The 144,179-nt window shown below is 43.4% G+C and overlaps 1 protein-coding gene across 2 annotated transcripts; it reads left to right on the top strand.

The window, feature by feature from the left end:
* The first annotated feature begins 27,401 nt into the window (after positions 1–27,401).
* Positions 27,402–140,175, top strand: LOC148014672 (transcription termination factor MTERF2, chloroplastic-like). 2 transcript variants are annotated; one of them, XM_087667022.1, is made up of 7 exons: positions 27,402–28,162; positions 70,897–71,302; positions 118,639–118,854; positions 118,937–119,044; positions 137,697–137,971; positions 138,097–139,099; positions 139,272–140,175. In XM_087667022.1, the coding sequence occupies exons 1-6, from the start codon at positions 27,522–27,524 to the stop codon at positions 138,326–138,328; spliced, it is 1,878 nt and encodes a 625-aa protein (XP_087523148.1). In that variant the 5' UTR covers positions 27,402–27,521; the 3' UTR covers positions 138,329–139,099; positions 139,272–140,175. The 2 variants fall into 2 exon arrangements, with proteins under 2 accessions (XP_087523148.1, XP_087523149.1); XM_087667023.1 differs by lacking the exons at positions 118,639–118,854; positions 118,937–119,044.
* The last annotated feature ends 4,004 nt before the right edge of the window (positions 140,176–144,179 follow it).

Genomic DNA, 144,179 nt, shown 5'->3' with positions numbered 1-144,179 from the left:
GCATCAAAACCTTACCTAGAGGGGGTTTAAGAGCCAAGAGGCCAAGGGAGAGCTCATTTGCAACCATTGCAGTGAGAAAGAGGGAGCGAGAGAGCCCCCGCAAAGATTCGATTCAATCTCGTCATTGGAGAGCCTACCGCTCACCTCAGGTATACCAATCACTTCCCTTGGTACCTCAGTTAGGATCTAGAAGTTTGTGCTTGGAGTGATTACCTAAATCGCGAGATTTGATCAAAATCGTCGTCGCGCAGCTTTTGTCACGCCACGTTCGGCCCGTCCGAGCGACTGTTTTTGGGCCGAGTCCCAGACTCAGCCCTCTGGACCCTGCCATTCGGTCAGCTCGATCTGAAAACCCTAATCGGCCCTCGGCCCGTCCGAGTAACAGCATTCGACCCCTTTGACCAACTCGACACTCGGTCCGTAGTCTACTCGGCCCCATTTACCAGTTCGGCCCTCAGCCCAAGACCCGCCGACGCGACCCTCGGCCCAAAACCTAACTCGGCCCACAAAAAGTTTTTGTCCACGAAAATTTTTTGTCCTCGGACCAATGTGATTTGGCCCATTCAAGTCACCCACTCGGCCCCTGCAATCCGAACCAGTTGGGCCGAGTGTGTATTTGCCTCAACTTTTCAGAAATTTGACCTGACCTAGCTGGAGTTCAGCAGCGCAAACTGTCGCAAGCCCTCCTGACGCTCAGAACTTGATTCTGGCACGCGGAATAGACAAAATCATAAGGCGCAGCCGCTTAGCAGTTTGAGTGGGCTATCGCGAGACCTAGAAACCTAGAGACCTAGAGACCTAGAGACCTAGAGGAAACCTACTAAGCCATAAAACCCTGATTAGATCCAAAAACGGGCAAGGAAACGTAACCGAAAAGCCCTAAATCCCATCAAGATCGCCAGAGAATTGATCAACAAAGCCTATCAGGCCCAAAACGAATTGAGGGTGTGTAAGACGCTTAGAGGCTATTTGCCACACTCACCTTGAATTTCCGCACTTGAAGTGCACTTAAGAAAAACTGAAAGCCTGATTAAGCACAAGTACACTAGAAAGAACACACGCACTGAGTGGAGATAAATTGAGGACTGTATTTAATAAGTCAAGGAGCTCACTCTGATAAACCACTCAAGAAACCCACAAATAGAAGAGAGCCCACAGACGGAGACAAACCATCAACACATGAAGTAGGACCAAGCAAGCAGTGCAAATGAAGTGGATTTGACAAACCTACTCAACCCGATCGATAGCTTGGTGGAGCACCAGAACTCGACTATGGCAGAAGAAAATTCAGACCGTAGGTCTAACGAGGAACTCGACTTAGGCGTCTTCCCAGAGGCGCTGGTTAGCAGCTATGATGCACATGCCCGGTATGAGCACCACGGCCAGACAACAGATGCTATCATCGCAGACTTAGAAGAAGAGAGAAAGCTAGCCCACAAAGCATTGCAAAGCATGTTCAAATACAATAGAGACCAGTAGGCCAGGAGCCAGAGGCAAAGCATGGAGTTGCGAGAGATACAACGAGTGCTGAACTTAGCCGGTAGAAACCAAACGGATCGCGAGAGAGCCCTTGAAGGAGACTTAATGCTAAGCGAGCTTCTTATGAAGCGATTGCTAGACAGCACTGCAGTAGAGTAAAGTGATGTAGCATTGGCAACCTCACTGCTGGCAGGATTAGGAGCAACCCAAGGCTCTAAGAGCCAGTCTAAAATCCTAATAGTTGCAAAGCAGCTCGACAAGTACCAACCCCACAATGATCCATACAGCTTTCTAGAGTAGTTGGAGCAAGTCTGCTAAGCCAACGGCCTCAACAACCTAACTCAGCACTCTCAAGCATTTGGGCTCTGCTTAGGTGACAAGGGCAAGACTTGGTATACAAGCTTAGTTGCCGCAGAGCGAGCAAATTTCAATAGCCTCAAGAATCTCTTCATCAAGAGATTTGCTGAGCCTAGATACTCCGACAATCTGCTAGTATGGCTGATGAATGTCAAGCAAAAAGAGAAGGACATTCGAGATTATGTAACCCACGTGAGGAGTCTCTTCAAGAGAATCCCTACGGGCAAACAACTGACTGAAAGAGCAGTTTCAACGGTGTTCATCAGCAGAATTCGAAATGAAGAACTATATAAGACTTTGGTAGCCAACTCGAGCTTGCAGCGAGATGCACTAGCTAGGGTTTTTGAGGAAGCCATCAGAGTTGATGATCAGCTGAAAGAGCGGAGCTCCAGGAGCTCCAACTCAGAAGAAACCAACTCACGAAGTTCAGAGAGAGCATCAGCCTCTAGTGAACGACCAGCCCCATTATCCCAAGATAAGGGAAAAGCCACCGAGATGAACCAAGACTTGGCTAATGTCAAGATGGAGATAGCCAAGCTGCAAGACATGTGGAGACAACCAATACACCCACACATCCAATGTGTGTACTATGGCAGAAACCATTTGCCAAGACCCTCGATCGAGACCTTGCACTAACTGCGGCAGGTTCAATCACAACATCGTGCATTGCAGATTGCCTAGAAGACTTCCTTACTCCCAACCATACGGTCAGTCTTACCTAGCGAATAGGCCGCAGCGAGGGAGCTCCATTGGCCCTTCCTGCACCTAACGACATTAAGACAGCTGTCCCTAGGGTGGACATAAACCCTACAGGCATACCTAGATCGCCTGGTCCCTATGTGACCCATCCACCGAGCGATGCTCCAATCCACTACGTGGAAGAGCCAAATGAGGAAGAGACTTACTTATACCCTTATGTCTCTCACGACGACGACGGCAACGTAGTTCTTATGGATTATCGACCAGTACCGATAATGGCATTGGGGAGAGGACGAGGTAGAGGCCTAGGAGGGCAGATACAGGATCCAATCATTTGTTGGACTTGTGGTCACCCAGGTCATGTCTCATCACGTTGCCCCGAGAGGGAGTAGCAGAATAGAGACAAAGCTGACCTAAGGTGTGTTGAGTGTGGAATCACCCATCTCTTCATCGATTGCCCAAAGCAGAAATGTTCTTCAAGTTCGATTAATGTACCATCTATCCCATTGGGGCTGTTTGGTGTCAAGAACCTCGATGGGGAGGCCACACCTATCCCATTGCAAGTCATGACCCGTGCCCAGACGAAGCAAGCTGGTATATCACTACCAGGACCCAATAACCTCGATGCAGCCTCAATAGGGAAGAAGAGTCATAGGCGGAGGAAGAAGCGGTCAGAAGCTAAGATCGCATTGAAAACTGAGAGTGCTACAACTCTACCTGTTGGAAAGAAGGTTACAAACGCAAAGGCAGAAACTGCAGCCACCAAGATGACCGAAAAGGGAAGTGCCAAGAAAGGGGAATACCCGCATCCGAAGCTCCAACTGGACTTGCTAGGAAACTTGCCAAATCTCGAATCATAGGGTAGAACAAGATCACCTTCTTTGAACTCCTTGTGCTTAATGAAACTGTCACGATAGGCTTTGTGTCGCCCTTGAGTGGTTTCCATGCACTGTAGGGCCATCCACCGTATCTCATCCACGCATTCCAAGTGTAGGAGATAGCATCGCAGTGACTCATTATCTCCTAGAATATCATCCCATTCCCCGAATCCTCTATCACTCGAGCATTCTTCATCCAAGGATTGGCAAGCAAGACATCATAACCTACTCTTTTCATGACTATGAAGTTTAGGAAAAATTGAATTTTTGCTATCTTTAAAGCCCAATCCTTCAACACTCCGCCTCAAGCTCAAGTGGGGTACTTCACTCCAAGTAGCTCTCTAAAGTGCACAAACTTATCTTTACCCAAAGACTTGGTCAAGATGTCTGGAACTTGGTCTTTTTTCCTCACATGGACCAAATCAATGTCACCTTCAATCACTTTTTCTCTGATAAAGTGAAAGTGTACCTCAATGTGCTTAGTCCTAGAATGATAGAGGCCATAGAGAAAGTGAAGGACTGTGTGAAAGAGGCCCAAGAGCACTTAAGGGACGCTGAACCCATCCTAGAGGATGAGATTGATGATCTCCCTAGCATAAGCACGCTGATCTCACTCCCTCGACCAAAGTCAGGAGATGCAACCACACCGCAGGCAGCACCGCTTAGGCCAAGCCTTGATGATGCATGCCCACAAATCAGTCACGGCCATTGGGCAGGACAATCCAGTTTAGGAGAGAGACGAGCAACCGGCAGTCTCCTTACCACGCTAGTGACCACCCCTATGACGTTAAGCCTGGGAGACCTGCTTAAGCAGCATCCCACCCTATGGCAAGACCTCAAGCAGTGGGTTGAGGGGTCACGAGAACAAGTTGTTGATCTGCACGATCATGATGTAGAAATACAAATACCGAGTCTAACACTGCACTCTATGCCAAAATCCTTGCACGTTAATGCTTTTTGGCAAGGCACGAGATACATGTAGTGTTACCAGTCCTAGCCTTAGGCGACACAATGAGAAAGGGGATCGTAGACACGGGAGCTGGGGTTAGTGTGCTGAGCCACGTAGTACTATAGACCTGGGGAAACCCACCTGTCAAGACCGCTCAGTTTAATGTCACATTAGCAAACGGCATGAGAGTGAAGCCATTCGGGGTTCTTAATACCTGGCCAGTGAAAATCGCAGGTGTCCAGTTCTCTGTCAACTTTATAGTCATGAAGGGGGTGGACTACGATATCCTGTTAGGCCAACCCTGGATGCGCAATGCCAAAGTTATCAAAGATTGGGGTAACAGCTTGATCTTCCTAGGCAATAGAACGAAAGTTGTGAGGGTAGAAATGGACACTTGGAAGACCTCACCAGTCAACTTGGATGCCATCTCCATGATGCTCAAGGGTAACGCTGAAGTCAAGAGGTCTTATGGGCCCTTGACCAAGTATATCCCATGTCCAGAAGATGAGCGAGATTGGATGCATGTCCTTGCTATAGTCGACCTGCCATTCTCGAATCAACAAGTTTATGAGCAAGCCATCAAGATGATGGACACGTCTGACGGCATGCCCTCCGTACCAATTTGCATGATGGAAGGAACCCCTCTTGGGAGAACTAATCCCGTCACCTTCCAAGTTCCAAGCAACAAAAGAGAACTCCAGGAGGCTCTGGAATACTTAACGGACAAGCTAGCCGACAATTCAGCAGCAAACTTCAAACCACTCCAGGATCTCTTAGGTGAATCCAAGTGGCAATGGACCAGGGTGCATAACTTGAACCTTATGTACAATTGAGCCCTAGTCCCTGACCAACGACAAGAGATATACCAAGCCCTAGGAGACGACGAGCAGTCTGAAGGAGAGGCCTCTGATAACAAGTATGAGGATTGCCAATCCTTTAGTGACGAAACTGAGGGTGAGATAGACACAGTAGAGTACGACACTGAGGAACATGAAATAAAACAAATACGAGCGGACTCCAAGCCACAGAAAAGGAGTGTCTACAGGATAGAGCGAGGGATCATGCGCATGGATTGTGATCGCACTTGGTTAGAACACGTAGGATCCATAGACCTTGAGCAAGCTAGCCTAGCCCAACCAAGAGCGACACGAGTGCTTAGGACAGAATCACCATCTGAACTGCGACCACCAGGGGAGACCCCCTCTTCTAGCAAAGACGGCGAGTTCGACTCTGAGTCAGAGGTAAGCTCGGATAGCAACCTAGAAATACCTAGGCCTCCCAAGACCCAATGCACCAATGAGGACCTACCCATCCACATGAGGCACAAACGATTGAAGCAGGAAAGGGTGAAACAACCTAGGGACACACGAACAGACGAACAACGAAAACCATGGGACCTCCCTAAAAGATTTGCGAAATTCAAGAAAGGAGATAGGGTAGTGATCCTGTTGGGTGCCAAATGGCAAGGGCAAATGAGCGAACCAATCGAGGGACTAGCCAGGGTTAAGGAGGTGAACCTAGCCCAGGAAGGAGAGACACCTCGACCAGCCTTGCCGATGACTTGACTGAGGAAGAAGAAATGAGTCTTGTGGCTCTTTTGCGAGAGAACGTAGACGTATTCACTTGGTCCTTGGAAGAGCTTAAAGGGGTAGATCCGAGTGTAGTGACTCATAATATACCCATGACACCCGATGCAACACAGATGAAGTAGCGACCGTACCCAATGAATCCAAAGCACGCTCATGCTGTCAAGGAAGAGATTGATAAGCTGATGAGAGAGGGATTCATTTACAAAATTGAGCACATGGACTGGGTATCACCCATAGTCATCACGATGAAGAAAAATGAAAAAATTAGAGTGTGCATCAATTATAAGAAGGTGAACGCTGCTACTAAAAGAGACAATGAAATGCCAGTTTTGGGTAAAGCACGGATGCATCCTCGGGCCACGTGGTGTTGAAGAACATCATTGCCACTGACTTCTCGAAGGTCAGGGTTATTGTCGACCTTCCACCCCCAACCAACTACAAGGGAGTCCAACGCTTCTTAGGCCATACGGGATACTATCGGCGGTTTGTGCTGAATTACGCATTGATAGCCAGACCTTTATACAAGCTACTGATTTTCTTTGAATGGACTGAAGCATGCCAATGAGCATATGAAGAGTTGAAGAAGACTCTAACCATAGCACCAATTTTACGAGCCCCAGATTGGACCATTACCTTCTACGTACATATCGATGCTTCTAAATTTGCTGTGGGGGTAGTGTTGTGCCAACTTGGTGAGCACAACCTAGACCATCCAGTGAGCTTTTGGCTGTGGATGGGATTCTCAGAAATCTCGGTCCAAGTCTCGTGAGAAGTCACGCAGCAAATCCCGTGGCAGGAATACAGATGTTACTTGTCACCATTGTGGGAAAAAGGGCCATATTAGGCCACAATGCCATGAACTGCGCAATGAAAGGCGCAAAGATAAGGAGAAAGACAAAGTGCAGGATAAGTCTTCTGATCGCAGCATAGTGCGTGTAGAGTCCAGTGTTAAAATTAAAGAGATCAATGTTATGCAGCCTGAGGATGTTGATGATGATGATTATATCCTTGCAGCTTCTTCTAGTGCTTCGCAGATGACAGAGATACACTCTATGTATGCACAGTGTTGGCTCTTGGACTCAAGTGCGTCCTTTCATGTGACACCTTGCCGAGAGTGGTTTCATTCATACTGTACTGTTTCGGGTTGTGTGCACTTGGGTGATGACAACTCTCTTGATATTGTGAGCATTGGTGATGTTAGGCTGCAGTTTTCTTCTGGTAGCAGTTTTGTTATGCAAGATGTACGTCATGTACCTGCTTTGACACGTAGTCTCATGCCAGCTGGATAGCTTGATGACACAAGATATCATGTATATTTTGGAGACTCTGCATGGAAGATCACTCGTGGTAGACTTGTGATTGCGAGAGGTGCCAAGGCTGGTAGCCTCTATCCCTTGATTGTATCAGCTTCTTCCCTTGATCATGTTTTGTCTGTGGGTTCTATCCCCTATGTATCTCTTTGGCATGCCCGTTTGGGCCATATGTCTTTGAAGGGAATGAAAAAGCTTTCTGGTTTGCAGTACTTACCGCCCCTTGATTATGCATGTTTTGATTCATGTGAGCATTGTCTTTATGGCAGGCAAACTAGGTCTACGCATAAAAAGTCTGATAGGCCATGCATGAGTGAGCCCTTGGCATTGGTACATTCGGATGTCTGTGGGTCCATGCCTTGTTAGTCTATGGGTGGTGCCAAGTATTTTGTTACTTTCATAGATGATTTTTCACAGAAAGTTTGGGCTTATCCCATTAAGTTGAAATCCGATGTCTTGGCTATGTTTCAGAGATGGCTTGCATTGGTTGAGAACCAGTATGGGTATAGGCTAAAATGCATAAGGACAGATAATGGGGGTGAGTATGTCTCACGTGCTTTTGAGCAATCATGTGGTGAGAGGGGTATTAAGTGTTAGTTGACCACCCCCTACACCCCCCTCATAATGGTTTGGTTGAGCAGATGAATAGAACCATCTAGGAGCATGTACGTAGTATGCTTAGCCACGCAGGCCTACCACAGAGCTTTTGGGATGAGGCAGTTAGTACAGTTGTGCATATCATAAACAGATCACCTTCTAGTGGTTTGGATTTCTAGGTTTCCGAGGAGGTATGGACTGGAAAACCTCCCTCTTATGCGCATCTCCGTGTCTTTGGATGTGAGGCATTTTGCCATGTGCCCAGGGACAAGACAAGTAAGCTGGATCCTAAGAGTGTCAAATGCATTTTCCTTGGTTATGGGGATGTAGGCGAGATGGGTTACCGTCTCTGGGATCCGCAAGTGCAGAAAGTCATCCATAGTCATGATGTAGTCTTCCATGAAGACAAGATGCATAGGTAGCCTGAGAGAGTTGTTGAGATCCGCAAGGTCATATTTCAGGAGGAGCCGAGAGCTCCCGCACAACCAGTTGGACAGCCTACAGCTGCAGTAGATGCTCATGGTCAAGGTGTTAGACAGGCAGCTGGGCAGGCAGCAGAGCCTACCGTGAGACGGTCTACTAGAGACAGACGTCCACCCTGATAGATTTCAGCCCTCGATGCATTATGTCTTGGTTATAGATGCACGAGAGCCTTTCACTTATGATGAGGCTATGCGCAGGGGTGACAGTCACTCCTAGGAGAGGGCTATGCAGTCTGAGATAGACTCCTTGCATAAGAATGACACTTGGGATTTGGTTTCCTTGCCCACAAGCAAGAAGGCTTTGCCATGCAAGTGGGTGTACAAGCTGAAAAGTACCCCTAGACACCCCAAGCCAGCATATAATACTAGATTGGTAGCAAAGGGTTTTAAGCAAGAGCATGGTATGGACTTTGATGAGGTCTTTTCTCCTATGGTTAAGATGACCACCCTGCACTTAGTCTTAGCTTTGGTTGCTCAACTTGACTTCGATTTATACCAGATGGATGTCAAGACGGCTTTCTTACATGGGGACTTGCATGATGAGATTTATATGGAGCAGCCTAAGGGCTTTGCAGAACCTAGCAGGGAGCACCTAGTGTGCAAATTGAAGAAAAGTCTTTATGGCTTGAAACAGGCACCTAGGGAGTGGTATCATAAGTTTGATACCTTTATGCAATCACAGGGCTATAGCAAGAGTGCTATGGATCCGTGTCTTTACACGAAGAAAGCCCATGATGGTTCTTTATTGATTTTGGTCCTCTATGTGGATGATATACTGATAGCAGGGAAAGCTCATGATGAGCTAGATGCTCTTAAGGCTCAGTTCAAGAAGAGCTTTGAGATGAAAGAACTGGGACAGGCCGCTCATATACTTGGTATGCGCGTTAGACGCGACAGGCATCAAGGACTCCTCTACTTGTCACAGAGGGAGTACATTCATAAAGTCCGTGAGCGCTTCTGCATACAGGACGTAAAGTCTATTGGCTGTCCATTGCCTTCTTATGTGAAGGTATCATAGGCTGATTGTCCGTAGACAGATGAGCAGAGGGCCAAGATGGCCAAGATTCCCTATGCATTCGCAGTGGACAGTCTTATGTATGCCATGATAGCCACTTGTCCAGAAATTGCCTTTGCAGTTGGTGTTGTGGCACGCTATATGGCTACACCTAGCAAGAAGCATTGGGATGCCGTGAAGGGTATCATGAGGTACCTAAAGGGCACTACAGATATGTGCATATGCTAAGGCAACCAGGATATAGGAGTCGTGGAGTACAGTAACTCTGATTATGCAGGACATGTAGATAGTAGGAAGTCCACTTCCGGCTATGTATTCACATATGTTGGAGGTGATGTTTCTTGGATGTCCAGGGTGCAAAAATGCACGGCCCTTTCTACTACAGAGGCCAAGTATGTTGCAGCCACTGAGGCTTGCAAGGAGGCCATTTGGTTGCTGACCTTAGTATTGATGCTATCCCTACACTGCATTCGGATTCTATGAGTGCTATTCAGTTAGCCAAGAATCCGGTCTTCCTTGCGAAGACGAAACACATTGAGGTGAGGTATCACTTCATACGTGGGGTCGTTGAGAACAAGTCTGTTGATCTTGTCAAGATCTTGACTGACCAAAATCTTGCAGATTTACTCACAAAAAGCCTCTCTACAGAGCGCTTTGCCTTCCTCAGGAGGTTAATGGCCATGGGATGAGATGACGTCTTTCCTCATCCTGTTGTACATGTGTACATGTTGTACTATCTTTTTCTTTTTCTTTTCACTCCTCACTAGGGCAGATTTGCCTTTAAGTGGGAGGTTGTTGGGGGTAAAGGCGCCTCTGCCTAGCCGCCCGTGTATTACTACACTGACAATCACCGCCACTGCACACTGCAGGTGGCGGGCGCCTGTCACCGTCACTTTATTCTTTATTCTTTTAGTGATAGTTTGAATAAAGGAAGGCTCGGTCACACATTGTGACTGTTGGAGTTCCCATTTCTTATCTCTCTCTTTCTTGCTCTTGCTCTCCCGCCATAGCTCTCACATGCAAGCTTCGATCCTTCTCACCTTTCAACCAGAAGCATCAGAAAGTGGAAGCCTTGACCACCCCAATCCACGCAAGAGTGACGCCACCAGCCAATTACCACAAGTACGTCGCTGAGTTGCTCTCCCAATTGGAGAAGGCTAAGGAGGAAAAGAAGATGGCTATGGCTGAGTTGGTGGAGAAAAGGAGTCAGAAGCCACTTTCCAGCTTGAAAAAACCTGCACAATAGCCATGCAGCAACGACGGATCTTTGACCTCAAATAGGAATTAAAGGCCAAGAAGGACATGGAGGAGAGCTACAAGCAGCGGCTTGAGGATGAGAATCAGGAATTGGTGTAGATGTAGAGAGAGTATAAGCTCCTCCTGATGCAACATGGGAAATTGGAGGCAAAAACTGCCAACATCGAGAAAATGATGGAGGAATTGAATGCCAAAGAAGAGGAGAGAAAGAAGGAGAGGGAGCAATAGCAAAAGGAGATCACGAGTCTATGACCGATCACCTACACTTGGGAAGGAAAGAGCAAGAGAACATGAGTAGGGAACTCAAAGCCCAAGAACAGAAGCTCGTAACCCTGGTACAGGAGAGGGAGCAGCAGCAAAAGGAGATCGATTCTATGACTGATCAGCTACACTAGGGAAGGAAAGAGCAAGAGAACATGATCAGCTATACTTGGGAAGGTAAGAGCAAGAGAACATGAGCAGGGAACTCAAAGCCCAAGAGCAGAAGCTCGTAACCCTGGTACATAGAGGAATGGGCAGCGCAAAACGAAAAAAGGGTGAAGACACTGGCACGACACCTCGCTTTGGTGGAGAAAGAAAAAATCCTCGCAGAGAGTAAGGCAGAAGCCGCCCAGACAGCCTTCAGCGACTAGCAAAAGACCTTCATTAATACATTAATGGACATGACCCATCCAAAGGAAAAGAAGTCATTGGAGGTGGTACAGAAAAAACTGAGCATTGCATGACGCAGAGCTTTGCATGCAGGGTTGCAAATGCCACCTCAACCTGCGAAGGTTAGGCTGAGCCTAGAAGAGCAACGAAAATACCTGCTACTAGCCGTCCTAACCCCCCAGGAAATTGACGCAATGGGCTTTGAAGAAGGAGCACAACAAGAAGACCAGCAACTAAGAGCCAAACCGGTCGTGCAGCTATCCGCACCCCTCCCACCGTGCCCCGATGACCTCCCTACTGGATTCCACGCAGAGCTGGTGATTTGGGAGCAGCAGGAAAGGGAAAAAGACCCATTCACCTTCAACTTTCTCATGCCCAACAGCCTACGGAGGGTCCTACCGCTCAACGTGATGGAGGTGATCGGGACTGGCAGTCGACTGGGACAGAAGCAGCTGGAAGAAAGGGAGAGGACCCCCACTCTATGGGGAAAGGAAGAAGCAGAGTTTTGGCAAAACAAGGTGTTTGAAATACCATATACTGTACATGGATACAACTACCAACCCCTATGGAGGAGGCGAGTGTGCGACATCAGCATGCTCGCCTGGATGGCTTTTTGTAACACCGTGTCCTATGAGAGGAACGACCCCATGTTCATGGCATACTCTCATAGGGTAGGTGTGGATTTTGTTGCCACCCTCCATGGGCGTCATGATTTTCCTATCATCTACAACTCCAATGCTGCCTCCTTCGAACATGCCCACCTCTTCGACTTGGGAAGTTTAAATGATTCCATGACGCATTTCCTCGCGGACTTCTCTTCATGCCCTGATCCAGCCTTTGTAACTACATGTAATTATCTTAGGTTACTTAAGTTACTACTCAAGCAGGACCCGACCCCACAAGAACATGGCGTGCCTCCCCTCTTTTTTGACCCTAACGCCATTGACAGCTGTGCCATGGCACATTTAATGATGAGGGCTAGCCTTCTCCCCTCTTTTTGCCTAGCTCTCCTAGAGGATATGAACGATAGCCAGTTCACTAGATGCAACCATCCTTTCCTCTCCACCATATCCCTCCACGTCCGCATGAATCTCAAAGGATACATGCAAAGCCATCAATTTTTGAGCAAATCCACCCGACCCCCTTCTCTGCCTAAATCAAATGAGGAAAATTAGGCATAGGCTATCGTTCTACTAGTGTAATACTTTTTTTTTTTAAGAGAAGAAGAAGAAAATGAAAATGAAAATGAACAAGCATCCAAGGAAGAGCAAGAGGAACATTACGCATGGAATGGACAAAACAACTCACTTACAGAAGCACTTAAGCACAATCCTTGCACCTAGGGGTCCTCATGTTAGGCATGCCCGGTGGCTTCGGTCGACTGGCCCTGCTCCTAACCCCCTCGCCCTTTTTGCTCCCCCACTTCACGCTTAGGGCACATCAAGGACAGGACATACCTAGGGGGTATCACTCACCTATGGTTAGACCTGTCACCCTAAGCTACTTGCACTGCACCTCCCTTGCACGAATGGGGTCCTCAAGTGTGGGAAATCACCCAAGGTAGCCTGTGGTTATACCCAACTCCCCATTCCACCAGCACGAGCACAATACACTATACAATAAGATCGACACCCCCCCTTAGGTAGAGCACCGCAGCTTTTCCTTCCAAGCATCGCAAAGGCGACAAACCACCGATTTCAAAGGCCCCCGTCATCCACTTGCTATCCATTTGGCTTCTCCAACAAACCTTATTACCAAGCTTCCACGAGCACCCGGGTTTACACATGGCTCTACCCTCACACGACTACTTCACCAACGGCCTCTTAAACCCCAACAACAGCCAAGAGTGCCATGGGACTGGCACCTGTCTCGGAGGGGGATAATGTTAACCCCAAGTCAAGAAGGCCGAAGAATGAATGAAAAAGCAGAAAAAGAATGGAAAAAGAGCAAAGGCGTAGAGGTGGCCTCTAAAACTAAACTGAGACAAAAAGAGCAATTTTAAGGAAAGGTGCCTCAAAAACTCTAAAAACTCTTGTAAAAGAGCGCCAAGCTCCCTCCTGTGCCACTTGTAAAAGAATAGACAGGTATAGGCTTAGGGCATGAAGCAAGAAGAGGGAATTAGAAAAAGGGACCTTGCCACAATGACCGGTCATGTAAAAAGGAATGGGCACCTATGGGGGTTTTAGGGTTTGTATATATAAAGTTCAAAAAGTGAATGGAATCTCATTCTTTGGTGTGTGGCTAACAAGAGCTCTTCTCTTCTTCTCTTCTTCTCCTCTCCTTGCTTGTGTGTGCTCTTGAGAGAGGGAGTGTGAGAGTGTGAGAGAGTGAGTGTGTGAGATTGAAGGATCAAGAGGGTGAAGCTCATCTCCTCTTCTCTTCTCTTCTCTTCTCTTCTCTTGCGCACGCGGCTATGGTGGATGGAGCTTAGAGATGGAGGAGACTTGAGGATGCTTGAGCTAGCATCTAGGATCGTGGAGCTACCGGTGTGTGGGAGAGAGAAGGCAACTCATGTCGGCATCAAGGTAAGCTCACTACACATGTAGGATCGACGGCACGTCAACTAGGTGAGAGATAGACGTCCGTGGGTCTTGGTGGTTGAGCGAGAGCTCCCACAAGTGGTCACTCGTAGAATTTTGGTTGAGCGTTGGCTCGATAGGCCATTTGAGCACTCAAGAATTGACCACCCTTCCTTTTGGTTCTTCTCCTCACCTGCTTCGGTTGACAATTCTGAAGCTTGGTTTTTGGGCATGAGATTGAGGATCGTACATAGCACTTGAGAGTTTAGGCAACCACAATAGGGTGTTACTCTCATAGTATCCTTGGGCTCACAATAGCAGGGCTTTTGGAACCCAGCATTGCTCAATCATGTGTGAACTATAGGAGCACCAACTTTGTTATTTAGGCCCAGAATTTGAGGCATGGAAGCTATGCATTCCCAATGATTGATATTTGTGAAACCATGGTCTATGCTTAGGGACCCACTTGAGTGTTTGGACTGTAGTTTTGGGTGTGGTTCCTAAATATGATTGTGAAGGTACTATGGGAGTACATTGGGATATACTACCCCCTCCTTGGGGCTGACACTAGGGTTAACTATCAGTGGTGCTATAGGTTTTGGGAGAATTGTGGTACCCTTGCTGAAAGCCATTACTATTCTAACATGATCGATGACAAGGTGGATGTGTTCTAAGTTGTAGCCAACATTCAATGAGCTTGTTTTTTAGACACGTGCCCCAATGGTGACTCCTTACCAACACTTTGCTTATTAGGTAGCACGTAGAAGATGATGGTTGGCTCTTAGTCTCTATAGAAACCATGAGTTTGCATTTCCCCTGGAATTGCCCCCCAAATGGGCTAAGTTTTGCATTGGTTGGTTGCAAATTAGGGTTGTCCCAATGGCAATCTAGTGTTCATGCATTAAGATATTTGAATTAGCTCCCTCATCAATTAGCGTATCAAGGGTATATGGTTTTTGGGAGGTTATGGTGATTTGTAGGTGGGTTGGTGCTACCACTTCCTCATCCGCCTCCTTGAGTTCTATGATAGTTGCAACCCTCACGTTCAATAGTGTCATGAGATTCTTTGCCCATGGTCTAAACATTAAACTTTTAACCTTTACATATATCACTTAGTCACTTGTAATCTAGACATGCTACATAGGGAATTGACTAGTGCAATTAATCTTAAAATCCTAAGTCCACCAGCATATGGCATGGTGTAATAAAGATGGGGGCTCTCTGCCTTAAAATGCAATAAATTTATCATGGGTCCTTGACAAGATGATTGATTTTAGATACTTACTCTTAACCTTCCTTGCATTACTTACATGAAGTTGCTACAAGTTTTGTAAGTCATACTACATATGACATGGTATATGTGATCATGGACAATCATATGGCTTGGATGAGGCCCTAGCTACATATGTCAGTAATGAAGTTACTCTGGAAACATGACTCACAAGTGCATTAGGAAGAAGAATCACTTAAGTTCATGAAGTTTACTATGTTTGTGAGCATAGGACATTGGGTATGTCTTACACTTTACTTCTGTGACTAATAAAATAGTCAAGAAAGAAGACAAGAGGAGCAGGCCATTTTTTTCGCCACATTTTTTGGGCTGAGCAAGCGCCATGGATGGAGAAGGGGTAGACGTGTCCAAAGCCACCACACGAAGGGGAAGTTCAAGCCATGCATCCACAAGTAACTGCAAATGACTCCACTTGACATGTAAGTGCTACTCTTCTCATGCACTAACGAAAATGGAAAGCCACTCTTGGCTATGTAAAACATAGCAGAACTGTGTATTTAAAGGGCAATAGCCCATACATACAAGAGCTCTATTATGAGTATGAAGGAAGGACTAGGCCTGACTTATGTATGCTGAGTTTGATCTCCCATGTCAAGAGAGACATTAAACTCACTCCCTTGAGTCCTTTAAGAGTTGAATAGGGACTATTATTGGTCTTCCAATTTTGTAGTCTGAAGGGCTGAAGTTCATCTACTTGCTTTATTGATTAATCTTGACACAAAGGACTCATTCTTGCTCTTAGAAGCTTACTGCAACCTACTATTGTGGAAGCTTGAAGAGAGGAGTGTTAAGAAGCCTTCTTGACTTGTTTATGTGAAGAAAGTGGGCTGAATATTTCAACCCAAACAAAGAATTGTGGGCAACACCACTTATTTTCCTCCTCTTGAAGATTCATGATCATTTACTGGACTTACTTGACATTGATATGCTTGATGCAAGTTGACATTGCATAAGCATTGTGGAAGGGGTAGCAAGAGAGCATCTTGATTGCTCTATGTACATACTTGGGCTAATATAGGTAGCCAATAACAGGGTTGCCAGGAGGGCAATAGGAATTCCTTCTTCTCTCCTACTTCTATATGCTTATTTCAAGCTACCTACTGCTTGTTACATGCTCTTGAATATAGGGGCTGTTTTTGTACTTCATCAAAGTGTCTTCTTGGGAGATAGATGCCATGTATGTGGGCTGAAATAGGTAGCCCTCATAGCGATTTGTGGATAGCAGTTCCTTTTACTTCTCTATTGCTTCATATGGTATGATTTATACTTGTATTTGGTTGGTCTATGCACTCTATGTTAGGGAAAGTTTATGCTATTATCAAAGGTGAATTCCTGAAGCTTTATGGGCTGATTTGGAGCTGATATCTTCATCCATATTCAGAGTTTTAGCTACAATTGTGTTCTTTTAATTCATTCCCTGCTCTTCAAAAGACATCTTGTCAAAATATGCAAGTATTAAGTGTCCCTATGGCAGGGCAATGTTTGTAGACTATTCATAGATGGTTTGAGTTGAATTAAGAAGAACTTTATCTCTTTATTTCTTGGCTGTGGTATCTTGTCCTTATCAAGATCTCTGTTTTAGCTCTTTTGAAGCAAGTCTCTTTGCCCTGCAAGCCTCGTAATTGACTCATGAGCTTATGTTCCTAACATTCTACATTGAATGTAATCATGAAAAGTTGATTCATGCTATGGTATCATGTATGCATGATGGGTTACAGAGTTGCTTATGATATGTGACATCATATTGTACTTGACTTCATAATTGCTCTTACAATCAAGAAAACAAGCTTGATTTGAGTTAAAACTTATGAGGTAATACTCATGTGACCCTTGCTAAGAACATGTAGTTGGAAACTCTATTAACATCTTCAAGGACTTGGCTTGAAAACCTTCAACTCTTCTCTTATCTCTACCATCTCCGAAGTTTAAGCTCTCGAACTCCAATACAATTTTATTTCTCAAACCCCTGTGATTGACCGTGAAGAGCCTCTTGAACCTTTAAACATTCACTATAATCTACCTATCTCTTGAAGACATATATCCATTTATCTTGTTTAGTTATCTTGCCAAACCCCTATGGTGACCTTCATCCCTACGCGCTGTGACAACGGTGGTTCTATCATCAAAGGTTCATGAAGTGGATGTGATGGAGGGTAATACTTTTTTATGCGACTTCCATTGAAGAAACCTATACCCTCTCTTTCTAGGGTTTCAAGTTCCACATTCCCCCTTGCTCTACTGATATTGGAAGCCTTGAAAGGTCCCAATCTCCTGAACTTCATTTTTTGCTTGGTCCCTTGATAGAGTATGACAAGACTAGGTCTCCTTGCCAAAGTCTCATTGTTTGATGTATTTCTCAAACCAACTCTTGCAGTGTGCCTTCTTACAGATTAGAGCATGGGTCACAATGAGACAAGTCTCAAATGATAGGCACTCTAACTCTACTAATCGATTTGTCCATGCTTCTTGGCCGTCCCATCTCTCTTGGGGCTGCTATTCTCAAGCTTGGAACAAAAAATTTCATTAGTAAAATAGCTTTGATTCTATAAGTCAATCTAATGGAATCTATCCTATGGTTGGTTTTGTAGGCTCTGTCCTATATGCCCATAAAGCTACCATGAGCTTGTTATCCTAGTCACTGCACGAGACAGCACACCCACCAAGATCTTGTTTGTGGATTCAGCTTGACCATTGGCTTGAGGATAATATAGAGAGGACTTTTTGTGGATTATTAAGAAGGTGGACAACAAGGTAGAAATCACTTCATTGATGAAGTGGGTGCCTTGGTCACTAACCAACTCAAAGGGGAAACCGAACCATGAGATCACTTACTCCCAAAGGAGCTTTGTCGTGGTCCTCTCATCACTCTTGCAAGTTGTTCAAGCTTCCACCCACTTGGTGAGGTAGCATGTGGTGGCAACAATAATATACTTGGATTGGGAGTATTGGGATGCAGGGTTGATTGGACCGATAAAGTCAATTCTCCACTTCTCGAATGGTTAGCCCACGATCACCGAGGTCAACTCCATTTTATCCTTACAAGTAGGGACTTTGGTCCATTGGCACTCATCACAATGCTTCACAAACTTAGCTGCATCACGGAATAGCATTGGTCACCACAATTGGGACTAGAGCACCTTGCGTAGTATAGTGTCTCTAGTGAAGTTTCCTCTAGCTATTCTACCATGTGCTTCCTTGAGCACATCATACATTTCATATTCACAGACACCCTTAAGAGTCCATCCTGTCCTACCCAATACAGTTAACCCACAATCAACTGATAGGCTTGGATCTTCAAGATTAGTCTTTTTAATCTAGCTTTCTCTATGGGTTGTTTTGGTAGTCCATTCTCAAGTATGTGAAGTACATCATCTACCCAATATGGTGTGAGATCTACTCTAAACAATCTCATTGGGCTAGACAATTTAAAAAGATGTGCATTCGATAGGGCATCACTAATTCCTTGTCCAATCTCATAGCTTCTCCTATGGGTATGTGAGATATATGATCTGCCATATAATGATATTTTTCCTTGTGTACAATCATAGAGAAGTCAAATTCCAAAAGCAGAAGTAATCATCAAGTAATGCATGTTGAGATATCGAGCTCCACTCGTGATACGCCAGGGTGACCGTTGTGTATTTATGTCACCGACTTGTCAGTTGCAGACGCGGTTGGTACACCGCCCATGAGTAATAGCTACATGACAGCTATCCTTATCTACTCTAGTTCGTGGCTCAGTTAGTATGCCACCTTAGTTAGTTGAGTTTGGTTTGAGACCCATATATATAGGGTTCTTCTATTTCTTTGTAAGAGAGTTCTTTTTGGCTTACACAACTAAGAAGAGGAAAACTATTTTTCAGCCTCCATCTCTGTGTGTATTCCCCCATTGTGCAAGCAAGAAAGCTTCAAGTGAGACTCCTTCCTTCTCTCCCACAATCTTGACATGGTATCAGAGCCTTGTTCGTGGTAAGGAGCTCAAGAAAGCAAGCCAAGCTCGCGGTGTTCTGGTAAGAGGAGCAGTGTTGCTTTCATTTTCTGTTTTGGGAGTAGATCTCTGCAGGTAGCACAGCCGGAAAATGCAGGAGTGCATTGTCTCAGGTTGAGACACCCTTCGCGGTGAAGCAAGAGGGCAGTATATGCTGCGGGTGAGGGCTTCAGCCCTTGACGACCCTGTTTTTTTGATTTGAGGCCATTTCGGGGCCTGTTTTGGAGACGGAAGTTTTCTGCACGCACTCAGGAAAATGCCCTGTTTTATGCTGTGCGACCACTGTTCTACAGGTCGGTGAACAGTTACCACAGAAATTGCATCGTATGCTTGTGTGCAGAGACATTGGGAGTTACAGAATCATCCTTGGTTCCTGTTTATGCAAAATCGTCACTAGGAAGTGACTGTGTGGTCAAATACCACTTTCGCAAGTTTTGCAGATTTACCCTTGTGAGGATGAAGCTGTGTTTTTTGCTGTGACAAAATTTTTTGCAGTGTTCTATAATGCCGTCTGATTTTCTTTCACAGATTGTCACTGAAAAGCTTGACAAGAACAACTTCCAAGCATGGAAGTTTAGAATGACGAATTTCCTTATGGGAAAAGGATATTGGGAATTTGTTGCAGGAAATGAAGAAGAACCAGTTCTTCCTGATGTTCCCAATCAACAGCAAATGCAGGCATTTAAAGCATGGCATGAGAGAGCCAGGAAAGTTATGTATTGGCTGTCTATCAGCATTTCAGACTCTATGATTGTGCATATTCAGGATGCAAGTACGCCAAAGGAGGCATGGGATACTTTGTCAAAAATGTATAGCACAAATACGCAAGCCAGGAAAATGCAGCTCAAGCAAGAGTTGTATAATGTGCAAAGAGAAAATATGAGCATCAATGACTACCACATGAAGGTGAAGAAGATTGCAGATGCACTTGCTTCCATTGGGTCGCCAGTGGAAGATGATGATTTAGTTTCCTTGACCTTGAATGGTCTAGGAAAGGATTATGCACAGTTCCGAACATCCATTTCCGTCCGTGAAAGATTTCCTGATTTTGAGGAGTTGATTGCTCTTCTAATTTCTGAGGAGCAAAGAAATGGTGGTGCATCCTCTTCAGGAGGAACTTCAAAAGAAGCTGCCTTCTACTTAAATGCTAGAAGAGGTAGAGGCAGAGGTAGAGGAGGCCGATTTGGAGGCCGTGGTAGAAATCAGTATATGCAGCAAACTCAAGAAAACCAGTCCTATGGAGGAGGACGTGGTAACTCTAGAGGTAGGGGGAGCCAAAGAGGTTGTGGTGGATGGCAAAGAGGCCAAAATGCAAACAGTAATGTTGAATGCTACTACTGTGGTAAAATGGGTCATATGGCTAAAGACTACTATAAAAAGCAGAATGACATCATGAATGGAAAACTGCAACAAGGAAATTATGCATCTTCCAGTAGACAGGGTGATGACAGAAATGAGCATTTGTTTATGGTGCAACACATGAACAATTCTGTGACAAGTGCAGAAGAAAGCATTGATGTGTGGTATGTTGACTCACGTGCATCAAACCACATGACAGGTCATGCAGAATGGATGGAGGATGCAAGGAAAATGGAAAAACCAGGATTTGTGGAGACTGGTGATGATACTGCACATCCTATTGTGTAGATTGGAAAAATTACTTTGTCTATGCAAGATGGGAAAAAGAAATACCTGTCCGATGTATTTCATGTCCCGAATATCACCAAGAATCTGGTTTTTCTTGGTCAAATGGTTGAGCAGGGCTTGCAGGTCAAATTTAATCCTCATGGATGCTTTGTTGAGGATATGAAAAATAAAGGTCGCAAATGCCTAAGGTCAAATGGAGGGGGAGAGTACCTCTCAAATGAGTTTGCAAGGTTCCTGCAGGAGCATGGCATAAAGCAGCAATATTCATGCAGTTATACCCCACAACAAAATGGAATTGCAGAAAGGAAAAACAGGCATATTGGAGAGGTATCTCGTGCCATGCTCAATGAAAAAGACTTGCCAGATTTTTATTGGGCTGAAGCAATTGCTACAGCAGTCTACATAATGAACAGGACTCCCACTGCAGCAATACACGGAATGACTCCAGAGGAGAGGTATACTGGTAGGAAACCAGATATTTCTCATTTGAAAATTTTTGGTTGCATTGCCTATGTACATGTGCCAGATGAGTTGAGATCCAAGTTGGATCCAAAAGCTGAGAAGTGCATCTTTATTGGTTACTCTCTGCAAGCAAAAAGGGTATAAATTCTATAACCCTTCTACTCGTAAGTTTACAGTGAGCAGAGATGTTGTTTTTGATGAGATGAGTAGCTGGTATAAACCAGTAAATGTGATTGATGATGTAGATGCACAAAATGGTAATGCTGCACAGAATTCACAGCAGCAGTCACAAAATATTAGTGAACTTGGAGCGTCCTCTAGCAGTGGTTCACATTCTTCGCCATGGACAAGCAGATTGAGATCAGGAGAATCTTCTCAAAGCAATGCAGATAATGGTATGCATGTATCACGAAAAGGAAAAGAGAAGGTTGATCAGCCCATGTTTGATGTGAATGCAGGTCACTCTTATGTGGATGGTGAATCCAGTGGCTCAGAACAAAGCATTGATGATGAGTTGGGTATTCCTTCTATTGTTACACCTGGAGTAAGGAAGACCAGGGATGTTTTGAGAGCACCTGGGAGTGAACCTACTTTGCGCAGGTCTACGAAAGCTAGGTATCCTGTGGATAGGCTGAAATATGATGGATTTACAGGCATTCACTATGCATATATGGTCAAAGTGATACAGGAACCAGAACCCACTTCTTTTGAGCAAGCCATGGGAAAAGAAAAATGGGAGAAAGCCATGGATGAAGAAATGGATGCCTTGGAAGCAAATGCTACATGGGAGTTGGTATCTTTGCCTAAAGGTAAAAATGCAATTGGCTGTAAGTGGGTTTATAAGGTGAAGCACAATGCAGATGGTTCTGTGAACAGATACAAGGCAAGATTAGTAGTCAAGGGGTATGCACAAACATATGGCATTGACTATGAAGAAACATTCAGTCCGGTTGCAAGGATGGCAACCGTAAGAGCAGTCATTGCTATGGCTGCATCAAAGGGATGGTCTTTACATCAGATGGATGTAAAGAATGCCTTCTTGCATGGTGATTTGCAAGAAGAGGTCTATATGGAGCAGCCGCCAGGTTATGTGCATGATGTTCATCCTGAGTTTGTTTGCAGGTTGAAGAAAGCCTTGTATGGCTTGAAGCAAGCACCTAGAGCATGGTCTGATAAGATAGGACAGTATCTTGTCACTATTGGCTTTCAGATTTCCAAGGCAGATTTCTCACTTTATGTGAGAAAAACAGAGAAAGGTATTATGCTGCTTGTCATTTATGTTGATGATTTGATTATGACAGGTGACAGTGATGAAGATATCCTTCATGTGAAAATGCTATTGAAGCAAAAGTTTGAGATGAAGGATTTGGGAGAGCTGCGTTATTTCTTGGGCATTGAGGTGATTAGATCACCAAGTGGGATACAGCTCTTGCAGAGGTAGTATGGATTGGACATGCTGTCCAAATATGGGATGACAGGCTGTAAGCCTATTTCAGTTCCTTTGGAGCAGAATGTGAAGCTGAGTGCAGATGCAGGTGAGCTTCTAGAAGACCCTACTATGTACAGACGCATAGTAGGAAGCTTGATTTATATGACTATTACCAGGCCAGATTTGAGCTATGTTGTTGGATTGGTAAGTCAGTTTATGCAGGCTCCAAGTAAACCGCATTTGGATGCGGCTAGACGCATACTCAGGTATGTGAAGTCCACATTACAGTATGGACTATTTTATGAGACTGGGGTTCAGATACAGTTGCATGGATACACTGATGCTGATTGGGCTGGTAGTATTTCTGATAGACGATCTACCAGTGGATATGTGTTCTCTTTTGGGAGTGCTGCAGTCACTTGGAGCAGCAAGAAACAACCTACAGTTGCCTTGTCGAGCACAGAGGCTGAGTACAGGGATGCAGCAATGGCTGCATGTGAGGTAGCTTGGTTGCATAAGCTACTTTATGATATGCATCAATCTACAGATGGGCCAGTTGTCATTTATTGTGACAACATGAGTAGTATACACTTGGCAAATAACCCAGTCTATCATGCTAGAACAAAGCACATTGAGGTGCATTATCACTATGTGCGAGAGAGGGTTTTACTAGGTCTTATTGATCTAGTTTATGTCAGCACAGAGGATCAGGTAGCTGACATATTCACAAAGGCATTGGGCGCAGAGAAGCTGCGCAAGTTCAGAGACCTGCTTGGTGTGCAGGAATTGGGATTGAGCTCGAGGGGGAGTGTTGAGATATCAAGCTCCACTCGTGATACGCCAGGGTGACCGTTGTGTATTTATGTCACCGACTTGTCAGTTGCAGACGCGGTTGGTACACCGCCCATGAGTAATAGCTACATGACAGCTATCCTTATCTACTCTAGTTCGTGGCTCAGTTAGTATGCCACCTTAGTTAGTTGAGTTTGGTTTGAGACCCATATATATAGGGTTGTTCTATTTCTTTGTAAGAGAGTTCTTTTTGGCTTACACAACTAAGAAGAGGAAAACTATTTTTCAGCCTCCATCTCTGTGTGTATTCCCCCATTGTGCAAGCAAGAAAGCTTCAAGTGAGACTCCTTCCTTCTCTCCCACAATCTTGACAATGCATCCCATTGCACAGGGTTTATTCACAAGATAAAGCAATGCTTGATGATCCACAAAGAAGGTGAAGTATCTAAACTTCTTTATGACAAACACCATGTCTAACCCTTCCCTCTCCATTGTGGAGTAGTTCATTTCTATCTCAATGAGTCATCTACTAGCAAAGCTCACTGGATAGTTGAGATTATACTCACCAGGTTGACACAAAGCAGCTGCCACGATAAACTTTGATGTATCAATGTGCACATGGAATGTTATGTTCCAATCTGGGGCTCGTAGGATTAGTGTAGTTGTAAGAGCATTCTTTAGTTCCTCATAAGCGTGTTTGCATTCCTCCTCGGTCCACTCAAATATGATCAACAATTTGTAAAGTGGTCTAGCAATCAATACATAGCTTAGAACGAATCGCTAATAGTACCCTGCGTGTCCTAAGAAGCACTTAACTCCCTTATAGTTTCAAGGGTGATGGTAATTCGACAATGACTCTGACTTTGGAGAAGTCAATGGCAATGTCAATCTTAGACACCACATGTACTAGGATACATCCGTCTTTTACCCAAAACTAGCACATTAGGGGGTTCAGTGAGAGACCATATTGCCAGCTTAATTCAAAGACTATTTGCAGCTTTTTCCAAGTGCTCTCCCCAAGTGGTGTGAACACATAGGTCATCGATAAATATTTCCAACCATTCCCTAAGCATGTCGTTGAAAATATGGCACATATGAGGCACTAGAAGGTAGTAGGAGCATTAGTCAATCCAAATAGCATGACTATGTAAGCAAACACCCCCCCATTTGGTGGCGAATACCATCTTATGCATGTTATCCAAATGGACTTGCACTTGGTTATAGCTTGAGAAGTCATCTAGAAAGCTATAGGCTTTCTTTTTGCCACTCTCTCTAGCATATGCTTTGTGTATGGTAGTGGGTAATTGTCTCTCTTGGTGGTTGTATTGACCTTCTTATAGTTTACACACACTCGAATCTTCTCATTTTTTTTCATGACTATGACTATGGGTGACACCAGTCCATATGCTCTATCTCATACATGAATCATGTCTTCAATAGCTTATCCATATCCTCCTTTATGGTGTGTCCATGCTTAGGATTCATTGCATATGGTCATTGCTTAATTGGTAATTCTTTGAGGGTCATGGGAATGCTGTGAGTCACAATACTTGGATCTATTCTTTCTTCAACTTGTCTAAAGAACACACAAACACATCAATGAACTCCCTTAGATTTTTATGAGATCATGCTCTTCCTCCTTGATTAGGTCATCTACTATGTCCACGGGTCAAGGCTTGCCTTTCCCTCCCACCAAGTTAACCTCCTTAACCTTGGATGGCCCTTTGATGGGTTCACTTGCTTACCCTTTGCGTTTGGCTCCTACTAACACCACTATTTGATCACCCTTTTTACACTTCATGAAGTGCTTGGGTAGGTCTTGGGGTTTCTTCTACCATTCAACTTTTGAAAACTTTGACTGTTTCGTTTTCTCCTCCCTTAACCTCTTTAAACACAATATTAGTGAGTTTGGAAATCTCCCAATTCCCATTTTTTGAATACTAAAAGGTGGCACCCGGATAACATGCTCATAAGTTTCTCAAAACCATACAATATAACCTATCATTGGAAAGCACTTGAAAAATGGAATCTATAGAGCACTAGATTTGGAGTTATAGCGTTCAAGTTATGAAAAATCCAAAGATTTGACCACGTGTCCCAAACTTATGGGAAATTCCCATATTTCCCAATATGGTGTTTTTGTGCCTTAGGTGGACTGGGAGGTCCCCCTTGGTGCATTGGGTCCTAGGTGGTTGAGGTATCTCAAGGTCACTATCAGAGCTCGTCTCCGACTCGAAATTTTACTTGTTATCCTCACTATTGAAGAGGTTGCCTCCCCTTGGTGCCTGCAACTCCGAAATTGAATCTACTCCAAATAGTGGTGTGGTGCAAGGACAAGCTAGTCCCACTTGCTCAGAATCTACCACCTTGAGCCATTCTAACCAAGCTCAATCACAATCTATCTTGGCAACTCCTTTGCTCACTCAAAACATGTTGACCTCTTGGGGTTTAGCGCCCACTCTAATTTTCTCAATTGACTCTTTCCTCTATATCATATTCTATGGTCTCTACTTGCTCTCTATTCTCCTCTCACTAATGGAATAGCAATCTTCACCCTCATCATCAGAATCCTCATATTGGAACTATATGTTGCTTGCAAGGTTCCTACTTCTGAGCTATGCCACACTTGCCATGAGAGCCCAGTTATATGAGAAATTTAGCTCATGCACTTTAGTCCATTGCCACTCTCTACTTTCCATAAGATCCTTGAGAGGCTTTAAATTGGCAGCTAGATTATCCACAAGTTGACTTGATAGGTACTCGAGGATTTTGTGAAGTTCTAATTTGTTTGATGGGACACGATAGGTGATTAGTGTTGGTTGACCCATGGAAATCTTGACCATCATGCACAAGGGTACTACATGCAAGTTAGAAGTGATTGCAATCTTAGGTTTGCTAGCAAAGTTTGCAGCTTGCTTGGATCCACCCTCATCCTCCGAGAATAGGAGATCAATGGTTGCCAATACGTGCATCTAATCTCGCTCATCCTTAGGGCAAGGAACGTACCTAGTTAGAGGTTTATGATCACTTCTAGGCCTTGAGTCGTCCTTTAACAGGGTGGAGATGGCATCTAAGTCCACTGGTGAGGGTTTCCATGTGTCCATCTCTACTCTGACTGCTTATGATCTATTACCCAAGAATATTGAGCCATTACCCCAGTCCACTATTACTTTGGCATTCCTCATCCAAGGTCTGTCGAGCAGGATATCATAATCCATTCCCTTCATAACTATGAAGTTCACTGAGAATTGAATTCTGGCTATCTTTAGTGGCCATTCCTTTAGGACTCTTAAGGGTCTAACCTTCATCCCATTTACTAGAGTGACATTGAACCTTGTGGTTTCCACCAGTGGGTTTCCCCAAGCTTGCAAGACTGTGTGACTAAGTATATTGACCCTTGCTCTCGTGTCCACTATCCCCTTTCGTGTAGTATCTCCTAAGGCAATGACAAGTAATACTGTGTGCATCTCAGTGCCCTCCCAAAAGGCATTCAGTAGTGGGGACTTAGACATTTGATTCAATGTTAGGCTCGGCATGTGTGTCACGACATCATAGTCTAGAAAGTCTTGCGGTTCATGTTCAGTTATTATTGACTGGCCTGTGGGCCTTGGGGCGATGTTCCAACCAAAAAATAAACATAAGCTGAAAGGTTACATATTTAAAATAGTTGGACGCAAAATGGTTTTGTATAAATTCAATATCGGGGCTTAAATTGATACTTGTAATCAAGGGTCTACTTAGACCCCTTGAGCACCAACTCAATATGTGGTCCCATTACAACCATCCATCTTGATGATCGGCCTAGGGGAGCTATAATCACTTTTTATATTATATAAGGTGAAGGTGCGTTCGTCGCTCACCACTACTTGTGAGAATGGAACACTTAATCTTAGGTTTGGCACACCATCTCACTAACCACTTGAGCTAGTAAGTATTGACTAGGCATTTAAAATCGTTATATTGCCTTGCTATCACTGGATTTAACATTTCCTCCAAAAAGAACACAGAAAAGTGGAAGCCCAGATTTTTTGGATAGACCAATCGTGGGTGTATGTCTTCCTGTTTTCCTGAAGGCATAGATCATGTGAGCTTGAAGACATAGCTTGAAGCCTATAGAACAGGGCAATTCAATGGACTACTTAGACATAATCCCGATGGCGGCCTTGCCGTCTATTGCTTTGCCTTCATCTTCTTCACCCAAATTTGTTGTTCGGCTGAGAAGGCTATGTATTGAAGCTGGATCAGAACATAAGCTTGTGGTGTTTTCCTCTAATTTCAGATCCCCTGTTGGTCGCTCCATCGGCCTTCACAGTCAGAGACAGGCATTATGCCTATCTGCAGTAGCCCATAGCAGTCATGCAACAGAACCAGACATGGATGCTACTAGCCTTTCACAGGACTTGCCCCCTGAGCTTTCCTCCAGTGTGGTATCTTTCTACAGAAACGCACACAAACTTACCTCTGCTCATGAGGTATTGGAGAGTTTTATCTCTGGACAGGCAGCGCAGCGGCCCGATGAAAAAGAGTTGGCATTGCGGAGATCCCTGAGAGAGAGGAGAAAGATTGTGAAAGAGTTGATTATTGAGTTCCTAAGGGCTAACAGAATGGGGCCAACCTACTCCAAGACTCTCACTTCCAACATGGCGGAGTTTGTTGACCATATCATGATTGAAGCAGCTGCCTTGAAGAAGAAACCGCAACATGTGAATGCATCTTTCTCTTTTAGAGCGCGACTTTGCTTGGAAAAGACTGGCATTGCGAAGATTGTCAAGTAAGGAGCATGATACAGATCATCAGTTATTGATATCCTTCTTTCTGTGGAGACCTGTAGTTGTAAAGTTGAAATATTCATGTGTGGTGATTTTTATCATCTGCTTCTTGCCATTTGTGCTATGCTACCACACTCAGTTTCCTTACAACTCATATTGTGGATGCATGACTCTTTATGCTATGTGGCTGGGATGCTTGCTAACACACGCATGACCTGATGCATGTTGGAACCTCTGCAGCCCTATGTGTGCTTGGAATTCAGACCCAGGAATTTCAAACCTGTTCCAATACTAGACTCGATCATGTTGCAATCCTTTACCAGAAAGAGAAGTCAGACGTTAAACTATTCATGTCAAATGCTGCATGCATTGTTTTCCAAGGTTTCTACCAAATTGTTGAATCCCTTGTGAGATGTACAAAAACCATAATGCAATCTTAGCTATAGGAAAGAAACCATTGAATTTTCACTCTCAGGATCATACTACCTGAAAGCATGGATGTGTGGCCAATGGCTGAATAGGAAACATTGGATGACTTGCTAAGAACATGATCACAATGGCTGTTGCAATGTAAGCTGGTCCAAGTGCACTAGCTTTGTTTTCAAATCTTGTAAACAAATGGTAAATGCTACATGCCACATTGTTATGGCCATCTACACGCCCTTTATACTTCCAAGCATGGCTCACTCTAGGACAGCACTTGTATAGTATATGCATAGAAGGATTACTCTCCTTTGTTCTCATTTCTCTTGTTCATGATTTATTTCTTGTTCATTGACTATTTACTGTTCTTGTGATGGTGTTTACACTTTTCTCACTTTCCTTCTCTCCTTTTTTCTCTCAGCCCATTATACTTGTTGCAACAAGTTGGCTTGTTGACTACATTAGCGATCTACTCAAGCCAAAATGGAGAATACTAGCTAAATGTAATAATGATGACAAGGTGACACATGGAAGTGCCAAGGGGTGACTTATATGTGCAATAAGAAGAGAGAGCTCAAGTCAATAGGCTCTAGTGCTTTATCACCTTACAGGTTGCCTACAATTATCTTGGTCGACTAATGTGAGTGTATCCTCTTTCCCTAAGCGCATTTGGAACACTATAGAATGCATTGTCTAGGTCCTCTCTAGCACATTTATTGAGTAACCTACACATCTTCACACCTCCTTTGATGATCAATGAATGAGAGAGTATAGTGATACATGGATATTACCCATGTGCATGAACCATGGATGCTTCTTGTTGTATGGGGTACCAAACCTTGTGTTAGACTCTATGGCTATGAGAGCTGGTATCCATCCCTTTATATTTTTCGACATTTGAGCAGGTTTTCCACTCTTGATTACTCATAGGCACAGGGATCCACGGACATTGTCACAGATGGGAGCTGATTGCTAGTATTATAGCGGAGTACATGTGAGCAACGAGGTGCATTAGATATGCTCAATGCCCCACCCTCATAAGGTGCCACCAATAATCCATGGTGCTTAAAGTTGTAAGGCCCCCATTATGAGGAGAAGCCCTATGTGAGCGTGGATATTGGTTGAGTCCTGACTTGTATATCAGATGAGGTCTATGTGACCGGATGGCAAAAAGGTGACCGTTGTGGGTCTAATCTTTGGGTTAGACGGAGTAGTTAAGCTGGTAGCAACTCGAGGCACATTGCGTGATTTGTAGGGTAAGGGAGTTAAAAGGGGCCCCTATTTTGGAGTTCGGGGGCTACGGAAGCAACCCTTGGCTGCGGCTTGACGGTAAAGGGAATATTCGTTGGCCAACTAGTGGAGGCTCATATGGTAGGTTGGTCAAGCAGGCCAACCTAATTGCCTTTGCGGGCTATAAAAGAAAAAACCCTTCATAGCGTCCATCCATCATCTATCTTTCACCCAGTCAGAGTTGTTCCAGCTAGCCTTAAGCTCTTCATCTATCTTCTTTCTAGATCGCCATCTAAGCTTTACAACGGAAGCGCGCGGGTGGATAGAGCCATCTTTCTATCAATTGTTTAGAGCTAAAGAATTTTTATTATCCTCTTATTTGTTGTGTACTCTCTCTCTCTTTCTCAGATTTTGTTCGCGGTGCCGTGTAATTTTTACAGTGCAGTCATGCTACAGATCTTTAAGATCAATCCATGATAGAGACTCTTTTGAGGATTTGGATAGAGATCATTCACTCTCTCCATTGGAATAAGAGAGGATGCAAGGTGGCTTTGAGATGATGAGGAAGAGAAGAGATGCCCTCGGGTGAACTTGGGACTTGGATGCTTTTTCCATATCGCCCTTCTAGATGGTCTAGCACTATAGCCCACCAGATTGGTTGTTTACATAATCATTGTATTTGTGATGTACTTAAGACACTCTTTACAAAGTTCCTTGTACTTTGTAATTTTACTTTAGGGGGATTTCTCTAAATTTTTCTATTAACTTTCCTCAAGATATCTCCAAAGGTGTGGAAGAAGCTTGGGATTATGTAGGAGGTTCCATTGACCATGTGAGTTGTGACCCTCTATGGCTAGTTGCAGATTATTTAGTTTGAGCTAATATGATTTAACCATTTCTACTTTGGGTGAAAAACGTAGGATCAACTTTGCAACGTGCAGTCTACCCTTCCCAAAGCCCATCTCATGGGATTGTACTCTACAAGCTACCTTCAAAGTTTGATGGTGTTGCCAATGCTTTATGAGCTTAGATATTGACGACATTGATCATATAACCTTGATGTTGCTTGAGCATGAGGTTGCTTTGCATTTATAGGGGAGTTTACCATCTCATTTTCGCAACAAATCTTTGGATGATTTTGACACTTTAGAGAGAGGTGACAAGCAACAAAAGAAGAAAAGTCAGTGTTGCCATTGTTGTAAGAAGGGGCATCTTTGAAAGGATTGCAAGAAACTAGTGGCATTATGGGAAGGAGAAGGAGAAGAAGAAGAAGAAGGCTAAGAAAAGACTTCTCTAACGAGTCGTTGTTCTTAGATTCGGACTTTGACTCTAGCTAAGTAGTGAAAGGGCCGGTATCTGCAACTTGCTAGCCCTAGTGGTATTATCATCCCACAACACTCTAGTGCAAAAGGAGTGTGAGAGGGTGGTGGTGGTGGGGCATTTGAACCTCATCTATATGTAGGTGTTGGTGGAGCCTAGGTGTGGCTTTCCACACGCATTGCCATTGGCTAAGTTTGGCATATTTAAATCTTAGAGCTGGTTTGTCTTTAGGTTCATGATGGGATGTCTGATAGAGAGCGTTCTTTTGCCCCTAGTATATTCTCACATGGGGGAACATTGGTGGTCCATGGGGGAATCCATGGCCATGATAGTGCTTTTCGGGAGATGATTCATGAAGTTTGAACATGTATGGAATTCAGCTATTTCTACTCTTTGTGGTTTGGGATTAGTATGACCAACATCGACATTAGTGTCTTTCCTAGGCACATTGGGGGTGGCTTGATTATCCGTTTCTTAGGTATCTTGTTAGCAAATTACTTAACTCACGAGTGAGTCTATGCATGTGTTACTAGGGTGGGCACACCATTTTTGTAGAAGCTTGATTTATTGGACTTGATTTGGGCCGATTGGGCATTATTGAGCTGGCTGACTTCATTATCTTCTCCATGTATTGCTAGCTGACTTTTTGCTGGATCATGGCCTATTTATTGGTCTAGGATCCTCCTCCAATTATTCATCATTTGTAGGTATTGTTGGAGAGAGAGAGTTAGTGCTCGTTACTACACAGTTGGTGACTCACTACTGTATACAACTATTTGATATCTTGGTATATGGATTCTATTTTTCGAGTACACGTTTGAGTTCTCACTTTGCAGTGTTCTTGTGTTTCTCTCTTTTCTCGCAATCTCTCTCGTATTGTGAAGTCTATTACAACATTCTTCTATGCTTCCATTGTTGCGTCCACTCTTGACATGTTATTAGACCGCTGTGTTAGATCATGGAGTATTGTTTTCTGCTATTTGAAGTCTACCAATTGTGAAGATATGCTAGGGTTTGCACTGAGGAAACACAACTTGTACGACCAAGATTGAAACACAAAGACTCAAACAGAGACAAGCAAAACTCAGATCCTAAACGCAAAATGCAAAAAATCAAAAACTCAAAACTCAAACACAAAGACAAACATAGAGAGTAGAAACTTTGAAGTAAATGAATGCTGTAAATGAATGTAAGAGTGTATAGAATGCATGAGGGCTGAGCAATGTAGTGTCAGAGAGTGACGTCCACTAGAGAGGGATTCCAAGTGTAGTAACCACTAGTTGGAGATGAGAGAGTGCTGAGACAGAGAATTGTCAAGCAACCAACTGGAGAGGTGTTTGTTGATGTAGAGGGCTTGTTGGACAGCAAAAATGCAGATACTACAGTAGTCGCTTGGTGGGAGAGATGGCTGTAGCCTGTTGCTTGGCAATAGATGTGGAAAACATAGGTTGATCAGGTGCTATGATGACGTATTAGATGGAGACCTCCAAATAGTAGGGCGATGGCTGAAAATAGGTTACCTAGGGTTGGATAGTGATGGGTTGTAGTCACTGATGGTTGAACAACATATTGTAGGTGGCCGATTGCTGAAATTTGCATAGTAGAGTGAGAAACTTGCACAAAAGGATGAGGTTGAAAAATTAGGGTTTTGGGAGGCCACTAAAACTCTCTCAAACCACATACCAAATTTGTGTTTTTCATTAATTAAGTGTGTTTTGGGGCTCTTTAAAAATGCTAATTAGTTATAAAGTGTGTTTTAGATCAACACTCCCTTGCAAGTCCAAAACTGAGCCTAAAAGGGAAGGTCGGCAATGTTTACCCTAAGGCGTTCCACCCCAAAGCAGCTAGGGCATCTGACAAAGGGTGTACGTTGACTGTCTAGTGGCCTACCAAGACTACAGAGACGATGGTTATCTTACCAAGGGAGTCCAAGTAGTCACCTAAAAGATGACAAGGCATCGGACAAAGGGTGCTATCGTTAGCTGCCCAGTGGCCTACCAAGCTCTGTAAAGGCGGAAGGAACCACATTGAACTTTTTTTTTTGGTGGAAAGTTAATTTTAGGTGCGGCGGCTGATTGGGTTGTTGAGAAATCACATCATTCTGTACAGTTTTCCTTTTTCATTTCCATTTTAGGTTTCAGTTTTCAGCTTCAAAAAGACTTTCTAGGGTCTTTTGAAAGTGTCAGAGGGCCATATGAGAGACTTCTATGTGTGAGACTAGAGACTGTTTATGCCCATATATACGACATCTTCCATTCATTCTTCACTTGTACTCTTAACACACTCTCTCACTTCTTCCGAGACTTTTCTCTCCTCTCTCCTTCCATCATCTTTTGGTGCTTTGTTACCTTCAGCATCAGAAGCATTCGGAGCCCATTCTATGGGCACTAGCTTCTCCACCTTGGTGACAACTCAACTCTGCCTGGCGTTAGCATCCCTAGCTTGGCAACAACTTCCTTCACCTGTGGACACTTCTTTACTTGGTGTTTGTATCATCATCTTGGCATTAGCTTTTCAGACTCCACACATTTGCATTTTGGTTCCTAGCCACTCTCTAGTCATTAGGCGTCACTCTACCAGCTAGCGCTTCCTGTCAGAAGTGGTGCAACAATGGACACATAAACAACATGCTGAAATAAACTGCTGAAATACAAGACAAGAGAAAGAAAGAATGAATGAACACAAATACAGATGAGAACTCAGATGTATGCTTGGGAAACAGAATCCATATCGAACACGAGAAAGCAGCATACAACAGTGAGTCACTAGTTGTGTGGGCACCTTGGCATCGGCTCCTCTTTCCCTTGAAGAATCCACAAATGATGGCTGAAGTACACCAAAGGAGGAGGAGTCCCAACAATATATAGGCGTAAAATGGGGGGAGCAATAAATGCAGTCGGCCAGCAATTCCCGGCCCTAAAAGGGGCACCAAAAAATGCTAGAAAAATTACTACAAAAAGTCCATAGCCTCTACAGCACAGACTCACATTTGAGCTGACTAATCTGCTAACACCTTCTCTCAGATCAGGGGTGATGTGATACAATACAATAGTACAATGATGGGGAATCATAAACTATGCAACAAAGAACCACTAGAAGAACCATGGATATCCCAGCAATGAGTGGCCTTGGATATTATCTGACGTCGATGCGAATCATAATAACACCACCTGAAAATAGAGAAGAACCATAGCGGCTCTCTGTGTTATGTCACCTATGTTACTCAGAACATACAAGACTAATCTGCCAAACATGTCTCTGAACATGTGACCATGGGATCCCCGCCTTTGGCCAGAATCGTCGAAGTGTCCCCTCATGTGGGCTAGACAAAAGCCTCCCGCTCCTCTCTGTCAAGTAACCACCCCATCATGAACCTGGATGTTAATCCTAGCTCCAGGATTTGTACTTGCCAGACTTCGGTCGATGCGTCAGGGATGTCCCTCTCTAGATCTTGTGCATTTGTATAGACATATAGATGAGGCACGGTTGCTCCATCTCACCACCCTCTCACACTCCATCTCTGGCACTGGAGAGTCGCGAGGGATGACCACATCACCACCACTAGAAAGCAGATAAGGAAGGGGCCACTAAGCCCTTCCCATGATCCAAAGAAGAGAATCCCTTCTGCGCCCTTGGATTTCGCCTTGGCTAGAGGATCGGAATCGGAATCTGAGGCAGAGGAGGACTTGTCGGAGGAGTCTGCATTCCGCTTCATCTTTTGCTTCTTTTTCTTTTTGGAAGCCGCTAACTCTTTGCAGTCCTTTCTTAAATGACCTTTCTTGCCATAGTAGTAACATTGGGCCTTTGACTTCTGCTTCGTCGAACCCCTCTCTGAAGCTGCAAGAGCCTCACTTGAACCTCCATGGAGCGTATCATCAGGGGATGTGTAGGGAGGAGCCATTTGGAGAGGATTGAAAAAAGAAGTAGAGAAAAGAAGGGATTGGGAGAAGGAACACAGCCAAACCACGAGCACAGACTGCAAAAAGCAAGAGTTCACATGTAGTATAACCCAAAAGCTGATCAAAATAAGCCAAAATCTGCTGCACAAAGTCAAAAAATCAGTTCAAATCTGCTAGAAACAGCAAAAACGGCCTGTTCTGCCAGTTGCCCAGTCCAAAAGAGTGCTGTAAACAGCAAAACTCAGGCTGCACACTGCCTAAATAGGTGTAGGGAACTGTCACCAGCAGCCTGATGAGGAAAACACAGGTAGCAGGAGGTGTTGGACAGGCAGACAATGCAGATGCGGATGAAAACGCAGAGTATGGAAGCCAAAATCTGGTCGCAATCAGGTTGACAGCAGTCACCAGGGCAGCAGAGGGGTAAATCAGTCCTGAAAGCAGCAATAAAACACAGCACAAGGTGTGCACAACCTGAAATCTGATACCATGTTAGAAGTGGTGTAGCAATGGAAGCATAAACAACAAGCTGAAATAAACTGCTGAAACACAAGACAAGAGAAAGAATGAATGAATGAACACAAATACATACGAGAACTCAGATGTATGCTCAGGAAACGGAATCCATATCGAACACGAGACAACAACAACATACAACAGTGAGTCATTGGCTGTGTGGGCACCTTGGCACCGGCTCCTTTCTCCCCAAAAGAATCCACAAATGATGGCTGAAGTACACCAGGGGAGGAGGAGCCCCAGCAATATATAGGCATAAAATGGGGGGAGCAATAAATGTAGTTGGCCAGTATTTAATGCTAGTCGGCCAACATTAAATGCTCCCCAGCCCTAAAAAGGGTACCAAAAAATGCTAGAAAAAATACTACAAAAAGTCCAGAGCCTCTGCAGCAGAGATTCATACCTGAGCTGACTAATTTGCTAACACTTCCATCTTTAGAGACTGTCTATATTTGTGTTTTCAGTTTCTGGCTCTTCTATCTTCTCCGGTGTCACTCCTCAGTAGTTTGCGTTAGTCTTCAGACATGTGTTTGCAGACTCAGAGGTTATGTATCCTCGGTTGACAGACTCCTTGCTCTAGGCATCACAGTCATCATCCTTGCATTGTGGATTTAGAGCCTCCTCTTCGACGACAGTCTCCTTGCTCCAAGCGACACCCCATCATCCTTGCATTTGTAGACTCAGAGGCTTCTTTGGTAGTCTCCTTGCTCCAGGGTATCCTTCGTGCTATGGCACCTTTGTATTAGATTCACTTCATTATTTCATTTCATTCGTCTGAGTTTCTTTTCTCTTCTCTTCTCAGTGTTTGCCATACACACTCCGTATTCCTCCTTCAAACCCTACTCCCTCTTTGGTTGCTCAATCATTTCTTGATCTAAGTAACAATGACCCAAACGACGGTAGTAGGGGTGGTACATCCAACACATCACAAAACAGTACAAGCTTACCCAACCACTTAAGGATGTTGATGATGAGGAAAAGGCGGCAAAGTATCGCGTGAAGAAGGATGGTGGTGTAATCCGCCAATGGAAACCGTTTAGGATCCATCTAGTGGTGCTCTGCACAATGGGATGCATAGTATGCTACATGTTGAAGAATGCTCATGTAGTAGGTGCCACTTGGGTAGTCCCTCGTGGGAAAATTGTTCACTTGCCCAAGCGCCCTGGTATAAAGATGATGAAATCATGCAATGCATAGGGGAAGGTACAACAGGGGGGGGAAGGCCGATGTCGAAGACTAGTGCCGAAACTTGTAGAATATCAAGAAGGGTAGGAACCCCCTCTCAACTTGGATATTGATGCCGAAGAGGAAAGAGAAGCTTGAGGATGTCGGTCTTTGTGTGGTGCTGAGAACCATATGAATGAAAATGATGAAGCATCTCTATCTACTGAAAGAGCAAGGATAGAAGTCATTGCCATGATAGCATCAAGAGAGATTCTGCACAATTTGTCGCGGGAATCCTCCATGCTAGTATAAGAGCAAAACTCCAAGTAGATGGAACCATGAAAGGAACGACGCACATCTCCTCTCTTCAGCTTAGGAGGGACTGGTGCAAGCCTACATGTTAGCCGTACACTGAAAGACAAAACCTTGCGAAAGAGAAAATCTCTATAAGCATAGATGTGAGTAGTGAGACAGCGATTCGTCAAGCATTGTGACAAGTGCCAACAGACAAAAGTCCCAATTCGTAAAGATCAAATGGAGTTGACCCCAATTATTGCTCGCCAATCCTTCGAAAAATGGGGGATTGACTTCGTAGGACCCATCAGTCCTGTGGCCCAGTACTCACAAGCCAAGTACATCGTAGTGGCCACGGATTACCTCACGAAATGGGCAGAGGCAAGAGCCACACGAAAAAACGACGCTAGGACGACTGCCAAGTTCTTATGGGAGCAAGTGATCTCGCACTTCGATTGCCCTGTAAAACTGGTTAGCGACCAACTTCAAACAACAAAACTGAAAATAAAAGAAAGTAAAGCTAAGTGCAATGCAATGAGTATGTATGCATGCAACATAAGTCTAAAAAGAGAAAGGCTAAGTATGTGGCTACCATCATGTATGACGAGGCGGGGAAGTGGTCCTAGAAGGTGTATGTCCTAGGAATGGATATGTAAAGTGCAATAGCTGAACCACTAGCAGACTAATCAGACAATCCTTTAGGAGTAGTGAAGGAGATAGATTGCTGAGGTTGTCCACGTTCCACATGTTTAGTAGCCACGAAGGCAAATGGAGCAGATGGTGCGGTAGTAGGTGTAGCACCACTAGACTTGTGAGGTGGAGTGGAGGCAGTTGCAACAGTCTGTTGTGGTTTTCTAGGTAGAAGACCGTGGGCCTTGGTATGAAACTCCTCATCCATATGGCCTGACCTTTGGCAGTGTGTGCAAAACCTGTTTTTCTTAGAAATTTGTTGCCAAAGGGGTCATGTTTCTTTGGTTCCGTCGGAGGAAGTGGTGCCACCCTTGTTTTGGCTTGCCTTCTCATCTTGTGAGTTCTTGCCATTGGTGGTTTTCCTTCCCGAAGAAGAGACAACCAACCCTTGCCCCTCTAAATGGATATGTGTGGAGGACTTCTTGTGGCCTTGATCGTATAGCCTCACGTAACGCAAGTATTGACATTGAAACTCGTAGAAGGTTGGCAATCTATGTAGTGAGGTAGTGTGCTGGATAAAATGCAAGTATTTATTGAACAACTTGTTCAAAAAGAATGTGACTTGTGTTGACTTTGGGGAGCTAGTAGTGGTAAACTTTGCGAGGAACCGCCAATGTTTGGCCAACTTAACATTCAGATTATCCCCTTCCTTAATGGAAAACTCTTGAAGCTCAAAATCAAGATTGATACGTCAAGTGCAATCTTGTGCCGCATAGCGGTCAATGAGAAGACTCCAATGCTTAGATGCGAGGGGAAAATGCTGTTTTTGAGAGTGGAATTTAGGAAGCAACCCTTGCATTAACTCAACATTGGCTATGGCATTGTAGTCTCTCCATTGATGGATGTGATCAGGGTGAGCTAATCGAGAGTCAGCTCGGTACCAATTGTTGGGTATTTGACTCACGCCTTACTTACGCCTACGCTCATATGGGAGTGTTGGTGATCAGTAGGTCACTGGGGCACTTTTTACTCTCGGTAGGAGAGGTTTTTTCCCCCAGACTTATGGTCTTATTGTCGTATGTACTTATGTGCTTATGCTACACACATTTGGGCACTTAGTGTGTGTCGGGTGTGAACACCCCCCTACAACCCTAAGGTTTAAGGGTTGTACTTTGTACTTTCAGATTACACTCATTCAGTCTATTCTTTTGGGTGTCGTGCTTCAACTCTGTCTCTCACTCTCACACTGTCTTCCTGAATCTCTGCTGTACCTTGATCCTCTGTTCTCACATTTGGTATCAGAGCTCAGCTCTGAACTCAGCTTCAGTCTTCAGTCTACAGTCTGCAGCACACGCCAGTTCAGCTCCAGGCCGTCAGCTCCAGCCGCCAGCACAGCTCCACTTGCCTGTCCCAGCACGCCACCAGCAGGAGCCGTCAACGTCAGTCTCGTCAGTCACGTCTGACATCAGTCTCGTCACGTCAGCTGCAGGCGTTGACGTTTGCCAGCGCAGTCCTCGTCAGCCAGGTGTCGCCTAAGTCGACTGTTCGCCCACGCGACTTCAGTCAGACCACCGTTAGACCACGCGCAGCCCGCCTGCCCGCCTGCCGCCGTTTTAAAACGTTACGTCAGCAGCCCTCGTTTGGACCACGTGCAGTCCGCTTGCCCGCATTCCCGCCGTTTTACAACGTCAGCGTCAGCAGCCCGTCGCCTGCCCAGTCCACGTCACTCAACGTAAGCACTGCGACGACTGTCCTGCGCCCGCTAGTCAACGTCCTGCCCACCGTTTTGACCACACGCAGCCTTGCTTGTCTGACGACCACGTCAGGTAAAATTTTCAACAATTTTTTTTAATTTCAGCCCAGAACACAGTTCTGGAAGCGGAGGTTCACACGCGGCAAGCACAGAACAAGTGGGGGGATAAATTTCATGCAAATTTCTGGACTGGATCGTCAGAAATTTTGGGGCTTTTGTGTATTTGGAGGACAGTTGCATTTGAACTGCTGATACAATCACAAAAAGACTGTTTTTGACATAAATTTTGGCAAAAATTTTGGGGATTTTGACATAACAGTGTTGCAGTGCACTGTTTGCACCTTGGGAAGCGTGCATTAAAAGACAGTTTTCTGATAGAGTACGCCCTTGCACATTAATTGCAGAAACGTATTTGCTGCAATTTCTGGAAATTTGCAGATTTCCAGTTAATACTGCTTTGACATTGCTCATTTTGTCTTTGGAAATTTGTCATCATGGCAAATCAGGGAGGTGATGTTTTTACGTATGTATCCAAGGAAGACAGACTGGACGGAAACAACTATTCCGTTTGGTCATTCATGATGAAGAATGTATTAGTGGCCAAGAATTTATGGGATTATGTCAGTGGAGAGGAAACTCGACCGGGAGTTGTAGCTCCCGTTACTCCTCCTCCCCAAGGCGCACGTGGACAACGGGGACCTCAGCCCGCTCCACCTCAGCAACTTCCACCCAGAACTGCAGCTCAAAAAGCTTGGGATACCCGTGATGCACAGGCCTTGTCGCTGATTGCTCTGGCAGTTCAGCGGTCCATCATACCTCATATCCGTTTGGCATCTTCTTTACGAGATGTATGGTTGAATTTGGAGCATATGTTTGCAGGAAAGAATGAGACTCGGATCTCTTTCTTGAAGAAAGAGTTGGAAACTCTGAAGATGCATGAAGGTGATTCTATGCAGGATCACTTAAACAAGATTCAGGACTTGAGGGAGCAGCTCATGAATGTAGATGAGTATTTTTCGGATGCACAGTTGATATCCACTATCTTGAATTCCTTACCTCCTTTGTACTTGTCTTTTCATACTGCATTGAACCTCACCATGAGGATTGTTGAGCACCCACTCACTTTTATTCAGCTGGTTAGCTTGCTTCTAGAGGAGGAGCAAACACGGAAAAATAGTGGTGTGGATGCTATAGTCTTTGAGCAGGCTTTTATGGCAAGACAGAAAGGCAAGAACAGCAAGGTTAAAAATGCTCCACAGAGTTCTGGCACTTCGGGCACATCGCAGAATCAGTCACAAGGGGGGACGCAAGCAAAGAAAGGAAAATGTCATTATTGTAAGAAGCCCGGCCACTATATCACTGAGTGCAGAAAGCGCATTGCCAAAGAGAAGAAGGAGTCAGGAATGTCTGTTTCTACTACTCCTTCCACTGCTAGTGAGTCCGCGTCCTTTGTTGTGGACAGGGACTATTGTTTTTACACTTGCAGTTATGACATCTCTTGGGCCGATAGAGCACTTAGCTCTACAGAGGATGCTGACACTTGGTTCTTTGACAGTGGTGCTTCTAGACATATCACATCTCGCAGAGATTTGTTTGCTTTAGTTAGTGCACCTCCCGTTGGGAAATCGGTACAGTGTGCCAATAATGCATCATACCCTGTTCGTGGTATTGGGGAGATTCAGCTCACAGCCATTGATGGCTCTATTCTCTGCCTGCAGGATGCTTTGTTTGTGTCTGGAATAAAGAAGAATTTGCTTTCTATTTCTTCTTTGGCACGTTGTGGTATGCAGGTCACCTTTGATGATGACCGTTGCATGGTTCGAGAAAAAGAATACATGACATTGGTCTTGACAGGATCTTTGTGTCATGGTTTATATGAGTTGGATGCTCTTTCAGTAGATCAGTCAGTATACTTGACATCCACTCTTACTCCTGCTATGATACAGGCGGAGTTATGGCATGCTCGTTTAGGGCATGTAAACTTTGGCAGCTTGATGCTTTTACAGCGTACTCAGATGCTGGATGGCTTACCTCTCTTGGAGAGACCTCCTGAGCACTTATGCGAGGGATCCATTTTGGGGAAAATGCATCGGCTCTCATTTCCTCGTGATGTTGCTTTCAGAGCAACAACCAAATTGCAGTTGGTGCATTCAGATGTTTGTGGGCCTATGCAGACCATGTCGTTGGGTGGTTGTTATTATTTTGTGACATTCATTGATGACTTCACACGTTTTTGCTGGGTCTATTGTTTGAAAAAGAAGTCAGAAGTGTATGATGCATTTTTGGCTTTCAGTGCACTTGTTGAAAACCAATCTGGATGCCACATTAAGACTCTCTGTTCGGACCGAGGGGGGGAATACATGTCCTCTATGCTGAATTCTTTTTTGCAGCAGAAGGGCATAGTACATCAGTATACTACAGCTTATACTCCATAGTAGAATGGGGTAGCAGAGAGGAAAAATCGGTCACTCATGGAGATGGCCAGATGTATGCTGAAGGCAAAGAGCTTGCCTCATAGTTTTTGGATGGAAGCAGTCATGTGTGCTTGCCATATTTTGAACAGATGCCCTACCAAAGCCTTGAAGACCATCACACCATTTGAGGCTTGGAACAGCCGTAAACCTTTGGTTGGTCACTTTCGTACCTTTGGGTGTCTTGCCGATGCCCATATTCCACAGGTACTTAGAAGAAAATTGGACAACAAGGCTGTTAAGTGCATTTTTATGGGATATAGCAATGAGAGCAAAGGCTACAGACTCTATGATCCCGTTAGGAAGAAGGTTTTTGTCAGTAGGGATGTTGTTTTTGATGAAAAATCAGAATTATCCTTGGCTGGTTTGGACACATATCAGGCTGCCCGTGATGTTTTTGAAGGGTTGCTGCCCATTACTTTTGGTGATTCAGCTGGAGGTTCACAAAATGAACCTAATGTTCAGCCAGCTGCTCCTATGGAAAGTGCAGAAATTCAGCCATTGGCTGATTGGAATATTCAGCATCATGCTGAAACAGAAATTCAGCAAGAGCTTGCACACAGCCAGGATGCTAGACAGCTACCTAGATGGTATTTGGAGACTATGCAAGATAGTCCTTTGGATGCACCCATGGCTGGTCGTACTAGAAGGCAAACTCGTTTGCATGATTCAGCACATACCATGGAGTTTATTATGGCAGCAAGTACTTTTGATAATGAAGAGCCTGAATGTTATGAGGATGCACAACACAATGTGCATTGGATGGCAGCCATGCAAGCTGAATTAGATTCTATTACTAAGAATCAAACTTGGGATTTGGTGTCCTTGCCATTTGGGAAGAAAGCCATTGGAACGAAATGGGTCTACAAATTGAAAAGAAAAGCAGATGGATCCATTGATAAATACAAGGCACGGCTGGTAGCTAAAGGCTACGCACAGAAAAAGGGCATTGATTATGTGGAGACATTTGCTCCTACTTCCCGTATGACGACCATCAGGTCTATGATTGCTTTGGTTGTACATTATGGTTGGACAGTACATCAGCTAGATATCAAGACTGCATTTTTACATGGGGAACTTCAGGAGGAAGTTTATGTACAGTAGCCCATTGGTTTTGCAGTTGAAGGCTCAGAACATTTGGTATGCAAGCTCAAAAAGGCACTATATGGTTTAAAACAAGCTCCTAGAGCTTGGTATGAAAAGATAGATGCTTTCTTACTTGGTCAGGGGTTTCTAAACAGCTCATCTGAGTCTACCCTTTACGTATGTAAAGAAGGGGGATCTATGCTGATTTTATGTCTTTATGTTGATGACCTTTTGCTCACTGGAACACATGCTGATCAGATTTCAGCATTCAAACAAAATTTGCAGCAAACTTTTGACATGTCTGACTTGGGAGTTTTGCATTACTACTTGGGCATCCAGTTTATACATAATGCTCGAGGTATTGGGTTATCACAGTCAAGGTATATTGGGCAGCTTCTTGAGAAATTTGGCTTACAGGATTGCAAGCCAGTTAGTACTCCCATGGAACCTGGACTGAAACTGTCATTACATGATGACAGTGATTTGTTTGATATACATACATATGCTCTTGCAGTTGGATGTCTTATCTATCTGTGCAATACTAGGCCGGACATACAGTTTGCAGTTTCAGCTTTGAGCAGGTATATGCATCAGCCACGTATGTCACATTGGCAAGCTGTCAAGCGTGTTTTTCGCTACTTGCAGGGTACTCATTCTCTTGGGTTGCTTTATGCCAAGGGGGGACCACTGCATTTACATGCTTACAGTGATTCTGATTGGGCTGGTGATTATGATACACGTCACTCTACTAGTGGCAATTGTTTCTTTCTTGGCACTTCTTGCATTTCTTGGCTTAGCAAGAAACAATCCACTGTCGCTACATCGTCATGTGAAGCTGAATACAAGGCAGCTTTCACTACCATAGTTGAATGCGTATGGCTTAGACGCTTGCTAGCTGATTTGGATGTATCTGTTACTGCGCCTACTCCATTGTTCATTGACAGTCAGAGTGCCATTGCAGTGGCACGGAACCGAGTGTTTCATGCTCGCACGAAACACATTGAGATTCACTATCACTTTGTCAGAGAGAGGCTACATGCAGGTGATATCAGCCTTGTCTATTGTCCTACCACCAGTAATGTGGCAGACATCTTCACCAAAGCTCTTTCTCGTGACAAATTTGAAGCATTTCGCGATGCTTTAAATTTGATATCCTTTGGTGACGGATGATCCTTGTACTCTTGATCACTCTTTACTCCAGGGGGGTTTGTTGGGTATTTGACTCACGCCTTACTTACGCCTACGCTCATATGGGAGTGTCGGTGATCAGTAGGACACTGGGGCACTTTTTACTCTCGGTAGGAGAGGTTTTTTCCCCCAGACTTATGGTCTTATTGTCGTATGTACTTATGTGCTTATGTTACACACATTTGGGCACTTAGTGTGTGTCGGGTGTGAACACCCCCCTATAACCCTAAGGTTTAAGGGTTGTACTTTGTACTTTCAGATTACACTCATTCAGTCTATTCTTTTGGGTGTCGTGCTTCAACTCTGTCTCTCACTCTCACACTGTCTACTGAATCTCTGCTGTACCTTGATCCTCTGTTCTCACACCAATGACCAGGTTCCAAAGTCCTTGAGATTCAAGCACTTGTTGCATGAAGTTTAACCAAGTGGTGAAATTTGACCCGTTGAAACGAGTCTTATCCGTGAAGGCATTCTTGGCATTTGCAATAGGAGTGGTAGTGCTAGGAGATAGAGGCGTGTAATGGGGGTAGGGTGGATAGGGGGAATAAGGTGGAGTGGAGTACACTTGGGAAGGAATCCCAGAGTGCCCACCATGCATACAAGAAGTGTGCATAGCAGATCCGAATGTGGGCATGGGGGGATTGGGGATGGGCATGGTAAACCACCTGAGAAGCCCATGGTGGAGGGATAGGGACACGGGGAGCAGATGATGGAAAGCCCTTCATAGGAGTGACCCAAGGGATGTTTGACGGTAGCAGAGGATGGATATCCTTGTATCTGACAGGTCGTGTGGGGGGTTTGTGAATATTTGGGGATAGTGAGGGGGATGCCTATCACAAATGTCCCAGAGTGGAAGTATGTGGTAAAGTGGGGGTATGTGGAAGGTACAATGTTAAAGGGTGGCATTCTCCCTAACGATGCACCAAGAGGTGGAGTGATCGGAGGGTAGATAGATTGTAGGATGGTGAATGAGAAGGTGCTAGAAGTGGAGATGGAAGATCCAACCCCCTGTGTCCTGAGCATAAGTGGAATGTAATCCAAGATTTTGAAATGAGGATGTGAGTAGATCAGAATGTGAAGTGGAAAGTGGTGGGATGGGGGGGAGTTGAGAAGTGTGGTTTACTTGCTCAAATGAAACAGATAGCAGAGATATACTTGATGAAGGGTATGTTGAGCTAAAACATGCATTACTTGCTGATTAGCCTCTTAAATAGCCCCAAAACACACTAAAAAATGCTCTTTTAGAGTAAAACCCTAAAGCAGGGAGCGGTTTGAGAGAGTTCAATGGAAACCCTAAACCGTTGAGAGAGTTTAGTGGAAACCCTAAAACGGGGAGTGGTTCGAGAGAGTTCTGTGGAAACCCTAATTTTTGGGATGCCCTTTCATATCTATAAATAGATAGGCTGCCCCCATTTAGCCTCATTCCATCTGTGCAGGTTTCTCACTCCACTTGCAGATTTCAGCCATTAGCCTCCTCCCACGTGGTTGTCCAGCCCTCGAGATTGCTGCCACTCCATCCATGTTTGCTCCTGTTGTTGGCGCCTTCATCCATGTTGACGTCAGCTGTGCTGCTGGCGACATTATTATTTGCTGCAATCTGATCATCCAATCATCGCCAAACCCTAAAACGGGAAGCAGTTCGAGAGAGTTCTGTGGAAACCCTAATTTTTGGGGCGCCCTTCCACATTTATAAATAGATTGGCTGCCCCCATTTAGCCTCATTCCGTCTGTGTAGGTTTGTCAATCCACTTGCAGATTTCAGCCATTAGCCTCCTCCCACGTGGCAAACCCTAAAACGGAGAGCAGTTCGAGAGAGGTATGTGGAAACCCTAATTTTTGGGGCGTCCTTCCACATCTATAAATAGATAGGCTGCCCCCATTTAGCCTCATTTCGTCTGTGCAGGTTTCTCACTCCACTTGCAGATTTGAGCCATTAGCCTCCTCCCACGTTGGCTGTCCAGCCCTTGAGACTGCTGCCACTCCATCCATGTTTGCTCTTGTTGCTGGCGCCTTCATCCATGTTGACGTCAGCTGCTGGTGACATTATCTTTTGCTGCAATCTGATAATCCAATCATTGCAGTCATATCAGACACTGTTTCAGCCCGTTGTTTACAGCAGACCGTGGGCAGTTTCCAGCCTCCGATCGGTGGTACACTGCTGCGTTTACCAATTTCCAGCCTCTAGACTACTGCGTTTTGGTGACCAGCGTGCTGCCATTCACTATTCAGCACTCGCTACACTCCGACTGGTGGTTATAGACTTGGGATCCGTCTTCGGTGGATGTCACACTTCGACATTGCTCTGCCCTTGAGCACATTGTACACTCTTACATTCATTTACAGCATTCATTCACTTTAGAGTTGTGTTCTCTCTCTCCCTTCTTCTGTTTGTGTTTGAGTTTTGAGTTTTGTGTCTAGGGTTTGAGTTTTTGAGTTTTGCGTTTAGGGTTTGAGTTTTGCCCTCTACGTCTATGTCTGTCTCTTTGTGTTTCTGTCGTGGTCGTACACTCTGTGTGTCCTCAATGCAAACCCTAGCAGTTTCCTTAACATGGTATCAGAGCCGGTGCTCTTGTAAAGAGTATCTTATGGATATTGTGGAAAGCTAGTCTTTGTGCGAGGCACACAATACAACTCGTAACCGAATCACAATATCCCATACACCTTCTTCTCCAGTTCCTATGATGTCTTATCAGGCTTCTCCATCATTGGAGGCCCTGAGATGGCATTGTGGACGTGGTGAGGAGAACGACACTCCACCTTCACTAGATTTCACTAACATGACAGAGGAGGACTTTGAGGAGTACTATTGCAATAAGTACGGTGATGTGTACACCCCTCCTACTAGTTTTGCTACCACATTTGGACCGGTTGGTGAGGCTAGCCACCTCTCCGATCATGGAGGACATACAGCATTCAGAATGTCTGGCGATCCATCTTCATCATCCCAGCTAGGTCCAATGTCAGGTTTGTACAAGTCTTTTGAGTTGCATGAATCAAAACCCTCGCCTGTTTCTTCTTTTGAGGTACACGATTCGGATGGCTTTGGGTATGTCAATTTCAATAAAGGGGGCTCACGAAGCAGACGGAATTCAGGTATATCTACAGCTTCTGTTTCATTTGAGTATATCATACACACTTTTCACTTTCCTCCCATCCCATCCTCTTCTATATCACACCTTGATCACCACATCTACAAATAGACAGGCTGCCCACATTCAGCCATCATCCTTGTTTGCAGGTTACACCAGCCCACACACTCTCTGCTGCTGTTGGCGCCCAATTTCTACCCTGCAGCCCGCCTCTATCTGCTGTCCAGCCATCATCGATTGCAGCCACATTATCTTCAGCCTGTCCATTGCTGTAGGCAACAACTCTCAGTTGCTGGTGACTGCTCCAGACTGTCCTAGACTGTTGTTCAGCCTGCTATCCATCATCTCCAGGGTCAAACAGCCTGCGTTTTCAGCGTTGTAGGCCCTGGCACTCTCAGACACTGTTTCAGCCTGTTGTTTACAGTAGATTGTGCACAGTTTCCAGCTTTCGATCGGTGGTACACTGCTGCGTTTTGGTGACCAGCCTGCTGCCATTCACTATTCAACACTCCTACGCTCCGACTGGTGGTCATAGACTTGGGATCCGTCTTTGGTGGACGTCACACTTCGACATTGCTCTACCCTTGAGCACAGTGTACACTCTTATATTCATTTACAGCATTCATTCACTTTAGAGTTGTGTTCTCTCTCTCCCTTCTTCTGTTTGTGTTTGAGTTTTGTGTTTAGGGTTTGAGTTTTGACCTCTGTGTCTGTGTCTGTCTCTTTGTGTTTTTGTCGTGGTCGTACACTCTGTGTGTCCTCAGTGCAAACCCTAGCAGTTTCCTTCACATGGTATCAGAGCCAGTGCTCTTGTAAAGAGTATCTTGCGGATATTGTGGAGAGCTAGTCTTTGTGTGAGGCACACAATACGACTCGTAACTGAATCACAATATCCCAGACACCTTCTTCTCCAGTTCCTATGATGTCTTATCAGGCTTCTCCATCATTGGAGGCCCTGAGATGGCATTGTGGACCTAGTGAGGAGGACGACACTCCACCTTCACCAGATTTCACTAACATGACAGAGGAGGACTTTGAGGAGTACTATCGCAACAAGTATGGTGATGCTTACACCCCTCCTACTAGTTTTGCTACCACATCCGGACCGGTTGGTGAGGCTGGCCACCTCTTCGATCATGGAGGACATACGGCATTCGGAACGTTTGGCGATTCATCTTTATCATCTCAGCCAGGTTCAATGCTAGGTTTGCTGTCACGAGGACGTGAAAATTTGATGCTTTGCTTATGCTTAATTGACATTTGATTAAAGAATTAATCAAATGTGCAATTAAAAGATGCACATGTGTTGCACATGTGAGGTGCAAGCTACTTTTTCACAGTTGAAGGCCAAAGGACCCTGTGAAAAAGATGGGTGTCAAAGGCAAAAGTTGTAACAAGTTACACTTGTTAGATTCTAGGTGAATTTTGGTGTCAGCCCCTAAGACCATTAATTGGCCATTAAGTGTCAGTGGTGACACTAGGGAATAGGCATTAATTAATGGATCAATGCTCGTCCAAGGGTCAATTAATGCATGGGATCACTTTGGGTTGCAAATGGCCTAGCCAATTAATTTTTGGATGGGCAAGGTCAATTTTCTGGGCATGGATTAAGGGTTGAATTAATTTTCAGAATTAATTAATTCTGAAAATTAATTAAATGGCTGGAAATTGCTGAAAATGGATTAGGAAGGCTGCCACTTGGCAAAACTTTTCCATGCAAGTGGGGAAAAGGCTAAATAGGGCTGAAGGGAGAGGGAAATCTCGTTTTTTCATTTTGGAGCTGTTGGAAAGAGGTGTTGGACTGTGGCTCCCAACTTTTGGGGCCATTTCCCAGCCATTGGAGACCATTTTGGTGATGGAGATTACATATTCTCGACCTTGGGAAGCTGGCAATTGCTGTTGATGCACTTTCTCCTGAAGATCACAGTCTCTGATACTCCTATTGTTGTTGGTGTATCCGTTTGGGGCTGGTACAGCAGGGCAGCAGCTGATTTTGATCAGTTCTTCGTGACAAATCTCAGAATTTTCTCTCTCTACAGCATTCTCTCATCTCCTTCAGCCCATGCTCAGCCATTCTCAGCAATTCTTAGCCATTTGGAGGAGATTTCAGCATTTTTGGTGGGCTGATCTGTAATTTTTGTAGTAAACCCTAATTTACAGCAGAAATTAGGGTTTAGTATCTACCTTGGGATCCGTGCCAAAGTTTGAAGGCTCAAGGGACTGAAATCAGCAGCAGATAATTGAAGATTATCAAGGGATTTCAGGAGCCAGCCCATCCCGAATTGATTTGGGGCAGCATTTGGCCAGCCAAGGGTCAAATTGGAGAAGGAGTCCTGGGTGAATCAAGGGGCAAATGACCCAAAAGGCTTGCTGGTCATTTATGATAGCAAGAGCAATTGGTTAGCAGGAGGAGATTGAAGAATCTCAAGTTGTACTCCTTCCAGTTGAATGAAAGCTAAAGAAATACCGCGAGGGGTGCCAATTTTGGGGCCAACAGGGAGTCTATTGTACAAGAATGTTATGGTAAAGTGTGTATTTCATTTTATGTGCATTTATTTATTGCTGTAATTAACTCTTAAATCAGGTTATCACCACCCATTCCAAGAAGGAAGGCTGGTTTCATTTTTACAATTCTTTTGTGTTACATGAATCAAAACCCTCGTCTATTTTTTTTTTTGAGGTACATGATCTGGATGGCTTTGCATATGTAAATTTCAATAGAGAGGGCTCACGAAGCAGACGAAATTCAGGTACATCTACAGCTTTTGTTTTATTTGAGCATATCATACACACTTCTCACTTCCCTCGCATCCCACCCTCTTCTATATCACACCTCTCATCATCTTTCCAAAACCTTGGATTATACTCCACATGTGCATCACACACCCTAGGGGTTGGATCTTTCATCTCCACTCCTAGCACCTTTTCCTTCTCCACCCCATTCTCTACCTCTTTGCTGTGAGAGTGCGCAACGGAAGAGGAAATACGAACACGGAGGGAGAGAGAGAGAGAAAGCAAAAAATAAGGAAGAGAAATCTGCAGTGACTGAAATGAATGCTGAATACACTGAAATGGACTGATCAGTCCCTGCACGCAGCCCACAGCGTCAGTGAGGGCACCAGATCAGGCTGATGATGATGGCAGCACCACCACGGGGGAGAAGGAGTGTCGGAATCTGCAAGAAGACAACTAACCAAGTGGGGAGGGGGGCTGCCAATATATAGGCAACGGACAAACCCTAACCCTAACCCTAAAATGGGCGCAAACCCTAAAATGGGCGCAAACCCTAAAAGTGCCCTAAAATGGGCGCCCCACAACAGTGACCAAAAAGGTGGCCGGGCAGCCAGTGGCTGCCCACTAAAAGAGGCCAAAAAGAAATACACAACCTAAGATAGCCAGTCAAGAGTGACTAGCCTCCCCCATCATAACACATGACAGACATGTCAGAGCTCCTAACGTCCTCGTCTGACTCAGACTGAGGCTCACAGGCAGGAGATGACAAGGCATGACAAACATGACTGCTAACACCCCCTCTCAAATCCTGGATGTGGCTGAAGGCCGAAGAGGAAATAGATCCTACGGTGGCAAGAGGAATGCCAATGTCGATAAAGTCCGTCGATGTAGACTGCCGCTGAAGGAGCTCCTCACGATCCTGGAAAGCCCCCTCTAAAACACTAGGGGCCAGGGAATCCACAGCCGCATCACCGAGATCGTCCCCCTCTGAAAGGGATGGGGGGTACGAGGGAACCACCGGAGGAGAAGGTGGGGGATGGGAAGGAACCTGTGGAATAGAAGGTGCACAAGCGGGAACGGGTGTAGCAATAGACTGCCTCGGAGGACCCTGCATCAAAGAAGGGGAATGGAGCCTGTAAAGCCCGCTCTCCTGCCAACCTGTAGATAAGACAGCTCCTGTAAGAGAATCCTCAATAACAACGGCATGCTCGGTGAAGATCACTCGTGTGCCAAGCCTCGTAAGGCCATAAACTGAGAGGAGGTGAAGGCCCAAGTCCGGAACATGTAGGGCCTGTGAAAGGAAGCTCGTAGGTCGGTCGGTAAACAAAGGCAATGTGCTAACACCACTAATAGGCATCGATAAAAGGTCACCAACAGTGACTGAACCCTCTGATGGACGGAGATCCTGTAACAAATCACCTCGGGGAGTCATATGACTCGAAGCACCACTGTCCACTAACCAAGGCTGCGCAAAAGACACTGCAGCCACAGAAGAAGGATCCTCCTCCAAAGCATGGATATGAAGGAACACTGACTCATGGGTAACAGCGGGTGTAGAGGTAGAAGAAGGCTCCGATGTAGATCCACCCTTCGCTCCCGGACGAAGGTGAGGGTACTTCTTCCAACATTTCTCCTCGGGATGTGTCCCTTTCCCACAGTGTGGGCACTTCAGTCTCTCTGAATCTGAGTCAGAGCCTGACGAACTGTCCTTCTTCTTAGCCTTTGACTTCGTCTTCTTCTTCTGTCCTCCCGAACCTGCAACAAAGGCTCTAGTGGAGTCGGATCCACTAGCATTGACCTCTCTGAGTCGCTCGTCATGCTCCAAGACAAGCGGCGATAGCTCCTCCCATAGAAGCTTCTCACGGGTCCTCGATGTAAGTAGGCTGGTGTAGAAGACATCAAACTGAGGCGATGGCAACTGAGTCAAGAGAATCATGGCCATATCTTCAGAAGATATCGTCCGACCGAGGGATGCAAGCTCATCCCTCATATCCTGTAATCTGTTGATGTGGTCCTTCATGGAAGGACTATCATCAATAGCGAGCATCCGCAACTTCTTTTCAAGAGATATCCGGTGGGAAAACGTCTTCTATTGATAGAGAGACGCTAGCTTCTGCCACACGTCCGCTACAGTTTTCAACCTGTGAACATGAACAAGGACAGAATCCTGCAAACTCAGAAAGAGGAAAGATCGGGCTCTAGAATTGAGCCGATCCCATAAGACTGCACGATCCATAGATGTCGCATCTGCGGGATCCACCATAGGTCGGGGAATAGGAACAGAAACAAGCTCCCAAAGATTGAAGGAGTCCAAGATACACTCCACCTTGCAGGACCATAGAGAAAAGTTGGAGCCATCCAACCGGTCCTCTTTGGGCAGCTGAGGAAGTACGGATACCTGTACAAGGGGTACCAAAGGCTGCATCTTCGGCCCACTGGAAGGGGATCGCCGAGATACATAAATAGAAGGGGGACGGGAACGAGGAAGAGACTCCATATGACGATCCTCGCGATAGAAATCACGCCTCCGTTCAGATGAATGTCGAGACAAAAGCTCATCATCTGAGTCATCAAAACCTGTAAACTGATGAGAAGACATCTTCCAATCTGCAAACACCAAAACACAACAAGGGAAGGTTGCTGGTGCCGAAACACAAACACCAGAAGCTCCTGAGCTGGCCGCCTTGCACAGAACGCAAGGATGATGTCAAACGCAAATGTTGATGATGCAATCACCACAGAAAAACAGCCGCCTGCCTGAAAACGCAGCCTGGGAAGAAGTCGCCAGCAGGAAAAGAGCCGCCGGACGATGGAACAACAGCCAGAACAGCAAGGCGCAGGCTGGAAGGGTGTCGCCCAGCTGGAGGAGGGCCGCCCAGGCTGAAAACGCAGGCAGGAAGAGGGTGGTGATGACGTGGCAGCCACTGGAGAAGGCGCCAGCAGCAAACGCAAATTTGTTGACACCAAAACAGGCCGCCCTGATCAAGGAGATGGTGCAGAGGATGACGCCTCAGCTGTTGGAGACGTCTGGACCAGCAAACGCAGAGTTGTGGGTGTTCTCCCGCGTAAAACTCAGCTCCGTGTACTCTCAATTTGGCGATGATACCATGTGAGAGTGCGCAACGGAAGAGGAAATACGAACACGGAGGGAGAGAGAGAGAGAAAGCAAAAAATAAGGAAGAGAAATCTGCAGTGACTGAAATGAATGCTGAATACACTGAAATGGACTGATCAGTCCCTGCACGCAGCCCACAGCGTCAGTGAGGGCACCAGATCAGGCTGATGACGATGGCAACACCACCACGGGGGAGAAGGAGTGTCGGAATCTGCAAGAAGACAACTAACCAAGTGGGGAGGGGGGCTGCCAATATATAGGCAACGGACAAACCCTAACCCTAACCCTAAAATGGGCGCAAACCCTAAAATGGGCGCAAACCCTAAAAGTGCCCTAAAATGGGCGCCCCACAACAGTGACCAAAAAGGTGGCCGGGCAGCCAGTGGCTGCCCACTAAAAGAGGCCAAAAAGAAATACACAACCTAAGATAGCCAGTCAAGAGTGACTAGCCTCCCCCATCATAACACATGACAGACATGTCAGAGCTCCTAACGTCCTCGTCTGACTCAGACTGAGGCTCACAGGCAGGAGATGACAAGGCATGACAAACATGACTGCTAATATTTGCACCATGGTACTTCGTTAGGGGGAATGCCACCCTTTAATATAGTGCCTCTCACCTTTCAGCACATGAGCACACCCATAACTCCTGGGACAACTGTGATGGGCATTCCCCTCACTATCCCCAGCTTCACATCTCCCATGACCACTCATACGCAAGGGTTTCCATCCTCAACTTATGGTGCGTCTTCACACTCTCCTTGGGTTACATCTACATAGGGATTCCCATCTTCTGCTCACCGTGTTCTCGTCTCACCTCCTTGGGTTCCTCATGTGGGTACCATACCCATGTTTAGTTAACCTATCTCTACCCATGGATCCACCTTGCACACTACACGCATGCCTGGTGGGCACTCTGGGGCCCATTCCCAAGTGTACTCCACTCCCCCATCCTACCCACACTACACTTTTTTACACTATCCATCTCTTAGCACTACCACTCGTATTGCAACGGCTAAGAATGTCTTCACGGATAAGACACGTTTTAACGGGTCAAATTTCACCACTTGGTCTAATTTTATGCAACAAGTGCTTGAGTCTCAGGGTCTTTGGGACCTCGTCATTGGTCTAGAGCCTATGCTAGATCCTCAACTAGCTGACCTTGATTACATCCGTCAATGGAGAGCCTGCAATGCCACAGCCAATGTTGAGCTGATGCAGGGATTGCTTCCTGAGTTTCACTCTGAGTTGCAGTACTTTCCGCTCGTGTCAGAGCATTGGAGTCACCTTGTCGACCTCTATGCGGCTCGTGATCGTACTCGGCGCATCAATCTTGACTTTGAGCTTCAAGAGTTCTCTATTAAGGAAGGGGACGATCTGAAAGTCAAGTTGGCTGAAATAGGTGGTTACTTGCGGAGTTTGCCACTACTGGCTCTCCAAAGTCGAATGACGATCAGGTTACATTCTTCTTGAATAATTTGCCCGACAAGTACTTTAATTTCATTCAACACATCATCTTCCAACCTAGATTGCCAACCTTCTACGAGTTTGAGTGCGAGTTCTTGCGTTTGCGAGGCTATATGATCACATCCACAAAAAATCCTCATCACAGCCTTATTCAGAGCAGAGGGGGTTGGTTGCCTCTTCTTCGCGAGGGACAACCACTAGTGGTAAGAACTCGCTAGATGCGAAGGCAAGCCAATCAATGGGTGACTTCTCTTCCTCAGATGGAACCAAAGAATCTAGACCTATCTGGCAGCAACTTCCTAAGAAAAATCGGTTTTGCACACATTACCAGAGAGCAGGCCATGTGGACGAGGAGTGTCGCTCCAAGGTCCAAGGTCTTCCATCTAAAAAGCCTTAGTAGGCCGCTGCGATTGCACAGTCCAGTGGGGCTACGCCCTCCGTTCCTGCTTCATCTGCTCCTTCAGCACCCGTTATTGCTGCTGTTGGACATGTGGCTCGAGTACAGCCTCAGTAGTCCGTCTCTTTCACTACCCTTGAGGGACTGGTTGATTGGTCTGCAGGTTCCGATCATGTTGCACTTTATGCATCTATCTCACCTTCCTCCCCACCTCGTCACGCGTTCCCTTGGCAGATCCTTGATTAGACGTACGCGATGGTGGCCACCTTCTTAGTGTAGCATGTTTCTAAGTCCTTTTGGATATCCTAGGTCAGCCTAGCATTCATTTTTCGCACTCTTAGAGTCGGGCCTATAGGATTCATTGTCCTTAGCTTTTCCATTTTTTTATCTTCTGCTGTATTTACTTAGGCACACACATTCATTGCATTTATTTTGAGTTAGATTTTCTTTCTGTTCTGTTTTGCTTTGGAGCATCTCACCACTAACCTCTGTGTTTGGAGATTCTCATCTCTTTTGTAGGGTTTTGTCTTTCAGTGTAGGACTAACTTGTAGATTGCTTTGGTCCTACCTGGGCTAGAGACGTGGGGATGCACACCATTCCTTTCATGGTTTCATCATCCTCGGAGTGCTTGCTTTTCTTCCAGCATGGCGGTTTCCCCTCCCGAGGCGGATCGTGCAACATCTCTCTCGATGCTATCATGGCGGTGACTTCTACCTTGCTTTTCTTACGGGGTGCTTTATCCACTTCATCTTCTTTCATTCCTTATGGTTCTCAGCACCATATGAAGTTTGACATCAGGCTCGTCTTCCTTCTTCGGCATCTACATCTAGGTTGAGAGGAGGTTCCTACCCTTCTTGGAATTCTACAGGCTTTAGCACTTTGTCTTCGACATTAGCTTCTCCCCCCTGTTGTACCTTACCCTTTACATTGCATGATTTCATTATCTTTGTACTCGGGCGCTTGGGCAAGTGAATAATTTTCCCATGAGAGACATTGTCCAAGTAGCACCTGCTTCATGAACATTCTTTAGCATGTAGCATACTTTGCATCTCATTGTGTAGAGCACCACTTGAGTGGATTCTACATTGTTTCCATCGATGGCTGTTGTTACCACACCACCATACTCCTTCATCACATGGATACCTCATTACCTATTTTTCCTTGTCATCAACACCTTGAGTGGATGGGTTAGCTTGTTCTGTTTTGTTATGTGTTGGGTGTACCCTCCCTACTCCCGTCTTTTGGGTCACTATTACTTAATTGGTCGCACCCCATAAAATTTACCTCACTTATTAAAAAAAAAAAAGTTCCACGTAGTTTCATTCGCCTTTGTAGGGCTTGGGAGGCCAATGGGCAGTTGACGTGTACTCTTTGTCTGATGCCTTGGCTGCTTTGGGATGGGATGTCTTGGGGTCAATAAACATCACAATGGTTGGCCTAACCTTTCGGCTCAGGTTTGGGCCTGAGAGGGGGTGTTGAGCTAAAACATGCATTACTTGCTAATTAGCCTCTTAAACAATGCCAAAACACCCTAAAAAATGCTCTTTTAGAGTAAAACCCTAAAACGGGGAGTGGTTTGAGAGAGTTCAGTGGAAACCCTAAAACGGGGAGTGGTTTGAGAGAGTTCAATGGAAACCCTAATTTTTGGGGCACCCTTTCACATCTATAAATAGACAGGCTGCCCCTATTCAGCCTCATTCCGTCAGTGCAGGTTTCTCACTCTACCTGCAAATTTCAGGCATCAGCCTCCTCCCAGGTGGCTGTCCAGCCCTCGAGACTACTGCCACTCCATCCGTGTTTGCTCTTGCTGTTGGTGCCTTCATCCATGTTGACGTCAGCTGTTGGATGGCGACATTTGTGAGAGTGCGCTGCAGAAGAGGGAATACGAACACGGAGGGAGAGAGAGAGAAAGCAGAAAATAAGGAAGAGAAATCTGCACTGACTGAAATGAATGCTGAATACACTGAAATGGACTGATCAGTCCCTGCACGCAGCCCGAAGCGTCAGTGAGGGCACCAGATCAGGCTGATGATGATGGTAGCACCACCACGGGGGAGAAGGAGTGTCGGAATCTGCAAGAAGACAAGTGACCAAGTGGGGAGGGGGGCTGCCAATAAATAGACAAAAGGACAAACCCTAACCCTAACCCTAAAATGGGCACAAACCCTAAAAATGCCCTAAAATGGGCGCCCCACAATAGTGACCAAAAAGTGGCCGGGCAGCCAGTGGCTGCCCACTAAAAGAGACAAAAAAAAAATACACAACCTAAAATAGCCAGTCGAGAGTGACTAGCCTCCCCCATCATAACACATGACAGACATGTCAGAGCTCCTAATGTCCTCGTCTGACTCAGACTGAGGCTCACAGGCAGGAGATGACAATGCATGACAAACATGACTGCTAACACCCCCTCTCAGATCCTGGATGTGGCTGAAGGCCAAAGAAGAAATAGATCCTGGGGTGGCAAGAGGAATGCCAATGTCGATGAAGTCCGTTGATGTAGACTGCCACTGAAGGAGCTCCTCACGATCCTGGGAACCCCCCTCTAAAACACTAGGGGCCAGGGAATCCACAGCCGCATCACCGAGATCGTCCCCCTCTGAAAGGGATGGGGGGTACGAGGGAACCACCAGAGGAGAAGGTGGGGGATGGGAAGGAACCTGTGGAATAGAAGGTGCATAAGCGGGAACGGGTGTAGCAATAGACTGCCTCGGAGGACCCTGCATTAAAGAAGGGGAATGGAGCCTGTAAAGCCCGCTCTCCTGCCAACCTGTAGATAAGACAGCTCCTATAAGAGAATCCTCAATAACAACGGCATGCTCGGTGAAGATCACTCGTGCGCCAAGCCTCGTAAGGCCATAAACGGAGAGGAGGGGAAGGCCCAAATCCGGAACATGTAGGGCCTGTGAAAAGGAGCTCGAAGGTCGGTCGGTAAACAAAGGCAATGTGCCAACACCACTAATAGGCACCGATAAAATGTCACCAACAATGACTGAACCCTCGGATGGATGGAGATCCTGTAACAAATCACCTCGGGGAGTCATATGACTCGAAGCACCACTGTCCACTAACCAAGGCTGCGCAGAAGACACTGCAGCCACGGAAGAAGGATCCTCCTCCAAAGCATGGATATGAAGGAACACTGACTCATGGGTAACAGCTAGTGTAGAGGTAGAAGAAGGCTCCGATGTAGATCCACCCTTCACTCCCGGACGAAGGTGAGGGTACTTCTTCCAGCATTTCTCCTCGGGATGTGTCCCTTTCCCACAGTGTGGGCACTTCGGTCTCTCTGAATCTGTGTCAGAGCCTGAAGAACTGTCCTTCTTCTTAGCCTTTGATTTCTTCTTCTTCTTCTGTCCTCCCGAACCTGCAACAAAGGCTCTAGTGGAGTCGGATCCACTAGCACTGACCTCTCTGAGTCGCTGGTCATGCTCCAAGACAAGCGGGGATAGCTCCTCCCATAGAAGCTGGGCATGGGTCCTCGATGTAAGAAGGCTGGTGTAGAAGACATCAAACCGAGGCGATGGCAGCTGAGTCAAGAGAATCATAGCCATGTCTTCAGAAGATATCGTCCGATCGAGGGATGCAAGCTCATCCCTCATATCCTGTAATCTGTTGATGTGGTCCTTCATGGAAGGACTATCATCAATAGCGAGCATCTGCAACTTCTTTTCGAGAGATATTCGGTGGGCAAACGTCTTCTGTTGATAGAGAGACGCGAGCTTTCTCCACACGTCTGCTACAGTCTTCAACCTGTGAACATGAACAAGGACAGAATCCTACAAACTTAGAAAGAGGAAAGATCTGGCTCTAGAATTGAGCCGATCCCATAAGGCTGCACGATCCATAGATGTCCCATCTACGGGATCCACCTGAGGCCGAGGAATAGGAACAAAAACAAGCTCCCAAAGATCGAAGGAGTCCAAGATACACTCCACCAGGACCATAAAGAAAAGTTGGAGCCATCCAACCGGTCCTCTTTGGGCAGCTGAGGAAGTACGGGTACCTGTACAGGGGGTACCAAAGGCTGCATCTTCGGCCCATTGGAAGAGGCTCGCCGAGATAAATGAATAAAAGGGGGACGGGAAAGAGGAATAGACTCCGGACGACGGTCCTTGTGATAGAAATCACGCCTCCGTTCAGATGAGTGTCGAGACAAAAGCTCGTCATCTGAGTCATCAAAGCCCGTAAACTGATGAGAAGACATCTTCGATATCTGCAAACACCAAAACACAACAAGGGAAGGTTGCCAGTGCCGAAACACAAACACCAGAAGCTCCTGAGCTGGCCGCCTTGCACAGAACGCAAGGATGATGTCAAATGCAAATGCTAACGATGCAATCACCACAGAAAAACAGCCTCCTGCCTCAAAACGCCAGTAAGGAAGATGTCGCCCAGCTGTTGGGGAGGGTGCCTGGCTGAAAATGCAAGCAGGAAGAGGTTGTTGATGACGTGGCAGCCACTGGAGAAGGCGCCATCAGCAAACGCAAATATTTGGGACCTCATGGAAGGGCCGCCTTGGCTGTTGGGGATGACGCCAACAGCAAACGCAAAGATGTGACACCAAAACAGGCCGCCTTGATCAAGAAGATGGTGCAGAAGGTGACGTCTCAGCTGTTGGAGACGTCTTGACTAGCAAACGCAAAGTTGTGGGTGTTCTCCCGCGTAAATCTCAGCTCCGTGTACTCTCCTTTGGCTCTGATACCATGTGAGGGTGCGTTGCGGAAGAGGGAATACGAACACGGAGGGAGAGAGAGAGAGAAAGTAGAAAATAAGGAAGAGAAATCTGCACTGACTGAAATGAATGCTGAATACACTGAAATGGACTGATCAGTCCCTGCACGCAGCCCGAAGCGTTAGTGAGGGCACCAGATCAGGCTGATGATGATGGTAGCACCACCACGGGGGAGAAGGAGTGTCGGAATCTGCAAGAAGACAAGTGACCAAGTGGGGAGGGGGGCTGCCAATAAATAGGCAAAAGGACAAACCCTAACCCTAACCCTAAAATGGGTGCAAACCCTAAAAATGCCCTAAAATGGGCGCCCCACAACAGTGACCAAAAAGTGGCCAGGCAGCCAGTGGCTGCCCACTAAAAGAGGCCAAAAAGAAATACACAACCTAAAATAGCCAGTCGAGAGTGACTAGCCTCCCCCATCATAACACATGACAGACATGTCAGAGCTCCTAATGTCCTCGTCTGACTCAGACTGAGGCTCACAGGCAGGAGATGACAAGGCATGACAAACATGACTGCTAACAACATTATCATCTGCTGCAATTTGATCATCAAGTCATGGCTAGCCACATCAGACATTGTTTTAGCCTGCTGCTTACAACAAACTATGCACAGTTTCCAGCCTCTGATCGGCGGTACACTGCTGCGTTTACCAATTTCCATCCTCTAGACTGCTGCGTTTTGGTGACTAGCTTGCTGCCATTCACTATTCAGCACTCCTATACTCCGATTGGTGGTCACAGACTTGGGATCCGTCTCTGGTGGATGTCACTCTCCGACATTGCTCTGCCCTTGAGCACATTGTACACTCTTACATTCATTTACAACATTCATTCACTTCAGAGTTGTATTTTCTCTCTCCTTTCTTCTTTTTATGTTTGAGTTTTGAGTTTTGCGTTTAGGGTTTGAGTTTTTGAGTTTTGTGTTCAGGGTTTGAGTTTTGCCCTTTGTGTCTATGTCTGTCTCTTTGTGTTTCTGTCGTGGTCGTACACTCTTGTGTGTCCTTAGTGCAAACCCTAGCAATTTTCTTCATAGGGTATATGCTTCGAGGGCCTCCTCTATTAAAGTTAACATACTAAAAATCGTTCGGATTCTACATAGCAAAAGAATAAATAGGAGAGGGTTTGGCTCATACGACTTAAAAGGGTTATGCAATCTTGACACAAGGCTTGGCGGAGATAAAGAAGATGGATTGCCAAGCATGCCGAATGTCATAATCCCTCCAAGATTAGAGAGATGGCCAGTCTCACCAATCAGTCTAGATGGAGTAAAATAGCACTCATTGGAGGAGCGTAAACTGAATTGTCGTGATGCACAAATACTTCTCAAACTCTTCATCTGCAAGATTATTAAAACAAGAAGAAGAAGATGGTAAAGGTGAAGGTGTGTCTATCTCCTCCTCGAGATCATAACGTCTTCTTAGAGTCTCCAATAATGGAGAAGCTTGATAGGGCAGATTTGAAGAATTAGGTGCTTGAGATATTATGAGTTAGAATCGAATTGCGTGTGAGTCTCGCATAAAGACTAGTCTCCACAATCACCATAGGATACTCTTTAGAAGAGCACTGACTCTGATACCATGTGAAGATATGCTAGGGTTTGCACGGAGGAAACACATGTACGGCCAAGATCGAAACACAAAGACTTAGATAGAGACAAGCAAAACTCAAATCCTAACCGCAAAACACAAGAACTCAAAAACTCAAAACTCAAACATAGAGACAAACATAGAGAGAAGAAACTCTGAAGTGAATGAATGCTGTAAATGAATGTAAGAGTGTACAAAATGTCCAAGGGCAAAGCAATGTAGTGTCGGAGAGTGACGCCCATTGGAGACGAATCCCGAGTGTAGTAACCACTAGTTGGAGATGAGAGAGTGATGAGGCTAAGGATTGTCAAGCGACAACAAGAAAGGTGTTTGCTAATGTAGATGGCTTGCTAGACAGTAAAAACGCAGGTATTGCAATAGTCGCCCGATGGGAGAGATGGCAGCAGCTTGTCACTTGGCACTAGATGCTGAAAACGCAGGTGATTAGGTGTTGTGATGACGCAGCAGATGGAGATCTCCAAATAGCAAGGCAATGGTTGAAAATAGGCCGCCTAGGTTTGGATTGTGATGGGCCGTAGTCAGTGGTGGTTGGATAGTAGATGGTAGGTGGCTGATGATTGAAATCTGCACGGTAGAGTGAGAAACCTGCACAAAAGGATGAGGCTGAATAGTGGGCAGCCTATCTATTTATAGATGTTGAAGGATGCCCTGAAAATTAGGGCTTTAGGGGGAACATTGAAACTCTCTCGAAATGCACACCAAATTTGTGTTTTTCATTAATTAAGAGTGTTTTGGGGCTGTTTAAAAATTCTTATCAGTTGTAAAGCATGTTTTAGCTCAACGTGTTGTTCCTGATCTTCCTTGATTGCTACTACCCAGGCGACTTGATTTTGGTGCAAAACGGCCTGTTTTCAGCCCTATGTTGCCTGCATTTTGACCTTAGCTGCTTGCATTTTAATTTTCTGCATTATTGAATTACCATGTGCCTGCATTTAATGCTGTTACTGATTGCATGTTGCCTTCCAGCATTTGTGTTTTCAGTTTTTCTCTTCCTTGCAAGTTGGGCAGCCATCTTTTCAAGCTCTGTTGGCTGCGAGTGATCAACTTCTCCTTGCTCAGCAATTGTTTTGTGATCAGCTCCTCTTTCTACTGCGTGTAAACTCATGCAAGTGCAGTTTATGTTGTGCTGTAGCTGTACTTTCTCTTTATTTCTCTTCTTTCCTTATCTTCTCATCCTATCCTCTCCACATGGCACCTCCTTGCTACTCTAGTGATGATAAACTTCATGTGCCTGACTACCTAACATGGAGTGTTGTTTGAAAGCATGCTTTATGTAGAAGCGATTATGGTATGCGGTTTTAGGAGCTATTGTGCGGCTTGGACTCCAACTCCTCTTCCAAATGATTGGGGTCATGTCAACTATGAGGAAGTTGTGCTTATATGGGGTACAGATGATGCTTGTGCATATTCCGCTGTTCTTTGATGCATTTCTAGAGGTTCTAATGGTGGTCACCTCTTGCAGGACAACTTTAGAGGTGTGGGAGAAGCTCCAGATGTTGTATAAGGGTCCATTAAACATGCATGTAGTGACCCTCTATGGTCAGCTCCAGCATATGAAGTTCGGGTCGAAGAATACTATCTAGTCTTTTTTACTTTGTGTTACACAAGTATAGAATCAAATTTGCCATATGTAGTTTGTACTTCTAGAGGCTCATCTAGTGGGGACTATACTCTATAAGCTCCCTTTGGAGTTTGATGGAGTAGCAAATGCTCTATGGGCTTAGACATCTTCGCACAGCTAGTGAGCTTCACTCATATGTTCTCTATGTTACTTGAGCATCCACAAAGTGAGCGTGGCGAGGTGGGGTAGGTGAGCGTAATGTGTATAGGTATACAAGTGCAAAGGATCTTGAGAGGGACTTTCCTTCTGCAATGATTGAAATTTGGTAGGTTTTGGAAATCTTGGAGTTGGGGATTGACATCTAGGTTCATGATGGGCTATTTCTTGACAAAGAGCAAGATTGGTTCCTAGTCTGAGCTCACATGAGGGGACACTTTGGTGGTCTGCCTTAAGGTGGGGAATCCATGGTCATGTATGCTTAAGAGGCATTGTTGACAAGCTGGTCACATATGCTACACCGAGGCATTGTTTGACAGACATAGAGAGTTGCTATGAATCTTCTTTGTTTGTAGGAGTTGGTACGATTGACATTGACATTAGGTTCCATTCAAGGCACTTTGGTGGTGACTTGCATATCCAGTATCCATGGTCCTATTTAAGTGTCATTGTTGTACTCTATGATGAGTCAAAACATTGTATCATTGTATTGTATCAGATCACCCATGATCTAAGAGAGGTGTTAGCAGATTAGATAGGTCATGAGTAAGTTTGTGCATGTGTTATTGGGTTGGGCACATTATTTATATAGGTGCTTGATTTGGGCTGATTGGGCATTATTGAGCTAACCGACCTGATTATTTTATCCAGTTATTGTTGGCTGACTGTTTTTTGGTCATAGCCTATTTATTGGTCTAGGCATCTCCTCCTCCAATTATTCATTACTTGCAGGTCTTGTCGGAAATGGAGAGAGAGAGAGAGAGAGAGAGAGAGAGAGAGAGAGAGTGTGTGTGTGTGTGTGAACACACGATAGCGAGCAAGAGTGGGCAGTAGTTCCGCACTCAAAAGATACAAGTGCTAGTATGATAGAATGAAAGTACAATAGGTCTTAAGTAAGTTAACTCAACTAGAGTTAATTTAACTCTAGAGCTAACTCTAGAAGTGGTGATAAAACCAGCCTTTCTTTTGTGGAGGGGTGGTAATAACTTGATTATAACTTAATTACAACAAGCAATAATTAATGAAATGCTGAAACACAAACATTTACCAATCAATCTTGGACATTGGACACCTTGTTGGCCCCAAAACTGGCACCCCTTTCAGTATTTTTAAATATTTAATTGCAATTGAATTTGAATACAATGGGATTCCTTCAATGCCCTTCGCAATCCAAAATTCCCCTTGCTATTAACAATGATCAACAAGTCTTCAAATTGATTTGCCCCTTGATTTGCTCGGGCAATGGCCTTCACCGACTCCTTGGGAAATGAAATTTGCCCCAAATTTGAATGTTGGTTGGTCCCTCATTTGAATCTCACCGAATATGATGTTTGCTTGGCTGAAACAACCTTCAAACTGTTGTCACCTCCTGGTGTAGTCTCTTTAGAGCATGTCACCAGCTCTCGGAGGGTCTCTTGCTACCTAGAAATGGCCTGTCAACTATTGTAGCAGCTATGGTAGCCTTCTCTTTGTCTCTCTTAGCTTGCACAAGGTTGGAATGACTCCCCCTCCCCCTCCCCCCCCTCTCACTCTCTCTCTCTCTCCCCCCTCAACCTTAAAACATCTTTCCCACTTGCATGTGCAATTTTTGCCAAGTGGCAGCTTTCTAATCCTATTTTCTAGCATTATCTACATTATTAAATTAATTTTCAATTTTAAAATTCCAAAAAATCAATTAAAGTTGAAAATTAATTCAATAATTATTTTAGTGCCTAGAAAATTAGTCTGACCAACCAACAATTATATTGGCTAAGTTAATTCATCTCCCAAGTATTCGTAAGTTTTCTTTAGTCCCCCTGATTGGCATTAAGTACCATTAAATGTCAAATCCCTAGTGTCACCAACTGATACTTAAGGCTACTAAAATGTCTTGGCCAATTTTTGGTATCAAATACCATCTAATATTGTGCAATTTTACTTAAGACAACTTTTGCATTTGACATCGATTGATTTCCTTGGGTCCTTGACTTGTAAATATTAAATAATCTCAGCTGTAGTTCACATGTGCAATATATACTTAAACATTTGATTAAAAATTAATCCAAATGCTAAGTAAACCAAGCAAAATTTCATGACCTCATGATAGGTGGCACAACTTATTAATGTAGTTGTGTTCACTCGACAAACCAACTAACTAAAACATTGGGCATTGCCCATAGAATTGGCATATTCTAACACCTCTTGCAGGGCCAATGTGGTAGAAGTACAAGAAGATCAATCACCAAAGGGTAGCAAGTTCAAGGACTTTAAAAAAGTCTCAAACTTCTCACGAAGAAGTGCTTTGGTGAAAATGTTTGCAACATTCTCCTGTGTAGGGATATAAATCAAACTAATCTCTCTTGCATAGCATCTCTCTCTGACATAATGGTAATGTACCTCAATATGTTTTGTGCGAGTATATAACACTGGATTCTGTGCCATTGCAATAGCACTTTGATTGTTAGAAAAAATAGGTATAAGACCCTTTAAAGAAACTTGTAGATCAAATAACAATCTACATAGCCATACACGTTCCACTATAGTGGTGAAGGCTGCCCTGTACTCAGGCTCACAAGACGAGGTAGCCACTGTAGATTTCCTAGTGTCTACATCACCAGCCCAATTTGAATCATTATAAGCCTGTGGATGCAAGTCTTCCCCTTGGGAAATATTAATGCATGTGACTGAGTACCTTGCAAACATCTAAAGATTCACTTAATAGCTTGCCAATGTATGGTCCATGGGCTGCACATATATCTACTCACCTGTGATATTGCATACTGAATGTCAGGGTGTGTGTTGCAAAGATAAATAGGACAACTAACAACTTGGCTGTAAATTGCAACATCAAACATCTCTTCACCATCATGCATGGACAACTTTACGCCTGGCTCCATGGGAATGCACATAGGTTTGTAATCTTGCATGTTAAACCTATGTAAACGTTTGTCTATGTATTGTGATTGTGACATGATGATGCATGCTGATTTTGGGTGAACTAGATCCCCAAATAGTAGTGTAGGTGGCCCATATCTAACATAGCAAATGCATGTTTCAATTCAGCCTTGAAATTTGCAGTCTTATAATCTTTAGGTCCGGTGAGTAACATGTCATTCACATAAAGAATGATAATCAGCAAGTTGCCCCCCTTTATTCTTAATGTATAGAGTCAGAGCAGTTGGATTATTGTTGAACCCTTTGCTGGCCAAATAAGCATTGATTTTAAGAGTCCCATGCATAAGGAGTTTGTTTGAGATCATAAAGAACCTTATGCAACTTGCAAACCATGTGCTCTTTTTCCTTAATCACAAACCTTGGAGCTTGTGACACATGAACATCCTCATGTGGATTCCCATTCAAAAATCTACTCTTAATGTCCAACTGATGTACTTTCTAGCCTTGAGATGTGCTAGGCATTTTAGTATTATTTAGGTGTTTTTTATTTTGTCATTTTGTTGATCATTTTAGCATTTTATGTTGGCCGATCTGATCACTTTCTTGGCATTATTTTATCCTATATATTTAGGCTCCTTCTCCACATTTAAACATTCATCACTTGCAAATCGAGTGCATGCCCTGTTGGGGAGAGGGAGTAGGTGCCAATGCCCACTCAGCCAGTGACTCATTGTTGTATGCGATTGTCTTGTGTTTAGTATATGGATTCGATTTTCTGAGCACATTTCTGAGTTCTCCTTTGTAGTATTCTTGTGTTTTCTCTTTCTAAAACCAATCTTCCTTCTTGGAGAGGGTGGTAATTCCTTGATTAAGCACTTAATTACATCAGTTAACAAATAACATAAATTGAAATGCACAATCTACCTTAATAATCTTAGACATTGGACACCTTGTTGACCTCAAAATTGGTGCCCCTTGTGGTATTTCTTTAACTTTAATTGCTAATGGAATGAGTACAAGCTGAGATTCGACAATCTTCTTTGCTTTTTTAAAAGCCCCTTGATGTGATAACAATCAACAAGAAATTTGGGCCAATTGCTCCTTGATTTTCATCCAGGACTTGCACAAATTGAACCATCCACTAGCCAAATGCTGCCCCCAATTTACAATGAATGGGCTGGTATTTAAATTCCCTGACAATTATGCAAATTTCAGGTGTTGAATTCAATGTATGACGCCTTCTCCTTTTGGCACAAGTTCCGAGGTGGTTGTTAAACCCTAATTTCTACAAATATTTAGGGTTTACAAGAAAGATCTCTCAGCTGTCCATCAAATTTGATTGAGATCTGATCCAAATGGCTGAGAAATGCCGAGAATGATTGAGCATAAATTGGAGAAGGTGAGAGAATGCCAAAAGAGAGAGAAATTTCTGATTTTCATGCGAGAAAAGCCTGAAATCTTATTGCTGCTTGTACTAGATAGCATTTAATGTTGTTGTCAATTTCTTAGGAGGCCTCGAATTGCTGTCGTGAGCTCCAATCTGCTGTCGCCAGCTTCTAAGAAGGCAAGAATTGTTGTTGCCTACTTTAATTTGGTCTTCTCGTGCACTTGGTTGCCTCAAATGGTCCTCCAATGGCTGTAGATTAGACCAACAACATCTCCTTCCTCTCTCTTGTAGGCTGAATGAATTGAATTCCTCTCTCTAGCCCCCAAAAACGTTTTCTTAATCTTGGATTTGCATTTTTGCCAAGTGGCAGCCTTCTAAACCCATTTTTTAGCATTATCCAACCATTTAATTAATTTTTAAAATTAAATAATTCTGAAAATTAATTTAATTCCTTCTGACCGTGCCCAAAATTAATGTACCCATTCATAATGAAATTGTCTAGGCCATTTGCAACTTGGAGTGGATCCTAACCTCTATTGATCCTTAGACTGGCATTAATTAATTGATCAATGCTAGTTCCTAGTGTCACCAATGATACTTATTGGCCAAACGATTGTTCTAGGATCAAAACTGAACATCAACTAGCCCCCAAAGCCTAGCTGGTATAACTTATTGTAACTTTGCCTTTGACGCCCATTGTATCCTCGAGGTCCTTGGCCAATTATCATTAAATAACTATCATGTGCATCACCTGTGCCAAACAACTTTGCACATTTGATTAATAACTTAATTGAATGTTATCGACAAGATAAAAGTATCTCAAAATTTCACATCCATGTGACACTTTCCTTTCTCTTCTATCTTGTGCTTAGCAATTCATTTCAGCATTCTTTCATGCTTCCATTGATGCATCCACTTTTGATAATATGTTGGCCAACCTATGCAAAAATAATAAAATAATGCTGGGAAAAATAATGAGTAGACTGCCCTAACAAATACAGGCTGCCCACCTTGCTAGTCCCATTGGAAAAGAAATGCAGAGGCCATAAATTGCTATTTGCTAGCATGAACAAACCTTAAACTCATTGAAAAAGAAATGCACACAGAAATAATGGGCTTTAACAATCATAGCTCCTATGTCTTCTTCAGACTCTGATGGAGCTCACAACCAGGAGATGATGGATTGATAAAATGCATGCTAACAAATGTATGATGCAAGTGTAAAATCTAATCCCAAGCTATCGAAACAACATAAGAAAGAGATCCTAAATGATCATATGAAAGGAAGGGTTGAAGGAATTGAGAATGATTAGCACCAACAACATGCTTAATGATGTAGAAGGTAATGTAATTTGGAATACTTGAAAATGTATGTTTGCCTCTAGAACCTCCTCCATGAATATTAACATATTGATATAGGTCATAGTCTCCATGATGACTTACAACTGAATCCTGCACAACATTAGAAGAAACAAAGAGGGGTTTCAGCTCATATGAATAAAAGGATTATCCCAACTTGGCACAAGGCTTAGCTATGATAAAGATGAGGCTTGTTTGTTGTCTCAAATGCAGTATATTCTCCTTAAATGGGGAGGTGGGCAACCTCACCAGTTGACTCTAATTGATGTGCAATTATTGGAGTGTAACCTGCACCCAAAGTAAAGCAATATCCAATTGTTGACCTCTTATGCTTAACATCTCTAGCCCGATTTGAATCTGTGTCTAGCCCTGAAGAACAAAGGCTGAATCTCCTATACATGCTATTGGATAATAAATACCTAGGTTAAGGGTCCCATTCAAGAACCGCAAAATGCTCATAGAAACCTTCAAATGAACTAGCTTGAGTTCATTGATTGGAGAGGGTACACATGCTTCGATGAGGGAACTTGAAAGGGAAAGAGAAAATTAGAATATTGGAGAGCAAAACCGAAGAGAAGAGGTGGCTAGAGACAATGAGAGTGACAACCAACAAAGCATTGAATCAAGTAGTGCACAACAGGGATGTGACCGCATAGAAAAAGATGCAAAGACAAAGAATAGGAAAGGAGCGCACATTAGAAGTGGAGGATACGAGTGGGGAAATTGCTCTCATGGTCACCTGTGACAAGCGTATTATACAAGCTTGCATTGAGAATTAGTTGGAAACGTTGACTGTGAGTATTTATAAGAACTTGTGATGTGTTATTATATGTAGCTTTTCATTCCACATTATTACCAATATTGCTACATTTTTATGTGCAAATACAGACATCTCTCTCTTTGCATCCTATATCATTGTGTTGTTTGGTTGCCATGCCCACTACAAGACAAGTGATTCTGAGGTACAAGTTGGTCACTCACATGCGTTTACAGTTTCTCTCATTCATCCAAGCTATAAGTTGATCGTGTACATCCCAAATGGAAAACATAGATTTTGACAAGAAGGCCCACTCGGTATCGTTGATCTCTACCTTGAGCTCCTTGTGCTTCTTTAGTCAATGGGGTCCCATTCCCTTGTAATTGTTTCATCAATAGATTTGCATTGGTGCCTTGGAGTCTTCGATGAAACTGTAAATATACTCATCCCTCGACTGTAGCCAATGCCTTGTTGGGAATCACATCTCTATGCTACTTGCCACGAATGCAAGACACACATGGTGGGTGGCTCACCCCAATTTCTAGCAATCCACAAACACGTTGATCATGAGCTGCCTTTCGAAGATACTTGTAATTGAGGTGGCTGAACCAAGCATGCCATAACTCGGTTTGTGCTTGAGAAGAAAGAAGAAGAGAGGTAAAGGCCGAAGAAGTCCGCATCATCATTCTTTTGCAATGATTTGTTGCCATTATGCTCCATTTTCCATCTCTTAGCATGGTCATTTTTCTTGAGATTAGAACAATGATAATGATTAAGAGTAGTAGGAAGTTTAAATGCAAACCTCCTCGGAACTTCGTAAGTTTTTTAGAGCCACTAATCTTCTTGAAATGTTGGACTTTCAAAAGTAGCTCCCAAAATCTCTTTGTGTGGTCACCAAGTGAGTCGTTTTCCCTTTGCCAGAGCCAATATGATAAGTTTGACCTACTTTTGAATTTATTCTAGGACTGCTAAAGCCACTCTTGGTCCTTAGTTATTTAGTTAGTCATCAGCATGAGCAGAGAGCTGGATGGCAAGTTCACAGTTTGAGGTACCAAGATTAGAAGTGCTTGTGGCTGATTGGATGTGTCATGGACTGGGCAGCAGGCACACTGTAGATTTCGAGTAGAGGAGTGCAAGACTGCGTTTGGGCTAGAGTATAGCATAAATTCACATATTTTTTGATTGTACATTTTAGGAGGCTAGTTTATTAGATGACTTCAAGGCATGCCTGAGTTTGTCTTCTTGTTATGCTGCTATCTCATAAGAGATTCATCAGTGGGGGTATAAAGTTAGCTTGGTCCAAATTCCAACTCGTAGTTTAAAAAAAGATTTTGGCATCAAACTGATCTTTCTCAACTATCATTTTTAACAGGGACCTTGATGGCTGATCATTAGTAGTTTATGCCTTTCTTGTTGAACTTACACATGGCCTAAAGCACGCTTCTCCTTTCTTAAATATGACCAGGTGGCTAAAACACCATCATTTTACTCCTCCAAGGATTGGAAGGCTTGTTTTTATGGTGGAAGATTATGAAGGAAATTTGCAGCCCAAGATTAAATGGCTGAAAAGCATCAATATCCAAGGTAGAGAACTTGGTGTTGTATTAACACGGGAACCACGGATATTAGAAAAGACAATGGCAGAGCTGAAAGAAAGTGTAGAAATACTCTTAAATAATGGTGTCAGAAAAGAATGGATTGGTTGGGTGATAAGGAGATCTCCAAAAGTTTTGGCATGTGAAAAGAAAGAGCTGCTGGAACAAGTTATGTTCTATACACGCTTGGGTATCAAACCAGATGATTTTGGTAAAATGGTTTACAACTTTCCCGCATGCCTTGGCCATGTTACTTTGGATGAAATGTACAATAAGGTATGCTTCTTTTTGGTTAGAAGAAGTCAATTTGTAACTGGGTCTGCATTTGAATGTATTTATATGCTCTTAAAGTCTCTTCAGTGCCTATTGTTATAAATGGTTCATGAAAGTGTATCAGGCATAAAGTTGGTAGCATAGTGAAGCCTCCTTTCTGCTAGACTTTGCATCGAGCTAAAGTGAGTTGGAGCATCAATGATGGCTAGCAGATTTATTACAGTTCATCTCAAAAAGCTTCTTGAATTCAATTGAAACAAAGTAGACAAGGTCCTTGCTATCACGGGACCATCTTTATAATCCATGTCCTTGTGAAACCCAGTGGATAATGAGCATTAGCAGCCTGATTATTGAATCTTTCTGCTTGGCTTATTGTCAAGTTCAGTACATATCTTGAGCACACAGAAATAACTCTGCTTCTAGCAACATGTGGAATATCACCTCTTGTTGGGATTTTCCTTGAACTTGCATGGAACATACATGACAGCCTTTTTCCTTCAATATCACATTAGATTTCAGATTGTACACTCTTGGATTCAGATTGGACAGACCCTTGGATAGAGGCCCCATCTTTTTTCGGGGAGATTTTTGTTAGAGGTAGCTGGCACAGTGGGAGGGTGGTTTGCTTTGTTTTGATCCTCCTTCAGAGGCAGAGATTACAGGGGTTTAGAAAATGGCAAATCATGATACAATTTATCTCTAAGGAAGTGCTCATGTCAATGAAAGGGAGATTATAGGGGCTTAGAAAGGACTGTGATACAATCTAAGGAGGTGCCCAGAATAGGACAGATATGAACACATCTGAGGTCTGGATATGCTTGTTTTGACAGGAGATATTCTTCTTTTGGTAGCATACAGGGATCCTTCTCATTGTCATTTGGTGAAGATGGTTGACGCATCAGGGAGAAGGTTGACTTGAGAGGGTATTCAGGTTGCACATGATAATTGATCGATGTGGTACATAGATCCAACTCTAGCCACTTGTCCACAAGAAGGTTGGAGCTATTGGGCATATCAGAGGAGGCCCCTACATAGACTTAACTGGAATGCAGGATCAATGGGTATGGAGAAATCCCTTCTTGCATTGCCCTCTTGACATTCTTTTTCTCGATTACATGGCCACATTAATGATGAGTATCTAGATGAGCAAGATAAAGACTACCCTGGTGGATCTGTAACATTGGAATAGATGTGGCATTACTTGGCCACCTGTTTCACACTCAACTAGAGGACAATTTTAAGCCTAGAAGTATTTCACTCCTTAATGCTTTTTGCACATAGGCATTTGACAGAGGTGCTTGACTGAGTGATTGCAGAGTACCCTGGTGACTGGGAAAAATGGATGAGCTCTCAGATTGGTATTTTATGTACATGTAGAGAGAAGATTGGTATTTGGAGAATAGTGGCCAAGGCAAATGACCAGCTTGTTGATATGAGGGCTTTTGCGAGGCATAATGCACAATATGGTGGGCTGTTAGATAGGTGCCATATGCACTCTAAATGAGTGGAATGCAAGACATTTTCACAGACAGGAACTTAATATTAGCATAATTACTCGGTATATGTAGTGAGGTTACAACGTAGTAGCATATTTTGACCTCTAAGAAACTTGGACATACATGAAAAAGGATAAAGACACATCCTAAAAGAAAGATGAGAGAAATTTTAGGGCGACTTGGAGTGCATGGGGAGGCAAGAGATTCTTTTAGTTGTATGCCAAGAAAAAGAAGTGTGCCTTCTTCAAAAGGAAAATTCAATACTTGGGATTCATAGTGTCTCTGTTGAAGGTATATCAATAGATCCTGCCAAGGTCAAAGACATCCAAGATTGGCCACCCCCAACCACTATCAAGGAAGTGGGAAGTTTTCTAGGTCTGACAGGATGGTATACGGTATTCGTAAGAAACTATGTCCAAATTGCAGCACCTCTTTACAGACCTACTCAAAAAGCAAGTTGCCATTATCTAGACACCAATTGAACAATCTAGTTTTGAGTAACTAAAGCATAGTTTGGTAAATGCTCCTATTTTAAGGCTACCTAACTTAAGCAAGGAATTTGAAGTTGTCACAGATGCCAGCTCTCTTGCATTGGGATGCTTGGGATTTCAGCAACTTCTTCAATCTTGGGATTTCTCAAGTGGTTTGACATTATAGAATTCTGTACCTTACTGATGTTTTTGTTGAAGTCTCTTTGCATAGAACTTCTGTGTTTTAGAAAAAAGTTCAATGATGACATGGCATGCTATGTTTGGCCTGATGATAGTTACAACTTGAGTTGCAATTTTCTTAGTTATGGGTTCAAGTCAAAAAGAGGTGGCAAGTACTCATGGAAACAGAGATGAAATGATCTGGACAGCAAAAATTCCAAAAGAGAGAATTGGTAAATTGAGAAGAATAGTGTATGTACAGAGGTGCCAGATAGAACACGGTGAAAATATGTGTAGGTCTGGCCTATAGGTCAGCTAGTTGGTCAGCCCAAAAGCTAGGCCAAAATGGACCAAAAGTACTCTCTACACCCCCTCTTAATGAGATTTTGGAGAAAAAGGACCCAAATAAGCCAAGGAAAAAGAAGATGGTGATCCAACTCCAAATTTATGTAAAAGATTTACCAGGGCCACTCAATGGAAGGGACTTTCTAATAACATGTGTCACATTGTCCAAGATTTGTGGACTCAATTTACTCATGAGCAGGCTAGTCGGTGAACTCCAATATGGTTGGTCCTTAAATGGAACACTTGCCAAGGCAATGGCATTTTGTTTCTCAAAATAGATGCCAATGGGCTGTGTTTTGCATGGCCAGATACTCAACCTAAGCCGATGATCTTGCAACTGTAGGCACTTTTGGCTTGGCCAATGAGTGATTTGAAAGTCAAGCCAAAGCCAAGGCCCAAGAGTGAAAGAGTATCCTCCATGAGCTCTCTATGTGCCAATGTTGTCAACCAATCTGAATATTCAATATATGATTGCCCTATAAACAATGTGTTTGTAGTAGTGGATGCCCAAAGATGCCTCCTAGCATAATTGCGAGGAGTTTCGAAAGTGGAAAAATGGAAACACATTCCAGAGATTACTAAACAGAGTTCGGTCTTGGTCTGAAATGATGAAATAGGGATTTAATAAAAGGATGTATGTATGCATATGCATATATGTGTATAAATGGATACGTGTGTAGTACCAGTGGTACCAGCAGCAGCAACAGCTTTACATGATGACATTGCTAAACATACACATGAATCTCACTATGTATTAGTTATTATTGGCTACTGGCAAGAGTCTAGAGTTACTACTACTACCTTCATAGCTTTGCAAATGTTTTGTGTGTCACCATAATTGCTAAATACATCTGGTATTTTCCTTAGAGTTGTTTTGGTATGAGCACACCCTATCCACGTGCACCTTTTACCTTCTTGTGTGGGAGGGGTTGTTGTTAGCGAAGATACTCTTGTACACTTCTCTATGTGTCTACTCTCTCACTCTGTACTCCACTTCGTGTCTATTGAGGTGTGCTTTCGATCCGACAGTGATATCAGAGCCATTGTGTCGGCAGCCTCGCCGCCATTGCTGCATCAATTTCATTGCCAGCTCTGATACATTGAGTCCCTCCTCGCGACATTGTTGCCTGCAGCTGTTGTCGCTCCAGCCACCTCAACCATGGCATTTTCTGCTGCACCTGCACACAGCCCTGCATCCTGCACAAAGCCTGGCATCCTGCACACAGCCTTGCATCCTGCATGCACCCCCACATGCAGCCTCTCTCAGCCCTACATGCAGCCTCTCTCAGCCTTGCCCTTGCCCTCCATTTCCTTAGGCCTGCCCACCATTTTCTGCAAATCTAAAAAAGAAACTCAGAAACCCTAATTTTGAATTTGGCGGTTTTTAGAAATTTGTGCAATTTTTGTTCTGTCATGCTTATCTATGCCATTTTCAGCTGCGTAGAAAGATGCCAATATCCTAAAAGTGCAGAAATCCTAAATTTTAAATTTGGGGGTTTTCAAAAATTTGTGCAAATCCCAGTCCCTCTTGCTTGTCCCATCCTGAATTTCAAAGAAACTTTCTCTCACACACCCAGCGTCTAGAAATTTGGCGGTTTCAACCACCCACCTAATATCTGAGATTTCTTGAAATTTCAGGCAGAAATTTTGGGTCTTTTACTGGATCCACCTTCCATTGCATCAATGTTCATCAAATCTATGCAAATTCAGCAATTTCTTTGACATTCGCACAAAAATTTGGGGGTTTTCATCCAAATCACCTGATTTGACTCCAATTTCAACACATTTCAGCTTGCTGCCCTGACATTGCTGTGTGTAAACACCTAAATAGCATCTACATCAATGTTTGCATCGGTTGTAAGCTCTTTCTTACATCATTGTATTTTTCGGCAAATTTTTTTTCACACAAGTGTTGGGGCAATAGTTCCCTTGTCCATTTTAATTCGAGCAATTGCCTCAGTTGCATTCATGATGCATTGTGTGCAAAGATGGTAGATAATCAGAATGAGTTGCATGGGATGCTTTCAGCTGATGACAAGTTGGATGATACCAACTATTCCACTTGGTTGTACATAAAGAAGCATGTACTGGATGCAAAAGGCTTTGGGGGAACTGTCATGGTTTTAGAGGTATGGCCAATAGGCCCTAGTGCACCCCTAGGTGGTAGTGCTTTTACTTTAGGTGGTTCTCTTGCTATTTGTAGCTGTTCAGGAGTTACTACTACTACTTTTGCTATTGCTGATTAGGTATGCTGGGATATGCATGATGCTCAACCACACTCTTTGATCGCTCTTTTGATCAAGGGATGCATTATTCCGCACATTCGCTTATGTCGGATTGCGAAGAGTACTTGGGATAAGCTCATATCTCTTTATGAGAACATGAATGAGGCACATGTTGCCTGCTTGAGAAAGCAATTAGATTCCTAGAACATGTATGAAGGGGATAGCATGGATATCTATCTTATACAGATTACAGATTGGCATGAGCAGTTGGTGAATATCGACAAGGATATATTCAAGAGCTATCTTATCCTATTGTGATTGTGCACTTTCACAATCCTCTTAGACATTTGCTACCACCCTCCGACCCGTTTTTTAGGACAACGGGCATCAATACTCTCCTAAGGAGCTGATTGCACTTATATTGCATGAGGAGCAGAGTTATCTCAACCACTCTGCTACTGCCTTGGCTTATCGGGCCTTTGCCTCTTCTCCTCATAAAGGCAAAGGGAAGTCATTAGGTTCTTTATTTAGCCATTTGAAAGGCAAGGGTAACTTGTCATCGTCTTCTTTGCATAAAGAAGAGGACAAGCAGAAAAAGAAGAGATGTAGCTATTGCTGCAAGCTAGGGCATGAGATCTTTGAGTTTCACAAGTGCAAGGTTGAGGAGGAGAAGAAGAAATAAGCCTCATTTGCTGTCATGACTACCCTATTTAGTGCTCCTAGTGATGGGAACGATGAGGCAGCTCATGTTGTAGAAACTTTCAGTTCATATGCTTTTGTAGTGTCTTGCTCTTATGACCCCACTATACATGATGAGGGTCTTTTAGTAGAGGATAGTGATGAGGAGCATCCGTATTTTGATAGGGGTGCTAGCAAGCACATCACCTCATGCAGACATCTTTTGATTTATTTGGTTGATGCTACATAGGGCGCATTGTTACATGTGCCAACAATGCTACTTATATAGTCAAAGGCATTGGGAAAATCCTTATCACTGCAATGAATGGGGATGTTGTCACCTTAAAAGATGTTTTGTATGTGGCATTTAGAAGAGTGTGTTATTAGTGTTAATCATTCATTACTACTAGATGCTTTGAAGTTTGCTTCATTGGGCCATGATGTGTGGTTAAGGACACATGATGTTGATGTAATTGTTATCATTGGCACTTTATGTCATGGCTTGTATAGATGTTTGTGATAGATAGCCTCATCTAGATGCTATGGTTGTAGATGCTTCCACCTTATCTACCACTAAGCTATGGCATGCTTGGTTTGGGCACTTGAATTTCAACAGCTTGTCATGCTTGTACAGAGATGATATGATGCATGATTTGTTTGAAATGTGTGCGGTTTGTAAGCACATATGGGAGAGGTGTTTGCTTGGCAAAATGCATAGGTTCATCTTTCCCAAGGATGAGAGTGTGTGTGCCACACAGAAATTGCAGCTTGTGCATAGTGATGTATATGGTCCTATGCGCACTTCCTCTCTTAGTGGAAGTGTCTACTTTGTTATGTTCATTGATGACTATAGACATCACACTTAGATGATTGGCTTGGAGGACAAATCAGAGGTATTCTAATGCTTCAGCATTTTATTGCCATGGCTGAAAACTCCAGTGGCTGCAAATTGGTTACTCTCCACATTTATAGAGGAGGGGAGTACATGTCAAAGGAGTTTTGCAGCATTTCTTTCTTCTAGGGGCATTATTCATCAGTGCACTATGCTTTATGCACCACAACATAACAGCCTTCTTGAGCACAAGAATAGATCTCTTATGGAGATGGCTAGATGTATGCTTAGGGAAAGTCTTTGCCAGATAAGTTTTGGTTGGATGCGATTCATACAGCTTGCTATGTGCTGAATCATTCATCTACTCGGGCGTTAAAGACTGTCATGCCTTACGATGCATGGAATGGTAGAAAACTAGTGGTTGCACACACACATACTTTTGGATATCTTGCCTATACTTGTGCTCCATCTTAAAAGAGACACAAGTTGCAGGATACAACAATTAAATGCATTTTCTTTGGGTACAATGTTGATAGGAAAGTCTATGGACTGTATCAATTGATTTCAGCCAAAGTGCTTGTTAGTAGAGACATTATCTTTGCTGAAATTCAGAAATGACTTTGCGTGATTGCAAGAATCAGCCAACTGTTGGCCTTGAAGATGTGTTTGATTCACTTATGCCATTATTTAGATTATTGCTAGAGATTATTGAGCATGCACTCGTCCAATCTCATGCACCCTCATAGCACATTCAGCAACCTACCCACGCTGATTTTCAGCTTGATTTTCCCTCCATTGAGGTAGGAGATCATGATGATGTAGAGAGTGTAGAGAGGGATACTATCTGGGAAGCAAAGATAGTGCCTAGATGACTATTGGATACATTATGGGACGGCACACACATTGCCCCTCTTCTTGGACGTATCAAAGTAGCTTCTCATTTGGTATCATGGAACTCTATAGATTGTGCTTTATTGGCCATTGTTGGGTGTAAAGTCCCTTCGGGTGTAAACTCCCATTAATCCCTGTGTGTATAAACTTATAGGTGTGAACACACCCTTATTTGTACCCTAACATATAAATACATTTTTCTTCTTTGTGTATTGTAACAAACTGGTACACTCATCTTGGATGTTGGGAATAAAGGGCCATCGTGCCTTTTATATGTGCACGGGTGTGAACACACCCTTAGTACATTGTACTTTCATACATATATCTATCTAAAACCTAAAGTGGTACACTTGTCATTGTATCGAAAAACATGTTCACTCTCTACTCCGCTCACTCGCACTCTGTCTCTCTCACTACGCGTAATGACTATCTTCCTCGATCTTCGTGCCTAATCAATTCCTTCAAATTGGTATCATAGCGGAAGGTGCTACAGACGGTCGTCAGGCTGAGGTAGAAGACCATCGTGGTGACGAGAGCTCAAAGGCGAGCAGGAGAGTCATAGGTGTAAGCTGCATGCAGTGATAGTGGACTGCAGCAGGCATGGACCAAGTGTGTGACGGATTGTAGGTGACGTGTGACTTCTGTAGGCGCGACGACCAGCAGTTGGGCAGTGTGTAATAGGTGCGTGACGGTCGGGCTGCACGAGGACAAGCCTCTACGTGTCTTGACTGCAGCAGGCGTTGACGAGCGCGACTAGCTGGCGGGTGTGATGGTCAGGCGACGCCTGGCAAGTCAACGGACCTGTCCGTGTCAGATTTTTCCAAAATTCAATCTTTTTTTTTGAAAATTGCTTCACCCACTGACGGGGTTTCGCACGCGTAAGCATAAGACTTCAGATCCGTGCAAAATCGCCTCAAAAATTTGGGGCTTTTCTCGAATCTAGGGATCTCAACATAGAATTGGACAATTTGACTCAGAAATTGCAAAGTCGGTGCACATTTGCCCGGGAATTCTGAGGCTTTTCACATTTTTAGTGAAATTCTTTCAATTTCACTGAGATTAGTGCACACAGGACTTGGAAAATTTGGGGATTTGTCCAGATTTCATGCGTGCAAGATGTAACAGTGATATTTGTCTTAGAAATTGCAGGAATTTGTGACATTTTGTCCCCGACATTTGGGGCTTTTCATGTACATGCACAAACTGGGCTGAAATTGACCCAATTTCTTGACATTGAGGCACATTGGACCCCGTGCAATTTGGGGCTTTTGCGATTTGGGCAAAATTTGCGCAGCATTTGGTCATTTTATGTATATGCAGGTTGAATTCTGCGCAATTTGGACATCAACACTTTGTAAAATTTGGGGGTTTTGCTGAAATTGCTTTATTTTGGCAAAATTGGATAGTCCTATGCATGACATAGGAAATGCAGATGTGTGTTTGATGCTTTTGAGCACAAAATTTTGGGGCTTTTGACCGTTCGTGTCGAATTTTATGCCCGTGGGTACATGTACAACAGAAATTGCAGCTGAAATTTTGGGATTTCTCATGTCATGTGATGCACATGTCCTTTGGAACAGCTGTAATCAGTTGGATAATGCTGTAGCACTTGGTTTGGTGCTTCTGAAAACTGAATTACAGATCTGAAATCTGTACTTCTGCGTGGTCATTTATTGCTGATTGGTACTTGTTTGTACCTTGGTCACTTGGGTGACAATTTAGGCCTGCATTTACTGTTTTTTTGGTCACTTTTGAGCTGAAAACCATGGCTGGCAGCAATGACAGCAGTAATTTGATGCATATAAAGAAGCTTGAAGGCGCACATAATTTTGCAGTGTGGCAAAAACAGTGCTACAATATCCTGTTACAAAAGAAACAGGCAAAGCCGATCAAAGCTAAAGGAGCAAAGCCTGCGGACATGGATTAGGACGATTGGGATGAGTTGAATGAGCTTGCACGCTCAACCATAGAGCTATCGATTTTTGATGCCTTGCTCTTCAACATTGAAGGTTTGGATTCTGCATATGCTATATGGACTAGACTGGAAGAACTGTATGCACAGAAGAGCGCTGTAAGTAAAGTGTATTTGCTGAAAAGCTTATGAATTTGCGCATGAAAGAAGGTACAGCAATGTCTACTCACTTGAGTGAGTTTAACTCCATTTTCAGCTAGCTGGTTGCCTTGAAGTTCATGATTGATGAGGAATTTAAGGTTACTTTCTTGCTTTGCACTCTACTAGAGAGTTGGGATACATTCAGGACTACTATGAGCAATTCTAATGTGATCCTTTTGTATGCTGATGTAGAGAGTGCTCTACTTATGGAAGCGATGAATCGACAGAACAATGCTTCCAGAAAGTCTTCCAGTGCTTTGTATACTAGGGGCAGATCACAACAAAAGGGCAAATATGATGGCAAGGGACATAGTAAATCACGTGGCAAAGATGTTGAATGCCATCATTGTGGCAAGAAGGGTCACTTTAAACGTGATTGTTACAAATGGAAGAAAAAGAAAGGAAAAGGCAAGAAGACAGATGATTGTAAGAAAGAGAAGGACAGTGAGTCTAAGAAGAGCAATGTAAAATTTGAAGAGGTGAATGTAGTCACTCATGATAGTGACAGTGGGAGTGATGTACTCTGTCTCTTCACATTTTGGTGCACATGCTTTACTTGCAGATACAGATGATGACATGCATACTTGGATTCTTGATTTAGGTGCTTTCTTTCATGTCACACCTCATCGTGAGTGGTTTTCCGTCTATATAGGGGGTCGACATGGTGTTGTCCATCTTGGGGACAACTATGCATGTGAGATTGCAGGTATTGACAGTGTGTAGTTACAGTTTCAGCATGGCTCTGTCTTTACACTTCAGCATGTACGGCATGTACCTCAGCTCAAGAAGAGCTTGATTAGCACAGGGCAGCTAGATGATGATGGTTTTCATAACATCTTTGGTGATGGAAAATGGAAGATCTGTAAGGGATCTAGGGTTATTGCCAGAGGTTGCAAGAGTGATACTTTGTATCCACTTCATGTAGCTAGTGTGCGTGACCATGTTGTTTCCGTGACCGAGCAGTCAAGCGTTTCTTTGTGGCATGGCCAGTTGGGACACATGAGTCAAACAGGAATGAAAGTGCTTTCTCGTTTGGGTTACTTGCCTTGTCTTTGTTATGCTGATTTTAAGCACTGTGATCATTGTATTTATGGGAAACATGCACAGACTTCTCAGAAAAAGTCTCTTTCTTTGAAATATTCTCCTCTAGAGTTAGTACATTTGGATGTATGTCAAATGCCAGGATTATCTTTAGGGGGAAATAAATATTTTGTCACCTTTGTCGATGATGCTACACGGAAAGTATGGGTTTACCCTATTCGTAGCAAGGATGAAGTGCTTGATAAGTTTAAAAAATTCTTGGCATTGGCTGAAAATCAGACAGATAAGACACTTAAGTGTCTTCGCTTTGACAATGGTGGGGAATATGTATCCAAAGCCTTTCAGGCATTTTGTGATAGCAAAGGGATAAAGAGGGAGCTCATTGCCCCTCATAATCTACCCCAAAATGGAGTTGCAGAGTGTATGAATCAGACCATATAGGATAAGGTCCATACGATGCTGTCTCATGCTGCATTATCCCATGGTTTTTGGGCAGAGGCTATTATGACAGCCATTCACTTGATTAATCGGTCATCAAATAGGTCTTTTGGGGGGGGGGGAGAGTTCCCCAAGAAGCATGGTCGGGCAAGCCACCTTCATGTGCTCATTTGAAAGTGTTTGGCTGCGAGGCTTTTGTGCACATTCGTAAAGAAAAATGCAGCAAACTTGAGCCAAAATCTTGTAAATGCATTTTTCTAGGATATGGTGACAAGGGTGAAATGGGGTATGAATTGTGGGATCCCGAGAAAAGGAAAATAGTAAGCAGCAATGACGTTATCTTCCGGGAAGATGGCATGCACAAACAATCCGAAAAGATTGAGGAGGTCCGTAGGGTTGTGCCCATGAAAATGAGCCATTAGATGTGCAGAAACAGCCAGGACAGCAAGCTGTTAATGCTGATTTGCAGGCTGAAATGCCAGGACAGCATGCTGAAAATGGAGATTTGCAGGAACAGCCAGCAAACAATGACCATTGGGTTTGGAGCTCAGCATCAGTCATCACTAAGTGCACATTAGCTGTCATTTTCTTCACTCTATCCTTCTTTCCTCCATAGCTGCCTGCAACCTACCTCCATTAGAGGACTTGAGGAGGACAAGGGAGGCCATATTAGCTTGAGATTTCTTTTGGAGATCTTTTCCCCACATCAGGGCGCAGCTCCCTGTCAGTTCAAACACTGACATTGTCCACGTGTGAGGCCAGCATTGTCAAGATTCGAAAAAACGGCGCAGTCTGGACAGACGCAGATCTCGGGCTGAAACGCGGGCAGTAGGTGGCGCAATCTCAGCCACTGTCATAGGGGTTTGATAGCCCCCCAAGTGGGCTATCCTCAGCTAAGAGGGCTCTGGGAAATTCTTCTTCTGCTGGCTACTACAAGCCAAACCCTAACTGTGTTTTTTTGGGCAGCCATAGCCAACAAGCTCCAAGCTTGACATTTTGGGATTTTTACACTCTGAGCTTCATTAACAGTGATTCTAATCACTGAAGCAGAGTCTCTGAATCCTATTCCAGAGTCTAAAGCTCTTGGGCATGATTAACAGACATCACCAAGCATCGGGAAGCCGACTTCCAACCGGGTTCCATTCAAGCACTTTACTAAGCTTGACAATAGTGTTCTCTTAACACTAATCATAAATCATCAGTTGAATAGCTTGCTGGGCATTCACTAAAACCCAGTGAGTTTTTTATTGCTCTTCATATATTGTTGTAAGGTTATGTGTAAAATGAACACATAGACCATTATGCATAAGAAGTGTATTGCATACCATAAGTGACATTGTCTCAAGTACTTTGGTCAGTAAAATCAATAGCATGAGTGTCATCATACTCTCCTTAGAGTCATCAGCAAAAACAAGCATTGAGATCATAGACAAACCGTGTCCAACACAAGCTTCATCCACTAAGCCGTACCACAAGGAGGAGCCTGAAGTCCAGTCTAGGTTTACTTCATTAAAACCTAAAAAGACTATTAAACCACGGAAAAAGCTTGCACATAAGAAAGGACCACCAAAGTCATACCTGGAAATATTACACTTATATGATTTTCAGCCTTTCTCTTCATTGCAACTTTGACTTCACTTTGTCTAAATTGCTCCGCATTCAGTGAAAGGTTTTGTAAGGGACTAGACACTGCCCTTGTCCTAACAAGTGGTAAGACCTTCCCAATGACCACAACATATGCTGATGTCCGTCGTCAAATTCGAAAGTTTGATGGTAAGGATTTCCATCCATGGCAGGTACTTATAAAATACAAAATGATGGAGAGAGGGTATTGGCCTCTTATTCAAGGGAATAGAGTTGTAAACCCTGCAAATATGATTGATATAGAGGATGACCAACGGGCTTAAGCAATCATAATGCTACACTTAGATGAATCCCTGATTCTGTGAGAGTGCACAACGGAAGAAGAACACGAACACAGAGGAGAGGAGAGAGAAAGCAGAGAATGAAGGAAGAAAGTCTGCACTGACTGAGATGAATGCTGAATACACTGGAATGGACAGAACAATCCCTGCACGCAGCCCGGAGCGTCAATGAGGGAACCAGGACAGACTGGAAGCAGTGGCAGCACCAATGCCGGAGACGGAGACGGAGGGAGCAGTGCTGTACCTGCAGAACACAATGCTGGACTGACTGGGGGGGCTGATATAAATAGCCCCCAGGCCAGCAAACTGGCCGACCAACCAAACTGGCCGACCTGGCCAGATTTGGCAGACCAGCCAGATCTGGCCGACTTTGGCCAGATCTGGCCGACTGCCCAGAAAATGGGCAGTCTGGACAAAAACAGCTCAGTTTGGGCTGTAGAACACCCAGGACTGCATGCTGACTAGGGCAGCCACAAAAATGCACTGACAGAGCTGGCGTTCTTGAGGAGGAGATTTATGTTTCACAGCCTCCTGGTTTTCTTGTGCAGGGGAAGGAGGATCATGTCTACAGGCTGCGGAAGGCTCTTTATGGCCTCAAGCAGGCTCCTCGTGCTTGGTACCAGCGGATTGACCGCTTCTTCCTACAGAGTGGCTTTGCGCGCTCCGCTTATGATCCCAACCTCTACTTTCGGGTTGTGGATTCTCTTTCGGTGTTCCTTATCTTGTATGTGGATGATCTTATCATTACAGGGAGCGACACTCAGCAGGTGGAGCATGTCAGAAGTGGAGCAGCGGTGGAAGCATAAACATGTGCTGAAATAAATTGCTGAAACACAAGACAAAAAGAGAAAAGAAAAGAACACGATACAGATGAGAACTCAGATGTATGCATGGGAAATGGAATCCATATATCTGAACACGAGACAGTCGCATACAACAGTGAGTCACTGGCTGCGTGGGCACTGGCACTGGCTCCTCTCTCTACAGAGTCTGCAGATGGTGAAATGAAGTGACTGACTGAGGAGGAGCCACTGAGTATAAATAGGCTGAAAAAGTGGGGAGCAATAATGCTGGTCGGACAGCATTAAAGCTGGCCGACTGGTGCATAAAATGCTCCACTGGCACAAAATGCCACACCAGAAAAATACCTAAAATACCTAAAAAAAATGCCCAGCCCAGATCAAGCTCAGACTCACACATGAGCTGACAAATACTCTGCTAACACCCTCTCTCAGATCATGAGTGATCTGATACAATACAATAGTACAATGAAAAGGGATCAGAAACTATACAACATAGAACCACCAAGTAGAACCATGGATACCCAAGCAGTGGGTGATCAAGCCACCACCAAGGTGCCTCGGAGAGAACCTGATGTCGATGTCGATCGTACCAAACATCTGAAAATAGAGAAGATCATAGCATGTCTCTGTGTCCATCATCAATGTCTCGCAGTAGCATACAAGACCATCCTGTCAAAAATGCCTCTGAACATAGGTGACCATGGATTCCCCGCCTTTGGCCAGACCGCCAAAGTGTCCCCTCATGTGAGCTCCAGACGAAAGCCTCCCGCTCTCTGTCAGATAACCAGCTCAGCATGAACCTGGATGTCAATCCCAGCTCCAGGATTTGATTCCGCCAGACTGAAGTCGATGCGTCAGGGACGTCCCTCTCTAGAACCTGTGCACCTGTGTAAAAATATAGATGAGGCGCGGCTGCCCCATCTGAACACCCGCTCACACTCCCTCTCTGGCACAAGAGAGTCGTGAGGGATGACCTCATCACCACCACTAGAAAGCAGCCGAGGAAGGGGCCACCAAGCCCTTCCCGCGATCCAAAGAAGAGGATCCCTTCCGCACCTTGGACTTCACCTTGGTCGGAGGATCGGAGTCGGAGTCTGATGAAGGAGAGGACTCATCGGTAGAGTCAACATCCCGCTTCGTCTTCTGCTCCTTCTTCCTGGAAGCCGCTAACGTCTTGCAGTCCTTCCGCAAATGTCCCTTCTTGCCACATTGGTAACACTGGGCCTTCGACTTCGCCTTCCCGTTACCCCTCTCTGAAGCTACATAAGCCTCATCTCCATAATGTGCTGGAAGCCGCCCCTGTAATCTCAAGGATGTCTCATGGTTGTCCTCATCAAAGTCTTCAGGAAGAGGAAAAGGACGGAGAGGAGGAGGAGTAGCTCCATAGACGATGTACCATAACCGCTTCTGCACAAACCAAGCTTTCATGACAGCACTCCATGTGAGATAATCAAGTCCATGTAACTTATCATTAGTGGAAGTGCACGGAGGAGCCATATGGAGAGGATAAGAAGAGAAGTAGAGAAGAGATGGAATTTAGAGAGGAAACACAGCCAAAACACAAGCATAGACTACAGAAAATGAGAGTTCACATGCAATATAACCCAAAATCTGATCAATAGAAGACAAAATCTGCTGCAGAAAGTCAAAAGATCAGTCAAAAAACTGCCAAAAACAGCAAAAACGGCCTGAAGTAACAGTCACCCAACCACGAGAGACGCTGAATCAGCAAAACGCAGGCTGTAAACTGGAGAAAGACAGGTAGAAAACTGTCGCCAGCAGCTGTAGATGAAAAACGCAGGCAGCAGAGGGTGCGGAGGCAGCAGGCGATGGCAAAACTGCAAAAAACGCAGACTGAAAACAGCCCCAAAACAGGTCGCCTGGCTGCGACAGCAGTCGTCTGATCAGCAGGGGTACAAAACAGTCCTGAAATCAGCAAGAAAACACAGCAGAAACACAAATCCTGAAAACTGATACCATGTCAGAAGTGGAGCAGCGGTGGAAGCATAAACATGTGCTGAAATAAATTGCTGAAACACAAGACAAAAAGAGAAAAGAAAAGAACACGATACAGATGAGAACTCAGATGTATGCATGGGAAATGGAATCCATATATCTGAACACGAGACAGTCGCATACAACAGTGAGTCACTGGCTGCATGGGCATTGGCACTGGCTCCTCTCTCTACAGAGTCTGCAGATGGTGAAATGAAGTGACTGACTGAGGAGGAGCCATTGAGTATAAATAGGCTGAAAAAGTGGGGAGCAATAATGCTGGTCGGACAGCATTAAAGCTGGCCGACTGGTGCATAAAATGCTCCACTGGCACAAAATGCCACACCAGAAAAATACCTAAAATACCTAAAAAAAATGCCCAGCCGAGATCAAGCTCAGACTCACACATGAGCTGACAAATACTCTGCTAACAGAGCATACAAGGTCCATTCTTCAGCAGGAGTTTGACATGACGGATTTTAGGGCTCCTTCACTTCTTTGTAGGTCTGGAGATCTACCAGATGGTGTCAGAAGTGGAGCAGCGGTGGAAGCATAAACATGTGCTGAAATAAACTGCTGAAACACAAGACAAAAAGAGAAAAGAAAGAACACGATACAGATGAGAACTCAGATGTATGCACGGGAAATGGAATCCATATATCTGAACACGAGACAGTTGCATACAACAGTGAGTCACTGGCTGCGTGGACACTGGCACTGGCTCCTCTCTCCACAGAGTCTGCAGATGGTGAAGATGAAGTGACTGACTGAGGAGGAGCCACAGTATAAATAGGCTGAAAAAGTGGGGAGCAATAATGCTGGTCGGATAGCATTTAATGCTGGCCGACTGGTGCATAAAATGCCCCAATGGCATAAAATGCCACACCAGAAAAATACCTAAAATACCTAATAAAAAATGCCCAGCCTAGATCAAGCTCAGACTCACACATGAGCTGACAAATACTCTGCTAACACCCTCTCTCAGATCATGAGTGATCTGATACAATACAATAGTACAATGAAAAGGGATCAGAAACTATACAACATAGAACCACCAAGTAGAACCATGGATACCCAAGCAGTGGGTGATCAAGCCACCACCAAGGTGCCTCGGAGAGAACCTAATGTCGATGTCGATCGTACCAAACACCTGAAAATAGAGAAGATCATAGCATGTCTCTGTGTCCATCACCAATGTCTCGCAGTAGCATACAAGACCATCCTGTCAAACATGCCGCTGAACATATGTGACCATGGATTCCCTGCCTTTGGTCAACAGACCGCCAAAGTGTCCCCTCATGTGAGCTCCAGACGAAAGCCTCCTGCTCTCTGTGAGATAACCAGCTCATCATGAACCTGGATGTCAATCCCAGCTCCAGGATTTGATTCCGCCAGACTGAAGTCGATGCGTCAGGAACGTCCCTCTCTAGAACCTGTGCACCTGTATAAAAGTATAGATGAGGCGCGGCTGCCCCATCTGAACACCCGCTCACACTCCCTCTCTGGCACAAGAGAGTCGTGAGGGATGACCTTATCACCACCACTAGAAAGCAGCCGAGGAAGGGGCCACCAAGCCCTTCCCGCGATCCGAAGAAGAGGATCCCTTCCGCCCCTTGGACTTCACCTTGGTCGGAGGATCGGAGTCGGAGTCTGATGAAGGAGAGGACTCATCGGTAGAGTCAGCATCCCGCTTCGTCTTCTGCTCCTTCCTGGAAGCCGCTAACTTCTTGCAGTCCTTCCGCAAATGTCCCTTCTTGCCACAGTGGGAACACTGGGCCTTCGACTTCGCCTTCCCGTTACCCCTCTCTGAAGCTACATAAGCCTCACCTCCATAATGTGCCGGAAGCCGCCCCTGTAATCTCAAGGATGTCTTATGGTTGTCCTCATCAAAATCTTCAGGAAGAGGAAAAGGACGGAGAGGTCGAGCAAAAGCTCCACAGACGATGTACCATAGCCGCTTCTGCACAAACCAAGCTTTCATGACAGCACTCCATGTGAAATAATCAGGTCCATGTAACTTATCATCAGTGGAAGTGCACGGAGGAGCCATATGGAGAGGATAAGAAGAGAAGTAGAGAAGAGATGGAATTTAGAGAGGAAACACAGCCAAAACACAACCACAGACTGCAAAAAATGAGAGTTCACATGCAATATAACCCAAAATCTGATCAATAGAAGACAAAATCTGCTGCAGAAAGTCAAAAAATCAGTCAAAAACTGCCAAAAACAGAGAAAACGGCCTGAAGTAACAGGCACCCAGCCGCGAGAGATGCTGAATCAGCAAAACGCAGACTGTAAACTGCAGAAAAACAGGTAGAAAACTGTCGTCAGCAGCTGCAGATGAAAAACACAGGCAATAGAGGGTGCGTAGGCAGCAGGCGATGGTAAGACTGCAGAAAACGCAGGCTGAAAACAGCCCCAAAACAGGTCGCCTGGCTGCGACAGCAGTCGTCTAATCAGCAGGGGTACAAAACAGTCCTGAAATTAGCAAGAAAACACAGCAGAAACACAAATCCTGAAAACTGATACCATGTCAGAAGTGGAGCAGCGGTGGAAGCATAAACATGTGCTGAAATAAACTGCTGAAACACAAGACAAAAAGAGAAAAGAAAGAACACGATACAGATGAGAACTCAGATGTATGCACGGGAAATGGAATCCATATATCTGAACACGAGACAGTCGCATACAACAGTGAGTCACTGGCTGCGTGGGCACTGGCACTGGCTCCTCTCTCTACAGAGTCTGCAGATGGTGAAGATGAAGTGACTGACTGAGGAGGAGCCACTGAGTATAAATAGGCTGAAAAAGTGGGGAGCAATAATGCTGGTCGGACAACATTTAATGCTGGCCAACTGGTGCATAAAATGCCCCAATGGCATAAAATGCCACACCAGAAAAATACCTAAAATACCTAATAAAAAATGCCCAGCCCAGATCAAGCTCAGACTCACACATGAGCTGACAAATACTCTGCTAACAGATGGCACAGGGCATTTTTATCTCGCAGCACAGGTACATCTCCGAGCTTCTTTCGGAGTTTGATATGGCTGAGTGTCGGCCTATCTCATGCCCCATGGACCCTGAGTCCAAGCTTTTGACAGCTGGAGTTCCTCTTACCGATCCCACCCGTTACAGGTGCCTTGTCGGCTCTCTTATCTGGCTGCTTCACACTCGGCCGGATATCTCTTTTGTGGTGGCTTTATTGTCTTCTTTTATGCAGACTCCTACCCAGGATCACTGGCAGGCGGCCTTGCGGGTTCTTCACTATTTACAGGGGACTCGATCCTTCGGGATCATGTATGGAGATGGGATTACCCTTTCTGGATGGAGTGATTCTGATTGGGCAGGTGATGTGGATTCGAGACGATCCACTACAGAAAAGAGACCACCAGCACCAGGAAACAGCCCGGACAGAGGTCGCCAGTAGGAAAAGAGCCGCCTGGGGTGGAAGCGACCTGCAGAGCAGCAAAACGCAGCCTGTAGGGAGGTCGCCCAGCAGTAGGAGAGGCCGCTTGGGGTAAAACGCAGGGTTGCTGCGTCGCTGGATGACGTGGCAGCCTCTGCAGTCAGCGTGGGCAGCAAACGCAGGCTGTACAGCCTCCTGAAGCAGTCGCCTGGCTGTTGTGGATCTGTTGGCAGCAGCAGGAAGGTATTTCTCTCCTGAAGGTATGTCCTCCGTGCTCTCAATCAGGCGATGATACCATGTGAGAGTGCGCAACGGAAGAACACGAACACAGAGGAGAGGAGAGAGAAAGCGGAGAATGAAGGAAGAAAGTCTGCACTGACTGAGATGAATGCTGAATACACTGGAATGGACAGAACAGTCCCTGCACGCAGCCCGGAGCGTCAGTGAGGGAACCAGGACAGACTGGAAGCAGTGGCAGCACCAATGCCGGAGACGGAGACGGAGGGAGCAGTGCTGTACCTGCAGAACACAATGCTGGACTGACTGGGGGGGCTGATATAAATAGCCCCCAGGCCAGCAAACTGGCCGACCAGCCAAACTGGCCGACCTGGCCAGATTTGGCCGACCAGCCAGATCTGGCCAAAGTTGGCCTGGCCAAAGTTGGCCTGGCCAAAGTTGGCCAGATCTGGCCGACTGCCCAGAAAATGGCCAGATTTGGCCGACCAGCCAGATCTGGCCGACTTTGGCCAGATCTGGCCGACTGCCCAGAAAATGGGCAGTCTGGACAAAAACAGCCCAGTTTGGGCTGTAAAACACCCAGGACTGCATGCTGACTAGGGCAGCCACAAAAATGCACTGATAGAGCTCCTCTGTCTCCTGTCAGACTCTGACAGGAGCTCACAACCAGGAGATGACAGACTGAGACTGAAGAAGAGCAGGCTAACAGATTCATCATGTTGATCAACTAAACACTGCTAAAGAAAAATGGGATGAGCTTGAAAAGCTCTATGGAGCCATTGGCAAGAATACTAAAATCTTCCTTAAAATTGAATTCTTTAGCTTGGAATATTGTTCAGGAGAAGATTTGGAAAAATTCATTTCTCATATGAAGGGACTTATGGCACAGCTTGCTTCTGTACAAGCTCCAATACTTGAAGAAGATGCTATTGCTATTCTCCTAAAAGCTGTAAAACAGGTATTTCCTACCCTTGTAACCACTCTCACCAACATTCCAGATCCTACTTTGGCAAGTACCATTCAATCTTGTTTGGATGAAGAAAAGAGGAACCACAAAGAAAGTAGCAACAGTCAGGCAACTTCAAATTTCCGTGAACAAGTATTGGTTCATACAGTTCTCACTAAATGTTCTTTCTGTAAGAAAAAAGGACATCTTGTAAACAACTGCTGGAAGAAGTATCCCGAGAAGATGAAATGTAACCAGAAAGAGGACATCTTGTAAACAACTGCTGGAAGAAGTATCCCGAGAAGATGAAATGTAACCAGAAAGAGGACATCTTGTAAACAACTGCTGGAAGAAGTATCCCGAGAAGATGAAATGTAACAAATGCAAGAAGAGAGGGCATATAACAAGTAAATGCCCCAACACTCCTGAAATACCCAAAGAATTGGTGGCCAACTATGTCTCCAATTCATTTGAAGATCGACTGTTTTGACTATTTAAATCATCTACCTAAAACAACCTTGTAAGCTTGATTTATAAAGGCATCCCAAAAAGGGGGGGATCTTTTACATGCCTTGTAATCCAATGCCACCCTAGCATTGAGGGGGGGGTGTTAGAAGATGGGCATAGAAACCCACTATAAGCAAGGGAGTATAAGGGCAGATGGGTGTGAATAGCCCTAGGGGCAAGGGAAACCCTAACCCTAGCTGGCAAAGGGCTATATAAACAGCCTATGGGTCACTATCATTTGTGAGAGAGTGTACCCAAGTTGTACTCTAAGCAACTTAGTAAGCAAGATTTCATTCTTGTACTTTGAGCTCTTCTCTCCCTCTTGTGCACACATTCTACTGCTGCAAACTCTGATTCTCAACAAGAGATAGATCAAAAGGCTTACTCTATCTATCTCAGCAGGAGTATATCTCCAAAGTTTTGCAGCGTTTCAATATGGAGGGGGGAAAAACAATTGGGGTTCCATTGCTTCCATATGTGAAACTCAGTGCAGAGGACAGCCCTAAATCTGATGATGAGAAGGCTGAAATGACCAAGATACCATATGCTTCAGCTGTTGGCAGTTTGATGTATGCTATGGTTGCTATACGTCCTGACATTACTTTTGCAGTGGGAGTGGTTAGCAGATACATGGCAACCCTTGGCAAGAAGCACTTGGATGTAGTGAAATGTATTATGAGATACCTCAAAGGCACAAAGGAGTTGTGCATCTGCTTTGGAAAGCAGAAGGCATCTGTTGTTGGCTTTACGGATGTAGACTATGCTGGTCATGTCGATTGCAGGAAGTTCACTTCTGGGTATGTGTTTACTTTCACAGGAGGAGTGGTCTCTTGGATCTCCAGGCTACAAAAGTGTGTTTCATTGTCTACTACAGAGGCAGAGTATGTAGCTACCATTGAGGCATGTAAGGAGGCTTTATAGCTTTCACGTCTGGTGGGAGAGCTGGGCATCACAGAGTTACCTGTTCTCCATTGTGATAGTCAGAGTGCTATCATGCTAGCACGGAATCCTGTCTTTCATGCAAAGACAAAGCACATATAGGTGAAGTATCACTTCATTAGAGATGTACTTGACAGCAAGAGCATTGAGCTTGTCAAAGTGCATACAGATGATAATCCTGCAGACCTTCTCACGAAGGGTCTTCCAGCAAAGCGGTTTGCTCATTGTCCACAGATGATGGGAGTTGGATAGATATATTTATTTCAGCTTTGTACATACTTAGACTTAACTGATTCTTTTCTCCTCTTAAGGCACATTGCCTTTAGGTGGGAGGTTGTTGGGAATAAAGGCCATTGTGCCTTTTATATGTGCACGGGTGTGAACACACCCTTAGTACACTTTCATACATATATCTATCTAAAACCTAAAGTGGTACACTCGTCATTGTACCAAAAAACGTGTTCACTCTCTACTCTGCTCATTCGTATTCTCTCTGTCTCTCTCACTGCGCGTAATGACTGTCTGCCTCGATCTCCGTGCCTAATCAATTCCTTCATTGGATTCCCTCACTCTCACTCTCAACTTTGTTTCTACTCATTCCTGTCTCGCACTCCATTGCACTCTGACACAACAAACTAGTGTCGGAGCTCAGGTTACATTGTTCGTGCTTCCCAAGAGTGTGAGTCAGTTTTGCGCATGAAAAGAAATTGTTCACTTTTCTTGTCAATCGCAAAGAGTAGCAGTTGACAGGTGTTAGGTCATAGGACAATGCTTGTGGTCATGTGAGGAGGCGCAGCTCGGGTGGAGAGGAGAATGCCGCATCCTTCGCCGTATAGCACCTAACCTTGGATGTATCTCATGGGGAGCTTTCTGTTGGCAGGCAGTTAGCCAGGGTCATCACCTTCTGTTTAAGGCGGGGATGCAGGACACGATATTCATTATCGAGGTAGGGTTGTGCGCAGTGGTCGCTTTGGAGGCTCTACCCATCCGCCAAGTACTGGAGTCCACTCCAGACTGCTCGGAGGTATGGGAGATCATAGGGAATCTTACTAGATGGCATATCTGGAAGGCGCGGTGTCAGGTGGATTTTGGCGGAGAGAGACTTTCAACACACAGGTGACCTTAGTAGAGCTCTGGACCTCCATCATCCACTCCCTTCACGGCCGATAGGATCAGGTGCAGGGCTCGCCAGGAGCTCTAATGTCACTTCATGTGCACTTGGGATAGCCACAATCTCTTTTTCGTGATGCAGGTAGGCAGCCCCAGTTGGCGACACACACACCCCCCCCCCCCTCCCAATGACTGCCCCCATCCCCCCTAGACCGCCTTGAGAGGCTTGTATACATGAAGTATTTGTGACTTTCCATCAGCTCCAACTAGTCTGTTGAGCATGAGTTTCTGTTGTAATCAATTTTTTTGAGTAATATAATCAGCCACATTTACCTGCAAAAAGAAAAAAAAAGGTTGTCCCTAAGATGGACAATACCATGTCGACCCTCAGTATAGGCAGAGAACCACTCAGGATGAGGGGTGACATGAAAGGAAGCACGTGAATCGAGAATCGAGGTATGCATGCCATCATCTGTATCTGCAAGTAAAGCATGTGTACCAAAGTGTGAAGAGACCAAGAGTACGCCATTCCCACTATCACTGTCATGAGTGACTACATTCACCTCTTCAATTTTGACACTGCTCTTCTTAGTTTGATCCTCTTTCTTCTCTTGCTATCATCTGTCTTCTTGCCCTTTCTTTTCTCTTTCTTCCATTTGTAGGAGTCACATTTAAAGTGACCCTTCTTGCCACAATGATGGAATTCAACATCTTTGCCACGTGATTTATTGCGTCCCTTGCTATCATATTTACTTTTCTGCTGTGATCTGCCCCTAGTATGCAAAGCACTGGAAGACTTATTGGATGCATTGTTATGCCGATTCATTTCTTTCATGAGAAGAGCACTCTCTACATCAGTATACAAAAGGATCACAGTAGCATGGCTCATCGCAGTCCTGAATGTATCCCAAGTCTCTGGCAGAGTGCAAAGCAAGAACGTAGCCTTCAATTATTCATCAATCAAAAAATTCAAGCAACCAGTTGGCTGAAAATGGAGTTAAACTCACTCAAGTGAGTAGACATTGCTATACGCTCTTTCATATGCAAATCCATAAGCTTTTTCAGCCAATACAGTTTGCTTCCGGCACTCTTCTGTGCATACAGTTCTTCCAGTCAAGTCCAAATAGCATATGCAAAATCCAAACCCTCAATGTTAAATAGCAAGGCATCAGAAACTGATAGCTCGATGGTTGAGCGTGCAAGCTCATTTAACTCATCCCAATCTTTGTGTTCCATATCTACGGGCGTTGCCCCTTTGGTCTTAATCGGCTTTGCGTGCTTCTTTTGCAACAGGATATTGTAGCACTGTTTTTGCCAGACTGCAAAGTTATGTGCTCCTTCAAGCTTCTTAATGTGCATGAGATTACTGTTGTCATTGCTGCCAGCCATGATTTTTAGCCCAAGCGTGACAAAAAATTCAGCAAATGCAGGCCCAAACTATCACACAAGTGACCAAGGTACAAACAAGTACCAACCAGCAATAAATGACCACGTAAAAGCAGAAATTTCAGATCTGTAAGTAAATTTTCAGAAGCACCAAACCATGTGCTACAGCATTCCACAACTGATTACAGCTGCTCCAAGGGCAAATACATCACATTACATGAGAAATCCCAAAATTTAGTTGCAATTTCTGTTGTACATGTAGCCACAGGCATAAAAATTGACACACATGGTCAAAAGCCCGAAAATTTTTTGTGCTCAAAGCATCAACCACGCATTTGCATTGTCTCTGACATACATAGAACATGCCAATTTTGCCAAAATAGAGCAATTTCAGCAAAACGCCAAAATTTTTCCCAGTGCTAGGTGTCCAAATTGCATGGAAATAAACTCGCATGTACATAAAATGACCAAATGGTGCACAAATTTTGCCCAAACAGCAAAAGCCCAATTTGCATGGGGTCCAATGTACATCAATGTCGAGAATTTGGGTAAATTTCAGCCCAATTTTGTATATATATGAAGAGCCCAAATGTTGGAGGCAAAATGTCACAAATTCATGCAATTTTCGAGACAAATTGTATTGTTCTGCATCACAATCCCCAAATCCGAGAAAAGCCCTGATTTTCTGGCTCAAATTTGCACAAATCTGAGATCTGTGCCTTCAACGCATGAACTTCCACCAAGACAAGTGGCAATTGAAGAGAAAGAAGAAAAAAAAATTGATTAAAAAAAAAAACAACTGACCGGGGGGGGGGGAGAGGGGTCCGTTGACCCTCGCGTGACTAACAACTGTTGTTGCCAGTCCGCCACGCGAGGGTGCGCCTGTCCCCTAGACCTATCGCGCCGTCAACACCTATCCATTACTCATATTGGAACTGCGCCACTTGCACACATGCCACCCGCTTGGTCGTCGCCTGGTTGTAGACAGTCACCTGTCCTATCAACGCTTGGTCGCCTACAGAAAACGTGCCCGTTGGTCCAACTGCAGCCGTTGTCTACTCGCTCGCTTGCGACTACTCTTTAACGGCTGCTGTCGCCTGTCCAGCCCGTGTAAACTATTGACAATCTATGCCTGCTTGATGCCACACGTAGCCCAGTTACCTCACTGGTCACCCTCTGCGCACATGGTCTTCTGTCTCAGCCCGACACACAGGTCGCCAAGAACTCCAGCTGTTTGTTGGTCTTGTTAGATCTCAAGAAGCACGTAGAACCTGATGGCTTTGATACCAGTTTGTTGAGCTCAAAGGTAGCGCGAGGATTGAGACACGCAGTGCTTACATACAATAGATAGACATAGAGAAAGTGAGCAGAGTAGAGAATGAGAGTGAGCACGACTTTTTGGGTGCAATCGAGAGTGTACTACTTTAGGTTTTTAGATAGATATATATATGAAAGTACAAGTGCTAAGGGTGTGTTCACACCCGAGCACATTTTAAAGGCACGAGGGTCTTAATTCCCAACATTCACAAGGATTTTGAGTTAGTTGTAAGACTTTGGTTTGTAGCCCTTTAGTGATAAACTAAAGGCTATTTTCTTGTTGATGACTTTACCTGATAGTTGGGAGGCTTTGATTGCTTCATTAGCAACAACACTGCCTTAACCTTTGATGGTGTTAGGAGCTCTATCCTCATTGAAGAGATTAGAAGATAGTCTAGTGGAGAAAGTGGTGGTTCAGCCTATCATCTTAGAGGTAGGTCAAAGGAGGGATAATGTAACAAATAAAGGCAAAAGTATTAGTAAAAGCAAGGGCAAACAGCAAGATGTTACTTGCTATCAGTGTAGGCGTAAAGGGTATAAAAGCTCAATTGCTGATATCACAAGAAAGAGCAAGAAAGAAAGAACAACAAGGAAAGAAAAAGAAGGATGACAAGAAAGATTATAACAACTCTCTCTCAAAAGAAGTTGCAAAGGCAAATGCTGCATCTAGTGTGGTCATTAAACTTGTTACAACCTCATGCAATGTAGACACTATGGTAGCAAAGTGATATGCATATAACCAAAAAGGAAGTAATTGATGCCTTACTTTCGACCCATGATGGGTTGTCCCAATCTTGGATAGTGGACAACGGTGCCTCTTTTCATGTTACTCCCTCCTTGGAGTCATTTTTTGAATGTACTACAGGTTGCCTTGGCAAGGTTTACTTGGGCAACAACTATGCATGTGAGATAGAGGGTGTAGGTACCATTCACTTGGTTCTTGAAAATGGCCAAGAGCTGATTTACAGGATGCCAAATATATACCTAGCATAATGAAAGTCTATTGTCAATTGGGCAACTTGATACAAGTGGGTATTTTACTACCTCTGGTGGTGGATCTTGGAAGGTCCACAAGGGCTCTATATTGATTGTTAAAGGTAGCAAAAAGGGAACTTTGTACTATTTGCATTGTAAAGCATGACCTGGTAAGTTCTTAGATGTGGCTAAAGTTCATTCACAGATGGAATTTTGGCAAAAAAGACTTGACCATATAAGCCAAAAGGGTCTTCAAATTTTCTCCTCTCTATAAATATTTGATGTAAAAGGCTCTGTCTCGAATTTTGTGATGATTGTATATATGGAAAACATGTGAAGTCTCCTTATTGCTCTGGTGTCATTAAGAAGTCCAATGCTTTTGATTTAGTACACTCTGACGTGTGCACTATGCATGTTAATTCATATGGGGATACATGGTACTTTGTTACTTTTATTGATCATTTCAGTAGAAAGTCATAGGCGTATGTGTTAAAGAGCAAAAAGGAAGTTTTGGATACCTTCAAAAGTTTTCATGTTTGTGTACACACAGAAAGGACTTAAGTTAAAAGCTATAAAGACGGATAATGGGGGTAGTATTTTCTAATGAGTTCAAAAAGTTTTGTGAGATACATGGCATTAAAAGGGAGTTGACAACTTTTTATAATCCTACATCGAATGGCGTGGCTGAAAGAAATAATCACACACTTTGTGAGAGAGTCTAATGCATGCTCTCGATGGTTGATCTCCTGCAACAGTTTTGGGAAGAGACTCTTAAAAGTGCAGTCCATGTATACAATCGTTCTCCAAATCGTGCATTGGAAAATGACATTCCTGAAGAGATTTGGCCTGGCAAACCTACTTTATATACCATTTGTGTGTCTTTGGTATGATAGCTTTATGCATGTACCTATAGAATAGAGGACCAAACTAGACATGAAATCCATTAAGGGCCTCTTCATGGGATATGGACATGAGGGAGAGATGGGTTATAGAGTTTGGCTTCCTCAAGGCAAGAAGATTGTATGCAGCCAAGACATAGTATTTAATGAGGCAAAGTTGCTAAAACATGCTACACAAGGTGGCCTTGACAAAAAGAAGATCAAATTTCAGCATGAATAGCCATTAGCTGAAGATTTTGTTCCTTTTGATGCTGAAAATGAGCAACAATGCATTGTGCTACAGTCAAAAGATAATGGACAACAAATAGATGCACAAGATGGAATAGGACAATAAGAACATGCTGAAAACAGGTTACAACAGCAAGAAAGTGCTGAAAATTAGCAACCCAGTAATGATGTGCACGTACTTGAGGATGTAGGCCCATTGTTTGACAATATAGATCATTGGGTAAGGCAAGTACAAGGCACGATTGGTTGCTAAGGGCTATACATAAAAGGAAGGCATAGACTTCAAGGAGTTCTTCTGACCAATGGTAAAGATGACTACGCTTCGTGTTTTGTTTGCTCTCATTGCATCCTTGGATTTAGAGTTGGATCAGATGAATGTGAAGATTGCTTTTCTTCATGGTGATCTGGATAAAGAGTTGTACATGAAACTGTTGAGCTAAAATATGCATTACTTGTTGATTAGCCTCTTAAACAGCCCCAAAACACACTTAAAATTCTCTTTTAGAGTAAAACCCTAAAACGGGGAGCGGTTCGAGAGAGTTCAGTGGAAACCCTAAAACAGGGAGCGGTTCGAGAGAGTTCAGTGGAAACCCTAATTTTTGGGGTACCCTTTCACATCTATAAATAGACAGGCTACCCCCATTCAGCAATCATCCTTGTTTGCAGGTTACACCAGTCCACACACCCTCTGCTGCTGTTGGTGCCCAGTTTCCAGCCTGCAGCCCGCCTCCATCTGCTGTCCAGCCATCATTGACTGCAGCTACATCGTCTTCAGCATGTCCATTGCTGTAGGCGACAGCTCTCAATTGCTGGCGACTGCTCCAAACTGTCCCAGACTACTGTTCAGCCTGCTGTCCATCATCTCCAAGGTTAGCCAGCCTGCGTTTTCAGCATTGCAGGCCCTGACACTCTTAGACACTGTTTCAGCCTGCTGTTTACAGCAGACTGTGCACAGTTTCCAGCCCCCGATCGGTGGTACACTGCTGTGTTTACCAGTTTTCAGGCTCCAGACTGCTGCGTTTTGGTGACCAGCCTGTTGCCATTCACTATTCAGCATTCCTACACTCCGACTGGTGGTCACACACTTGGGATCCGTCTTTGGTGGATGTCACACTCCGACATTGCTCTGCCCTTGAGCACACTGTACACTCTTACATTCATTTACAGCATTCATTCACTTTAGAGTTGTGTTCTCCTCTCTCCCTTCTTCTGTTTGTGTTTGAGTTTTGAGTTTTGCGTTTAGGGTTTGAGTTTTGCCCTCTGTGTCTGTGTCTTTGTGTTTCTGTCGTGGTTGTACACTTTGTGTGTCCTCAGTGCAAACCCTAGCACTCTTCTTAACAGAAACAACCAAAAGGCTTTGCCATTCCAGGGAAAGATCATTTAGTTTGTTAGCTGAAATGCAGCTTATATGGGCTGAAACAAGCCCCTAGACAATGGTACAAAAAGTTTGATACCTTCATACCCAACCATGAATTTAAACACAGTCATGTAGATAATTGCTTATATACTAAATGTTGGGAATAAAGGCCCTCGTGCCTTTTAATGTGCTCGGATGTGAACACACCCTTAGCACTTGTACTTACACATATATATCTATCTAAAAACCTAAAGTGGTACACTCGTCATTGTACCCACAAATCATACACACTCTCTACTCTACTCTTTGTCTCGCTGTTGCTAACAAACACTGACTGTCTCGATCTTCGTGCCTCTCAGTCACTATAAACTCGTATTAGAGTGGGCGAGAGATGGCTCAGGTGTTGTAGGAGTCCCAGGTGGACTCGATGAGCAACACTCGAGAGTTGACAGGTGCAAGGGAGTTGCAGGCAGGCTTGTGAGCAGAGGAGATAGTCGACAAGTGTAGAAGAGGTAGTCGATTGGTGCAAAAGCATGACGCAGGCTTGACTGGAGTCGTGGATAGTCAACGACTAATTGAGCAGGGAGCAAGTGTGGCGGCGTGGCAACATGGCGCTGACGACAAACACGACACAGTCCAGAGACGTGACGGACCAGTGGGGCTCACGGGCTCACGGACGGCGACTAGTGGGCGACTTCAGCGAATGGGGCAATAGCTAGGCGTCAAACGAGACCAGCGATAGGTGGCAGTTTGGCAAGCGCCACGTCGCATGACAGGTCACGGACTTGAATGGCTGTTAACCCGCCGTTTTTCTCTTCTTTTCAAAAATATTTGAGATTATTTTTGCCTCCTATCCTCCGGGTGTTCGTGCGTGCAAGCACAGTGCACAAATCTGTGTAGGTTTAGGCCCAGAAACTTGGGGCTTTTCCCGGATTTGGGAACCTTAATGCAAAATTGGGCTTTTCCCGGATTTGGGGACCTTAATGCAAAATGTGAAAATCCCCAAAATGATATATGCTATTTGGACTCTGCATATGCAAAATACACTTTGGATTCTGCATATGCTATTTGGACTTGATTGGAAGAACTATATGCACAGAAGAGTGCCGCAAGCAAAGTGTATTGGCTGAAAAAGCTTATGGATTCGCTTATGAAAGAGGGTACAACAATGTCTACTCACTTGAGTGAGTTTAACTCCATTTTCAGCCAAATGGTTGCCTTGAAGTTCTTGATTGATTAAGAATTTAAGGCTACGTTCTTGCTTTGCGCTCTACCAGAGAGTTGGGATACATTCAAGACTGCTATGAGCAATTCTAATGTGATCCTTTTGTATGCTGATGTAGAGAGTGCTCTACTCATGAAAGAAATGAATCGGAAGAACAATGCATCCAGTAGTCTTCCAGTGCTTTGCATACTAGGGGCAGATCACAGTAGAAAGGCAAATATGATAGGAAGGGACGTAATAAATCACATGGTAAAGATGTTGAATCCCATCATTGTGGCAAGAAGGGTCACTTTAAACATGACTCCTACAAATGGAAGAAAGAGAAAGGAAAGGGCAAGAAGACAGATGATAGCAAGGAAGAGAAGAAAGAGGGTCAAACTAAGAAGAGGAGTGTGAAAATTGAAGAGGTGAATGTAGTCACTTATGACAGTGACAGTGGGAATGACGTACTCTTGGTCTCTTCACACTTTGGTGCACATGCTTTACTTGCAGATACAGATGATAACGTGCATACCCGGATTCTCGATTCAGGTGCTTCCTTTCATGTCACCCCTTATCCTGAGTGGTTCTCTACCTATACAGGGAGTTGACATTGTATTGTCCATCTTGGGGACAGCTATGCATGTGACATTGCAGGTATTGGCAGTATGCAGTTGCAGTTTCAGCATGGTTCTGTGTTCACACTTTAGCATGTACAATATGTACCTCAGCTCAAGAAGAGCTTGATTAGCGTAGGGCAGTTAGATGATGATGGTTTTCATACCACCTTTGGTGATGGGAAATGGAAGATCTGTAAGGGATCTAGGGTTATTGCCAATAGTTGTAAGAGTGATACTTTGTATCCACTACATGTATCTAGTGTGCGTGACCATATTGTTGCCGTGACCGAGCAACCAAGTGTTTCTTTGTGGCATGGTCGGTTGGGACACATGAGTCAAACTAGAAGGAAAGTGCTTTCACGTTTGGGTTACTTGCCTTATCTTCGTTATGCTGATTTTGAGCATTTTGATTATTGTGTTTATGGTAAACATGCACATACGTCTCATAAGAAGTCTCTTTCACTGAAATCTTCTCCTCTAGAGTTAGTATACTTCGATGTATGTCAAATGCCAGGATTAGCTTTAGGGAGAAAGAAGTATTTTGTCACCTTTGTGGATGATGCTACACGAAAGGTATGGGTGTATCCTATTTGTAGCAAGGATGAAGTGCTTGACAAATTTAAAAAATTCTTGGCATTGGTTGAAAATCAAATTGATAAGACACTCAAGTGTCTTTGCTCTGACAATGGTGGGGAATATGTGTTCAAAGCCTTTTAGCATTTTGTGACAGCAAAGGGATAAAGACGGAGCTCACTGCCCCTCATAATCCACCCTAAAATGGAGTTGCAGAGCATATGGATTGGACCATACAGGATAAGGTTCATACGATGTTATCTGATGCTACATTATCCCATGGTTCTTGGGCAGAGGCTGTTATGACAGCCTTACACTTGATTAATCGGTCACCAACCAGGTCTTTTGGGAGGGGGGGAGGGGGAGTTTCCCAAGAAGCGTGGTCGGGCAAGCCATCTTCATATGCTCACTTGAAAGTGTTTGGCTATGAGGATTTTGTGCACATTCGTAAAGAAAAACGCAGCAAACTTGAGCCAAAGTCCTGTAAATGCATTTTCCTAGGATATGGTGACAAGGGTGAAATGGGGTATAGATTATGGGATCTCGAGAAAAGGAAAGTAGTACACAGTAGTGATGTTATCTTTCGGGAAGATCGCATGCATAAACAACCTGAAAAGATTGAGGAGGTCTGTAGGATTGTCTTCCGGGAAGAAATACCTTTTGGACAGCAAAATGTGCCCACTGTACAACAGCAGATACTTGTTGTAAATGAACCTGTAAATGTAGAAAATAATGCTGAAAATGATCAGCCAGCTATCGCCCATGATAATGAGCCACTACATGTGCAGTAATAGCCAAGACAACAAGCTGTTAATCGTGATTTGCAGGCTGAAATACCAGGACAACAAGCTGAAAATGCTCAACAGCCAGCAAACAATGATCATTGGGTTAGGAGATCATCTAGGGCTCCTAGACAACCTGATAGATTTGTTCCTAGCGCAAACAATGTGGCTGATTATGTCATGTTGACTGACTGTGGTGAACCGTCTTACTTCAAGGAAGCAATGGACAGACATGACAACAAGAAATGGTATAAAGCCATGTTGTCAGAGATGCAATCTCTTGAAAAAAATGGCACTTAGTACTTGGTGCAGTTGCCTAAAGGGCAGAAAACACTTCCATGCAAATGGGCTTACAAGATGGAGGTCACTTCTGGTTCCTCACTAAAGTAAAAGCAAGAGTGGTTGCAAAGGGGTACAAGCAGGAACATGGAATTGACTTTGATGAGATTTTCTCTCCTATAGTCAAGATGACTACATTGAGAACCATTTTGGGCTTGGTTGCAGCTGAAGATATGGAGCTCATGCAGATGGATGTAAAGATTGCATTATTACATGGTTATCTGCATGAAGACATATATATGCAGCAGCCTGAAGGGTTTGTTGAAAAAGAGAAAGAAAAGATGGTATGTAAACTCAAAAGGAGTTTGTATGGGCTGAAACAAGCACCAAGAGAATGGTATCATAAGTTTGATACATTCATGTAGTCTCAAGGTTTCCATAGTAGTCAAGTGAATCACTACTTGTACACTAAGAAGGCAACAGATGGCAGCCTGATTATCTTGGTTCTATATGTTGATGACATGCTGATTGTTGGCAGGGATACTCATACCTTGGACTCACTGAAGCAAAGTCTTCATGGTAGCTTTGACATGAAGGATCTTGGTGATGCAAATCACATTCTTGGTATGCAAATACTTAGAGATAGGTTAAAAGGATTGCTCTATCTATCTCAATAGGAGTATATCTCCAAGGTTTTGCAGTGTTTCAATATGGAGGGGGGAAAAACAATTGGGGTTCCATTGCCTCCATATGTGAAACTCAGTGCAGAGGACTGCTTCAGCTGTTGGCAGTTTGATGTATGCTATGGTTGCTACACGTCCTGACCTTGCCTTTGCAATGGGAGTGGTTAGCAGATACATGGCAAACCCTGGCAAAAAGCATTGGGAAGCAGTGAAAGGTATTATGAGATACCTCAAAGGCACAAAGGAGTTGTGCATCTGCTTTGGAAAGCAGAAGGCATCTGTCGTTGGCTTTACGGATGCAGACTATGCTGGTCATGCGGATTGCAGGAAGTCCACTTTTGGGTATGTGTACATTTGCTTTGAAAAGCAGAAGGTATCTGCCGTTGGCTTTACGGATGCAGACTATGTTGGTCATGCGGATTGCAGAAAGTCCATTTCTAGGTATGTGTTTACCTTCACAAGAGAAGCAGTCTCTTGGATCTCTAGGCTACAAAAGTGTGTTTGATTGTCTACTACAGAGGCAGAGTATGTGGCTGCCACTGAGGTATGCAAGGAGGCTTTATGGCTTTCACGTCTGGTGGGAGAGCTTGACATTATAGAGTTACCTGTTCTCCATTGTGACAGTCAGAGTGCTATCATGCTAGCACGGAATCCCGTCTTTCATGCGAAGATGAAGCATATACAGGTAAAGTATCACTTCATTAGAGATGTACTTGACAACAAGAGCATTGAGCTTGTCAAAGTGCATACAGATGATAATCCTGCAGACCTTCTCACAAAGGGTCTTCCAGCAGAGCGGTTTGCTCATTGTCGACAGATGATGGGAGTTGGATAGATATATGTATTTTAGCTTTGTACATACCTAGACTTAGCTGATTCTTTTCTCCTCTTAAGGCACATTGCCTTTAGGTAGGAGATTGTTGGGAATAAAGGCCCTCGTGCCTTTTAATGTACTTAGGTGTGAATACACCCTTAGCACTTGTACTTACATATATATATCTATCTAAAAACCTAAAGTGGTACACTTGTCATCGTACCCACAAATCGTTCACACTCTCTACTCTACTCTCTTTCACTCTCTATCTTGTTGTTGCTAACAAACACTGATTGTCTCGATCTTTCTGCCTCTCGGTCACTACAGTAAAAAGGCTGATGATGGAAGTCTTATTGTGCTGATCTTATATGTGGATGACATATTGATTGTAGGAAAGCATAAGAGTGCTTTGAATGCTTGTAAAACGCAGCAAAGTTTAGCCTTCCCTATGAAAGATTGAGGGGTAGCTAAACACATTTTGGGCATGCGCATTAAAGGAGATAGAGGATAACACTTGTTTCTCTCACAAGACAAGTATATTAGCAAAGGACTACTATGAAGGGCATACCTAATGCATCAACTTGTGGATCTTTGATGTATGCTATGGTTGCAACTCGCCTTGACATTGCTCATGTAGGGGGAGTTGTTAGTAGATTCATGTCTAACCTTGGCAAGCCACATTGGGAAGCAGTGAAATGTATCTTCAGATACTTAAAGGTGCACAAGGGAAGTGTATATGCTATGGAAAGGGTACACTAGAGCTACATGGATTTTGTGATTCGGACATTGCAGGAGATCTTGACACTAGGAAATCTACCAGTGGGTATATCTTTACTTTGGCTTGTGGGGCTATCTCTTGGTGTTTAAGACTACAAAAAATTGTGGCACTAAGTACCATAAAGGCTGAATATACTTCAGCCACAAAAGCTTCTAAGGAAGCTATTTGGCTTGGCCGTCTAGTCAAAGATTTTGATCTTTCTTCACGTACTCCATTGCTTGGTTATGATAGCCAAAGTGCAGTATGTCTAGCTAAGAATGCCATGTTCCATGCACATACCAAACACATAGATGTTCGGTACCACTTTATTCGGCAGATCTTGGATGATGGTCTTGTCACTCTGACTAGGATCAAAACCCAAGATAAGCCTGCAAATGCTCTCACTAAGAGTCTTGCAAAGGTTCAACATGAGCATTACATCCGATTAGTGGGAGTTGGTTAGCTTAAAGGCACCACATTTAGGCCTTTAAGTGGGAGGTTGCTGGGTGTAAAGTCCCTTTGTCTTCATGTAAAGCTATACGAACACACCCTTATTTGTACACTACTGCTCCACTTTTGACTTGCACTCCCATTGCGTACTCTTCCCTTCACCCCCTCCCCCCATCTCACCACACAAACAAGCCTCCATCTTTATCAATCTCCCTCTCTTGAGCTCAACTTTCAAGCCACTATCCTTCTCCCTTTTTCTCTCTATCCCTCTCTCTCACTTCCACTTTCAAGTTTCATTCATACATATTACACCCTCTCCCTTTCCCACATCCCTCTCCTCTTTTCTCATTCTTCTCCACAATGCCTAGGCCTCTTCATGATCTATCTTTAAATTGCAAGTTTTATATGTGTAGGCTGATTTTATTTATAATTTTATATGTATTTTTTTAATGAATGTATAAAACAACATATTTTATTCTTAAATTTTTTGTGTACATTCTATACAATACATTTTCACGTACCGAATGTATCGTACTAAATGTACAAAACCACCCTGAGAGGGTCTCCAATGTGCAAATCATGTCTTGAATCATACACCTACAAAGGCACTAAAGGTTATCACACCGTTTGAGGCTTGGCACGACAAGAAACCAAAGGTTGATTACTTTTGAGTGATTGGATGCATAGCTTATGTGCATGTACCAAAGGAGCTTCATTGCTAGCTTGATGACAAGGCCATAAAATGCATTTTTATTGGCTATAGTTTGGAAAGCAAAGGCAATCGCTTGTATGATTCACGCACAAAGAAAGTGTTTGTCAGTAGGGATGTGATCTTTGCTGAAAATGCAGCATTTTCACATGATCAATTTGAGATGCCAATCACCTATGACTTGGGTTTTGTATTTGAAGGCCTTCTACCACTTTATTCGGGGTCCAAGACATGCTGAAAATGGCCGGACAGATTTATTACAGCATGCTGAATCTCTCCCACTTGCCCAAAATCAGCCTCCAGCTGATCTAGTTTCTCCTAGGGCAGTGGATGATGCAGTTGTGCAAGAAAGGGCTGCTATACATAGAACCAAAATAGTCCCAAAATGCCTGTTACACGCTCTTAAATAGAGTCTTGGATACTCCTTTGCCTCAATGTACACATTCCAGTGCTAGAAATGTAGGCAGCGGCACATTTTGTTGATACATGTCATCTTATTGATGATGAGGAAGCATATGCTTTTGCTAGTACTCTTTTGGATGAAAATGAGCCTACACATTTTGAGGATGCATGACAAGATGTGCATTGGGTGCAAGCCATGAGTGATGAGATGTGCTCTATTTAGCAGAATAACACCTAGAGTCTTGTTGACTTGCCTACTGGTAAAAAGGCCATTGGCACACATTGGGTGTACAAGGTGAAAAGGAAGTCTGATGGGTCTATTGACAAATACAAGGCAAGGCTGGTTGTGAAGAGATATGCTTTAAAAAAAAGCATTGACTATGAGGAGACTTTTGCTCCTATATCTAGGATGATCACCATTAGGTGTGTGATTGCTATGGTTGCACAATTCAGTTGGGATGCACATCAATTGGATACAAAGACAACATTTCTTAATGGAGATTTGAAAGAGGATGCATATGTTGCACAACCTCCAAGCTTTGTTGTGCAAGGCCAAGAGCACAAGGTTTGCAAGCTGAATAAAGCTCTGTATGGCTGAAAACAAGGCTCCATGTGCTAGGTACTCCAAGATAGATGAATTTTTTACCACACAAGGGTTCCAAAATATCCCAACTAAACCTAGTCTTTGCATCAAGAAGGAAGTGGGTATTTAATCATCATCATTCTTTATGTAGATGATGTGCTTCTCATTGCATCAAATGAGAGAAAAATTGCAGATTTCAAGGCTGAATTGCATTCTACTTTTGACATGTCATATATGGGGTTGATTCACTACTTTTTGGGGTTTAATTTGCCCAAAATAAGCATGGTATTGCCATGTCTGAGTCACAATATCTTCAAAAGTTTCTAGTAAGGTTTAACATGAAAGATTGTAAACCTATGAGCACACCTATGGAAGAAGGGTCAAAGTTTTCAATGCATGATGATAGTGATTTATCATATGTTGCTATTTATAGTCAGACTTTTGGTTGTCTTCTCTATTTGTGCAACACCCATCCTGACACAATATGCATTATCAATGGTAAGCTAATGGATGCATAGTCCAAGGACACTACATTGGCAAGTTGTCACTAGTTGCAAGGAATGCAATCATATCGTTTGCTATTTTCCAAGGGAAGAGACTTGCAAATGCATGCTTACAATGATTCTGATCAGGTTGGTGATCACAATACAAGGCAGTCTACTAATGGACATTGTTTCTTTCTAGGCCAGTCATGCATTTCTTGACTAAGCAAGAAGCAGCCTACTGTGGCTACCTCATCTTGTGAAGCGGAGTACAAGACAGCTAGTCACAGTTGAATATGTTTGGTTGTGTCGTTTATTGGCTGATCTTCATGTTCATTGGAGGTACCCACTCCTATTCTTCTTGATAGTCAGAGTGCTATTGCAATAGCATAGAATCTAGAGTTTCATGCTCATACAAAATATATTGAGATACATTATTACTATATCAAAGAGAGATCATGTGTAGGGGAGATTAGAATGATCTACATCCCCACAAAGGAGAATGTTGTAGATATTTCACCAAGGCAATATCACGTGAAAAGTTTGAGGAATTTCAAAAATCCTTGAACTCACTACCTTTTGGTGATTGATTCACTCCTTGTATATTATCACATTGGCATTACACGGGGGTGTTAGAATTGGTCAATTATGGGTAATGCCCAATGTAGTTTGTGTGGTGTGGATACTTATTGAAGTGTCAAAGTATAGTGTGCCTAGACTTTAAAAGTAGTGACACTAGACTCTAGAGTTAAATTAACTCTAGTTGAATTAGGGATAGATCTAACTTACTTAAGACGTATTGTACTTTCATTCTATCATTCTTGCACTTGCATCTTTGAGTGTGGAACTCTTGCCCACTCTTGTTCATTGTCTTGTGTTCCTCTCTCTCTTCCTCCGTTTCCAACACAGAGTGGATGAATGGGCTGAATGCAATAGCAGTGCAGGAGAAAAGAACCCCTAAAAATAGGCAATAAAGGTTACAGTTGTCCTACCAGCGACAATATAAAGCAGCAAAAGCGATAAATAGATTGAGTCTAGCCAACTGGACCAATAAAGTGGTCACCTACGTACCTGCCCACAAAAAGTGGTCCTAGAACTGTCTACCCAAAAGTGAAAGTGGTCTTGAAACTTTCTCTCTCTCACTCATAGAGGGAGCCCTTGTTTCCACTTCTCAAAAGGGCAAGAATGGTCAAAATCAAATTCAAATAGGCAAAGTGTCAATACCACAAATAGGCATCGAAACAATGTCATCAACAGTGACGAAATCCTCAAAAGAGTATAGATCCTGCAACAAATCACCTTGTGAAGTCATATGACTAGAAGCTCCACTATCAACCAGTCAAGGCCTCTCAGAAGATGAGACAACCACTAAAGAAGGCTCCTTCAAGTCAACAATATGAAGAAACACTGACTCATGGGTAACCGCTGGAGTAGAGGTATGAAGCTCGGACGTTTTAGCTCCATCCTTCACTCTTGGATTTTAGAAAATTTAACAAGTGGCAACCTTTCCAAATGATTTTTTATATTAATTTTTAGTCTAAATTTAATGAAATTTAACATCATAATTATTTTGGTGTCTAGAAAATAGTTTGACTAGCCAATAATTAAATTGGCCAAGCTACTTTATCTCCCAATTGTCCGTGTGTCATTTTGGACCATTAGATTGGCGTTAAGTACCATTAAATGCTACATCTCTAGTGTCACCAACTGACACCTAGCCAAATAAATGACTTAGGCCAATAATTGGCACTAGATACCACCTAGTATCTGTGTGACATAACTAATTGTAACTTTTACCTTTGAAGTCCGTTGATTCCCTCAGGTCGTGGGCTCATTAATTTGCACTAACCTCAGTTGCATCTCACATTTGCGACATTTACTTAAACATGTGATTAAAATTTAATCCACATGCTAAGTGAGGCTTACAAAAATATAGGTCCTCATGACAATAATCATACTCATTCCATTGCATGAACTCATTAGACCATATAGTGTGCATCGACTCCTTGTGGATGCCCACCAACCTCTCAAACACAATGAAGATGTAGGCAAATTTGGTGGTAGAGGGTTTTAAGAGCTCAAGGTGACTAAATGAGCAAAAGTTGGTAAGGACATTGGGTCTCCCTGTCACAAAATTGATCATACTTATGGCAATGCTGAGAATGCCCTCAACCCATTGAATTTTGCCTATATCCTCAATCAAAAGATCAATACAATGAGAATCACATGGTGTCCATACCATTGCTAGAAACTTCTTCTCTAACATGTTACCCATGGACACACAATTGCTTCAATTATTAGTCACAACTTGCATAACATATTTGGGTTCAATTTGCAAAATGGCATCCCACAAGTGCTGCCATATAAATGCACCCATTATAGTAAGTCTTGGCAAAGAGGCATTGATGCCTTCAGAAACATGGTGCCCTTAACAACATGAGACCATGACATTATACACATTTCTCCTACGGGCGTAATACCATCTATCACACACAAGACAATGCACCCATACTTCTTCCATGCATCTTTCAATGGCTCTAACTGAACCTCGATGCATGCCTTCTCCTTCTTGAGCTCTTGTGTGTGTAGTGCCTTTGAGGATAGGCCCTCCCATTCACATCCAATGCAATTGATGGCTCTTATGGTTCACTTCCATTGCTTTGTTTTAACCACACCGAAGGGGACGGCACACCTAATGAATAATCTCATTAACTCTTGAGTTGTCTAGCTATGGCTTGCTTTTGCATGGCAGCCTATATGCTAGCCCTCTCTAATAAACCTTTAGAAGCACTTCAAACATTAGGTTGAGGCAAAGGAGTCCTTGCTGCACGTTAGTCATAGACTGAAGCTAAAATTGAGACACTTGTAGTAGGGGTTGATGCAACCCTACTTCTCTTTGATGGTCCAACTGCACTTGTCCTACACTCCTGTTGAGTTGTGGCTGAGTCTCGGTCTTGTTCTGCATCAACCATTGGAAGACCAAGCCATTGCCTCCTCCATAGATCAAGACAAAGCTTCACATCTCTTGGAACATTTGCACATGAAGCTATGTCCTTTCTCTGCACATGAGCAAGATGGTCTTTGACCCTAATGACACTCTCTTTTCATCATGCCACAATAAACGCATTTTCATTTTTTAGATCCACCTGACCCCTCATAGGAGTGGAAAAGAGTGACATGGTGCCAACTAGGATCAGGGGCCATGGTAATTTGCTGGCTGCAATCAAATGAGTGACACATAAGCTTAAACTAGTGTGCAAATGGTTGACAACTTGGCTGAAAATTGCAGAAATTCAGGTCTGAAATCTGCAGCAAAACAGGCTGAACGGCACAAAAAAAAGGCACACAAGGCTCAAATTGTGTGCATACGGTTGGCAAGAGAAAAAATTTCATACAATTTGGCTAACAATTGCAGAAATTCAGGTCTGAAATCTGCAGCAAAACAGGTTGAATGCTCACAAACAAATGGCACACAAGGCTGAAATAGTGTGCATATGGCTGGCAAGACAAAAAGTTTCATATAACTTGGCTGAAAATGGCAGAAATTCAGCTCTGAAATCTGCAGGAAAACAGGCTGAATGTTCACAGCTGAAGCTTACCTTTCAAGAAGAGAGCTTTTAGCATTGCCGAGGTGACCACGGGCTGGGGCGCAGAAGTTGGGGGGATTGGGCCAGGTTTATAGCAGTTCGTGCAGGTGCAGCAGGCGAAAACGATCAGGAAGGAGGTGAAATCAGCAGGTGAAAATGAAAACACAGGGAGTATTACCCTACCTGTCCCTAGACTTGCCCAAAAACGGCGCTTCCAGGAAACGGAAACGGCCGTCCCATTTTGGCATGCCCGAAGCGCCATTTCTAGAAACTATAGTAGAGGCTGTGTATTCAGCTTTGCTTCCATTCATTTCAGATCGGTCTTTTGTTTCCTTCATTCTCATTTGGGCTTTCCTCATCTTGGTGTGTTTCTTTCTTGCTAATGTACCATGCACTCACAAGAGGCCTATGAGTTACAATAGAGTTGGTGGTGCATTGGAAACGCCACTGCATTTAGGGTACGTGTTAAGGAAATCAGTGTGCCATTAAATCCTGGTTGCTTACACCTTTGATAGAAAACTCTACACATTAGTTACAATAATATGTTCTGATATATGGAGTGATGTTGCGATTGGGACTTGGGCCTAAGGTGGACACAGATGTCCACTAAAATAGATGTCTATACATTAGTTACAATAATGTTTTCTGATATATGGAGTGATGTTGTGATTGGAACTTGGGCCTAAGGTGGACACAGATGTCCACTAAAACGGGTCCTTATGCTAAGGCTCTCCTTTATCCCTTGTGTATGAGAGATGTTTTGCTAGTTGGTCTTTAATCACTTGCTTCATTGCAAGAATTTAGATGTGAGAGGGTCATGATTACCAATCTCAAACTTTACCGCAATGTAGTTCAAATGTCCTGATTATCAAGAGAACATTCAAAGAAAAATTAAGGAGTAACTAACTTTGAGTGACTTGTTACGTATGTTGAAAGAGGGCATCTATCTACTATTTGTTAAGATGGACCGCCTAGCTAGATGGGTCCGTACGTCTACACTTAGCACGTTGGTGGTCATTATGGTACTCATATGGCCACTGACTTATCACTTATTATATTTAGTTTGTTACACCTACCTAGAGCTGGCAAAGATATAGTGCCAGTCGATTAGTGTAGTCTGTTATGCACCGTTTGACTTAGTAGGTCATTTTCCTTTATATTGTATCTTATCTATACTTTGTGTACATTGTATAGTGTGTGGAAGAAGAATAAGAAATCAGCAAGAAAACGTTTTGGCCTCCATCTCTCTTCTTGTGTTCTCGAGTGAGCTTCCTCTTGTGTATATAGTGTATGTTTGGCGTAGTAGCTCAAGCAAGTCTCCCCACCACACGATTCTTGACATGGTATCAGAGCCGCACCATTGAGAGAGGTTGATTTTGAAGGTTGAAGTGAAGGAGATGCAAGGTTCGAGCAAGCAGGCAACAGATAAGAAGCTCTCCCATTCTTCCACTCTCTCTCTCTTGGATAGTGCTTGTGGAGGCACCGGAAGTAAGGTAGAGTGAAAATCTTAGATTGCTGTGAGATTTGGTGTGCGAGCAGAGTACTGTATATTCTACAGATAAACCCTTTAGGTTGTACCCACAGTTTTTTTGCCATGTGAGGCCGTTTCAAGTCTCATTTTAGAGCCGCAAGGTTGCGAACAATAGTTTCAAGATACACTGTGATTTCAGCTGTATTGACCGAAAGTGGGTGCACTAGCTTACTGTGTTGTATCCTTTTTTGTGATAATGGCAGAGAACAATGGAAATCCCATTGTTGAGAAGGTCGACAAGAACAACTACCCTTCATGGAAGTTCCGTGTAACGAACTTCCTCATTGAAAGGGGCCTTTATGAGTTTGTTTCAGGTGAAGAAAAGGAGCCAGAGTTGGATATTTCTCCGACTGTAGATGAATTAAAAGCATGGAAAGAATGGAATGCAAAAGACAAAAAGATGATGTATTGGCTATCTACAGTCATTGATAATACAATGTTGGGACATATCAGGAATGCAGAAACTTCACATGCAGCTTAGACAATTTTTGAGAAAATGTTTTTAGTAAATATAAAGGCACAGAAGATTCAACTCAAGCAAGAGTTAAATATCTTGAAGAAAGAGAAAATGTATATCAATGAGTATGTTATGAAGGTGAGAAGTATTGCAGATGCTTTAGCAACAATTGATGCAATGTCTAATGATGATGATTTGGTTTCATTCACTTTGAGTAGTCTTAATAATGAGAATGTATGGAAATCATTTATTATTTTAGTATATGTATTGAAGCCATTTCCAGATTTTGATGAGCTGATCTCTCTCATGATTACTGAAGAGATTAATATGCAGGGTGACTCATCTGAAAAAAATGGTGAATAGGTCCAAGCATTTTACTCAAGTTCAGGAAGAGGACGTGGTAGATCCTCTTTGAGAGGCCGTGGTATGGGACGTGCTGGCGATAATCAACAAAACAGGTTCAATCAACAATTTGGTGAAATGCAGGTTTCAGGAGACCAAGGAAACTTTAGAGGTAGGGAGAGCTCTAAAGGAAGAGGTGGATGACAGAATAGAGGTTCTAAAAATTGTGCTATTATTTGCCATTATTGTGGCAAGACAGGTCATATTGCAACCCATTGTTATGCTAAGAAGGATGATATTTGCAGTGGTAAATTGCAGCAAGGAGACTATGTATCGTCTTTACGACAAAATGAAGACAAAAATGAGTGTGTTTGTTATGCGGCATATGATGAATGCAGTTACAAGAAAGGGGATACATGATGATGTATGGTATGTCGATTCAAGTCCATCTAATCATATGACCAGCCATGTTGAATGGTTTGGGACTTAAAAAATCCAGGTTATGTGCAGATGGATGATGATTCATGCCACCCAATTTCACACATTGAAAAGGTTCCCTTGTCTTTGTATGATGGCCAAACAAAGTTTGACAGATGTATTACATGTGCTATCAATCACAAAGAATCTAGTGTCTGTTGGCCAAATAGTAGAGCAAGGGTTCCAAGTTCGATTCAATGCAAAATGTTGTTTTGTAGAAGATTTTAATGATAAGTGCAGGTTGGTCGCAAAAAGAAGTAGAGTTGGCTACATGTTTACTTTAGGTATTGAAATTTTTGCAATGGATACTGTTATGTATGCTAAAGGAAAAGGAGTGGTTGCAGATATTGAAATATGGTACAAACGTATTGGACATGCAAATGTGCAAAGACTGAAATTAATGCAATCCAAAGGATTGGTTATAGGGTTGCCTTCTCTTAGAGTTGCAAAATTTCATAAAGTTTGTGAAGCATGCCAGTTTGGCAAGCATGCGAGATATCCCTTCTTGTATGATGGAGAAGTGAGCAGAAATATACTTGATTTAGTGTATACAGATGTTTGGGGGCCTACACAGAATGCATCTCTTGGTATCAACAAATACTTTGTCACATTTATTGATGACTATTGAAGGAAGCTATGGATACATTTCATGAAGGAAAAGAGTAATGTATTTCAGCACTTTAAATCTTTCAGGGCAGCTGTTGAAACAGAAACATGCTTGAAAGTGAAGTGCTTGAGATCAGATGGAGAGGGAGAATACCTCTCTAATGAGTTTAGTGGCTTCTTGAGGATTCATGGGATAAAGAGACAATTTACTTGTTGCAGGTATACCCCACAGCAAAATGGGGTTGTAGAAAGAAAAAATAGGTATATTACAGAAGTTGCACGGGCATTAATGGCTAAAAAGAAAATGCCAAAACATTTTTGGTTTGAAGCTATTTATACTGCTGTGTGTATTATGAACAGAACCCCCAGAGTTGGAGTTCATGGGATGACTCACGAAGAATGCTTTACTAGCAAGAAGTCCGATGTATCACACTTGAAGGTATTTAGCTGCGTTGCATATGTTCATGTGCCAGATGAGCTACAGAAGAAGTTTGATCCAAAGGTTGAAAAACGTATTTTTATTGGATACTCTTTAGAGCAGAAAGGGTATCGTTGTTATAACCTTGTCATAGGTGAGTTCAGAGTGAGCAGGGACGTTATTTTTTATGAGATGAGCAGTTGGTATGCACTTGTTGGTGATGTATTAGATTATGATAATGATCATGATAACTATGTGCAAAAAGAAAAGCAAGAATCACGGAGTCTTAGTGAACCATAAACATCATCTGATACTACATCTACAGTGAGTCCTTGGTCTAGAAGACTAAGGAGTAGCTCCATATCTTCAGGTATATCTATAAGTGTTACAAGCAAAGACAAATGAAAGAAGAAGGTATTGGATGGTAATGATGCATCTACTAATCATTTGGGATTTGATGGAGATTCTAGTGGTTCAGAGAGTTTGGATGATGAGCTTGGTATTCCTTAAGTCAAGGCACTAGGTGTACAAAGAGCTCATTGTAATGTAAAGGCTTCATTGAGTGATCCAGTTGTACGCAAGTCTAGCAGGGTCAGATACCCTGTTAAAAGATTTGGCTTTGAAGGTTGTGCAGCTCACCATTATGCTTATATGGTTAAACTAGTTGAGGATGTTGAGCCCGCTAGTTTTGAGGATGTTGTTGGTTATGCTCATTGGGATGCAGCAATGGATGAGAAGATGGTTGCATTAGAAGCCAATAAGACTTGGGATTTGGTATCCTTGCCTAAGGGTAAGAAAGCTATTGGCTGTAAGTGGGTTTACAAAGTCAAGCATAATGCAGATGATTCAGTTAGCAGGTATAAGGCTATGCTCAAACATATAGCATAGATTATGAAGAGATATTTAGTCCAGTTGCTAGGATGGTAACTGTTAGATGTGTGATTGCTTGGTAGCAGCCAAAGGTTGAAGTTTGCAGCCAATGGATGTTAAGAATGCCTTCTTGCATGGTGAATTGTAAGAAGTGATATAGAGCAATCAGCAGGTTATGAGAATTTAGAGCATTCCACATATGTGTGCAAGTTAAAGAAGACGCTCTATGGGCTGAAGCAAGCACCTAGAGCATGGTCTGACAAGATTGGAGAGTATCTTGTCAATATTGGATTTTGTATTTCCGATGCTGATTACTCACTTTATATGAGAAGGGGAGATGCAGGTTTGGTCATCATAGTCATTTATGTGGATGACTTGATTATTACAAGTGGCAGTGACAATGGGATTGTTGAAGTTAAGGACTTCTTGAAGAGGGTTGACATGAAGGATTTGGGTGAGGTGAGATACTTTCTTGGTATTGAGGTGATCAGATGTGATGATGGTATATGGCTATCTCAAAGGCAGTATGGCTTGGATATGTTATCTAAGTATGGTATGACAGCATGTAAGCCTCTTTCAGTACCATTGGAGGAAAATGTGAAGTTGAGTGTTGACGTTGGTGATGAGATAGAAGACCCTACTATGTTCAGGAGGATAGTAGGGAGTTTGATTTACATGACTATCACAAGACCAGACTTGAGCTATGTTGTTGGCCTTGTAAGTTAGTTTATGCAGATGCCTAGAATGCCTTATTTGGATGCAACTAGACCTATATTGAGGTATGTAAAGTCCATTTTACATTATGGGCTTTTTTATGAGGCAAGTAAGGATGTACAAGTCTTTGGATACACGGATGCAGATTGGGCTGGTAGCATGTTAGACAGAAGATCTACTAGTGGATTCATGTTTTCCCTTGGTAGTGCAGCTGTTACATGGAGCAGTAAAAAGCAACCTACAGTTGCTTTATTAAGTACGGAGGCTGAGTATAGAGGTGCTGCTATGGCAGCATGTGAAGTGGTATGGTTGCAAAAGTTATTAGGTGATTTGGATGTGCAGGGAGATGGTCCAGTTGTCATTCATTGTGACAACATGAGCAGCATACAGTTAGCTAGGAATCCAATGTTCCATGCTAGGACAAAACACATTGAGGTGCACTACCACTTTGTGAGAGATAATGTACTTGCAGGAGATATTGACTTGGTATATGTCAGCACACAAGGTCAGATAGCTGACATTTTCACAAAGGCATTGGGTGTAGAGAAGCTTCGAAAGTTCCAAAGCTTACTTGGAGTTGTAGAGATAGAGTTGAGCTTGAGGAGGAGTGTTGAGATGGCAAGCTCAACACGTGCGGACATTGATGATTGACCGCCTAGCTAGATGGGTCTGCACGTCTACACTTAGCATATTGGTGGTCATTATGATACTCACATGGGCATTGACTTATCACTTATTATATTTAGTTTGTGACACCTACCTAGAGCTGGCAAAGATATAGCACCAGTCGATTAGTGTAGTTTGTCTTGCACTTTTGACTTAGTAGGCCATTTTCCTTTATGTTGTATCTTATCTATACTTTGTGTACATTGTATAGTGTGTGGAAGAAGAAGAAGAAGAAATCAGCAAGAAAACATTTTGGTCTCCATCTCTCTTCTTGTGTTCTTGAGTGAGCTTCCTCTTGTGTATACAATGTGTGTTTGGTGTAACAACTTAAGCAAGTCCTCCCACCACACGATTCTTGACACTATTATCACAAGCATAACATTTGACAATTTTAGGACAATGTGCATGTTGAAACAGTAGACTCACCCAATTTTGTAGGCAACCTTTAACTTTTTAACATGTGTGCCCTTTGATTGAGCTAATTTAAGCATATTCTTTCTAGAAAGTTGTGACGGAGTATAATCAGCTTCTCTTAAAGTAATTGCTGTCTATGTAGGCTAAAGTCTTGGTTGATCTGTTATGGAATTTCAGGTGGAGTATTTGAAGGGTTTTGGTTTGGATGACAACACTTTAGGGGAAATCCTAGCCAGCAAACCACAGTTGATTGCTTGCAGTATTAAAGATCAATGGAAGCCTCTTGTCAGATTTTTTTATTATCTTGGGGTGGATGGTTATGGTCTAAGAAAAATCATCACTGTCCAACCATCAGTATTTTGCCTCAATTTAGCTGAAAATATTGCACCTAAGGTACAACACTTGCCTTTTAGTGTTCTTTTCTCTTATAATGTCCTCTAAGCTGATAAACTTTCTTTTCCCAAAAAATGGACAGATTCGTTTCCTACGTGATGTAGGTGTCTATGAGGAGGCTCTTGGTGATATCATTGTCAAGTTTCCACCATTTTTGAGCTACAGCCTTGACAAGAAAATTAAACCTTTGGTAAGACACAATATATTTTGTTGTGACACACCGCCCAACACAACAACCCCCATTTTTGAGCTACAGCCTTGACAAGAAAATTAAACCTTTGGTAAGACACAAGATATTTTGTTGAAAACCCAAAAATAAGAAGAAGAAGAAAGAAAGAAATATTAACATCTACAAAATGGAAATTTGGCCTATGAGACAAAACCAAAGTACATATTTGTTTGATGTCATCTCATCACGGAAGTGAAAAACATGCGTCCTAGTATTAAGGCTAATATTGAAAGATCTCTAAGTCTAAGAACTGTATGTACAAGATATGTAGATACTACAGTTGCCTCTTTGAATCTCAAAGTTATCATAGGATCCCAGCCATAATGTGATTCAGGGCCTGTTTGCTGATCTGTGGAGGGGTGAGTCTCTTGTGTCTCGCAATGATCAGCTCTGATTTGACTATGATATAGGCCCCTCAGTCTTGTGGACCATGTGCTTGAGGTTCTTCTGCTTGGCAAAGTGCAATGGCCATGTTTAGTGTGACTTTGCAGCATGGAGTAGGTGCAGTTTGGTGGGATGACTTTGTGTTTGCTGAACTAGTATCGTGTGTAGAATATGGTCTATGGAAGAAATGTAATCACTACTCTCTACTTGGGTCCCTTTGAGTGAGCTGGTTTCTTGTCTCATAGTAGTACTATGCAGGATCTTTGGAGCTCTACGAGGAAAATCTCTAGATATCTCTGTTCCTTGTACTCCACCTCACGGAATAGATAATGGTACCTTCCTCGATGCCATAGTAGTTTGTACATCTGCATATTTAGTGCTCCCCCATCTCGAGTCCTTGGCTGTAGAGCTGACATATCTTGTCCTTTGCTTGAATATTTGTGTATTTGCTCGTCTCTGTCCTTAGTTGGTGGGAGGAGGTGTAAATTGTTCAATAGCAGCCCACATACCATGGGCATGGAGTGTTCTGTGGTTGGCCAATAAACCCATCCTCATAGAGATGTAGGAAGTGGCTCTAGTAAATCCCATTAGCGTGGATGCGGCCCCTCGTGCTTTGCTTGATTGGATGTCTTCCCACATTCATGATAAGTTTATGTATTGGAAATTTTAGGTCAAGTCTCTATATGTATGATTGAAAGTTGCACAAATGATCATGATAAGTATGATTTCCTATTTCTTGCCTTTGCTTCCTTGGACACAAAATGCATTGCAAGAATTGATGCAGCCCATCTTTTATTTGTGGAAAAAGGAAGGAATTTATTTAGGTAAGGTATGGGTCTCTTGGTAACATGTTACTATGGCAAAATGTTTGGGTGGTGTTGCCTTGTTGATGTCAAGATTCATATGATAGTGTTTTGGTTGGCCTTGTTGGAGTGTTCATGTGTATAATATCATCATTGGACAAACATTGCTATGGCTTTTATTGAGGAAATTGGCATCTCACATAGCTGCACTGGAATCCATGCCTCATGGTGGAATGTTTTGAGCTTGACTCTAGTCAAAACTTCACAAATCTTTTCTTTTTTCACACTTGATTGCCTCTTAGCAGGTGTTTTGAACTCAACTCTAGTTAAAACTTCACAATGTTTTCTTCTTTTGCACCACCTGATTGTCTATTGACAGGAGATCCTTTGCTTCACTACTGGGCGTCCTTGTGAATCTAGAGTTTAGGCTAATTCCTTGCAAGCTAAGGTTTTTTCCACATCTAGGTTGCTTGACTAGCCTAATAAGCACATGAAGCGCGATAAGTTTAATAGGATGGCAAGATTGGGTCTGAGGATTATACATGATGCTATCATTCCTAGTCAATGTCGGGTTTATTATTTGTGCCATATTTGTCATTACTTCCGGGTGCCTTGGGACTATAGGCTGATTTGGTTGAACTTGGAGGAATGGCTTCGGTGGCATTTCCCTTTGGGTGCTTATTATGGAAGTCTAAGCATCCTTACTAGGGTAAAGTTTTTATACGGAGGCTTTTTATCGAGGGTCTTTCCATAGGGGATATGCTGCATGGTTTGCAAGATCTTTAGTGGTAGATGTGTCTTTTGTACTACATGCAATGAGACGAGAGAGAGAGAGAGAGGGAGATTTTCTCATGCATCATGAACAAGTTCGTATATTGGAAATTACAAGCATGGCCTTTCCATGTAAGATTGAAAATGACTCAAACAATTATAGGTTTCATATTACCTATCCTTGCTCCCTTGGTCAAAGTCTTATCTATGGGAAATCACTCAACCCATTTGATGCTTGCTTTGGAAGAAGGATTCTACACAAATGGGCATTTCTTGGATCTCTTGGCACCATGTTTGCACTCCCAAAAAAATGGGAGGTGGGGCTATTTTGGATTCAGAGACCATTACTCTTGGCTGGTCACTGCCCCATGCTTTGTGTGAGGGTTGACATATTGCTCAAATTGACAAGCACTTGGGGATGATCTTCTAGCCAGAGTCCCATTGTTCTTTGACAAACACCTGGTGCATGTAGTGGCTTGAAGACTATTGGTGAACTACCACTGGTTGTTAAAGCAGGAATGCCCAGTATGGGTTGAAAGTTGAATGCTGTCCCATAGTCTATTGGCTGTTGCTTAAGGATGCTATGGGAGCAATTGCCATGGTATTGTTTCCCCCTAGCTCGCAGGCTGCCAATCACAACCGCCTATGCATGCTATGGGATACAACACAAAAGGCCCAGCTGGCTGCACTTGAATTGTCTTGAAATGCCTTCGTTGCACTATCGTTGTAAGTGGGAAACGTTTGTAGTGCATTGTTTTTCATGTGGACAACTAGGGCATTTCATGGGCAAATGCCTGGAAAAGACCACTGTTGGGGAGGGGGGTTTGGCTTCACTAGTCCATGATGCTTGTATGGCTGATGGTCCTCAAGCAAACAAGGCCCCACTACACCCTGTTTTGGATAAAGGGAAACAACCCATGTAGCCTTTGGATTCCCCTAACTAGGATTGGGTTGATGTCCTTGCCAAAAGAAGAAAAAAGTCTAATGTGCACTTGGCAGTAGCTATGCCGAGTACTTCACAAGATCCCTTATGCACTTATGTACGTTGCAAAGATAAGACACCATTGGTATCTATTGCTAATGCCGTAGTCTCAATGGGCTGTAAAAAAATATCCTCTACTTCGAAGCCCTTTGCTAACTGTTTGCGGGACCATCTTGTGCGGCTTGCTTTTGATCCCAGTGGTACAGTGATTACCCCTTGGGATTGTTGATACCCAAGGGCTGCTCCAAAACAAGGATATGATCCCTCCACTTCCAAAGTGGAGCATAGGGACTTAAACTCATTTGCAATATTGTTTGACTTTTTGGAGGAGGGTACTCTTGATATTTTGGTTGCGAAAGTGTGATGTCTACAAAAGGCCAAATTAGCCTATGAGACCAAAATGTTACATTTGAAAAGTCAAGGAGTTTTCCCAAGTCCCAAGATAGTTGCCGTCTAATGCTATACTAAATAAGTGGAAAATAAACAATAAACAATACGTGGCTGATAAGTACGAAATGATGTCTAAGCTAGATACAATGTGGAATTGCACAAGATGCACTATGCAAAAAGCATGAAACCAATCGTATGACAAAGCATAGATTGATAAACTCAGAACACAGTTAGGGTTAGGGTTAGGGTAACTTAGAGACAATGAACACAATAAATAATAAAGTGAATGAATAATTAATATATAGTGTTTATGCAACAAACGCACTAGAGTGTGTCGTGCTTTGAACGGATCCTGAATCGCAATAAAGATAGCCTTTGAGTGTCAAATACTAGCAAGTGCAGCCAAGAAAGGTTGGATTTGATGCAGATGGCAGTGTAGGAGAGAGAAATATTAAAAACACGGGTACTTGAGGAGAGAGAAAAATTGGGCGACAAGCTGTTAGATGCAAATGCAAATGTTAGAGGTGAGAGAATGTCAGGTGGCAGCGAGAAACTGCAAATGTAGCATTTAGAGAAAATAGAAAATTCTAGCGACAACAGACAACAGGTAGCAACAACATCCAACTGTAGAGCGATAGCACCCAATTGTAGACAACAGCTCCACCGGCCCGGCGATAGCAGCATACGCATGCCGAAGGCTAGAATTAGGTGCTAGATGGTAGCAGGTGGCTGGTGGAAACTCTGACCACGATGTCCTCTACAAACGGGACGTGGGTAGTAGAGTTATGGCTCTGCAAAAACGAGATTGAGGGAGAGTGGTGGGCTGCATGCATATTTATAGAAAGTTTAGGGAATCCAAATTAGGGTTTTTCATGTGGGACACAGTAACTCTCTAAGATGGCGTTTCTTCTTAAACTAAAAGGTTTTCTTTATTTATTAAGCATGTTTTGGGGTTGTTTAAGTTAGGCTAATGCATTTTTAGCTCAACATCCCCTCTCAGGCCCAAAATTGAACCATGAGAAATAAGCCCTTGATTTTACACACACACACACACATATATATATAGATATATATCGTTTATCCCAAGGCGTCCCACCCTAAAGCAACCAGGGTATCGGGCAAAGGGTACATGTTGGCTGTCGAGTGACCTAAAAAAACTATAAAGGCAATGGTTATCTTACCAAGGAAGCCCAAGTGATCATCCCAGAGAGGCTAGGATATCGGACCAAGGGTGCACATTCGCTACATGGAGGCCTACCAAGTCTTGCAAAGGCAAATGGAATCAACAATGGACTTTATTATTATTATTTTTTAATTGTATTTTTAAAAGGGGCTTTTGGTGTGATGTGTTCAAAAGATTTAGCTTTAAATGAGGGTTTTGAATCAAATTTCGTCTTATTGAGTCATTGTGCCCCGAAGTACAGGAAAATAAGGATGGATAGCCCCATGATCTTCATACAACAAGCAAAACAAACCTATATACTACTAGGATAAGTTCCTAGGGATACCTAAGTGTGTGTATGTAAGAATCATATGGAGAATATGTGGATAGAGAGGCAAAAGAGGTAAGTAAGCAAGACAAGCAAACCCAACATGCAAGCATAGAAAAAATAGTGTCTTTGGAGACTGCCATGTGCAATGCCACGATTATGGTGGATTCAAAGTCAACCACTCCAAGGTAAACTGAAAAGGGATAAATGTGCACATATGCATGTTTATATGAACAAAATGCCAATGCATGGGGTAATGCAAAAGGAGAATACAAATGTTCATGCTCATTCAAAATCTGATGCAACGGTGTCACTTGGATAGTGCTTTTGTAGAGAATTGTTCACTTGCCTAAGCACCCTTTTACAATCATGTTATCCTGATAGCGCGGATGAAGTTACAAATGTCCATAATACTACAATACATAATAAATAAATATTTGAAAGTAAAAAGTTGTAAACATCATCAATGTCACTATCAAGAGAAGGGAACTACCCCCTCTCAAATTGGAAGGAGAAGTAAAAGAGAAGCACCCTCTCCCCGTCAATCTAAAGAAGTAGAGGAGGGTGTACCCAAGCCGATCTATGGTAGAAGATACCGGAGAACTGACTCATTGATTATCTTCGTCAAAATATCTACAAAATTGTCACTTGATGGCACAAACTCTAGGCAAATGGTGCCTAGTTTAACTTGCTCTCTAGTGAAATGGTAGTGAAATGTCACATGCTATGTTTGAGGGGAGATGATAGGATTGCCTACTAGGGCAATGACACTCTGGTTATCAGAGTAGACAACTGTAGGCGACTCGCAAGGAAACTGAAGTGTAGCCAACAAGTTCCTCATATAAATGGCCTCCATAGTGCCATCAAAGAGAGCCTGATACTCTGCCTTGGCTTTGGTAGCCACCACTGTCTCTTGCTTACGGTTGACCCAAGAGATGGGTGTTGTTAGCCTCCATGAGAATGCCAGGTATCATGATCTCTCGTCCAGTCAGCATCAGTGTACCCCTACAAGCATAAACCATGTCCAGAAGCTAGTCCAAAATTATAAGTATACCTTAAATATCTTAACACACGAAGAAAAGCAATGCAATGAGACATTCTAGGTGCATTAAAATATTGACTAAGCAAACTAATTGAGAATGCAAGATCTGGCCTAGTATGAGTCAATCAAAGTAATTTTCCGACAACAGAACGATAGATATGAGCATCAAAAAACAGACTTGAGCTATCCTTGTGCAAATGGACAGTGGGATCTAGAGTCGTGGCCACTGACCATATCTCATCAGTGCAATATTGTTCCACTAGCTGTAGGGCACGTACTTCTGCTGGGAAAGATAAATACTTCCCTCGAATCTAACAATCTCCATCCCCGAGAAAGAAGACAACAATCCTAAGTCTGTCGTCTCAAAGGTAGCACAAAGCTATGCCTTAATTTTTACTAGAGCCTTAGAATCTGAGCCAGTGAGTAGTATATCATCAACATAAAGTAGGATATATCTGGCCCCCGCGCTAGTGGTACACACCTATTTGAATCGTAGGGGGTAGAATGGTATTCATGAGTCTATTAAGAACTCATCCATCTGTGGTACCAAGATCTCAATGCTTGCTTCAGCCCATAAAGAGCTTTTTGCAACAAGCGAAATCCCTTGTCAGTCCAGCTAACGGAAGAAAATCCGGGAGGCTGCTCCGCATAGACTTCCTCCTCCAAAATAACCATTCAAAAAGGCATTTTTGATGTCCATCTGATAGATCGGCCAACAGTGGTGAGTGGCGACTACAACAATAAACAAGATTATGTCAACCAAGTAGTAGGTGCAAAGGTTTCTTCGTAGTCAATGATGTGCTTTTGCCTGAAACCTTGCACTACAAGGCGAGCCTTGTATTTGTCTAAAGTATCATAAGCCTTTAGCTTGGTCCTAAAGATCCACTTCATCTCGATGACCTTCTTGTGACTAGGACGATCCACTAGGGTCCATATTGCATTTTGGTCAATACTGTCCAGTTCCTTTTCCATGGCTTCATGCCATAGAGGATCCTGGAGATCCTTCTGTTAATTGTCCGGCTCAGAATATGCAATGTAATCACCTGTAAATAGTGATGTATATGAAGCATAAGGGGCAAGCTGAGTAGACCTTCTAGGACCCTTTAAAGTGAGATTCAATGGAAGGGTCATTGAATCCCACATGGTTTGCTGGTACCAGTAAGGTAACGGGTCTTGCAGAGGAGGCTAGGGAGATGAAGTATCTATAGGAAGGTCAAGAGTTGGCAATAGACCTGGCTTAGTAAGCACGATCTCAAATGATGTGAGCCTCCAAGGAGGATGAAGAATCCAGTGCATGATGTCCCTTTCATCAAAGATTACATCCCTCCTAATGATCACCTTGTTTGTCCAAGGATCGAATAAATGATAGGCTTTTACTTTAGAAAAATAGCCCACAAAAATTAAGAGATTAGCTCGAGGGGTGAGCTTTCCTATCTTGTCATTAGGAGAGTATATATAAGCACGACTACCGAAAACTCTGAAGTGAGAAATAACAAGCCAAGAGCCAAAGAATGCCTCGTACGGAGTCTGTTTAGGGATTGCCGTAGTTGAGCATCAGTTGAGGATGTACATTGAAGTGTTAACAATCTTGACCCAAAGATACTCAAGGAGCCCTACTATGAACAGAAGAGTGTGCCATAATAGAATAGTCCAATTCCTACGCTCTACAACTCCATTCTTTGCAAGGGAGTTGGTAGAGGTAAGTTGGCGTGCAATGGCCTACTCCTGTAGAAACTTAGAAAACTCGTGGAAGGTAAACTCGCCACCATAATCACTCCTTATAGTATCCACAGGATGACTAGTCTAGTTCTGAATCAGCAGCACCCAAGCATTGAAATAAGTAAAGGTATCAGACTTGTGCTTGAGCAAGTATACCCACATGTATCTAAAGAAATCATCCACTATAAAAAAGTACAGTGCCATTTAAGGCGGCAGTGGATGTGAGACCACAAAGATCAACATGAATGAGCCTAAGGGGTTAGGCAGCTTGAGTGATAGACTATTGAGAAAAGAGTGTATGATGTTGCTTACCTAGATGTCATGCTTTATGAACATCTCGAGATAGTTTTAGGCATGGAAGGCCCTCAACCATTCCCTGACGTGATAGCTCATAAAGAGAGTTGTAGCCAAGATGTTCCAAGCAAAAATGCCACAGATGCTCAGAGTCCATGGGCTCCCGTGTAGTGGCCAAAGCTTGGAAGCGATGGAACTTCGAATCATCAGCAGTCGGCTTGGTAAAAAAGTGGGTTATGTGGTAAGGGCCGTTAGGCTGTGCCTTGTCATGAGCAATCACTAAACCGGTCTAATAGTCTAGAACCTAGACTGTGGTCTCTATGAAGAAAATTGCTTGCCTCAATTGATAAAGTTGTTGAACAGACAACAAGTTCACCCTAAGCTAGGGGATATGATAGACATCATCTAGCAAAGCCAGATTTGGACTCCGGTCAGTGGAAAATTTGACGTGACCCTAGGCTTGAATCATGATCGAGGAGTGATTGCCTACGTGAACACTCCCAGCTGTAGGGACTTAGGAAATAAAAATGTCCGCCCTAGGAGTCATGTGATGGGTAGCTCCACTGTCCACAAGCCAAACAGATACTGATATGCCTGGTTGTGACGAGTGGGCCTTTGTGGGCACCTCATCAAGAGGCAACTCATAGATGTGAATGAGACTTGCATCCGATGTCTCTAAAGAGACGATTTGAGCCTCTGTAGACCAATCAAGAAAACCCTCTAGAGTTAAGTAGTTCGCCGATTGTGATGATGGATTGGTAGTAGTGTGGGTTTGGCCTCTCTACTGCCCCTACTGAGGGTTTCCACCACATTGCTTCCCTTATTCGGGGTTATCCGATTGGGGTGCATGGGTTTGATTCTTGGATTTGGGCTGTGAGTCTCTTGTCTTAGATCAACACTCATTGTTATAATGGCTAGCCTTTTGACAATGTTAACAATATTGATTCTTTTTAGGTACATTTTGCCATCCTGCTTTTAGTGTGGATTGATTGTTTCCTTGGTATTCACTATCCCTATTTTGATTTGGAGCTGAGTTTTGTGTGCCCTTGCCCTGTTGTCTCCTCTAAAAAGATGCAACTAGAGCCCCCTTTACTAAGGACATGTTCTGAAATTGATCGAACAACCGTGCGTAACGTAACAATTGACACGTAAACTCATCAACTGTGGGCATCTAAGGCTGTGAAACCACGTGCTATACAAAATGGAAATATTTTCTTGGCAACTTGTTAAGGAAAAGAGTAACCTGATCGTCAGAGGACTTAGGAGCCCCAGTTGTTGAGAACTTAGCGAGGAGACGTTGATATTCAACCAACTTGACTTTTAAGTTATCCTTGTCTGTGATTTTTAAATTTTGGAGCTCATGATTCAAATTGATGCAACGGGTTGTATCCCGGGCCACATAGTGATCAATCAAGTGGGCCCAACGCTCGGATGCTAAGTTGAAATGTTAAAGTTGAGAGTGAAACTTAGGCAACAAGCCTTGTATAAGCTCGATAATAGCGGAGGTGTTAGGAGCCTTCCATGAGTGGATGGCCTTGTATGGAACAGGGGCAAAGATTAGGTTGGAATTCCAACCCCTGCGCTAAGTCCCATAGGTTCTGAGAGTCTAAGACATGACTCATCAAATTTTACTAAGTGGTGTAGTTTGACCCGTTGAAACAAGTCTTGTCATTAAATGCTTGGTGGATGAGGTACTAGAACCATGAGGTGTCTGTGAAGATGGATAGATGGAATAAGATGGTGGTGGTGGTGGTGGATGAGGAGTGGGTAAAGGTGGATAGGCAGAAATAGGGTGTTGATATCCAATGAGTGCCGATTATTGCAGAGGTACTGAAACGGACATAGGTCCATATGATACGGTAGATGTTAAGTGGAGGCATTGGGACACCATAGCCTTGCCCAAATGTTGGCTGGGTCAATACAAAATGATCGGATGGTCCACTAGGTAATGCCATAGAGCCAATTTGTGATACCAAATGATCCACACTCGAATAATGCCCTGGAGGGGGAAAACTTGAAAGTATGTATATGGGAGATTGAGCCTCCATCATAGGGACACCACCCGAAAATAGGTATGTGGAGGTCCTAAAGGTTGTGCCTAAATGTACAGAACCCCCGGTGTGGTGTGCGGTAGTGGATAATGTCGTGCACTTAATGTAGGCTAAAAGGAATGTGTAGCAGAAAACGAGGGAGGGGTAGGTGGGAGCCCAAATTGATTTGTGATGGATGTTGTGGGAAACATCGTAGGTTCCTTTTGTCTATTAAGTGCACTAGATGAGGATGCACCTACTCCATATTGACCATGAGAAAAAAAATCATTTGAAGGAAAAGGAAGGGTAGGAATACCTACAAGTTTTTCTTTTAGCTTTTTACCTAGTTTTGAGCTCACGAAGAAATACTTATCTTCCTCTACTCAAGCCAAAGCTTGTTTTGAAGAGTCCCTTCTTAATGAGCGTCTCTCTATCCAACAAAAAATGTAAAATCAATTGGCATGGAATCTGAAATAGTAAGGTTTATACCCGTCATTGGAGAAAAGTAGTAGGGAAGTGATGTGTAATCCGAGCCAGCTTTCACTTGCGAATGGCCAGTCCGGAGTAGAGATTCGGGAGGTCCTGCAAGATCATTAATTCTGTGTATGGAATCTAAAGGAGAAAACTCAAGCTTATCTTCAACCTTTTGCTGAGCTCTATGCATAAGAATGAGATCATACTCAGTGGCAGAAATTTGATATGGTCTATGGACTCCATGGTAGTCCGATGGTTCTCCGCCCATGTCAAATTGGGCAGTAGAAAGCTCGGAGGCCCAGTGCTCATTCTTTCTGTCCATGTTTGGCTATGGAGATTGGAGCAGTGTCATGAATGTGTTTGAAGTCATCCGATCCTTCTGTTGTTTCTGCTTTCGCAAATGAGCTTTCCAATCAAAGGCCAAGGTTTCTCAGAGAGTCTACCTCTAATATCATTTGAAGAAATGCTCTAAATGCAAAAAGCATGAAACCAATCTTACAACAAAGCATAGACTAATAAACTCAGAACACAACTAGGGTTAGGGTTAGGGTAACTCAGAGATAGTGAATACAATAAATAACAAAGTGAATTAATAATGAATATACAATGCTAATGCAACAAACACACTATGTAGTGAATATTGAACCTTGAACTCTCGTATCTCTGGGATCAAGGTAGAGGTTATGAGTTGTAGAGTGTGCCGTTCTCCAAATGAATCTTGAATCGCAGTGAAGGCAGAGCCTCCGAGTGTCGAACACCAACAAATGCAGCCAAGGAAGGTTGGATTTGATGCATATGACAGTGCAAGAGAGAGAAAGACTAAAAACGTAGGTACCTAAGGAGAGAGAAAAAAAGGCGACAACTATTAGATGCAAATGCAAATGTCAAAGGTGAGAGAATGTCAGGTGGTAGCTAGAAACTGCAAATGCAGCATTTAGATAAGAGAGAAAATTGTGGCAAACAACAAGTGGCGACAACATCCAATTGTAGGGCAACAATACCCAACTGTAGGCGACAACTCCACAAGCCTGGCGACAACAGCATACACGTGCAGAAGGCTAGAATCAAGTTCTAGATGATTGTAGGTTGGTGGAAGCTTTGACCGCGATGTCTCCCATGAACGGGGTGTGGGCAGCAAAGTTATGGCTTGTAAAACCTACAAAAACGAGATTGAAGGAGAGTGTGGGCTGCATATATATTTATAGAAAGTTTGGGACACCCAAATTAGGGTTTTGCATGTGGAACATAGTAACTCTCTAGGATCGTGTTTCTTTTTAAAATAAAAGGTTTTCTTCATTAATTAAGCGTGTTTTGGGGCAGTTTAAGTCAGGCTAATACATTTTTAGCTCAACATGGTGCTCCTTTGTCTTTGGCTCGAGCTGACAGAGTTGGCAAATCTCGTCCTCTAAGGGGAGGGAGTTTGTGCCATATCTGCCTATCTCAATTCGTAGCTAGTGAGAGGATGTACAGAGTTGTTCAACGATGCATCGTACACCATGAGTGAACAATAGACATGATGAGCTAATAGGACTTGAAACTCAACCTCAGGAAAGAAGCCACGCACTTCATTACTTCATACTGGAAGGTATATGCAGGCCGAGCCACCAAGCCATGGCTGAAACATCCAAAGCCCTAAACTAGGAAAAACTTGCAGCTCGAGGGCATCATTGGGAATAAAGGGAAAGGGGTATCAATGGGTGAAATAATATGGAGATGTCAACCACCCCAAGAAGATAAATGGTATTTGAAAAACCACAGGATGAGCAGGGATCCCATTTAAACTGAAGGAATGGGATCGCCCTCTAAAGAGAAAGATGAACCCCCTCTAAATCCCTCGTGAAATCCCCCTTAGAGGGAGATAGGGAATCAAGAAACTCACGGATCATGGCCTTTGAAACATCGAAAGACAAAGGAAATGCCGTCGACAATGCCGAAAAAGGTATTTGGGGCTCCAATGGAATAGAAGCTTGGTAGCTTCTAGAGGTGGTCTCTCGAACTTGAGTAGGAGAGGGAGTGGAGGGAGGGGTATCACACAGAATCTCCTTGATGCCTGCATCAGAGTCACTATTTATGGAGCAAAACAAGGGAAGTGGGGTAATAGTAAACTCCTAAGGAGCCGGGGTTTGACAACAATCATTGTATCTCAATGTTGAATGGAGTGGATTGCGGAGCCAAAGAAGAGGAAGGAGTGTAATAGTCACTGTCTTTCAAAGGAGCAAATTAATGAGAGGACAATATCTAACAGTCACTTCTCTTGGTGGAGCAGACTGTAGACCTACAAGCCGTTGTTCGAGATCATAGCCTGCACAGTCAGTCGGACTGCCACGTGGCAGTCCGACTGTCTGCAGCCCAGTCGGCTGCATTTTAATGCAGCCGACTTGTTTCCAGGCTGCGCCCTGTTTCTCGCGCCCCAGTTCGTGGCAGTTTTCGACTATTTAATAGTCGACACTTTCAGTAGTCTACACACACTTCTTCTCTGACGCAGATTACAGACCGGTGACGCGCAGTCTCTGTCTCTGTTCACAGATTTCAGACAGCAGACAGTGCAGACTGCAGCAGACTTCGAGGTGGACAGCAGGTCGCATCGTCGAGGTGGAGACACGCAGTCCTGCGCACTGCGCCCGTGTATATCTTTGTATTCAGCATTCTATATACAGCAGATCTTCATCGTCCACTGTCTCTTTCTCTCCCTTCTCTCTCTGCGTTCTCTCTCTCTCAGTCCTACGCTTCCGCACCGCTGCACTCTGACAGCCGTGGCCATGGAAGCCATTGGTCTTGAAAATAGGCGGGAAAAACCTTCATAGTGCATTGAGGCAGTCTCCAAGAGATCAAGGCTCATGATGATCCTCCTTTTTCTTGTAAGGACTTAGTGGGCATCGAATGCATCTTATTGCCTTGAGTGTACTACTTTGATAGCTGATGCAGAATAATCTCTATGGTGTGACACAAGGAGTGTTTAGTAGTAGATGCATGTGCTCTGGGTGTGTGGGGAGCAAAGGTCAAAGTTGAAAGCCTTTGGTGGCATGACGGTTCTTGTTGCAATAGGAGCATCCGATGGACTATTTGCCAAGAGGATCCATAGCACCAAGTGTCAACCTATAAAAAGGGAGGGTAGGAGGGAAAAGAAGATAATGATAACTCTCGATGATGCTATGGAAAGGGAAAGGGGGGGGTAAATAAGAAGAGGTTGTTGCTCCTCCAACCAGTTTTTGCCTACTTTGATGCAAAGGATCTTCATGGCTCCTTGAGCACCTTTGGCTCTGATACCATGCCAAGAAATGAGTGCTGTGAAAGCAAACCAAAGAGACAATAGGGTTTGCGGAGGGGAACACAAAGCTGTACAACGAACACTGAGAGAGAAGAGAAACTCCAAAAACATAGAAAAAGAAGATAATGAAGCACTGACTCATGCTAAGTAAACAAAGTTGATACAACAAAACCGAAGCTCTAAAGATAATTGCATTGTCATGTCTGATCAAGTAGCAACACCTGAAGGGAATATACACAATGAAGGGAGGGAAATGTGGTCCTTCGATAGTAGGATGTCAAATATGTATGTTGAAGGTGAAGGACAAATGTCGAGGGAGTAGAACGTAGTCCTTTGATGTTATTGGAGTCAAGGAAGAAGATGAGGATCAACAGGATGGCTTGCCATATGAGGAAATCTAGCCCTTGATGGAGTAGGAATTGCAAAAACGTAGGCGTCCAAGGTAGCAAGTACTTGCTAGCCACAAGGTGTCAAATTGTGAAACACAGCCTGAGGGGTTAACGTAAGGTGGAGAGTATTGTCGCTAGGTAGAGAGAGCTAATGTGGCAGCAAAAACGTAGGTGCCTATTGACGCCAAACGGAGATGATGGTTGCCAAGTGGAGGAACAGAATCTACAACCAGAAACGTAGGTACAATCTTATGGTAGATGGTGAAGATGGTTGCTAGGTGGAGAAAGAGAATCTGTAGCTCAAAAGGCATCTTGGAAGGTGTGGAAGACAGGGAGCTTGGTGTAGGAAGAGATGAAGAAGATGGAAGATGACCATGAAGAATTGCAATGTTCTCTAGAGGGGTGTGAGCAACAGTGGAGAGGTTGAAGAGAGATGATGGAGAGAGAATTCGGAAGGAAAGAGTGTGGGGTGAATGAATGGGTGGAGTCAATGCTATATATATAGGCATAGATCACTTAGAGTGTCGCCCATTGAAGTCTCTCAGGTGCCACCTCAACTCTCTTGAAAGGCACTCAAAAAGCCTTTTTGGGGCTATAAATGGAAACCAAAAATAGAAATGGAGGAGGTAAACGGTACTAAATGATATGGTTTCTTAATAGTGCTCAACCACCAATCCATCATGGTCGTGCACCTTACCTGTATATAACCTATCGATGGCCTTTTATACCATGCTCTTTGTGAAAAGTAGCTGATTGTGGGTACGATGTCAGTGGATCTAGAAGAGAAGGCTGGTCTAGTAGATCGGCTGCATATTGTCTTCATGTGTCAAGTGAAGTGATAGGCGTGGTTGGAGAGTGCTCTTTGAAGAGTTTCTGAAATCAGTCTTGCTTCCGTGGATGGGTGGTAATTCCTTGATTACAACTTAGTTACAGCAACAACATTTATTATAAAACTGAGAAATGCAAAATAACTCACAATCTTGGACAATGGACACCCTTTTAGCCCCAAAACCAGCGTCCCTTTCGGTATTTCTATAACTTAATTGAAGAAGAAGTTGATGTACAATGGGGTTTTTCCAATCCCTTTTGGTATTCCAACTTCCCTTGGTGTCCAAAATGACCAACAAGTCTTCAATTTAATTTGGCCCTTGATTCAGGCAATCAATTGGCCTTCACCCACTTTGATGGAGATGGAAAATGCCTCAAATTCATTGATTTGTTAGTCCCTCCTTTGACTGAAAACATCTTCAACCCTGTTGAATCCAAGTCTTTGAGCTTCCAATTTTTGGCACGCTTCCCGAGGTTGTTGGTAAACCCTAATTTCTACTACAGATTAGGGTTTACAACATAGAAATGTGAAAATTTTGAGTCTTTTTTAATCTCAATGTTGTAATCTTCAGAGCAAGGCTGTAGAAAGGTTGGGAGATGAGAGAGAATGCTAAGGAGAGAAAATTCAGACTTTCTCTACGAGGAACTGAATAAAAATTAGTAATTTATTGTTGCTGCCCTGTCTCAACAGCCTATAGATGTTGTCACCTGTTGTTGATTGGTCTTCTCTTGCCTTGGCTGTCTCACAAGGTCCTCCAATGGCTGCAAATCAAATCAATAGCATTGCCTCCCCCTATTTTGCAGGCTGAATGCTCTAAAATGCCTCTCTCTAGTCTCTAAAGACGTTTTTCAGTCTTGCATGGGCATTTTTGACAAGTGGCAACCTTCCCAAATGGTTTTTTCAGCATTATCTATAATTGAATATTATTTTTCAGTCTTTAAATACTAAAAATTAATCTGATAATTATTTCAATGCCCAAAAAAATAATATGACTAGCCAATAATTAAATCGGCTAGGCAACTTTCATTCATGAGTATCTTTGTATCATCTTTGACCATCAAATTGGTGTTAGGTACCATTAAATGCCACTTCTCTAGTGTTACTAACCGACGCTTATGGCCAAATGAATGACCTAGGCCAACAACTAGCACCAGATACCACCAAGTAGTTGTGTAGCATAACTTATAGCAACTTGCCTTTGGCATCCTGTGATTTCATCAGGTCTTAGCCTCGTAAATTTACTCTAACCCTAGTTACACCTCACATGTGTAACATTTACTTAACCATGTGATTAAAAATTAATCCACATGTTAAGTGAGGTTTCAAAAATACATGTCCTCATGACAGCCTCCATGCCTCTGGAGTCTTTGGGATCCTCACTTAGGAATAGTTGGTACAAGTCTCTCTCTAGCTAGGCAAGGAAAGCTCTCTTCTTCCATGGTATGAAGCATCTAAGGAGTTTCCTTGCCTATGTGTGTGGTGGCTCCTTGTGCTATCTTCTTCTCTAGATGTGTCTCGGTCTCATAGTAGCTGTTTTGAGGGATCATCTTGGAAGGAGCTCATTGTGTGGACCATGAGGTAAAGTTGTGCTTGCTGCCATTTGTAAAGTCTCATCGAAATGCTGAGTAAGTGCAAGTAGTGGAGTGTGGGGGTCGACCTCATACGGCAGTTTGAAGATCTCTTCTAAATAAATGCATGCTGTCTCCCTAGAGAAGTAGTATTTTGAATGTGTGGAAACTGCATGGGAGGTAGTGTCTAGTGTGTATCAGAGATCCATCGTGAATGAGGGGTAAGCATGATCAACAACTCTAATTGGGTGCAGAGATACTGTGAAATCATGGATGTGTGGGGTGAATGTGGGGTAGCTAATACATAGTCCATTGTGCTAGTGCCATTTGACGAGGGTAATCTGTGAATCCTCCAATAAGGGGAACCTGGCCATGCTGTTAAGTATGGCTAATTTGTATGTTATACCCATCTCAATGAGATAGTGCCCATGTTCTGTGTATTTTGCCGTATCCTATGAAGTATGGTCCACCCCCACATTAGATGGGTCCAACTTCTAGAACATCTCCTTTGATGTGCTGACGAAGGATGTTAGGTGGCAAGCTGTACAGGCAAGAAAGTCCCCCAACAAAATGACATATGATGATTGTCCCTTTGGGGAGGCATAGTTGGATGTCATGGGAGGGAAATATCATATAGCAATAAACAAAGAGCATTTCTCCCCTCGTATCCTCACCTACATATATTTGGCTTGCTTATCTCTATGGACTATCTAGATCCATGAGTATAGCTCCTCCCTGAATAATAGTGCTACTCCTCTTGAGCCTCGACTGTCATGCATGGTACATGCCTCCCCTTCTGTGTGTTGACCCCCATCTGTATCCGGCACACGTGGCAATGTGTTATGTGGGTCCTAGGGTGTTTCCAAGAAGAATATGATATCCTTGTCTCTTGAAATTCTCCTCAAAAGCACCTATGTCCAGATGTAGTGATTCATTACAATCCCAAACTGCGAGATTAAGGCTGGTCCCATAGGTCTCACACCATCATTTGGTGTGTATCTCCATAGTCACAAATCAACCTCCTGCATAGAAAGCCATTTTACCTTCCTCCCGAGTCCCTAGCTGCCTGAATTTTGGGTATACATGCCCTCATGTGGGCTAGCTGTGGGGGGAAGTCATCTTCTAAGGAGACTCCTGTTTCCTTTAATTCCTTGTGCTTCATGAATGAGGAAATCCTTCCTAGCCTCCAGTGTGGGGAAGTGTATGATGAGGGCTGGCCCTTTTGGTGTGTGCACATGCACGTGCGCACATGCATATGGGTGTGGCTGGAAACATAATGTGCAAACGAGCTGGTGGAAGAACTGTCATGTGACCTTGTTTTAGGGTTTCAGGTAGCTGCAAATCTATCCGAGGGGTCGTTTTTGCTGCTTGTGGCCTCATCTTCCCCTGCCACTTCAATTCATGGCCCGTCTCCTCAGTTCAAACCGTCTTTGCTGCAACTTTTTATGCTGCCTGTGTTGCAACCTGCTTCGTGCAACTACAACAACTTCATTTTCAGATCAGTGATTAGGGGCCAGTAGCCTCTAGTATTCTAGTCTGAGATTGTCAAGCTGGCTCATCAGGCAGCTATATGGATAATAAGGTATTTACCTTGTCACCCTGAAGGTTGTATACTTAAAGATCATCTTTCTTAGTCTCAGTGAAGGTTGTGTGCTTAAAGATCACCTTCTTAGTCTCAGTTAGAATTGTCACATGTGGGCAGGACTGAATGTGTGCATGATACTGGTATCTTCTCCAGAATTGGGTTTGCCAGGCACAATTTTGCTTGAAGAGGCTGGGGTTTCAGTAGAAAATATGGGAAAGGCTGGAGTTCTAGTAGGAAATCGTTTTTGCTGCCTGTGGCCTTATCTTTCTCTTCTACTTCAATTCATGGCCTGTGTCCTCAGTTCAGACCATCTTTGCTGCAACTTTTTATGCTGCCTGTGCTGTGACCTGTTTTATGCAGCTACAGCAACTTCATTTTCAGACCAGTGATTAGGGGCCAGTAGCCTTTAGTGTTACAATCTGAGAGTGTCAAGCTGGTCCATCAGGCAGCTATATGGATAACAAGGCATTGCCTTTTCACCCTGAAGGTTGTACGATTTAAAATCACCTTTCTTAGCCTGAGTCATTTAGAATTGTCACAGGTAGGCAGGACTGAATGTGTGCATGATACTGATATGTTCTCCATAATTGGTCAGGCACAATTTTTGCTTGAAGAGGCTGGGGTTCCAGTAGAAAATCTGGGAAAGGTTTTATCCCTTCAACCAGATCTTGTTCATTGCAGCTTGTCCAACAAAGTACAGGTTGCTGTCAGGTTTTTCCGTTATCATGGGATTCACAAACATGATGTAGGAGCAATGGTCACAGATTTTCCTATGCTCCTGAGATACAGCTTGAGGATTCTGAAACCGAAGTTCACATTTCTAGTTAAAGTAATGGGTCGGCCATTGAAAGAACTTGTCAATTTCCCAAGGTAATGTTCAAGATCTCTATCATAGTCTGTTAATCCGTTGTCAATTATTTGATATCCAAGAAAATTGTTTCATGATACACTTTATTTTCTACATTAAGTCCTTGTATGATGTTTGCATTCTACAGGTTCTTCAGTTATTCTTTGGATTCAAGAATTGTTCCAAGACACAAACTGCTTGTTCAGAAAGGGTGTCAAATGGATCTTAGGACAATGTTAGCTTGCAGTGATGAAGAATTTGTTATCAGATTAGACAGTTGTGGTGGTGAAAGTGAAACTCCTGAGGAAACTGCTGTAAGGACTTCATTAGAGGACAGCTTGTCAAGAAACCCAAACTTTCCTGAAGATGCAACTGGTTAACCAGAGCTTTTTGTATGTCATCACGCCTAATCCAAGAGAGCAGCAGAGCTTCAAAATTCTGCATTTGTTCCGAAATAGCTACACAATGGACAGGAATCCTTAATATGTATCACATTACAAGAGGTCCTTTAGCAAAACAGGGAACTAAGAGAGGGAAATCAACCCTGTATGCACGACCTTAAACTGTCCTTCAATGCTTTGCATGGAAAGTGAATGGAACTATTTGTCGGACCTGATTGAATGTCTTGTTAGAAAGTCAGGTATCAAGAAATAGCTTTGTTGAGGGAAGGGTTCAGGCTAGGAACCAGTCTATATGACAGAGAGCAGGATGGTCCTGATTATCTTCACCCTAAGCTTAGCAAGAAAGGAGAGTTCTTAATGTGCATTTTAGAGATATGGAGGGAGAAATGGAATACTGGAGCAATAATAACTCTTGATACACATTGTATGTGTGTCATTTTCTGGACTAAGGGTCCTTGCAAAGGCTAATTCAAGTCCTATGGCATATTTCACCCAAGAAACAAACTCACTGACAGTCTGAACATAATTGTACAAAGGGAGAAGCATTTGTGAAGAATTGCAGTTAACTTCTGCTATTAGAGGGAGCACAAACTGCACTCTGAATGAGACAAGATGTTGTGGCTCTGTAAGAGTCAGCCACAAATATATTTAGCTTGTATTCTGATCTTGGAATATCAAGTTTGGTTCATTATGACAATTCACTCTGCAAATTTAAGCATGTTGACCTACTAGGGTGCAGTCCAATATGAGGTATGTTACTCCTTAAAATAGATTCTTGTGTAAACTTAGGAAAAACAAGTTTGCTTTATTTAAAGCAACACCCTTTATTTAATGGCCATCCAGAATGTTGCATAGGCATATTCTATATATGTATGTATGTATATTGTATGCACTAACTCTGTTTTTCTACAATGTGTTACAGTATATCTGGCATCTGCAGTTGGTCACATCATCAATGTAACAATTGTTTGCTAGGAAGTTAAGGAACTGCATCGATTTATCGTATCCCTTGTCACCTCTACAACTCACAAAAATACTCAATCCAATGACTACAAAGTACATATATTTTCTTTGCATGGGGAGTGAATGCAGCTACTTGTCAGATCTGATTGAATGTCTCCCTCAAAAGTCAGGTAATAAAAAACAGCATTGTTGAGTGAAGGATTTCAAGATAGCCAAGCTAGTAACAGCCAGTCTATATGACAGGGCAGGATGATCCTACATATCCTCCCCTTTGTCTGGCAAGAAAGAGAGTTCTCAAGGTGCATTTTAAAGACACAGAGGGAGAACAGAATATGGGGGAATAAATCTTGTTGCATGGGTATAACCATCTGGACTGGGGTTTTCTAAAGGCTGATTCAAGTCCTATTGGCAAGTTTCAGCCCAGACACAAAAAAAATTCAGAGACAGTCTGTGAACATAATTGTACACAGGAGAAAGCATTTGTTAATAATTGCAGTTAACTTCTACTATCTTTGAAATCCCATGTATTGACATGCGGCTTTTTGGTTATAGCATCTAAATATAATTGCTTACAATTACTCTAAAGTGAGCAGAAATTGCACTCTGAAAGAGACAAGTTGTTGTGGGGCTCTGTAAAATCAGCTACAAATATATTCAGCTTGTATTCTAATGTTGGAATATCAAGTTTTGTTCATTATAGGCAATTCACTCATGTGGTCAATTTAAGCATGTTGACCTACTAGGATACAGCCCAATGTATGGGATATGTTACTCACAATATGATTCTTGTGTACACTTTGGAAACACAAGTTTGCTTCATTTGGAGCAACATCCCTTATTTAACGCTTGTCCACAATATTGCTTAGCCATACCTGGCTTTGTGTTTGTGTGTGTACTACCTCTACTTTTTTATAATATGTTACATTATACCTATAGTTGGATGGCTTGTCAATATAGCAAATACTTTGCTAGGAATTTAATTAAGTGCATTAATGTATCATATCCATTGTCACATCTACAACTCGTAAAAAACTTTTGGGTCAATGACTACAAAGAACATGCTTTATTGAGGATTGTACTTCATCTTTTTTATTGTTGTCATCTCTTCATTCCTTGTTTATGGCTTTATCTTGCCAAATTTGTGGCAATGCCTTCCAATGTCCTTTTTTATTTTTGTGAAGAAGTTTGAATTAATGTATAGAAATATTTGCAATAGGGCTTCTGGCCAATCAAGCACAATCATAGGCTTTTCATAATAAATCGACCCTTGAGGCCAACCAGACATAAATGACAAGAGCTATCATGAAGCCAAAAATGTCTTCCACCATCTCTACGCATCTCTCTCTCTCTCTCTCTCTCTCTCTCACGGCTTAAGTTAAATGAAAGCATTTACATTAGGCCTTTTGGCCAATCTAAGAAAATCCCATCAATCACAAGTAAAGCCAAAAGGCTTCCAAGATACATTGCACAAATGTCATGTAAGTGATACAAGAGTGGAGTGAACAATATGTAGCCAAGGAGCAATCACATCAGGGAGGATTGGATCTATTGAAACCATAGAAGAGATATGCCATAACACTAATTCTTGAATATAGGCCATATGACCATATATATTGGAGGCCGAATAAAAAAGGTATTGTGGATGCATAGATGTGCTAAAGAGCGGTACATTTGAGAAAATGGAATAGGCATGGATGATCTTATAGGAGAGTGAACAAAGAAGGAAACTTGCCCATGATCCAAGAATGGTAGGGCATTTGTCATTGAGTCTCCAAGGTTCACACTTAAGAAACAAAGCTCCAAATCTATCTCACAACAAGGCAAGAGATGAATCAGGGTTTCATCGCATGTAGTGCAAAAGAAAACCATTGTGAGAGATCTTATGAGTATACACCTCTCTAGTGGGAAGACTCCTAATATGTATACTCCATATAAAAAGTTTCCTTTGATAAAAAAATCTTGGACTTCCATAGTTGAAGAAATATGTCTCATCACTTTCCTTTGCTATTTTGAACATGCTATATTTTATTGGATTTTTCAATCGTATGATTAGATCTTATGAGTCAACCTTTTCTAGAATTTGTTTGTTTTAACAAACATCTTAACTTGCTAAGGGGAAGAAGGTTGAAAAGCAAGCAATGGAGTATACCATTGAAGCTACTCTTGGAAGATCGACCAAATTTGCCCATAGCCTCTAGATACTTGAAAGTACTGATGTATGTTGTGACGAAAAGAATAAAGACGAGATTTCCTAGGAATGTCATTATTAGATTAAATTTATCTCAGTGTAAGTCTTTATCAAGCAAACCTAACAACTTGGAAGTGGCCAACACTTTTATTTGTGATGAATTAGCATCCTTTTTGGAGATTATGTTGCCAAACTTTAAATTTGAGAATATCTTGTCGGGACCCAATCAAATGAGGAGAAAGGATTGTGAATTTTTAAGAGGCTATGTAGAATTCAACACATGCCACCAAGTTTCCACCAAGAAACCTGAATAACCTACGAACATGTAAAATACTACTCTTCTCAATAAATTTTTTAGTAATATTAGTCCAAGGGTAACTTTGCACACATAGAACTTGCAAAAGCACCATTCTCAAAGCTATCATATGGAGATTGACATCCATCAAAGTAGCTTCCCTTAACTGTTTTTTTGTAGTAACATGTTGCCAAGATATCTACACCCGACCCAAATGATTCCCTCTTTTTTTTCCATAACACAAATTGAATGGGTTTCACCAATTCAAGAGAGACTTTTTGGTCCAGGGGAAGTAAGGGCAAATAATATGAGCTAGAGCTAAGGCGCAACTCCCATGTGACATACCACTTGGAGCCAAGGTGCAGCTTCCCACAACAACATGGAGGACAACATATAGAATGCACCCATCCCACATGTGGTAGTTGAAGAGAGGAATAAGAGCTGAGGTCGAGAATGGAGAGAAGCTTAAGAAGAGAAAGTATCGAGATTAGAGATATAGTTAGAGGGCATGCTAGGCTCGTTGGACTCAATTTGGAAGAGCATGCAGATGAAGGAAGAATAGAAGGAAAGGAGAAATTTTTTTGAAGAAGAGCAAGGAAACATGGAGTGGATGAAACAACAACAAGAGGAGGAGGAGAAGAGATCCAAATTACAAGAGAAGAGAGATAGATTGGTAGATATGCTAGCTATGGAAGAAGCATCTAGGAGGTTTGAAGAGATGAAGAAGGACAAGGAGGAGTTTGAGACAAAAGAAGGACACAAAGTAAGACAAGAGACAAAGTACCGATAAGAAAGAGGAGAGTGAGTTCAAGATACCCCAACCCATCAAACTCAAGGGAGAGAGAGATATGTAAATTTTGAAGAAGTGGATCATAGAGGTAGATAGATACTTGAAGCATGCCAGGATTGTTGGAGAGAGGAAGGGAGATGTGGCTACCATCTATCTCTCGAAGAGGATGTAACTAGTTAGAACCTATTGGAGCAAGAACAAGGCCGTACCACCTTCTCATGGGAGGAACTACATGAGGAGTTTAAGGATTACTTCATCCCAAAGATGGAAAAATTCAAGGTCAGGGATGAGTGGAGAAACCTCAAGTAAGCATAAGGGAAGATGAAGGAATATATTAGCAAGTATAGGCAATTAATGTTGCAACTCCCAAACATAGACATAGACACAAAATTACATAGATTCCTATTCGGCATATAGGAGTGGGCTAGAAGAGATGTAGAGAGACAAGAACCAACAAGTGTGGCTAAGGTCATGAGAAGGGCTAAAAGATTGGTAGATTTGGAAGGAACAAGGGCCTCCCAAGGGAGCTAAGTCAGATTCAACACCAACCTCACCACCATTTCTTGGACCACAAGACAAAACCCCCCAAAAGGACCCATCTTAGAAATTAGAAGTCGAATTTCAAGACCCCAGCCACATCACAATCCACATTGGTACCAAGGGAAACATTTGGAAGGCAAGGGAACAATCACTATAGACCAACTCCAAGCACATCTTTTCCGTCAGTAGGCCTTAACCACAGGAGTTGATGTTTCAAGTGTGGGGGACCACACAACCAAAATAGATGCCCCATGTCAAATAGCATCCACAAGTGGATCTAGAGTAACAACCATAAGCACTTATGAAGGAGAGGAGCCATAGCCCCCGTGCATTGAGGAGATCCCCAATGGAAGTGAGCAGAATCTAGATCATTTAAGGGTGGGAACAATGAGTGTGGTCCCCAATGCATGGCCGCACGAGTAGCACCAATGCACCACCTGCGCTTAAAGGGAAGAGTTAGTGAAAGGAATTAAGCTATCATGGTGGACACAGGAGCAACCCACAATTTTATCACACCAGGACTAAAAGTAACTATTGCACAAGAAGAAGCAAAGGAAGTGAAACATGTGTTTGGAGTGTAAGTAGAAGCAGGAAAATGGAAGGCCACGCTCAATTTTCTAGTGATACCTATGGATTGAGCCTTGAGTTCTATGACAAGTATGTGATCACAACGTTTGGCAAGGGATTCAATGAGATATTGCTAGATATGCAATGAGAATGTGTACAAGTGCCATGTGAAATAATGTAATTCCTAGGTAAACACCAATTAGAGTGCAAATAAAGGATAGTAAACTAGGAGTCTCTTGCTAAGCCACAAAGACATGACTTGGCAACCCAAGAGCTCCAACTCAATCAATAGCACAACCCATTACAAACAATAGACCTTGCATCATGATGTGCAATGCAAAATAGGTGGAGAAATTGGTAAAGTAGGGGGACATGGTGTACTTATGTATACTTAGGCTAGTGAAGGAGGCAACCAAAGGTCCCAAATTACAAGTGGGCAACAAAGAAGTAGAATAAGTACTTGAGGACTATGTCGATGTGATGCTCG

Source organism: Lygodium microphyllum, chromosome 25 (assembly GCF_053477565.2).
Source record: "Lygodium microphyllum isolate KBCC chromosome 25, Lygodium_microphyllum_v1.1.10, whole genome shotgun sequence".
Taxonomy (NCBI): Eukaryota; Viridiplantae; Streptophyta; class Polypodiopsida; order Schizaeales; family Lygodiaceae; genus Lygodium; species Lygodium microphyllum.
This window is presented reverse-complemented; position numbering and strand designations above follow the sequence as displayed.

What these genes read in the sequence shown, in the direction of transcription:
- LOC148014672 (XM_087667022.1), top strand. Translation starts at nt 27,522, where the DNA reads ATGGACTACTTAGACATAATCCCGATGGCGGCCTTGCCGTCTATTGCT. An exon ending in TGGATGAAATGTACAATAAG is followed by an intron (nt 71,303 to 118,638) that starts GTATGCTTCTTT and finishes ATGGAATTTCAG; the next exon opens with GTGGAGTATTTGAAGGGTTT. An exon ending in CTGAAAATATTGCACCTAAG is followed by an intron (nt 118,855 to 118,936) that starts GTACAACACTTG and finishes AAAAATGGACAG; the next exon opens with ATTCGTTTCCTACGTGATGT.